Source organism: Haliotis cracherodii, unplaced genomic scaffold, assembly GCF_022045235.1.
Source record: "Haliotis cracherodii isolate W230 unplaced genomic scaffold, xgHalCrac1.p SCAF_33, whole genome shotgun sequence".
Classification (NCBI taxonomy): Eukaryota; Metazoa; Mollusca; class Gastropoda; order Lepetellida; family Haliotidae; genus Haliotis; species Haliotis cracherodii.
The window spans coordinates 1,445,885-1,590,063 of record NW_027266290.1 but is presented as its reverse complement, the minus strand read 5'-3'; the positions used below and the strand labels follow the sequence as shown (position 1 = coordinate 1,590,063).

Genomic DNA, 144,179 nt, shown 5'->3' with positions numbered 1-144,179 from the left:
ACCTCTAACCCATTTAGTCTCTCACGCATTTTCATCGCTTCGGAACCAGCTTTCATATGAGGATCACACATCAACCCTGATTCCCTGCCAAGCCCAATTCGGAAGCTTGACCACTGTCGCCGCTGGTTGAATATACATGTAAATGATATCACAGACTTTTGCTATCATTACTGTAGTTTGGTTTTGGATGTAGACCATTGCCATCATATTATTCATTGCCATTGAATATGTTCCTACCACTCTACACTGTGTACTACAATTGTAATTGCCGAACAGATTTCTGTTTAAACATATTGCGTCAATTTGGGAATCGGTTCACAACTGGACATGCTGGATATTCTGAAACATAATGTGCTATGGATTCCAAAAGTTTGTTCGCCTTCTCCTTCCAGAAAAACGAGTTTTTAATTATGTTTTAAAGATCTTTTGTTTTAAAGATGGAAACAAAACTCAAACACAGAATGTGGGACTACCCTTAAACAAAATCCCAGTTGCCTTTTGGAAATGAGTTTTCCTGTATTTTTAGCAACTTAAAACTGGCCTCTGCAAAGTCAGCAGAATTAAATCCACACAGTAAACGATCCTCAGTAGGTTATGGAGCCAGTTCAATATAATATTTAGCTATTGTAATTTCCCTGTACCTAAAGGCAGGCATTCTTAGATGCTGTACTAATGGAATGGACTCCAAAACCCATGGGATGGACTGTAATAAATACTGCTTCGATATTTTTGATACTATAATCCTACCTATCCTGACATGTGGGGTTGAAATATGGGATTTGGAACGAAAAAAAACCCACATGGAATGAGGTATTCAGGAGGGTTCTGTATTTACCTAAAACTGCTAACAATCCACCTGTGCTTAGGGGTTAGGACAGAAACACGTTACAGGTACCACGACACATTCATTCATTCATTACGTTTACTTATGTTCTCGTTATTTAAAGGTATCCACGTGGCATTTGTATGTTATTCCCACACCTGATATGGCCCACGCGATGAAATCTTAATTCTGACAAAACAGTGAGTTTGATTTTACGTCGCCTCAAACAGTATTTCATATATGTCATGGCGTGTCAGCTTAATGTGGGAGGAGAGCCCGAAGTAATACAGGTCTTAGATTGGGATCACTTTTGTTAAAACCAAAAGCACAAAGATAGTGCCGATAAACCTTCGATCCTTCAAAGGTTTCTTGTATCGTGATTTGAGCTCCCCTGTATTGTGTTACAAGTCTATGGAGAGCTTGATTTGTTGGAGTCATGCTCGTGTTTCATCACATTTGAGTGATCCATTCACATAATTTTCATTGCTCTTTTGCCCTTCACGCTCAATGAAATCTGTTTCGACGGATAATCGAGACTGGTTGCAATTGTTCCCTGGAGTTGACGGTGTTCTATTTGTGAACTAACCGACGGTTAGTGATCAACAATACAAGAGCCAATAGACACAGTTAGGACAAGCGCGATGCTCATGTCCTGGTGCTACTAGACGGAAGTATTTTCTGCGCATGCGCTGATGGTCGAAAAATTGTTTCAAGGACCTGTTCGAAGGTCACTTTGAACTGTAACAAATGTTATATTTGGGATAACACTTTCTTAGTAAAGTACAGATTCTCGTACTTTTTGGGGTTGTCCCGTCCGGGATTCGAACCCACACTTGCCAGAGTTAGGCACCTAATCGCCAGTTCACAAAGTCAGTCAGTCCACAACATCCGACAACTGGTAGTCTAGATCACGTCTAGATCGGACTTTCATTTTTGCTATTCTCCACTGTGTATCACATTCCTCTGTGTATTACAGGATATAGGACAAAGACATGTGATACACGTAGATGTGATACATGAAAGATGATACAGGAGAAATGATACAGGAGATATGATACAGGAGATGAGATACAGGAGATATGATACAATAGATGAGATACAGGAGATATGATACAGGAAATATGCTAAAGGTGATATAATACATATGTGATATAGGGGATATGCTACATTAAATATGATACAGGGAATGTCCTACAGGAGAAATGATACAGGATATATGATACATGAGAAATGATACAGGAGACACGATACAGGAGATGAGGTACAGGAGATATGACACAGGAGATATGATACAGGAGATGAGATACAGCAGATGAGATACAATGGATAAGATACAAGAGATATGATACAATGGTGTGAGTAAGTTGGGTTTAACGCCGCTTATAACAGTATTCCAGTTATATCACGGCGTGTCAGCTTAATGTGGGAGGAAAGCCCGAAGCGATGCAGGTCTCAGACGTTTATCACTTCGGTGAAACCCACGAGCACGGGTATGGTGCTGACAAACCTAGAAACAGATATGATACAAAAGATGAGATACAGGAGATATGATACAGGGAATATGCTAAAGGTGATATAATACATATGTGATATAGGGGATATGCTACATTGAAAATGATACAGGGAATGTCCTACAGGGGATATGTTACAAAAGATATGCTGCAAGAGATAATATATAGGTGACGGATATGAGAATCCGCGACAGTGTCCCGAAAGTGACCAGTGCCTCTTACATGTATAAACATACTGGAAAGATGAACAAAGCGTCAGCCCAATATGATGATCTGCGCTTCTTACACGCCCGGACTACCACCAACTCCCATACACGTTCTCCATTCCAAAGTCGCTATATGATGGCGCGATATTTTGCGAGCCTCTAAATAACAATTATAAAAATAAATATGGACTATATATTCCAAATTGCACATTCGATTAAAGAACGATTAACCTTCTGATAAGACCTAGTTATTTCGAGAATGGCGAGTTTGGCCATTGATTAACCGTCAAGTTTATTAACGGAGATTATGAGAATCCTGACGACCCTGCCACGAAGTTGACAGAATCTGATGGGATGTCTAGACCAAGCGACTAAGCTAAGCAAATAACACTTGATTTAGTTTTGTACTTGAACATACAGGTGTACACACATTCAAAGCATCGTACTTTCCTATTTTTGCAATTTTGTGTTAACTGGATACAGAGAGTCGATTTGAGTAATGCAGAGATGCAAATACTCATGATCGAAATGATCGACAATACTGCCACATGTATGACTTAATCAAACATATGTAATGTTTGACATCTTCTTCTGCATTATGCTGTTCATATTTGCTGACTTTATTAAACAGACCTGTTCACAATCGCAGAATTACCCCAAACAATATTGAAGCGCCGAATCATTATGCACCTATATAAGGAGGACGCCAGATGTTGGGATGTAATGTCCTGGCCGGCTCGTGGCGAGATGGCATCGAAAGATAGAAATAGAAAAGGACACATAGTTTTCAAATTGCGAGGACGTTAAGGGGCTTTCTTGAATTCAGAAATATTTATGAAAATAAAACACGCATACACAGGTAACACACGATTTCGTCGTGTCCTTGCAAGAAAGCGACAAAAGAGTCGATAGTACGATTCCGACTACATCTTCTGCATGTGTTTATGAATAACTATCAAATAGTGATGATACCAGGTGTTTGCCAAAAGGTTGCACCTGTCACAAACGCATGCAAATGCAAGTCAATTGTTCACCTGAAAAATAATGGGAACATAGGGTACAAGTCAAAAAAGGGAATTGCATAAGACATCATTCTTGTCACTGATGCGTCAAATCTGGAAATTTCCTCCACATGTCTACTATAAAACTTTTTGAAGGCTATACTGAGGCCTTGAACTTCTGAGCAAGAGTCGTGTGACCCTTTTTGAAATCTCACTCAAACTTAAAGGAGCGCCTATGTCGAACAGCTGACCATCTTTCAGAAAATCAGTAAGTGTGGCATACTGCGTCTCTTGTCTTCGTGAGATCTTCGAAAGATAGTGGATCTATCGTAAAAATAAAATGATCCAATTCTCTGCGCAGTCAACTCTTGACTGGTAAGCTAACATAAAATAAATGCCTGTTTTAATGGTAATCTAATCTGCTCCAAAGGGTCAATTGTAACAAAGAAATACTGTCGCGTCGTGTTGGTGTTCTCTAACCTTTCCATCACGCTTTGTCCGGATTAGTTGTGTAAATAGAACAGCTCCATCTTAACCCAACGACTTAAAACTTTTTGTTTGATAACTCAGCCATTCAACTCTTGATAACAAATGTATGTGCGTTGTCAGCGCTTTGCGCATGTTTTGTTGCGTGAAAGCTAGCGCATTATTATTATTTACAGATTAAAATAAACAAAATGCAGCAAGGAGGGTTTGGGTGATCCTGTCAGCCAGGCTGGTTAGGCTCATCATCAGCTCAGGGCCCTTGCCCCCTCTACACGCAGCCCAGACAGAGAATGGGACTTCTCCCAGGAAGCGCTGCCTAGTCAAACCCACCCAGAACTTTTCGGAGAATGTGAAGACTCCCCAACACTGCAGCCTTCTGCATTACCCAGATTGTCAGAAGGGCTGTATTCCTTGTAAGAAACCCGGGTACTCTTCCAATGTCAGTCAACAGATTTGGAGGTGCCAAACCTAAGGCACCAAGAACTACGGGGAATCGGGATGCAAGCATGACATTCGAAAGCGAAGTCCGCATATTTGCCATGTTTTCCCCGAATCTTATCAATCACATTGGTGTCAATCAACTTTTAACTATTGTAGTGTCGTTCGTGTTATATGTTTGACAATAACAGTTGGTGCAATGTGAGTGAAAATGTGCGTCGCACATTGAACTCATGTTTGGAATCGAATCCGTGACTCGCGTGACAAGTGAACGCCTCGACAGCTAGGGCACCCTCAACGACTCCAGTTAAAAGAATAACACGAACCAAAAATAATTGTTTTAAGAGGTCGGGGTGGTTGCATAGCCTAATGGAAAAGTGTGCGCTCGTCACACCGAGGCCCAGGTTATTTCCCGACATGGGTACAATGTGTGAAGCCCTTTTCTGGTGTTCCGCGACGTGATATTGCTGGAATATTGCTAAAAGCGGAGTAAAACCAAATTCACTTACTCACTAAATCTGTTCGACGTCTCACCCAAAACATTGGACTCAATCCTTCACTAAATATTGTGGCTAACACCAAAGAGTTACATCTACAGGTAACCTAGCACTGCACTTTAAAAAGGTAGATTTAACTCCTGACCGTACATTGGTCCTCTGGCAGGAAATCGTAGTCCGTTTGGCTGTCTGTACACGTGTCTATCAGCATATTAAACCAGCGATCTCTTTCGCTAATTCTTTTTGTTTGTTTGTTGTTTTACGCCGCGCTCAGCAATATTACAGCTATATGACGGCGGTCTGTAAATAATCGAGTCTGGACCAGACAATCCAGTGATTAACACTTAGGCATCGATCCGCGCAATTGGGATACGATGACATGCATCAACCAAGTCAGCGAGCCTAACCTACGACAAGCATAGTCGCCTTTTTCGGCAAGCATGGGTTGCTGAAGACCTACTCTACCCCGGATCTTCACGGGTCAGCTAATTCTGTAGGAAAATGTCCTACAAATTCCCATGAAGGCGAATGTTTCGCTAATTCTGTAGGGAAATGTCCAACAAATTCTCAGGAAGGCTACAAGACAAATGTTTTACAGCACTACAGTCTCTCTACTGCACATGAAAAAACTTTGTTCTCTTGGTCAGGAATCTGACACTGTTTGGTAACGTGATATCGTGGTGACATATTATGAATTCGTGACTTCAAGTTGTGCTGTCGTATTGCTGCGTCATCCTTGCAAGCAGTCCCCAAAACTGTTGCGTTGCCATACGATCGCGGTAGTGATAATGAGGCCACATCACAACACCGATGTCACCAGTAAGTCAACATTGGTCCTCTGTTCCTTGTGGCATTGTTTGCGTTATTTGTTATGGTATTTCAACGTTTCTTTGGCGAGGTGTAACTGTTTGACATTTGGCTTGTAGTGTATCAGTTTCTCAGTTGACATTAAACTTGCGTACAAACGAGGCCACCACTCCAAGATGGTAATATTTGTTTGTTGTTTAACGCCGCACTTAACAATATTCCAGCTGTATGACGACGGTCTGTATATAATCGAGTATGGACCAGACAACCCAATGATTAACATCCTGAGCATCGATCCACGCAATTGGGATAGGATGGCATGCATCAACCAAATCAGCGAGCCTGACCATCCGATCCTGTTCGTCGCCTTTACGGCAAGACCTATTCTACCCCGGATCTTCACGTACCAAGATGGTATTAAGAAAAACCCTTTCCATATGCATTAGAAATCAATCGATTGTACGATTCCTACTATAATTCCGAGTATGTGTTTTTGAATCACTATCAAATATTGATGATACTAGGTGCGGGCGTAAAGGTGAGCGTATCCTGCCCCACCGGTGGCACCCGTCACTAACACATGCAACGGCAAGTCAATTGTTCACTTGGAAAAACACGGGAACGTGTGGGACTAGTCAAAATAGGGAATTGCATCAGACATCATTTTTGTCACTGATGCATCAAGTTTGGAAATGTCCTCCGCATGTCTACCATAAAACCTTTTGAAAGCTTTACTGGGGCCTTGAATGTTGTACCCTTAATCAAACAACTTCTGAGCTAGAGTTGTGTGACGCTCTTTGAAGTATTGGCAGAGAGAACATTCTCTATGGTACCTTATGTTGTGAAATGTAGACACAAAGGACTGAACAACGAAGTTGAATGTTATGTTAACAACAACATAATACAGTTGTGTTTTTTACCTTTGTTCAACATACGCATAACGACCTTCACCTAGAGACAGACATCATTAACTGAGGAAAAAAGGAAAATATACCTATCAGATTCTATCATATGTTTAATGTTCAATTGAACATATCTTAAATTAGCAATATTATATCCAAGCAATGAGGTCTATTGGCACCTGGTCAGCATTCAAAGATTTCTACAAAGTTCTATTTTTGTAAACATAATTTGATTTAAAACTTTTCAAATTAAAAAAAAAAATGTTTTCTGGGCGTGGTTGGGTAGCCTATTGGTTAAAGCGTTCGAGCCGAAGGCCCGAGTTCGATTCCCCACATGCGTAAATTATATGAAGCCCATTCACTGTGCCCCCCGTCGTTATATTGCTGCCATACTGTTAAATGCTGCGTAGAAACATACTCGACCCTTGAAGATCCGGGGTAGAACAGGTCTCCAGCAACCCATGCTTGCCGTAAGAGGCGACTATCGGGATCGGGTGGTCAGGCTCGCTGGCTTGGTTGTTGCATGTGGATCGATGCTCATGATATCAATCACTATATTGTCTGGTCCAGACTCGATTATATACAGACCGCCGTCATAGAGCTGGAATATTGCTGAGTGCGGCGTTAAACAACGAGTCAAACCAAATTATGGTATTGTGTGTGCAAATGTGACAGTATCAAACGATTATTTATACTTCAATTAATGATAAATCACGTGCATAGTTGTATTATATACCTATCAATGATATGAGGTATTCTGCGTGTGCGATAGAGCGAACATGGAGACGGTCATATCACAGACTGTATTATAACCAGACCTGTATAATAGCTGAGGTGAGGTGAGGTGAGGTGAGGTGAGGTGAGGTGAGGTGAGGTGAAATGAAATGGGATTTAACGACGCGTCCAAGTTTATTGCACATATATTGCGAACGTGCATGCACGTGTGTGTGTGTGTGTGTGTGTGTGTGTGTGTGGCTGCTTGTACTAGTCCCTACTAATGCTGATTTCATAGTGCTAGCCCACTGAGATACAATACTGCAGTTCAACATGAATACCCCACTCAGACACAATAAACTGACTCTGACCGGAACAGTCCTTGTTTAAGCCCTTAATGCCGAGCGCCAGACAGGGTAACAACAAGTACCATCTTTTAACGTCTGTTTGGTATGACGTGTCCGGGGATGGGACCTGGACCTTTCGCTCTCCGGACGACGCCCTACCACCAGACCACGGAGGCGATTGGCCCGTATTACAGGGTCGGACCCACTTGTCAATGCACTTTGAATGGGCGATCGACACCAGCCCGGGTGGTAAGAAAATAAGAGTTACGTCCCTTAATGCGTCGTCTGCTCGTCTTTTTAGCTAGCTTTCCAGTGACAACGACTTCCAACAAGGTGAAAATGTTTTGCATTCCCTCAAATTATTACCCTAGGAACAGATGGTGAGATCATACGTCCGTGCGTCACGTGGTTCGTACAAGGCTAAACTCGTTTTATTCGTTTTGATTGGATAACCGAGATCTCGCTAAAGTCACGCGTGAAAGGAACTTCTGGAACTTCTTAAACCAAACAAGGTCACCAAACGCACCATTTCGCTTGGCATTCTATATTAGTTATGCATAGAGCTACTACAGATATTATATAACCGGGCGATATCCCGTTGCCATGTACAACTACATATACACCGTGGCCACTTTCGCTCCTGACAATTTGACTTAATATAAAAAGTCAGTTTAAAATATTTGGAACGATATCTAAAATTACATTGGATGCTCCGGCTGTGCCATCTGTGTCCCTTAAGAAGCGGAAAGTGTGTCGGAAAGTGTATGTCTGCTCAGAGTGAACAGTCCCGACTCAAATCACACGAAATCTCCGTAGAAGTGCCCCGACTTCTGTGGCCAAAACATCCTAAATGTGAATAACAATTTTCCTTTTTTAATCGCTAGCGTAAAATGTAGAGTGTCGATCGCAGTTGTCTTTCCTTATAGTAATAGTGACCTTGTACTTCGTTTGAAGCTGCCACTGACATAATGTGTCTACAAGCAGATTCGAGTGTGTTGATTATAACTCTGATTTCCCTTTTCCAGAATGGTACGGAAATGATTTAATTCATCTGATTTAAATTCAACGAACCAATTTGATCGCAAAGCCGGGATACCGGCGTTGGTATTGACCGAATGTAGGTCCGAGATTCAAATGTTAAAGAGCGGCCATGTTTGACTTTTGAAATTCTTCTTACATTTGTTATGAGTACTAACAGCTATGTGCTTGAATTACCATGAGTTGAAGAAATGCTTAAATAAAGATCTTGAGATTTACTGTTTCCATGTTTGCAAACTCAAAAGCAGAAACACTTTGTTTATACGTATGAATAGACATGTCAACAATGCCCATTTTCAACCATATATCAATACTCAGGCGCAAACAGATTTGCAGCCGGTTTTGGTATGGTCTGTTTGACGAACGAAAGTTGTTATTTATTTCTACTTAAATATATACCACACTCATTAATTATAGTTAGATACCATCTTTATGATACTAATAAACTTTCTCATAACTTTCGCTTTCGCTTGGTCAGATACCATAGAAAGTCAACTCGTTTCGTGAAAATGGTATCTGGCGAGAACGAGTGTAGTATTCTCTATTAGTATTGGAGGAATAGAAACATGCAGGTGTGGGATACTAAATCCATTATCATAATTGTATAGTACAAGGTAGACCTAGTTGTACTCGCGGGGCAGTCGGGTAGCCTAGTGGTTAGAGCGTTCGCTGGTCACGCCGAAGACCCTGGTTCGATTCTGGTGTCTCCCGCCTTGATATTGCTGGAATATTGCTAAAAGCAACGTGAATCAATACCCACTCTCTAGTTGTACTCGACTTTACGGAGTGTTTAGCTATTAGAACTATCAAATTCCATATTTGGGAAGGGAAACAGTAACAAGCGAAAAGTTGTTCGTACACAGAGCAACTGCAAGAACATTTTAAAATTCAACATCCGGTCATTCATACAGCTGGTATTTCCCCTGAGCCATCAATTCGCGTTCCTCTTTTTACCATATAATGGGTAGGTTTCTAGGCAGGATAAAGCCAACGGATAAAAACGGATCAAAGGTCAAGTAGGGACTACTTTCAGTGTGTCCTAACAGACATGGCGTCGGCGATAGTGTCAGAATTAACCATCGGGAATCCTGAGAAACTACTGCGATAATTGCTATCATTATCAAAAGAATAGTCTATTATACTGCAAATCAGTGTCTAACTGTGACCTAGCTAAGGCTTTTTGCAAGTTGTGGCAACTTTGGAGATATTAATTGCGAAACCATTTAGAGGACACTAGCCTAGCTAGGGGGATCAGTTTCCATATCTGTGCCTGTAGACCTGTGCGGCTTGGAACCTTTTCCCCAAACTAAAACGGTTTGATTTGGCCGAAATATTTCCGAATCGTACCTTGTCGCTGTGTGTACATCTGACTGCACTTTGTAATGTTATGACAGGACAGGCAGACAAAACAATCGTGACGTCTCACAGACTAGGGTTGGAGAAGCTTCCCTTTGATAAAGGGCAATTACTCCAGCGGACAGACCCATGGGTTGCTGCAAAAGGCAAGTAGAAACCATTTGTTTAGGCAATTGTTCGTTTGCCTAAATATCGTGTACGCCACTGTATAAGAAACAGGTTTCAGTTGGAACTATAATGACGGTTGTCACTGTCCGACGGACGCGTCACTTGCCTTCTGTCGTTATATATATTTATGCGCACATTCCAGGAAAACTTGCAATGTTTAGGTAATGTTTGAGATGGGAAAATATATTTCGAGCACAGAATTGAAGAATGACATTATATGATAAAGAGGTTATCATGCTTGTGTGTTTGGGGATGGTAAATATCCTGTATTAGGAATATACACTATGTATTCCTAATACAGGATATTTACCATCCCCAAACACACTCGCGTGAGAACCTCTATACATTCGTTATATTTATATCTATACATCCGCTATATCTATATCTATATATCCGCTATATCTATACCTACATGTCCGCTATATCAATATCTACATATCCGCTATATCATGTCAGTCGTGCCTCTCCCCTTCATTCCGAGCAATAGTTCAGCGTGGAGCGTCTTCATTTCTCAATTGCAATTGATTTGAGCTTTACAGTTTATTCAAATTTTACGGAAAAAACTATTTTTGCTTAGAACTAAGCGTTACAATCAAAGATTTGGTCAAGTCATTCCAGAAAGCTTCTGGTAGGAATTTAATAAATGTGACACGTGGCTTATCAACATGATGTGCCATGTTGTCCCATACTTTGACATTTGCTCACTGGCACTTACATGCCCTTTCATGGATCGAATGGCCAAACTCCGGCGGTATGGATTATTGCTCATAATATCAATCACCGGGTTGCTAGGTGCGGTTTTGGAAAAGAGAAATAAAAAGACTTTGTTGTGAAATTTGAGTGGCAGGTGCAGTCAGAAGGCCTATCTTTTTCGCAAACACCAGGCGTCATCACATTTTTAGTGACCTATTCATATAAGTAAACTACTTTAATAACGGACCTGCTACGAACTGGCGGATATAACGAACTGTTATTTTGGTCCCGGCCAGCTGCTGCGTATATGCTGTTCAATGTATATATGCTTATAACGGACTACGGTCAAATGAACTGAAACTAGTGGTCTCTTTGAGTTCATAATAACCTTAGTTTGCTGTAATTGTCATCACTTTTTTGCATTTTCTGTTTCGGCAATCTGACCGTTTTGGAAGAGAGAGGTCAGTTTTGCAATAAAACATAATTTTCCAGTTATTCGTATAGCACTGAAACAATAATTTAGGATTAAAGACAAGAGGCGAAATATTTTTTGCTGCTTTTAATTGATGGAGCAGAGCAAGTAAGCGGACAGACACTTAAAACTTAACAGTTATTTTTCATCTGAAGAAGTGGTGTAAAGTATAATTGAATTGTCTTTTAACAAAGAGCCCGCACGTTGCTTGTCAAAGTATTCACACTTGTACTGATTGCCAATGTCAAGTTGCCAAGCACGTTTTTTGGTACGCGCAAGCATTAAGCAATAATTTATTTTGTTAGTTGTAAAATGTAATATATATCTCACAAATTCTCTTCGTATTCACCTCCGCGAAGCGGCTGTAATAATGTTGAAGTCGGACTAAAACCTGAAGTATACACACTAAATATGCATGTGCAAATCACGATGTCTTCCTTCCGAAGCGCACGTAAAATCTTGTCACATTGACCAAAGATCCTAAGTCCGTATCCAATACCAAAGTTGTAGCTTCAAAACATGAGATCATTTTGTTTTGAAGATGACAATGACAATCGGTAAGGTATGGAATACTGTAAGGGACATTCCCGCAATCTCGCATTCTCGACCTTTGGAAACGAGGTAAATATGCCCAAAACACGAGATTTAGTCTCCAGCAATCTATGAATTTACCTTTGTGTCTGTTTGACGCATCTTTATTCACCTTTCAATGATCGGCCTGTTGATCAATGATGACTAACACTGTAACCGCCACAGGTTCATTAACAACTTCGGAAATCTCTCCCGTAACGTTTATGGTGTCGGCCATTTTGACGTCTTGTACTTGATGTAAATGTATTACGACGCGCTGTCATTGTGACTGACTTACTGAGGTAATGAGGATATGATTTGAACACATGTGCTGCGTAAGATGTTTCTGAAGAGCAAGTTGTGCATCCATACGCCCATGTTACCTCTCTTTTACTCCGGGAGATGGCTGGTTGTTTTATGGCTGAGGTCTCATGTACTAAATAAAATTGTGTTTAGATCTTGGCCTACGTCCCTTGAGGTAAGAAATTATGATAAAAAAATTATAAGAGTTGACTTTTACTTTGTGTGAGTTCATTGGAGCAAGCTCCGACGTTCATACAGTTTGGCCCTCACTCTATGAAGGTTCATACTCCAATGAACTCACACAAAGTGAAGGTCAATTCTTAAATAAATTCCGCGGACAGTATGTTTTTTTTTATCTCTGAATATTTTTCACTTTCACAACGTTCCATGATCACGTGCTCACTTTCAATGCCCGCTCCGTAACCTGTATGGCTCTATTGCCTCCCACGAGTTACAGTGCGCCGTTTGTCACACACTCCGATGTTGCCTCTTGTCTGAAGGAAACCATGGTGAATACCTCCTGTTGTAATGGAATATTCCTACTCACTTCATATTGGACCGGCTCAGATGAGATAAAATGTTGGGGCGAGGACAGGTGACAGTTTAGATGACTAATCCATTTTGGAAAAATACAGAGTAAACTAAACTAATAAATAAAGGTCAGAAGTAATCCAATTAACCCACTATCATGTAACGAGGCAATTGGCTCCATTCAACCAACTTTATTCTTGAAAGAATTACAGGACTGTTTATATGTTTAGCGGTCGTGTCAATGTGCTCGATATCCCATAACAGTTGGCAGAACTCCTGAATGGCCAACCGCTCAATAATTTTGCCAATACATAACACTGACTCTAAAACAACACTTATTCTTTGATTCCTTTTACTTTTAGTTTGGCAAATCTGCAGGAGATGAGATGCTGGACAACCTTCAGTCAGAATTTTGATAAGTAATCCATACTGGAAGCTTCACTGTAAACTAAAACTGCATGTGGAGTGGACTGAGAGGTGAGCATTCGTGCCCCTCTCATGGCCATTTTTGCGACCGGGTTCCGTCTTAGCGCAAACGGGCATACCTAAAACAATTGTCAACTCGTTGCGTAATGGTTCACATATATTTCCCCATATATTATATATATTTCAGATGCAATTTAAAGCACATCGGGACATGTGGAATTATACGGTATGATTGAACACATTTAACTGTGTCTTGGGTATATTTTTCGATGCAAGACATATGTAAAATCAAAAATGATTTCTGAGGGATTCTTTGACGAAGAACTTGAAATCATACGCGCATTCTCATTGGTTTGTCGTATTCTCGCACATAACATTCATCGATAGGGGGACGAGTTTTCTTGCATGTTACGGAAAGGGGCGAGTGGTGACGAATGATGTATCAGCGTACGTTCTCTCACCTGATCGGGGGCCACGGGTGTCCCAGTCGTCGAAGGCGCCTCAATTCGCTGTGCAGAGTGGCGTCCCTTGGACATGCCAGAAACCGATGATAGTGGCTTCCAATCCAGTTTCGCCCCGATTATGTTTCTATGTTTGTCAGCACTATACCCGTAAACGTCAGAGACCTGCATCACTTCGGGCGTTCCGGCCAGATTAAGCCATGATATCAATGGAATACAGTAGAAACCGGCGTTAAACTCAACCCACTCACTCATTCACTCGCACCTGATCGTCAGATGGAAGTCTACCATAGATTGTTATGCCTTCTGAAGACACATGTGCAGCAGAAGCAAGGTCAAGAATATGCTCCAGACAGTTCAAACAAGCATGTGTGTGACAAAGGGTTGGTGTTACTAATGGGAAGATACCCAATGGCATGAAATAGATTATCATACCTCCATGTCAGAATGATGAGATCTGATTGGTCCACGTGATCTTGATAAAATAATTTGTATCCCGCCTTGGAGGGGAATACATTTCTCAGCGGGGGAATACATCTCTCATACCCCGCCACGAGCAAGGCAGGCTGCACGTGGATTTCTGAGGGGCAGAATAAATCCTTTATGCCCCACTTCAAAGAAAAAGCCGCACGCTTTTTCCGAGTCAATTGAAGTCACGTGACATAGTGCAAGCTAACCAATCGAACAGCTGTTTTCTATCAATTGTGAATCTGTTTGAATTATTATGCTAACCATCAGAAAGTAAAACAAAAACAACATTTTGGTAGAAATGATTGGGCGCAGTTTATTTCAAATTGGACAGTAGCTGGGAGCCTAGGGACCCAAAACCTATAGTGGGTGCCTACCCGAAGGTACCTTGGCAACCCAAGCAAAGCAAAGGAAGCACACACCTACGAGGATTATCAACATTCACATCGATACGGCCTCCTTAAGCACCGCAGCAAAAACCTAGTACACAAGCAGTGTACGCACATACAAATCAAAGTATTACCAGTAGGAGTGTCACACTGACTGGCGATACTGAGACTAGTTAACAGGTAGAGTATCACATAGCCTGCTATTACTCTAGCGAAGCAAACTCAGTGCAATAACAACCAGCAAAAAGCATTTGGCCCCCAGACTCCCCGCCATCACTTCTTGTCTATACAAGTATGTCCCACCAAATGCACCACTGCTAGCAAGCCACCAGATTTTTTGTATTAATAAGCTAGAAAGCCAACATATGAATGGTTTTCAAAGCATTTTCAAGGCTGTCGTGCAAAATTGTTAAATAAATGTTAATACCCAAATCAGAGAGGTGGGTCCATACACGGGGTCACTGAGATATGGAATTAGTGTATTAGTGGTCCATACACCATACACTGGGTCACTGTACATGCCAGATATTTGACTTGTTATGTTATGTTTTACCAAAGTACCCCCTCGGCTACAAACAGCCACAGCAGCAAACCGATTGACCCTTTGGCGCTAATGCTCAATTGTAGCATTATTCTTGGCCCAACGCCAGTGTAGTCGAGGAAGCATCTCTGACCACATTAACTTGGTTTGGGGCATAAGCTTAGTGGTAGCTTGAATATCCGCCTCTATAACCGAGCATAACTGTTACCACTTCTATGGACAAGGTCATTGGACCCCAACTGTATAACAAGTATTTTGGGGGGTGGTGACCTCTGGATCTTTCATCTGAGATATGGAATTAGTTGGTGCCACTTGATGCCCCTTTTCCCAAGCCAAGTTATTCCTCCTCTAAGTTTTTCCACAGACAGATGTAAACCTATCGGTCGTCCAACTGCCCTTCTGTGAGCCCAGTACACAATCGATGAGCCGATTATCCAAATTTCTGTGAGCATTTAAAGATTTTGATGACGAGATACTGAATTAAGCCAAGTTGATTCTAATATATAATTTCAACTTCACCTTTGACTTCCACCGGTCCCACTCCTTGATTGTTTGCTCTGGGATGCCTGGAATTACAGCTGTGGTGGCGGCACCAATGCAAAATGAGTGTGATTTGTATGATGATGTACTGCAGCCAATAAATCTAAGCCTTAGCAAGTACAGCCCTGAATTGAAACTGAGTCACTGGGCTAGTACTGTAGTGAAGAAACAGTTCAGGAGCTGAGGACTTCCGTCGAGTTGACAAGTATGACCTCAAATTGTAAACAGCACACAACGAAGTGCTATGTTTGGCTATTTGCAGAGTTGAGCCATGACCTGTCTGATCAGTTTTAGAAAATCTTATTTTTAGAGTACTATCGTTATCTAGGAGTGTGACATTAACAAACTGTAATCAGCCCTCATGTTTTGATCAAGCTGGTGTGACCTCACTTATCCGAAAAAATCCAAAAAATGTAAGCGACAACATGGCCTTGAACAAGCATGCTTCATAGCGTGATGAGCAGACATGCTGCAAACCGTGCATCAGTTTCTCAAGCAAACAAAGGGTAATTGGGGCTCTGCTATCATCCATGGAAGACATGTTCCTCATACCTTTCAGCATTTTTCTCAATAGGAAGTCATCAGGTCAGGAAAGCCAAGTAATTTATGTTGTCTGCCCAATCCTGACAAATGTTGTGCAGCTGTAGCTGGCGATGCCTGTTTTAGTGACAAGTAACCCAAGTATCTAACTAAATGCTGTAAGGGCGCTGGCCATGTGACTGGAAGACCTACTTGTGATCTGAACATCTCAAATTGATTTACTGCAGATTTATATGCTTTCCTAGTATTCTCTGCGATCGAATGCTCTAGGGGGCTTTCAGCTTCAGTAACCAGTGATTCCAAATTGAAGTTGGTATCTGTGTTGACTCTGAGTCCGCACCTGGTGCCAATGGACAAAACCTCTGAAATTCAGATCGAGACAACGAGTCTGCTATTGTGTTGAGCGTACCTGGAATGTATATGCCTCTTACCATTAGATTAACTACCAAACAGCTGAGAACTAATGCTCTTATGAATACCGTAACCCGCGGTGACTTTGCAGATAATTTGTTCAATATGGTCACAATCGCTTGATTGTCAGAGTTGAAAACAACTTTCTTGTGTTGGAGGTGATGACCCCACAGGTTTACTGCAATGATTATTGGAATTAGTTCTAAAAATGTGATGTCAGAAAGGAAACCAGCTTCAATCAATTCCTTTGGCCACTTTTCTGAAACCCATCTTCCGTTGAAATATATCCCAAACCCCTTGTCTTCTGCACCTGCACTATCTGTGTACAATTGAATCTGATCATTTTCCATCTATTATGAAATACAGATATGCCATTGTGTTTTCTGAAGAAGAAGAACCATGTTGATGAATCCAATTTGATCTCTTTAGCAATGGGAATCCTGTGATGTGGTTTGTGAACAGACTTCGTGGAGTCAATCATTATTCTAGAGAAAGGTCGTCCCATAGGGATAGCTCTGCATAGAAAATAAATTTAAGGTTCCAATGAGAGACTGCATCCTTTTCAAAGTGACTTTGCGTTTTCCCATTAATTCCGAGAGTAGATCCAGACACTTGGCACTTTTATCTGCAGGAAGCCTGACCAACATCTCTGTGTCAATTTCTAGGCCCCAAAAGGTGATCTTTGCACAAGGTTGTACTGTTTTGTCATGTGCTACAGGGACCCCCAACTCTTCACAAAGATTCATTAAAGTATCTAGTGCTATGCTGCATTCATTTGTATTCATCTCATCTCCAAAAGGAAAGTCATCAAGGTAATGTAAATCATCTCCAGCTTGAATTGATTGTTGGACAGCCCATAGAGGAAAAGGTGCACACTTTTCAAAGAAGGCACAACTTACCTTGCATCCCATGGGTAGGTACATATCCACATAATGCTGTTGCTTGCATTTTATTCCTAACAGATTAAAGTCTGAATGATTAATAGGACAAAGTTTAAAAGCGCTCTTTAAGTCAGACTTTGCTAACTGGCAGCGTTTACCTAAAGTTTGAACCATTTCAACTGCACTGTCAAAACTAGTACATTTCACTGATGCTGACTTATCCTCAATGTGATCATTAACTGAAGAGCCTATCGGATAGGACAAATGGTGTATTATTCGAAACTGACCTGGTTCTTTTTTAGGTACAATACCTATCGGTGATATCCTGAGATTAGGTATTGGTCGATATTGGAATGGACCTAACATTCTCCTGCTTTTATTTCTTTATTGTTTATCATGAGTGACCACAGTGTTTCCTTCTGCAGATTTTAGGTTAGGAGATTCTGTTTCCTTACGAGGACCACTACAGTTCAAAACAAAACCTTGTGTAAAACCTTCTATTAATTCTGCTGCCGCTGCCTGATCCAGATACCTTTCGAGCAAACTTCTCAATACACTAGTCTTAACGGGTGAGAAACCTTTACTGGGAAGCTGAAATTTTTGGCTTATTTTGGTTTGTTCCAAATCTGCAGGATTTCATGGGATGAAGTTTGGTACACTGATTACAAGAATGGGAATACTTGCAATATTGTCTGCTACAGCTCCGGTAATTGTAATCATAACATGGCGATTGGCGACGGCCCTGCATGTTGGACTGGGGTGATCTAGTCTGCATACTCTGTTTGGAGTGGGTGCTCATGAACATATGCCAATAATCTGGATAGATTCTTGCCCATGAATTGCTAGGATCACGTGCCTGTCTAATTCTAAAATGTTGATCATATGACTCCAACCCATCCCGGCATACTTTTGTGCTGCCCACCTAATGGTATGCATATACTTAATCAACTGTTGGTGCTTTTTGTGGGAATCTCTCCATGTAAACGCTCATGTAAATAAGGAACCATTCCTCAATAGTGCCAATGCTGGCTGAAGGTTTTTTCATTACCTCAGTACCACCCCTACTATTCATTGTCACCATCCCAATATGCTGTGATTCAACAAATCCTGTTTGGGTTGTCTTCAGAATATTACTGAAATCAATGTAATCTGAATTCCAGATTTTTTCTTTCAGTGAATGTGGCAATGGGTCGCATATCTTGTCTTCTACACACCAAATAATGGGGGTATCGTTCATATCTTCAGCAATTTCTGAACTAGTTTGGCTACTCGACTGACCACCCTGTTCATGGTTAAAGTTAATTGATGGAAAAGTGGAAACAGAAACCGCCTCACCTGATTTTGGCGCCTTTTTGGTCCATGTCAGCCGCCATTTTCAATCGCTTGTAGCCACCTGTGGTCCCTGTCCCGTCAGTGTTCTGCGTCGTCCGTGTTGCGTCGTCTGTCCCCTCTGTCTCATCTTGTTGACGCTTTCGGCCGTCTTCCTTCGCATTTCATTTCTGTAGCTTCTTGCCTCGTGGCATACTGTTTATTGGCGAGCCGCTGGTAAAATTTAACTGCACTTAGCGTTCTGACATCATCGGCAGGAAAAGACTAACGCCACTTGAATCTGTATATATAGTCAACGTTACCAAAGGGGGGTAACTCTCAGGGCCCATCAATATTCCATGCCGCTAATAAATGAATTTATCCTGGTATTATATCTTTTACTTAGCGGATAAATTTAATTATTTTTACAATGTCATATTAAATCATTTCGGCTCCTGGTATAAAACCTAACGCGAGACGAAAAAAAACCCATGTACCCAGAGTGATCCTGATACAGATTATAGTATGTGTGGTCTATTGCGCTGTCCTCTGGGCAAGCCAGGTCCTTATCATCGCTGGTTCCAACCCAAGGTTCGCAGTATACTCGCGTACTCGAGTGTATCACCATATGTACTCAAAACGTTTGCATCACTTCCGGCTTTCGACCCATACAATAATAACACGCCTTGATTAAACTTTAAATTCTGTTTTAATCAGCAGTAATCGAAATTCCAACTATTAGCAAAAGGGGAATTAAATGAAAAATAACATCCCCAAACTTTGAAAAATCTGTTGTGGGCATTTTTGTTCATTTCCATACACCTTATCAAGATAAGTACCCTCCGAACTATGTTTTGATGAAACATACCTCTTTTTTTCTACAGTGAAGATGGGGAGATGGGGCGGAAGAAAGCGTTATACTCGTTGTGACGAAATCCCGGGTTTGATTCTACACATAGGTCCAACGTATGAAGCCTATGTCACATTTACAAAAAAAATAATTTTAGTTAATGACACACCGCCTCGTTGTACAGTTGCTATCAGCCTTTTGTCATACATACACGAAGCATGCATAAGTATGATGGCATTTCCTGAAAATATATCCTCTCAAATGCATTTGTTTAAAAGATGTATATGGGACACTGCCATGAGGAAACAAAGCATTAGGGGTCTGTGTTATGACTACAGACAAAATACATACAGCTTCATTGTAAGGTTGCTATTAATCTTTCGTCACATCTTCTCGAAGCATGCATACGTGTGGTGGTATTGCATGCAAATAATCCTCTCAAATGTTATATTTGTTTTAAGATATGTCAACAGGGTTATGTGTAATAACTACAGACAAAATACAAAATACATACCTCTTCATTGTAAAGTTGCTATAAACCTTTCGTCACACCTTCACGAAGCATGCGTAAGTATGGTGGTATTGCATGCAACTACATCCTTTCAAATGTTATATTTGTTTTAAGATATGTCAAAGGGTTATGTGTAATGACTGCAGACAAAATACAAAATACATACCTCTTCATCGTAAAGTTGCTATGAACCTTTCGTCACACCTTCACGAAGCATGCATAAGTATGGTGGTATTGCATGCAACTACATCCTTTCAAATGTTATATTTGTTTTAAGATATGTCAAAGGGTTATGTGTAATGACTGCAGACAAAATACAAAATACATACCTCTTCATCGTAAAGTTGCTATGAACCTTTCGTCACACCTTCACGAAGCATGCATAAGTATGGTGGTATTGCATGCAACTACATCCTTTCAAATGTTTTATTTGTTTTAAGATACGCCAATGGGTATTATGTAATGACTAAAGACAAAATACAAAATACATACCTCTTCATTGTAAAGTTGCTATAAACCTTTCGTCACACCTTCACGAAGCATGCATAAGTATGGTGGTATTGCATGCAACTACATCCTTTCAAATGTTTTATTTGTTTTAAGATATGTCAAAGGGTTATGTGTAATGACTACAGACAAAATACAAAATACATACCTCTTCATCGTAAAGTTGCTATGAACCTTTCGTCACACCTTCACGAAGCATGCATAAGTATGGTGGTATTGCATGCAACTACATCCTTTAAAATGTTATATTTGTTTTAAGATATGTCAAAGGGTTATGTGTAATGACTAGAGACAAAATACAAAATACATACCTCTTCATCGTAAAGTTGCTAAGAACATTTCGTCACACCTTCATCAAGCATGCATAAGTATGGTGGTATTGCATGCAAATACATCCTTTCAAATGTTTTATTTGTTTTAAATTACGCCAATGGGGTTATGTGTAATGACTAGAGACAAAATGCAAAACGTTCATCTTACTAATGCAGAATCAGGATGAAACCGACTAAGAGGAACTTTTCAACATATTTTTAAGGCGCAGATAGGTAGTTAACGTGTGACAAACCTTTTCTCGCCGATACAAATCCCATTGAAATAAGAGTGTTACAAATCGACAAATCCTACCAACGGACACCAGACATCATATGTATCTTAAAGATATTTTTACATCATATTCCTATATTCTTCTATATCAGGCAGGTGATTTCACCAGGTGATAAGTATTCAACATACGGAAAAAACCTGAGTCCTGATATTTGTGCTTGTCAATAATTTATCAACACAAGATCTTTCGCCGTTCAACGGCTCTTCAGGTGTAATGAAAACTTTAACTTAAATATATATATAATCCGAGAACAAATGTGGTCTAGACAGATACTAGATTCGTGGACGAAGCAGCAACACAAGAAATTGAACTAGGCAGAGCACAAAAATATTTATGTGCTGTCTCAAGAAATATTACATACAACTTGGCAAGTTGCAATTTCAAGAACGATACCTACGAAAACACAACTTGCTGTCCAACTGAACAGTACACTGAATGTTTTTGTAAGGTATACCTCACAAGAAGAAAACTTATCAACCGTTTTTGCCTGCGTTTGCGTTTGCGATTTGAAGCAACAGGGGGTGTCATGTTCTGTTAAACTCACTGTCAACGTCAAAGTGATAGCAATGTTTTTGTGCTGGTTTGCGATTTGTTCTGCATTGCGTTTCTATGAAACGGGGACTTTTAAACCGCATCGCATCATATATCGCAGCAGTGGAATCTAAATATAATATATATTTTATTCTTAAGACATATGATTACACTCATTTGACTTGGATACTCCTTGCACGTGAAAGAGGCCATACTTTTAAAATGGCCGCTAACAATTGTGAGGGTGATGAACCAGCTGTCAACATGGAAGCTTTCTTACAGTTGGTTGAAAGTAGTCCTGCTCTCTACGACTAAACAAGTCCCAATTATCGAGATTAGGCTCTTATAGTAATATTTGGACATTAATTTCCCGTGTCCTGTATGTACCGTCCGTCGAAAGTAAGCATTTACTTCATTATTATTTGCTTGCGTGTATGCACATGGGAATTTACATGGTTGAGTATGTACAAAATTGTGACAAAATTCTTCTTCAAATACCTTTATTGAAGATGTAACAAGCATAAGTCTACGTATGCAAAACACACCCCTGTCCAAACAATGGGACACCACTCTTGATGATCAGCTGATAGGATATATATTTTTGAGAGGCGTTGGTGTTCAAATAAGCAAGATTCAAGTTTTAATTAAATTATGTAAAACACATTTCAGATTTTAAACTTTATTATTTGTATTTTAACTATTACTAGAGAAGAATAGCATTACAAAAATGAACAGAAGTGTTAGTAAATAGGCAAAAATAGTTTTCATGTAAATCGGAATACAAAGGATTTCTTTTAAAGAATTAATTTAACAGTTTTGAAAACGAGATGGAGAAGCTACATAAAGACGAATGAGGAGAGAATTTCTGGATATCATGAAAAGTGAATCTGGTGCAAGTGACATAAAAGAATCTAAATGGACATGGTATAGATACTTGGGATTCCTTGACTCCCATTTCGGATATACTGAATAAGTAATCATTATGTTAAAAAGGTATGTTTATTGATATGTTTATACATTTGTGTCGCACGTATATATTTCCAGAAGAACGTTCGAAATCTTGATCAAAGTAATGACATATGCCATTGCACGATATGAAATTACGGATTTATACTAGTTTCAGAAATGACACGACTATGCCAGATGACATTGACGAACTGGAACCTTCAGTGTCTGAATTGGACTCGCAAGTAAAGTCAGAAGATGAGCAAGACGTCAATGACCAAGGGTCTGATCCCATGAAAAGTTATGACATATTTTAATTGGTCTCCTTTACTCAGTGATCCTTGTTAACTTACCTTGCTGCCAGGGTACTTCTCTCTTTGTAAAATATTTCTCTCTCCCTTTGGGCTTCTTGTCCCAGTTTGCTGCCACTCATGTCTAGTTTTGATGGAACCTGAAGTACCGCCATTTTTTATTTGAAAAATTTGCCATTTTGCTGCTAAAATATATATACCAAATGTGCTCTCTAAGGGCACGGCAGAGTTGGAGTTTGAAGATCGCAGCCCTCAGCCCCCATTAGGCCTAATTATATAACTAACTTCCCCCCAAAAGGAAACCTACAAATAAACATGGGTTGAGATCAGTCTCAACAACACCAAGAAGAACTCAGTCATGGGCCAATTGCAGATCCCCGTTCTTTAGAGCTTTCCCAATTTTTTATGCACGAAATATGCCAGCATCACTGTTGGTGTCATGTGATCCAACACCAATGGTAATGAAATCGTAGTTATCATCTATCACTACCACCAAAACGAAGGAAAAGGTTGATTTATAATTGAAATATAAGGATCCTGAATTGTGTGAAGCATTTATGATGATGTGCTTTCCATCAATTGCAGTTTGAACGGTGCAACTTTTGATGCAGGATACCTTCACGTTTTTGCGAACACACAGTTAACATCAATTGTTGACAGTTTTTCCTAAACACATTCTTATGAAAAAGTCGGAATCGTGTAATGGTCAAAATTGACGCAGTCATACGCTATACCTCAGTTCAGTAAATAGGTAATCCTATAGGACATGGCAATAGCACCTAATGTTAACAAAGTAAACTGCTGACGATTTCGCGAGATACAAATATGAACATGATTAAATGTTTTAATGAAATATCGAGTCACACTATCAAAGCCTATCACATTCCTCAAAAGGTTCTGACCGACTTTTGTGAAGGTTATAGATGATATCATTCTGATCTTTCGTATTGGAATTGGATTCAGATTCCTGCCCATATCAGCAATACAACGAGGATTAGAGGGCTTTCTTTATCGAGTTGCTTTATATGACGTTTGAAGCTTTGTGTGTTTGCTAGTTGTAAATGTCTATGTATAACGTATGTTTAATATTGTATTCAGATTTGATGAAGCTTTGATCAATATCCATCATATTCTGAATATGATTAATTTCTGTTATTGAAGCCATATTAGAGATTGCTGGACGACCACGTAGTTACAAACACGTATTCATTTCACACAGAAGCACCACGTGGATACTAATTGAAGTCAACCATTGAGTATCGTGTTGACATTTTACTTTAATTCATTAAGTTTAACAGTATTCAAGAACATTCAGAAACATCTGTCAAAACACTAGATGTTGGAAGATATATGATACCAGAAAGTTATACATCCTTTGTCTATTAATACATGTATCAAATTAATCATAAAGGTTTATTAAAATATTTGATTAAAACAAGAGATATAAATACCGGGCAGGCATCACTCGATGCATTGCAGTATCTGCAGCAAAGACTACAGGTAAGCTACAGTATACTTAAACTCTTGGAAAATTGATGTCGTATTCATGCATCCTATGCGTTCAGAGAGCATCACTGCTTCTTATCTTTGACTTAGGCGTTGTATATAACAGAACAGCTATTTGTATCACAGTTGAATGTTATGATCAGTTTTAACCAAATGAACATAACTGCCCCAAATAGCCAAAAGACACCAGTGTCGTACCTTATAGATTGGCAGAACGCATCTATTCGTAATTCCTTTGTATAAAGTGTATGTTTTCTTTGATCATATACTGAACTGAAATTCCTATAATATCGAGTGGGAATGTGTGCTGCAAAATGTTTTAATTCTGCTGGAATTTACTGTAAGTGTAAATAGTTTATTACACTTAGATAAATAGTGAATATTGCTATGTCTGACACTTTACTAAATCAACATACCCGGAGTGGGTTCGAGTATCATTTCTAATCTAAATATCGGGTATTTAATGTGATATCATACCTATTCAACAAACCTGGTTCAGAAGTACATGTTTCTTTGCCACGTTTCTCCTCAGATGAGTGTACATGTCAAACGGGAGAGAAACAATTCAGTAATATGAATGATTTCATTTGATGGTTTCATCAATTATATCATGATGTCATAATTATCATTCCAGTGTGGCGCCATGTCTGTCTCACAACTGTCAGAGTTCGCAAATCTGAAAACATGCATTGTTTATCTCCTAATTCAACCACGAGACGTATCCTGGTACATTCCATGCTGTTATCTGTACTTTACGCTCTAACGATGTCTGGTTAGGTTTACTGAATTCAAGGCCTCAGCAAAGTTATTAAAAAGTCCTATGATGTACATGTTGATTTCATTTACAAATTGGTGTACCAACGGCTAAAATGGAAGCCAATATAATTCTCTGTTTTGACGTGTACCATCCCTGTGACCAATGAAATGGTAGCCAGTCGTCTCATGCTCCACACTGTACACTACAGGCTTGCGTAGGCGTAGGCTAAAATACAGGTCGCCTTGATTATCGCCTTGATTACCTATCAGTTGCATTTACTACTGATGGAATAGCTATGTCATTTGCAATAGACGTATATACTGGTATAAAATGATTATAAATCACTGGATAATTACTTCATGCTTTAATTATCAACGTACAATAGCTGTCAGTGATTTGGAAATAATAATAATAAATCATTACAGAACAATGGCAATGCGGGGATTCGAGCTGCTGTTGATTGTACATCTTGTGTATATCCAAGGTAAGAATAACTTGTATACATATTGTTACTACTAGCAACAATATCAAGTGCTGTTGTGGCCAGATTTGAACAGAAGTCAAAGCAACTATTGGATCTTTCCAGAATTATTTACTTGGCAAGTGCAAGAGAAACTCTGGATTCCTACCAATACCTTTCGGGATTCAAAAACAAAGACTGGCTCCTTTTTAAAGTCACTCAACAGTGACAACATTCGAGAGTGCACTAACATTAATTCTAGAGCATCTTACTTATTGCTGCTGAAACCTATTTGATCCAATGTATTGACTTTCTGATTGTTAGCCAAATACTGTGTGTTTAAATATAATTATTTGATTACACATATTTTCACAGTGCTGTTGTAATCGTTGCTGGTGCTATATTCTATTCACTCCCTGTGTCTTCTTATCTTTCGTCACCTGCAGTGCCTTCGGGTTCTACAATGACAACATCTTCAGGTGCCCCTCCTACAGCCACTCCCGCGCCTCCACCAACTACGACGCCTCGTCCAACTACGACGCCTCCTCCAACGTCGCCGCCTACAACAAAAAGTTAGTTGTAATAGTAGTTTTTATAAGCTGTTTTCTCACTTGTGTATTTAAAAAAGAAGACTTTGATTCATTCGTCATTAATTCGCCATGTCTTGATTCATCAGTACAATCAGTCCAAATTACAAAGTATTCCAATTAGACAACATGATTACTTTAGAGCATTGAGATGCTGAATTGTGATGTAATATTAATATTGTATATATGAAATAAGTAATTTAGTAAGTGAAGTCATGATAAAACATGCAACCATATTGTCAATGTGTCTTCATCATACTGACATCTATTGACTAAAACAGTTGTCACCTACGTTGCATTTGCTGTTTTGTGGTATTTCATCTCCACACACTATATCATCGTAGTTAATAGTAAAAATTACTAAAAATCTTAATTTCTTTGATATACTGCAGTAGCGACGTTTCGGAACACATTCTTATACCGTTGTCAATCAAGACTGAATAATCTGTGCATAGTACAGAATTATGTATGTTTGGTGAAAAATTACTAGAAATAACAATTTATATTCATGAACGAGATTTACATGAGTGGGTACACAAAAACAAAAGGAGTATACTATTGCAACAACATGATGGACCGAGAACACATGATGAGGAAGCCACATGATTTAAGTATACACACGTGGGATGATTGGATTGATGAGATTTAATCTTACATTAAAATACTTGTTATCCATATATTGTGTCTCCTTTGTCATCCAACAACTGCTATAAACGTTTATTAAACAATTCACATTCCGAGCGCCAGACAGGTTAACAACAAGTACCATATTTTAGTATGAAGCGGCCGGGGAGTAAACCCCGGACCTTCTGTTCAGTTATTCAGTAAATGAAGTCATGAAAAATCATGACTTGTCTAACTGACATATATTGTCCACAACGGTGACTACATTTAACGCCACACATGCGTTGATCTCATACGGGTGTGTCGGGGGGTCATTGCTATCTGTTTATCTGAGTTTATTTGTTTATTTGCGTTTGAGTTGAAACAAAATTGAAGCCAAACATTCAAGGTAGATTGCTTAAATAACGATGAACAGAAGCATCCAATCTCTGTCAGGTATAAAGCACTATGTAACTTCAGATTGTTCATGTGTATATACTTTCATTCAAACAGCCTTAGACACTGGTATACAATGTACATTACAGATTAGTATATTTTGCTTTAAGATTCCGCCGAAGAGGCTTGCCCTGCAGTTGACGTGTGTTACAATGGAGGCATCTGTGAAGACGGCCCGGCCTCCGGGGAATCCTTCATGTGCAGATGTCCTTATGGAACCACTGGAAGATACTGCGAGACGGGTACGTGTGTAACTGCGTGTTGACTAGCTACCTTATACACCTGTGTATGAACGCATGAATGGAGATTCTGGATTAGAATTGGTTCCCAGCAACCGATGCTATTTGTATGAGGCGGCCCCGTGGGGACTTTGGAATAGAATTGGTTCTCAGTAACATATGCTGGTCCTGAGGCTACCAATTGGATCGGGTTGTCAGGCTCTCTGATCGTTGCTGACAATACCGATCACTGGATTGTCTGGTCCAGACTCTATTGTGTCATACAGCTTGAATATCGCTGATGGCGCTGTTAAACAGCAAACACACAGACACATACTAAATTCAAAATGTCAAATTCACTTTTACAGACACAGATACTACACACGCACAAACACTTAGAAACGCTAGAAACATATGCTCTTTATAAAAACATAAAAATAATATTTTAAATAGAATGGAATATTCATTTTGAACTGGGCATTATTTCCTTTTGTGAAACATATTTCAAACATATGAAAAATAAGTACGATGCGAAATAAAAACGACATAACCTTTCCGATATCATAGGCCGAGTCCTTTGTTTGATTCCGTCATGTTATAAACTATCTTTGGAATCCATCACACTAATGCATTCCACTAATACATCACTACATTGGTTTTCCAGCATGCGTTCAACGTAAGGTAGACCTTCTCCTGATAGAAGATGCGTCTCCGTCCGTCACGAAAACTGAAGACTACGCTGCAATGAAGGAATTTGAAGTTCAACTCATCAATGACACCCGAATAAATCTGTCTCTTTTACATGTTGCTGAGGTGGTATTTGGAAAAGAAGCTGAGGTGGGATTCCATCTAAACACCTTCCATGACAAGGGGTCCGCCCTGGCAGCCATTGCTAACGCTACCAAAGAACACGGTCCAACATTCCTTGACAAAGCTGTTAAAATAGCCGACATCAACGTGTTTAGTGAGAAAAACGGTGACCGCACTGACGCTGATAATGTCGTCATCGTGTTCACTGACGGAAGAAGCAGGAACTCTATGAACATTATCAAAGATGCTGGTGGTCTAAGGAGGAAGGCAGTTATCTATGTCGTGGCTTTGACGAAAAATCAGGCCATCGGAACCATGAATGACGTGGCGTCAAAATCCAGCCTTGTATTCACCGATAGACAGAAAGCTTTGAAGGACATCAGCGATAGTCTGACTGAGCTTACATGTCAAAGTGAAAGACCTGGAAGGAAATGAGTGGATATGATTTATAGAAATAAATACCATTCATCCTACCTATCGACATTTGCTTTGTTTTAAGTCCTCATTTGTGTTGTCTTGGTCCTTCTTCGTCGTGACTTTGGCGACATCCACAGTAGGCCAACATTCCCTTTCTAGCAATGAAAGGACAATACAAATCTAAAAGAAAATATAGAAAATATAGAAAATAGATCTTTACAGCAATTTACAGTTTATAACGAATCATTTTCAATGACAAACAGCCTGAAGCGATATTAACTCTATAAATGACCATCTGTCATTATTTTGCCTTGTCAATGTGGAACTAACGTAAAAAGGAAGACAACAGTTCGAGTACGGTCCAGAAGTCACTTACAATAATGGGAGACAATTTGAGGGGAGGTCACTTTTTCATGACAATAGTTCCGTCAAAGTGTTGTGTTCACTGCAGTGAAATATCAAGTGTTATGTTCACTGCAAATATCACTTTTCCCAACTTCAGAAACTTAGTCTCTCACACTGGAAAGTATAATAAAATGTATTATTATATATGTAAACAATATACTCTAATTATGGACTTCAAATAGTGTTGAGGTGGTGCTTCTGTGTGAAATGCATATGTGTTTGTGACCAAGTGTTCGTCAAGCAATCTCTAATATGTCTTCAAGAATATAAATTAATCACATTCTAATAATCACATGGATATTGATCATCGTTTCATCAAATCTGCAGACAAAATCAAGTACGTTTACATAGAAACTTACAACTATAACATTTCAAACATCCACAGTTTCATACATAGCAACACTGATAAATATACATTCTAAACCTCGTCGTATTTGTAATATGGGTGAAATCTTAATCCAATTCCTATACGAAAAAAGTGAGTGAGTTGGGTTTAACGCCGCTTTTAACATTATTCAAGATATATCACGATGTGTCAGCTTTATGTAGGAGGAAAACCTGAACTGATGCAGGTGTCAGACGTTTACCACTTCGGTGAAACCCACGAGCACGGGTATGGTGCTGACAAACCTAGAAACATAATCAGGGCGAACCGGGATTCGAAACCCCAATCATAGGTTTCTGGCGTACCTAAGGAACGCAACTCTGCACAGCGATTGGGCCACCTGTGTCTCCCTATACAAAATAAACAAAATGACATAAGCTTCAACCTTCAAAAAAATCAGTCAGAACCATTCGAGGAATGTGATAGGCTTTGATAGCGTTACACGATATTTCATTAAAACATTTAATCATGTTCATATTTATATCTCGCTAAATCGTCAACAGTTTACTTTGTTAAAATTAGCTGTTATTACAAGGTCCTATGGGATGACCTATTTACTGAACAAAGGTATAGTGAGAGATTGCGTTTGCACGATTCGGACTATTTCATAAGATTGCGTTTAGGAATCACTGTCAAATAGGGATGATACTACATGTTCGCAAAAAGGTGAACGTATCCTGCCTCAACAGAGGCTCCTGTCTCCAACACTTGCAAAGGTAAGTTAAGTGTTCACCTGAAAACATCGCAATGTCCGCCACATGCCTATCATTAAACGTTTTGAATTCTTTACTAAAACTTGATAAAACCTTGATCAAATAACTTTAGGGGAGGAGCCGTATCGCGCTCTTTTAAATCTATGAAGAAAGAGTATGTTCGATTGTACGTCAACTATTTCTCTTTAAATAATTGAAACTGGACCAGATGTTGCGAAACATGTACAATCCATGTTCTATATTCATTAACAGTAAGGCTCTAACTTGCACGTTGTGTGTGCATGTTTATTTCCATCAAGTTTGTTTGACATCTACTTGTCTCATATCTTTTGTATTATCACAAGCTGATAATTGCTGCTTTGGATTAGAAGTGATCCCAGATGTGTCAACATGTTGTTTTACTCGTAAGTTTCCCGAAGACACGAGTTTTAAAAAATGCGTTTTTATATTTCGACTGTTTATTTATTAAGTCAAGAGATGTTAAAATGGCTTTGATTTTACTGAAATAAGTGTCCACCTCAAAAATAATATTTTGGAATGTCCTCCACATGTCTGCCATAAAACGTTTGGAAAGCTTTGCTGAGGCTTTGAAAGTTGTAACGTGTGACGTTCTTTGAAATCTTCGTACAAGGGGCATGCCCGATTGTACCTAAAAAGGTATGGCAGGTGACATGACAGGAAAGTTTACAATTGGAAAGTTGAGGTGATCACGCTTGTAATTCAGTGTTGTGGAGAGTTTTTTTTAAAGTTTTATGCATAGATTGAAATATGAAACAAACGAGGGAGTTTCACACGTCTCTTTCAATTCTATAGTTCAGTTGGGTAAGTCAAAGGAAGGGAATTGGCTATTTGACCAATATTGAACAATATCCGATCATGGATATCCCCTGATATACCTGATTAATACAACATATGCACCTTATGCCACTATATGCGTTTGTGTGGAGGGGAAATGCAACAGGGTTGAAGATACTACATAGCACTACATATTGAATAATATTGTGCAATATACACCAATAAGTCCTACCACCACGTACATATACATTTGACTAAATTCAATTCACCAATAAAAATTAGAGTTAAATTGAACGCATTGAAAAAAAACCCATTTGTTATTGAAGACATATTAGAGATTGCTTGACGACCACGTAGTTACAAACACGTATTCATTTCACACAGAAGCACCACGTGGACACTAATTGAAGTCAATCATTGAGTATCGTGTTGACATTTTACTTTAATACATTAAATTTAACAGTATTCAAGAACATTCAGAAACGTCTGTCAAAACACTATATGTTGGAAGATATATGATACCAGAAAGTTTATATATCTTTTGTCTATCAATACATGTATCAAATTAAACATAAAGGTTTATTAAAATATTTGATTAAAACAAGAGATATAAATACCGGGCAGGCATCACTCGATGCATTGCAGTATCTGCAGCAAAGACTACAGGTAAGCTACAGTATACTTAAGCTACAGTAAGCTACAGTAAACTCTTGGAAAATTGATGTCGTATTCATGCATCCTATGTGTTCAGAGAGCACCACTGCTTCTTATCTTTGACTTGGGCGTTGTATATAACAGAACGGCTATTTGTATCACAGTTGAATGTTATGATCAGTTTGAACCAAATGAACATAACTGCCCCAGATAGCCAAAAGACACCAGTGTCGTACCTTAAAAATTGGCTGAACGCATCTATTCGTAATTCCCTTGTATGAAGTGTATGTTTTCTTTGATCATATACTGAACTGAAATTCCTATAATATCGAGTGGGAGTGTGTGCTGCAAAATGATTGGTTAGAAAACGTTGTTTAGCACGTGTATACCAAAGAGACATGTCTCTTCAACCCTCAAATCGAATGTAACAGAACATACATCACTCACATAAAAACACCTAGCATTTTTGTTTTAATTCTGCTGGAATTTACTGTAAGTGTAAATAGTTTATTACACTTAGATAAATAGTGAATATTGCTATGTCTGACACTTTTCTAAATCAACATATCCGGAGTGGGTTCGAGTATCATTTCTAAGCTAAATATCGGGTATTTAATGTGATATCATACCTATTCAACAAACCTGGTTCAGAAGTACATGTTTCTTTGTCACGTTTCTTCTGAACCTTGTCAATCAGATGAGTATCAAATGGGACAGAAAGAATTCAATGATATGAATGATTTCATTTGATGGTTTTATCAATTATATCATGATTATCATTCCAGCGTGGCGCCATGTCTGTCTCACAACTGTCAGAGTTTGCAAATCTGAAAACATGCATTGTTTATCTCCTAATTCAACCACGAGACGTATCCTGGTAGATTCCATGCTGTTATCTGTACTTTACGCTCTAAAGCCGTCTGGTTAGGTTTACTGAATTCAAGGCCTCAGTAAAGTTATTAAAAAGTCTTATGATGTACATGTCGATTTCATTTACAAATTGGTGTATCAACGGCTAAAATGGTAACCAATATAATTCTCTGTTTTGACGTGTACCATACCTGTGACCAATGAAAGGGTAGCCAGTCGTCCCATGCTCCACACTGTGCAGTACAGAGTTGCATAGGCGTTGGCTAAAATCCAGGTCGCCTTGATTATAAGATGTGCACCACATATGGCCTTTTTCGAACATCAACCTGATACACTGTGATATTTCCGAAATATTATACGAAATGGCGTTATTCCAAACCCAATCACTCCATTCAAGGCAAAGATGACTGTTAAAAGCTGAATGAACCAAACCTCCAGGCCATGCCTTTAGCTATTGGTTGCATTTACTACTGATGGAATAGCTATGTCATTTGCAATAGACGTATATACTGGTATAAAATGATTATAATCTCTGGATAATTACTTCATGCTTTAATTATCAACGTACAATAGCTGTCAGTGATTTGTTAATAATAATCATAAATCATTACAGAACAATGGCAATGCGGGGATTCGAGCTGCTGTTGATTGTACATCTTGTGTATATCCAAGGTAAGAATAACTTGTATACATATTGTTATTACTAGCAACAATATCAAGTGCTGTTGTGGCCATATTTGAACAGAAGTCAAAGCAGCTATTGGATCTTTCCAGAATTGTTTACTTGGCAAGTGCAAGAGAAACTCTGGATTCCTGCCAGCTACCAATACCTTTCGGGATTCAAAAACAAAGACTGGCTCCTTTTTGAAGTCACTCAACAGTGACAACATTCGAGAGTGCAATAACATTAATTCTAGAACATCTTACTTATTGCTGCTGAAACCTATTTGATCCAATGTATTGACTTTCTGATTGTTAGCCAAATACTGTGTGTTTAAATCTAATTATTTGATTACACATATTTTCACAGTACTGTTGTAATCGTTGCTGGTGCTATATTCTATTCACTCCCTGTGTCTTCTTATCTTTCGTCACCTGCAGTGCCTTCGGGTTCTACAATGACAACATCTTCAGGTGTCCGTACTACAGCCACTCCCGCGCCTCCACCAACTACGGAGCCTCGTCCAACTACGACGCCCGTTCCAACGTCGCCGCCTACCACTAATAGTTAGTAGTAATAATTTAGTAGTTTTTATTAGCTGTTTTCTCACTTGTGTATTTAAAAATGCAGACTCTGAGTCATTCGTCGTTAATTCGCCATGTCTTGATTCATCAGTACAATCAGTCCAAATTACACAGTATTCCAAATAGACAACATGATTACTATAGAACACTGAGATGCTGAATTGTGATGTAATATTAATGAAACAAGTTATTTAGTAAATGAAGTCATGATAAAACATGCAACCATATTGTCCATGTGTCTTCATCATACTGACATCTATTGACTAAAACAGTTGTCACCTACGTTGCATTTGCCTTTTTGTGGTATTTCATCTCCACACACTATATCACCGTAGTTAATAATATAATAACACTAACAATCTTAATTTCTTTGATATAGTGCAGTAGCGACGTTTCGGTATACATTCTTATACCGTTGTCAATCAAGACTGAATAATCTGTGCATAGTACAGAATTGTGTATGTTTGGTGAAGGATTACTAGAAACAACAATTTATATTCATGAACGAGATTTACATGAATGGGTAAACAAAAACAACAGGAGTATACTATTGCAACAACATGATGGACGAAGAACTCATGATGAGGAAGCCACATGATTTAAGTATACACACGTGGAATGATTGGATTGAGGAGATTTAATCTTATATTAAAATACTTGTTATCCATATATTGTGTCTCCTTTGTCATCCGTCAACTTCTATAAACGTTTATAAAACAATTCACATTTAGGGTAATGTTCTTTATAACGAAGAACTGAAACAGCCAAATACTGTGTGTTCAAATATAATTATTTGATTACTCATAGTTTCACAGTACTGTTGTAATCGTTGCTGGTGCTATATTCTATTCACTCCCTGCGTCTTCTGATCTTTCGTCACCTGCAGTGCCTTTGGGTTCTACAATGACATCATATTCAAGTTACGGTAGTTCAGCCGCTTCCGCGCCTCCACCAACTTCGGCGCCTCGACCAACTATGACAACCAATAGTAAGTAATAATAGTAGTTGTTATCAGCTGTTTTCTCACTTGTGTATTTAAAAAAAAGAAGACTGTGACTAATTCGTCGTTAATTCGCCATGTCTTGATTCATCAGTACAATCATTCCAAATTACACAGTATTCCAATTAGACAACATGATTACTTTAGAGCACTGAGATGCTGAATTGTGATGTAATATTAATGAAACAAGTTATTTAGTAAATGAAGTCATGAATAATCTGTGCATAGTACAGAATTATGTATGTTTGGTGAAAGATTACTAGAAACAACAATTTATATTCATGAACGAGATTTACATGAATGGGTAAACAAAAACAACAGGAGTATACTATTGCAACAACATGATGGACCGAGAACACATGATGAGGAAGCCACATGATTAAGTATACACACGTGGAATGATTGGATTGAGGAGATTTAATCTTATATCAAAATACTTGTTATCCATATATTGTGTCTCCTTTGTCATCCGCCAACTTCTGTAAACGTTTATAAAACAATTCACATATAGGGTAATTTTCTTCATAATGAAGAACTGAAACATCCAAATACTTTGTGTTTAATATATAATTATTTGATTACACATATTTTCACAGTACTGTTGTAATCGTTGCTGGTGCTATATTCTATTCACTCCCTGTGTCTTCTGATCTTTCGTCACCTGCAGTGCCTTTGGGTTCTACAATGACATCATATTCAAGTTACGGTAGTTCAGCCGCTTCCGCGCCTCCACCAACTTCGGCGCCTCGACCAACTATGACAACCAATAGTAAGTAATAATAGTAGTTGTTATCAGCTGTTTTCTCACTTGTGTATTTAAAAAAAAGAAGACTCTGATTCATTCGTCGTTAATTCGCCATGTCTTGATTCATCAGTACAATCATTCCAAATTACACAGTATTCCAATTAGACAACATGATTACTTTAGAGCACTGAGATGCTGAATTGTGATGTTAAATTAATGAAACAAGTTATTTAGTAAATGAAGTCATGAATAATCTGTGCATAGTACAGAATTATGTATGTTTGGTGAAAGATTACTAGAAATAACAATTTATATTCATGAACGAGATTTACATGAATGGGTAAACAAAAACAACAGGAGTATACTATTGCAACAACATGATGGACCGAGAACACATGATGAGGAAGCCACATGATTAAGTATACACACGTGGAATGATTGGATTGAGGAGATTTAATCTTATATCAAAATACTTGTTATCCATATATTGTGTCTCCTTTGTCATCCGCCAACTTCTGTAAACGTTTATAAAACAATTCACATATAGGGTAATTTTCTTCATAACGAAGAACTGAAACATCCAAATACTTTGTGTTTAAATATAATTATTTGATTACACATATTTTCACAGTACTGTTGTAATCGTTGCTGGTGCTATATTCTATTCACTCCCTGTGTCTTCTGATCTTTCGTCACCTGCAGTGCCTTCGGGTTCTACAATGACAACATCTTCAGGTGCCCGTACTACAGCCACTCCCGCGCCTCCACCAACTACGACGCCTCGTCCAACTACGACCCCTCCTCCAACGTCACCGCCTACAACAAATAGTTAGTAGTAATAGTAGTTGTTATCAGCTGTTTTCTCACTTGTGTATTTAAAAAAAAGAAGACTCTGATTCATTCGTCGTTAATTCGCCATGTCTTGATTCATCAGTACAATCATTCCAAATTACACAGTATTCCAATTAGACAACATGATTACTTTAGAGCACTGAGATGCTGAATTGTGATGTAATATTAATGAAACAAGTTATTTAGTAAATGAAGTCATGAATAATCTGTGCATAGTACAGAATTATGTATGTTTGGTGAAAGATTACTAGAAATAACAATTTATATTCATGAACGAGATTTACATGAATGGGTAAACAAAAACAACAGGAGTATACTATTGCAACAACATGATGGACCGAGAACACATGATGAGGAAGCCACATGATTAAGTATACACACGTGGAATGATTGGATTGAGGAGATTTAATCTTATATCAAAATACTTGTTATCCATATATTGTGTCTCCTTTGTCATCCGCCAACTTCTGTAAACGTTTATAAAACAATTCACATATAGGGTAATTTTCTTCATAATGAAGAACTGAAACATCCAAATACTTTGTGTTTAATATATAATTATTTGATTACACATATTTTCACAGTACTGTTGTAATCGTTGCTGGTGCTATATTCTATTCACTCCCTGTGTCTTCTGATCTTTCGTCACCTGCAGTGCCTTTGGGTTCTACAATGACATCATATTCAAGTTACGGTAGTTCAGCCGCTTCCGCGCCTCCACCAACTTCGGCGCCTCGACCAACTATGACAACCAATAGTAAGTAATAATAGTAGTTGTTATCAGCTGTTTTCTCACTTGTGTATTTAAAAAAAAGAAGACTCTGATTCATTCGTCGTTAATTCGCCATGTCTTGATTCATCAGTACAATCATTCCAAATTACACAGTATTCCAATTAGACAACATGATTACTTTAGAGCACTGAGATGCTGAATTGTGATGTAATATTAATGAAACAAGTTATTTAGTAAATGAAGTCATGAATAATCTGTGCATAGTACAGAATTATGTATGTTTGGTGAAAGATTACTAGAAATAACAATTTATATTCATGAACGAGATTTACATGAATGGGTAAACAAAAACAACAGGAGTATACTATTGCAACAACATGATGGACCGAGAACACATGATGAGGAAGCCACATGATTAAGTATACACACGTGGAATGATTGGATTGAGGAGATTTAATCTTATATCAAAATACTTGTTATCCATATATTGTGTCTCCTTTGTCATCCGCCAACTTCTGTAAACGTTTATAAAACAATTCACATATAGGGTAATTTTCTTCATAATGAAGAACTGAAACATCCAAATACTTTGTGTTTAATATATAATTATTTGATTACACATATTTTCACAGTACTGTTGTAATCGTTGCTGGTGCTATATTCTATTCACTCCCTGTGTCTTCTGATCTTTCGTCACCTGCAGTGCCTTTGGGTTCTACAATGACATCATATTCAAGTTACGGTAGTTCAGCCGCTTCCGCGCCTCCACCAACTTCGGCGCCTCGACCAACTATGACAACCAATAGTAAGTAATAATAGTAGTTGTTATCAGCTGTTTTCTCACTTGTGTATTTAAAAAAAAGAAGACTCTGATTCATTCGTCGTTAATTCGCCATGTCTTGATTCATCAGTACAATCATTCCAAATTACACAGTATTCCAATTAGACAACATGATTACTTTAGAGCACTGAGATGCTGAATTGTGATGTAATATTAATGAAACAAGTTATTTAGTAAATGAAGTCATGAATAATCTGTGCATAGTACAGAATTATGTATGTTTGGTGAAAGATTACTAGAAATAACAATTTATATTCATGAACGAGATTTACATGAATGGGTAAACAAAAACAACAGGAGTATACTATTGCAACAACATGATGGACCGAGAACACATGATGAGGAAGCCACATGATTAAGTATACACACGTGGAATGATTGGATTGAGGAGATTTAATCTTATATCAAAATACTTGTTATCCATATATTGTGTCTCCTTTGTCATCCGCCAACTTCTGTAAACGTTTATAAAACAATTCACATATAGGGTAATTTTCTTCATAACGAAGAACTGAAACATCCAAATACTTTGTGTTTAAATATAATTATTTGATTACACATATTTTCACAGTACTGTTGTAATCGTTGCTGGTGCTATATTCTATTCACTCCCTGTGTCTTCTGATCTTTCGTCACCTGCAGTGCCTTTGGGTTCTACAATGACATCATATTCAAGTTACGGTAGTTCAGCCGCTTCCGCGCCTCCACCAACTTCGGCGCCTCGTCCAACTATGACGCCTCCTCCAACGTCGCCGCCTTCAACCAATAGTTAGTAGTAATAGTAGTTTTTATAAGCTGTTTTCTCACTTGTATATTTTAAAAAAAAGGACTCTGATTCATTCGTCGTTAATTCGCCATGTCTTGATTCATCAATACAATCAGTCCAAATTACACAGTATTCCAATTAGACAACATGATTACTTTAGAGCATTGAGATTCTGAATTGTGATGTAATATTAATGAAACAAGTTATTTAGTAAATGAAGTCATGAATAATCTGTGCATAGTACAGAATTATGTATGTTTGGTGAAAGATTACTAGAAGCAACAATACATATTCATGAACGAGATTCACATGAATGGGTAAACAAAAACAACAGGAGTATACTATTGCAACAACATGATGGACCGAGAACACATGATGAGGAAGCCACATGATTAAGTATACACACGTGGAATGATTGGATTGAGGAGATTTAATCTTATATCAAAATACTTGTTATCCATATATTGTGTCTCCTTTGTCATCCGCCAACTTCTGTAAACGTTTATAAAACAATTCACATATAGGGTAATTTTCTTCATAACGAAGAACTGAAACATCCAAATACTTTGTGTTTAAATATAATTATTTGATTACACATATTTTCACAGTACTGTTGTAATCGTTGCTGGTGCTATATTCTATTCACTCCCTGTGTCTTCTGATCTTTCGTCACCTGCAGTGCCTTTGGGTTCTACAATGACATATTCAAGTTACGGTAGTTCAGCCGCTTCCGCGCCTCCACCAACTTCGGCGCCTCGTCCAACTATGACGCCTCCTCCAACGTCGCCGCCTTCAACCAATAGTTAGTAGTAATAGTAGTTTTTATAAGCTGTTTTCTCACTTGTATATTTTAAAAAAAAGGACTCTGATTCATTCGTCGTTAATTCGCCATGTCTTGATTCATCAATACAATCAGTCCAAATTACACAGTATTCCAATTAGACAACATGATTACTTTAGAGCATTGAGATTCTGAATTGTGATGTAATATTAATGAAACAAGTTATTTAGTAAATGAAGTCATGAATAATCTGTGCATAGTACAGAATTATGTATGTTTGGTGAAAGATTACTAGAAGCAACAATACATATTCATGAACGAGATTCACATGAATGGGTAAACAAAAACAACAGGAGTATACTATTGCAACAACATGATGGACCGAGAACACATGATGAGGAAGCCACATGATTAAGTATACACACGTGGAATGATTGGATTGAGGAGATTTAATCTTATATCAAAATACTTGTTATCCATATATTGTGTCTCCTTTGTCATCCGCCAACTTCTGTAAACGTTTATAAAACAATTCACATATAGGGTAATTTTCTTCATAACGAAGAACTGAAACATCCAAATACTTTGTGTTTAAATATAATTATTTGATTACACATATTTTCACAGTACTGTTGTAATCGTTGCTGGTGCTATATTCTATTCACTCCCTGTGTCTTCTGATCTTTCGTCACCTGCAGTGCCTTTGGGTTCTACAATGACATATTCAAGTTACGGTAGTTCAGCCGCTTCCGCGCCTCCACCAACTTCGGCGCCTCGTCCAACTATGACGCCTCCTCCAACGTCGCCGCCTTCAACCAATAGTTAGTAGTAATAGTAGTTTTTATAAGCTGTTTTCTCACTTGTATATTTTAAAAAAAAGGACTCTGATTCATTCGTCGTTAATTCGCCATGTCTTGATTCATCAATACAATCAGTCCAAATTACACAGTATTCCAATTAGACAACATGATTACTTTAGAGCATTGAGATTCTGAATTGTGATGTAATATTAATGAAACAAGTTATTTAGTAAATGAAGTCATGAATAATCTGTGCATAGTACAGAATTATGTATGTTTGGTGAAAGATTACTAGAAGCAACAATACATATTCATGAACGAGATTTACATGAATGGGTAAACAAAAACAACAGGAGTATACTATTGCAACAACATGATGGACCGAGAACACATGATGAGGAAGCCACATGATTAAGTATACACACGTGGAATGATTGGATTGATGAGATTTAATCTTATATTAAAATACTTGTTATCCATATATTGTGTCTCCTTTGTCATCCGTCAACTTCTATAAACGTTTATTAAACAATTCACATTCCGAGCGCCAGACAGGTTAACAACAAGTACCATCTTTTAACGTCTTTTGGTATGAAGCGGCCGGGGAGTAAACCCCGGTCCTTCTGTTCAGTTATTCAGTAAATGAAGTCATGAAAAATTAACGCCACACATGCGTTGATCTCATACAGGTGTGTCGGGGGTTCATTGCTATCTGTTTATCTGAGTTTATTTGTTTATTTGCGTTTGAGTTGAAACAAAATTGAAGCCAAACATTCAAGGTAGATTGATTAAATAACGATGAACAGAAGCATCCAATCTCTGTCAGGTATAAAGCACTATGTACCTTCAGATTGATCCCGCAAATATACATTCATTCAAACAGCCTTTGACACTGGTATACAATGTACATTACAGATTAGTATATTTTGCTTTAAGATTCCGCCGAAGAGGCTTGCCCTGCAGTTGACGTGTGTGTCAATGGAGGCATCTGTGAAGACGGCCCGGCCTCCGGGGAATCCTTCATGTGCAGATGTCCTTATGGAACCACTGGAAGATTCTGCGAGACGGGTACGTGTGTAACTGCGTGTTGACTAGCTACCTTATACACCTGTGTATGAAGGCATGAATGGAGATTCTGGATTAGAATTGGTTCCCAGCAACCTATGCTATTTGTATGAGGCGGCCCCGTTGGGACTTTGGAATAGAATTGGTTCTCAGTAACATATGCTGGTCCTGAGGCTCCCAAATGGATCGGGTTGTCAGGCTCTCTGATCGTTGCTGACAATACCGATCACTGGATTGTCTGGTCCAGACTCTATTATGTCATACAGCTTGAATATTGTTGAGGGCGCTGTTAAACAGCAAACACACAGACACATACTAAATTCAAAATGTCAAATCCACTTTTACACACACAGATACTACACACGCACAAACACTTAGAAACGCTAGAAACATATGCTCGTTATAAAAACATAAGAATAATATTTTAAATAGAATGGAATAATTTATTTTGAAGTGGGCATTATTTCCTTTTGTAAAACATATTTCAAACATATGAAAAATAAGTACGATGCGAAATAAAAACGACATAACCTTTCCGATATCATAGGCCGAGTCCTTTGTTTGATTCCGTCATGTCATAAACTATCTTTGGAATCCATCACACTTATGCATTCCACTAATACATCACTACATTGGTTTTCCAGCATGCGTTCAACGTAAGGTAGACCTTCTCCTGATAGAAGATGCGTCTCCGTCCGTCACGAAAACTGAAGACTACGCTGCAATGAAGGAATTTGAAGTTCAACTCATCAATGATACCCGAATAAATCTGTCTCTTTTACATGTTGCTGAGGTGGTATTTGGAAAAGAAGCTGAGGTGGGATTCCATCTAAACACCTTCCAAGACAAGGGGTCCGCCCTGGCAGCCATTGCTAACGCTACCAAAGAACACGGTCCAACATTCCTTGACAAAGCTGTTAAAATAGCCGACATCAACGTGTTTAGTGAGAAAAACGGTGACCGCACTGACGCTGATAATGTCGTCATCGTGTTCACTGACGGAAGAAGCAGAAACACTATGAACATTATCAAAGATGCTGGTGGTCTAAGGAGGAAGGCAGTTATCTATGTCGTGGCTTTGACGAAAAATCAGGCCATCGGAACCATGAAGGACGTGGCGTCAAAATCCAGCCTTGTATTCACCGATAGACAGAAAGCTTTGAAGGACATCAGCGATAGTCTGACTGAGCTTACATGTCAAAGTGAAAGACCTGGAAGGAAATGAGTGGATATGATTTATAGAAATAAATACCATTCATCCTACCTATCGACATTTGCTTTGTTTTAAGTCCTCATTTGTGTTGTCTTGGTCCTCCTTCGTCGTGACTTTCCGACGACATCCACAGTAGGCCAACATTCCCTTTCTAGCAAGGAAAGGACAATACAAATCTAAAAGGAAATATAGAAAATATAGAAAATAGATCTTTTAGTCAAATGTTCTCTTTAGAGAAGTAAGATACAAGTTCATTAATTAATGTAAACATATTTTCTATGAATACCATGAAGGGTTGGGAAGTTTCTTGGTAAAAAATATCTCGTTATGCCGAAGACATAGGTTCGTTTCCCAACATGGATACAACTTGTGAAAGCCATTTCTGGTGTCCCCGCACGTGATATTGCTGGAAGATTGCTAAAACCCACACTCACTCACTCACTCACTATGAATTACAAGAGGCAATAACTCGTATATACCAGGCATCACATGTTAAATGTTTTATATGGACACATTACTGCCAAGTTCATAACAATTAATTTTAGGGTTACAATGAAGGCGTTTGACAATTGTTGTGATGCTTGATGGCAATTACTCAGTAGCTGTGATACAAGTGAGTTTGGTTATACATCTTTTTAAAGTATTTCAGTTATATCACAGTTTATCAATGACTGCCTGCTAATTGAGGCGTCTCAGAAGAATGTCAACAACCATGGGATCATAATCATGATGTGTTCCAACATATAGTGTTTGACATATGTTTCTGAATGTTCTTGAATACTGTCAATAATATCGAGGATAGTTCATGTGTCGAGTGAAATATCATGCTTCTCTCATCTAGTGACGGGGGCAGAGATGAGATATCTTCACAACCCCTTGTATTTGCGACTAACAAAGTAGTTTCTTAAGAAATATAAACAAAAGCAATAAAAATTATTTATGGGCATGAAAATCCTGTATCATACATATAGATATGATTATATACAAAATAAACTTTAACAAAAAAAATGCATGTACTTGAAAACTACCAAACCGTTGTTGGAAAGGAAAGACTAGACGCTGGTCAAGTAACAAGAATGGCGCTTTGGAAAACGAACAGTCTCGATTGACAAATTAAGTCAGCAATTTACAGTGTATAACGAATCATTTTCAATGACAAACGGCCTGCAGCGATATTAATTCTATAAATAGAAGTAACGTAAAAAGGAAGTCAACAGTTTGTGGACGGGCCGGAAGACACTTACGATAATGGGAGACAATTTGAAGGGAGGTAACTCTTTTATGACAATAGTCCCGTCAAAGTGTTATGTTCACTGCAGTGAAATATCAAGTGTATTGTTCACTGCAGTGAAATATCAAGTGTTATGTTCACTGCAAATATCACTTTTCCCAGCTTCAGACAACTTAGTCTTTCACTCTGAAATGTATAATAAAATGTATTATTATATATGTAAACAATATACTCTAATTATGGACTTCAAATAATGTTGAGGTGGTTCTTCTGTGTGAAATGCATACGTGTTTGTGAGCAAGTGTTCGTCAAGCAATCTCTAATATGTTCAAGAATATAAATTAATAACATTCCAATAATGACATGGATATTGATCATCGTTTCATCAAATCTGCAGACAAAATCAAGTACGTTTACATAGAAACTTACAACTATAACATTTCAAACATCCACAGTTCCATACACAGCAACACTGATAAATATACATTCTAAACCTCGTCGTATTTGTGATATAGGTGAAATCTGAATCCAATTCCTGTACGAAAAAGTGAGTGAGTTGGGTTTAACGCCGCTTTTAACATTATTCAAGTTATATCACGATGTGTCAGCTTAATGTAGAAGGAAAACCCGAGGTGATGCAGGTGTCAGACGTTTACCACTTCGGTGAAACCCACGGGCACGGGTATTATGCTGACAAACCTAGAAACATAATTGGGGCGAACCGGGATTCGAACCCCCAATCATAGGTTTCTGGCGTACCCAAGGGACGCAACTCTGCACAGCGATTCCCGGCGCCATAGACGACTGGGCCACCCGTGTCCCCCTAAACAAAAGAAACAAAATGATATAAGCTATAGCCTTCACAAAAGTCAGTCAGAACAATTCGAGGAATGTGATAGGCTCTGATAACGTGACACGATATTTCATTAAAACATTTAATCATGTTCATATTTACATCTCGCTAAATCGTCAACAGTTTACTTTGTTAAAATTAGGTGTTATTACATGGTCCTATAGGGTGACCTATTTACTGAACAAAGGTATAGTGAGAGATTGCGTTTGCACGATTCGGACTATTTCATAAGATTGCGTTTAGGAATCACTGTCAAATAGGGATGATACTACATGTTCGCAAAAAGGTGAACGTATCCTGCCTCAACAGAGGCTCCCGTCTCCAACACATGCAAAGGTAAGTTAAGTGTTCACCTGAAAAAATCGCAAAGTCTGCCACATGCCTATCATTAAATGTTTTGAACTCTTTACTAAAACTTGATAAAACCTTGATCAAATAACTTTGGAGGAGGAGCTGTATGGCGCTCTTTTAAATCTATGAAGAAAGAGTATGTTCGATTGTACGTAAGACGTGAATCGTGGACATCAAAAACTGCAGCTGATGGAATGTTGCTTGACATGAGAGGATAGTTGACTTTTTGAACGTTGTTGTCATCCCCCTGATCATGCAGTCTTGTTACTCGGAATCTTTATGCATAGCTCTAAATATACATGGTCATCAATAGTCCAACTATTTCTCGACAGTCTTCAAATAATTGAAACTGGACCAGATTTTGCGAAACATTTACAATCCATGTTCTATATTCATTAACAGTTAGGCTCTAACTTGCACGTTGTGTGTGCATGTTTATTTACATCAAGTTTGTGAATATCTACTTGTCTCATATCTTTTGTATTATCACAAGCTGATAATTACTGCTTTGGATTAGAAGTGAGCCCAGATGTGTCAACATGTTGTTTTACTCGTAACTTTCCCGAAGACACGAGTTTTAAAAAATGCGTTTTTATATTTCGACTGTTTATTGTTTATTCATTAAGTCAAGAGATGTTAAAATGGCTTTGATTTTACTGAAATAAGTGTCCACCTCAAAAATAATATTTTGGAATGTCCTCCACGTCTACCACAAAACGTTTGGAAAGCTCTGCTGAGGCTTTGAAAGTTGTAACGTATGACGTTCTTTGACATTTTTTTACAAGGGGCATGCCCGATTGTACCTCAAAAGGTATGGCAGGTGACATGACAGGAAAGTTTACAATTGGAAAGTTGAGGTGATCACGCTTGTCATTCAGTGTTGTAGAGAGTTTTTTTAAAAGTTTTACTCGACTCTTTCAATTCTAGTTCAGTTGGATAAGTCAAAGGAAGGGACTTGGCTATTTGACCATTATTGAACAATGTCCGATCAACGATATTCCCGAAGCTTCAGTATAACCTTTTGATCAAATTCGCTTGTTTTGATGTAATCAATGAGGGAGCATTTCACAAATTGTTTTTTGTGTGAACTTTTGCTTTAAATTTTGACACATTGCCCTGAACTGAACATATCGATGTAATTACATTTATGGTCACCATGTTTAGTAACAAATACCCCATGGATCAAGGAATAAAGATTTTCCTTAAGTTGAAAAATCAAAAGTTTTCAGAGAATTTAACTATGAAAATAAGCAACATTTTATAAAAGTAGAGAAGCTTTATTGACAACATCAAAATTACATGCAATATCAAAATTACAAATACTTTTTATTATTAGCTTCAATATATGGAAAATACATGAATCCGACAATATACCGATATCTCAACAGAGACGTCTATCAATCCGCAACCTGCTGCAGGCGTTGTTATAATGCAACAAACCTCTTTCCATATCCAATAGAAATATCTGCATAAAACAGAGTCAACCTTTGGAACAATACAAAAAATTGAAAGGGATATTGTATATCATTTCGAGTTGAATACCAGTACTGACATCGGTGCATCTCTCTTTAAAAGCCTTGTGCTTTACAGGGAATGTACTCAGGGTGATGTATGTGTAATGTGTGTGTCCGCTGTCATTATTTTCATGTCACATAATCATATTTCAGTAATTTTTTAAGTCCAAACATTCAAACTAAAGGCTTGATTCTGCATATATTGTTGGGTTTACCTTTAAGATGTTTAACTTTACAATCCAAAGCTAAATATGTTTAGGGTGCTTTGTGATGAGTGTACATGTATTACAACGGAACGTATGTAGGATTGTACCTGATTAATACAAGATATACACCTTATGACACTATATACGTTTGTGTGGAGGGGAAATGCAACAGACTTGAAGATACTACATAGCACTACATATTGAATAATATTGTGCAATAAACACCAATAAGTGCTACCACCACGTACATATACATTTTACTAAATAGAATTCACCAATAAAAATTAGAGTTAAATTGAACGCATTGAAAACAACAACATTTGTTGAAAATACAAAACAACCCATACATATGTTAACCTGTAGAACCAATATACCACACAATATGCCGTTTCAAGAACAATCAACATGAAGATTACATATACACCAACTGCAATTTCGTAACATCAATAATATGCCAAGAAGACATCAGACAAAAAGACTGCAAATAACAATAAACGAAACTCCATTACGTACTTAATAGCAGACGAATCTGGCATTGTAACAGAACCTCTTATTGGTGGTGACGTAACATTCGGGGATGACTTGCTAGTGGTACGCAACGTGGAATTTACTGTTGATATCTGTTCCGACTGCATGGGGTTCTTATTTGTTTGCCCTGGCGATGGTCGGCTTGTTGTAGGTTGTCCTGGTGATGGAAGGCTTGTTGTAGGTTGTCCTGGTGATGGAAGGCTTGTTGTAAGTTGTCCTGGTGATGGAAGGCGTGTTGTAGGTTGTCCTGGTGATGGAAGGCTTGTTGTAGGTTGTCCTGGTGAAGGAAGGCTTGTTGTAGGTTGTCCTGCCGATGGAAGGCTTGTTGTAGTATGTGCTATTGAAGGAAGGCTTGTTGTAGTATGTGCTATTGAAGGAAGGCTTGTTGTAGTCGCCCATTGCCAATTGTCCGTGTTGCCAGTTGCCCGAGACGCTGATACATGGGTTGTACGATGTTCTTCGGGTGGCATAGTTGACGTTCGAATTGTTTTTGGTAGGATGTTAGTAGTATGTACACTGTGTGTATTTGAACTCGTTTGGGTTTGCCTGTCCGTAGTAGTAGGTGATCTACAAGCTGAAAACCAAACAACAGGATTGTTACAATAACTGTGTGACACAAAGTATAGTTGTTTTTTTCCTCACGTTCCTTTCGTTTGACCTTTCACTCTGGTTCCATCATGTGTCTTAATATTGAATGTCTTCATTTCATTTTACGATTCGTTCTGGTAATTTCCTGGGGGGGTTATTACACAGTAAAACATGGTAATATCCGTAGTTCGATACTCGCAAAATTATGCACGCCATTTCTTCCATCCCACAATTCACATACATATTCTTTATGAATCACTATCAATTATTGACTATACCAGGTGTTCGCGTACACAATTCATAGGATTAAGTTTATTAAGGTATGATTTCATTTTAAAACGACCAGGCGGTACAGTTGGTGTGACCTTTAAACTATGCAAGTTAAAGTTTTATATTGTATTGATCAAATGTGTATTTAAAATATACCATTTGAGTTGATCCAGACAGCGGGGGAGGTGGAAGCGTCACATATTTCGCAGTCAGATCCAGGCTTTGGCCTCCCGTCCTGTACACACAGCCTGTTGTGAATACAGTAGCCTTCCTAAAGGGCAGATCAACGCATGTATGTAGAACATCTATCTATCTAGCTAGCTGGTATCGAGCTATCTATCGAGCTATCTATCTATTTATCTATCTATTTATCTATCTATCTATCTATCTACCGAGCTATATATCTATCTATCTTTCTATCTATCTATCGAGCTATCTATCTATCTATCTATCTATCTATCGAGCTATCGAGCTATCTATCGAGCTATCTATTCAATGCGGCACATTGTTATCCTCAATTATAACTGACGAGGCAGGATAAGGACCATTTTAGCACTGTAATTGCATCATTATGACTTATGTTATGACAAAATGCATATGAAAGGATACAATGTGTTACAGTGAATGATTTAGACATTTTAGGAAAATATTGAAACATTGAACATTTTAATTTGAACACACAATGCCATTTAGAAAGCGCACAAATGCAACAAATGGTACATTTGGGATAACACTTTCTAAGTAAAGTACAGATTCTCGTACTTTAAGGGTTCTAATTCCGGATGGAAGTCCACCCCCAAAAGGTACGAGAATCTGGACTTTACTGAGAAAGTGTTATCCCAAATATAGCATTTGTTACTTATGATTGTGGCCATTTCAGAAGTCAAACACTTGCAAGTGTAAGAAAGAAACCAAAGGCTAGTTGTCAGCCATTTGAAAATGTCTGATAAATTTTCTACCATTATTGTAACCTTTAAACTTTGACATTTTCAGTTTCCCAAAATACTACTTATCCTACACTTCTGTTGTGCTTGATTGTATCATTGTACCAAGGGAGCCCTGATCAACACCCTAACAAACAATTAAGAACCTTTTTTAAGAAATTAGTTGGCAAATGGTGACAAAAATTAAGCCACATGTAAGAAGGACAAAATATGACAAAAGAGGTTGGTGCTCCGGACTTGTTTTCGCACAACTACACTACGTTTAGATTGAAGATGAAATTCTCTCTCCCATTTCCATGGTTTGACGCATGTACATGCTATGATTATCCTGCTTTCCATGATGTAAAATACTCGAATTATAATGGTCTATGACGTTTGGGTTACTTTCCATGTATCCCACTACATCGGTGTACAAATGGAAAAAGTGCAGAAGCAACTACTTGCCAAACAGATGCTCCTGTTTGAAATCCGGAATGAGATGCAATAGTGCCTGCCATAGCCACAAACCCTGTGCCAGCTGTGACTGAACTGAGCGGTGATGTGTGTGATTCAGACACTCTTTAAGTGCAGATAACACTGATAGATCTGTGTTTTTATTTAGAAAAAAATCCTAAGATCACATATGTGTTTGGTTGTTATTTATTTCAGTTTATTCCCTTAATAATAAAGTTTACTTTATTAAAAACAAAGCATGTAAAACAATACCAATTTCAATTGCTTTAGGCAGAACAATTACCTGCCAATTGCATGAAATGAGCAAGCTGGTTGCCCTTATTGTGAAAATTTTGGGGAATTATTTTTCATTCACAACTATTGCCCATTGGGCTGTTGTACAGATAGGGTGTAACCTATACGCTTCAAGCTCCTTACAGCGAAACGGCGTCACGTAATGTTCATTCACGTCAGATATACGTGATGCACAGAGCCTCAATTTCAACCCATTTTTGTTTGGCAAAATGGCGACAAATAATCGATTCGTATCTTAATGTCCGCTTGTTTCCAAATTGTGGTAAACATGGCGATAAGATTAATGCCTTGTCGCCTTATCCCTCGTGAAATACGGTCTCATTGTCGACTCGACCATGCATAGGGTACATAAAGCCTACAGCTTATGTTATCGCTAATGCCTGGAGGTTTCGTTCAAGTACCTGAATGTTCCATTGTCTAGTCGTATGGTTGACTGTGACACACCTGGAGTCGTAGACCAGCACAACAATTCCGTCACTGTAGATGTCATCAGTATTGGACACGGAGATGTTGTAAGCTGCTACTACGTCGGCCGGAGAAGACGTTGAACGCTTTTTTCGTATCTGGACCGTGCACAACACTTCGCTTATACTTTCGTCGACAGCGGCTGTAGTGGACATTTCTTGATATTCCATGTGCCCGTTTTCTTGCACCTATAACATAGGGCAAACAGTGAACCTATGCATATTGTTTAACGCAATAGCGGCTAAGACCGTGACGGGATCCAGGCCATTTGGTGACAGCATGATCAACCCCACGCCATCGTGTACGAGTGAGGGGGCTTCTGTTCTTGCCTTGGCATCTTATCAACCTCGTGTAACACGGGGTCACGGGGGGCACGGGGGGCCCAGTCGTCTATGGCGCCGCGATTCGCTGTGCAGAGTTGCGTCCCCTTGACACGCCAGAAACCTATGATTGTGGGTTCGAATCCCGGTTCACCCCGATTATGTTTCTAGGTTTGTCAGCACCATACCCGTGCTCGTGGGTTTCACCGAAGTGGTAAACGTCTGAGACCTGCATCACTTCGGGTTTTCCTCCCACATTAAGCTGACGCGCCGTGATATAACTTGAATAATGTTAAAAGCGGCGTTAAATCCAACTCACTCACTCACTCATTCCTGTAACACGAGGTATCAGTGCAAATGTGTTTTTTGAATGGATTGGGGGAACCTGTGATATTCGAATCCCGGTTCGCCACAAATATGTTTCTAGTTTTGTCATTACCGCACCCGTGCTCGTGGGTTTTACCGAAGTGGTAAATACTATAAAAAGCGACGTTAAACTCAACCCTCCCACTCAGTTATAGGATGGAATGGAGCTTTAAATGGACTACATTTACAAATATAACAATAATAAATTTGTAAACAACAATAAACACCGCATTCAGCAATATTTCAAGCCATTTGACGACAGCTTGTAACTAATCGTGTCTTGGTTTGACAAACAAGTGATTGATATTATGAGCAACACCCAACGCCGTCGGGATTTTTGCAGGTGAACATTTGACTTGCCTTTGCGTGTGTTTGTGATGGATGCCACAGTCGGGGCAAGATACGCTCACCTTTTCGCGAACATCTGGTATCATCCCATTTGAGAGTGATTCATGGCCATGATATGGTCGGAATCGTACAATTGACTCCGATCTGGGCAAATACTTTTTTATGAATATGGAAGGGTTTGTCACTTTTTGGAAAACCCATATCACTTTTTAACAACGAAACATGCATACCGCGAAACTTCTAATCAAACACTTCGAGTCAGCTCCACCAGTAAACACTGAACCGAACACAGAGACTTCACGGCAACTACTGTTTCCAATGTCACAGTGACCATCGTCGGCAACGTCGTACAAAACTGGAGGCTTGGTGAGATCCGTGGAACAGTCTTCACCTCCGGTATTAGTGTTACACTCACACGAACCTAACAGAATAGACAGGACACGTTATATATCATACAGTTGTCGATGATTGGACCAGATGAACAACGAAAAATATTACCAGCTGTGACAGATATTGGGGAATGGTTAGTTCGTGATACTGACTGTTATGTTAGAGGCCCGTATTATTTTCTGGAACAAATTATGTTTTTTCGATAACAAAGAAGCTTTCACACACCCATCACTTCTAAGACCCGAGTGGTTAAAGCGTTCGCTCGTCACGCCGAAGACCCGGGTTCGATTCCCGACATGGGTACAATGTGTGAAGCCCATTTCTGGTGTCCCCCGCCGAAATATTGCTGGAATAAAAGCGGCGTAAAACCATACTCACTCACTCACTCACTCACTCACTCCAAGACCCAAGAATGTCAATTGTTGGGTTCTTAATATATCTCACCTGGAAAACGCACGCGCGCACGCACGCACGCACGCACGTACACACACACTGAAATCCATGCATAAGAAATAAAAGTGATCCCCATGAGTATTACCATTCACACACAATCCATTTCCAGAGCACTCCCCGAGACATGACCGCTCTGTGACTCTGTCGAAGATGGACTGCGATGACCCAGACTGGACTTCTCTCAACGCTGGGTTTACCATGACTTCCTTAATGCAAGGTGCCCGGACACTGTCCAGCTCAAGTTGGGAGAAGTCAGTAGACTGGCTCAACTAAGAGTGCAAGACATGGATATTGAGCACTGAGAGTGATAATTAGAATTGATTGACTAGTAATTGAAAATATGTTTTATTTACATACGAACATATGCGAACTAAAGTCATGGTAACGATCGTGATAATCTATCTATTAACCCACGATACAATAAAACGATACAGCAACCAATGCAGTTCTGTTGAGCGTCGGGGTGGTCGGGTAGCCTAGTGGTTAAAGCGTTCGCTCGCCGAAGACCCGGGTTCGATTCCCGACATGGGTACAATGTGTGAAGTCCATTTCCGGTATCCGCCGTCGTGATATTGCTGGAATATTGCTAAAAGCTTCGTCAAACCATACTCACTCACTCTGCTGAGTGTTCGCTAAGGTAATCTACGGCGTAGCCTCGCGGGGTTACTTGAGTGCCAGGATTCGGTGGTGGTGAAAATGAATCCGTTTTGGGCCTGAAATTATTATTCTTGTTTTCCAGCACCTTCCTCATGTCTTGCGATTCACTGTACGGTTGTGGAATGGGCTTCATGGTGGTTCTTCCAACACGTCTGACGGGTAACTATTTTATGATGAGTGTCACAAAAGTGTCTTTACCCTCAATACGATAGAACTCAAATATTTTTGGAAGCGTCGTTAAACCCAACTCACTCAAGCATTTAAGATGACGAGCCCTAATATTTCTAAAGCTGAGCTTAACCGTAGTTCGCTCACTCACATTTTTGACTAAACCATAGTATCGTGAAGGCAGGCTAGATGAGTACTACCTGTCCTATCATTGTAGTGGAGGAAATGGTAGGCGTTATTTCAGTATATCCAAAATGAAAACTTAGACATACTTAGGCATATAAACTGATGCACAACAGAAATTGCATCCTCTTCTCCAAAACGTCAATGCAATTACCTGTATGTCAGTGACACATTGGCTGAGACTAGCGTTCACGTCAACACCAGGAACGTCTTGACATAATGCTGTTGTGTTCGACGATGTGATCAATTGTCGGCAGAATTCATTGGCCCGCTGTTCTGTCCAACCACCTCCCCATTCTGGATCACCAGTTCTAGTTTGCTGTAAACAGACAGTGTGTTCAAATGAAATATGTAAATGTACTGATAACAATTTTAGGGTTAGGGTTAAGACAGCAACCAATGCTTGTCGTAATAGGCGACTACGCTTGCCGTAAGAGGCGACTACCCTTGTCGTAAGAGGCGACTACCCTTGTCGTAAGAGGCGACTAACGGGATCGGGTGGTCAGGCTCGCTGACTTGGTTGATGCATGTCATCGTATCCCAATTGCGTGGATCGATGCTCATGATACCAATCGATGGATTGTCTGGTCCAGACATATAGCTGGAATATTGTGCGGTGTTAAACAACCGACATCAAAACTAACAAAGAAATTTATAAACCTAATCACTTTTATATTAGGTTTCATTATTCATAAACATCATCTCAAAACTAAAAAGGGGGGCGGTCGGGTAGCCTAGTGGTTAAAGCGTTCGCTCGTCACGCCGAGGACACGGGTTCGATTCCCGACATGGGAACAATGTGTGAAGCCAATTTCTGGTGTCCCCCGCCTAGATATTGCTGGAATATTTGTAAAGCGGCGCAAAACCATACTCACTTGAAACTAAAGCATAGTGTTCCGTGTTTATAAACCTCATTGCCTTTGAACTTTTGGTTTCATTTTCTATTCAGTCACCACTAATGTACTATGCGACTGAATTCACTGTTCACAATTCTCTATGTTTATATGCTAAGGTCCCCTTTTCACACTTTTTCATATTTTTCCACACAGAGTCTTCTCGAGTGACAAACCTAATTCTTTTTTTATGCTCTCAGCAATTTCCCCCAATGTGGTGATTTGAATAAGGAAGCAGTTCCAGTTGTTGCTGTGTTCGGCAGAAACATAGATCCAAAATTCTACATGGATTTTGTCAAAGTTGTTGATTTAGAAACTCCAAAAAGTAGTTTTTGGGAAATCCCAAACATTCAAAGGCACCGCGTTACCACTAGACCTATTTGGTCAAAATATCCGATATGGTTTTCAAGATCTGCTCCGGAAACGTGTGCCATGGAAACTCGATTTTTATATCTTTTAAAGTTCCCCAAAAGGCTCCAGTTTACCACTAGATATATCTATGTGCCAAGTTTGGTGAAGAAACATTTACGGTTCTGCACCGGAAACGACATCTGGCACGGACGGTGTCCATTTTAACAACTCACCCTTCTCACGCGCGACACTGGATTCCTTGCACATCGTTTCTTTCTTGCACCAGATATAGTGCATTGTCTTCTAGGAACTGATCTGTATCCTGCCGGCACCGTACAGGTGCGCGATGCGGTCATTGCAGAGCAGGTGATCTTGGTATTGACGCAAGAGCAATACTGGTCCACAGCCGGGACAATGGACGTTATCTGGGATACTACCGAAGGTTCGAAGAGGTTGTTTTGGGGATCGACTCTAAAACAATCACATTGTTCTGTGTATTTGTGTATCAATATACATGAGATTGTATACTAAGTAACCTTAACTGATGCTGTGTGAAAAGTTTGTTCCTAGGCTGCAATGTTGTGGATTGGGATCTTTTATATCCATAATTATTATTGGATTCATACACGAGCCAATACCAACTACCTACATATCATAAGGCTCTCCTCACATCAACAAATCTGACCAACCAACAGCAGCCCAAAATCATAACCCATTTTATTAATGCAAGGGAAAGAAAATAGGAATCCTGATATCACAGTGCCTATTACCTACATGAAGTCAGGCACGATGGTTGACAGGAATAGTAGATTACATTACCTTAGCTGGTGACTTTCAACAGTAACTTACTCCAGGGAGTGATTCCATAATAACATGATCCTGTAAAAACTCGAATAAACAATATATGGTGATATCACAAGCCTGCACACATTTACATGCATATGGAAACTCCTTACCTCCAAGAACTGGTGAACTGGTCAAACGGAGCCAGGGATCCATCTCTTGTCATGTAGTCATCATCTGAAGTTGACGAAAGAATGCCACAGAGGCCTCGAGTCTTGTTCCGGTCTTGGATAGATGGGGTTAAGTAAATATTTAGTCTAGATCCAATGATGTACGCCTGAAGTTTGGCTCCACTAGGAAGGTATACCTATCAAAGAACATATGCAATGAGGCAGTCTGTTCATGGTATTGTTCAGTAATAACTAAAACCCAAATCTCTTTTGACAATTCATTTTGGGAAAAGACATAAGTATATGGAATTTAAAATACCTGACCGGACTTCTCTAAACTAAAAATAACTGAATTGATAGTGATTGCGGGTGTGTGGTGTGTCCGATGCAATTCACTATTTTGACTTGTACCATATGTTCCCGTGTTTTTTTCTGGTGAACAGTTGACTTGCCTTTTCATGTGTTTTTGACACTACCACCGGTGGGGCAGGATAGTCTCACCTTTTCTCGAAAACCTGGTATCATTACCATTTGATCATGATTCATAAACTAATTCTCATGATATAATACAATCGTACAGTTGTACAATCGACTCTGCTTTAAACAGAGATTTCTAGGGGTTTGTCACTTTATTTATTAGATATGTCCATGATCTACATCTATTGATGTGAATATACCATTTTTGGACATTCTGGACTACCTCGTAATACGACCCCCTCCGCTTCACGTCCATGGCCCCTCCCCCGTCTCGGCATGAGGTGTACCCAATGTGCCAGATGTTGGAGGTACAGTGACTCAGCTCAAACACTGTCTTTCCAGATCGCACGGCTACTCCACAGTTGCAGAATCCTAACCCCCCGCAGTTCTCCGTCTCGATTTGCACCTGGAAATTACAGAGCAGTGTTGCTTATGCGGGCCACAGGAGCCCTTTATTCATATACATGTTATTGTTTGTAACCAAACACATAAGGGTTGGACCATTTCATTTCTAGAGGGAGGAGGGACATGACCATGAGAGACAGTATGCCTGTAACCCTTATTTATCAATAATCATTTCCAATCTTTAATTTCAAGAGGCCATATAACAGTTGTTGACTGTGATGAGAAATGACCATAAGCATCATATGCCCTTACTTGGAAACTGTCAAGCAAAAGAAACATTGTTTGCTCCTGAAAACAGAACAAGAAGACACTTGTTTGGTCAAAAGACATGGATTAACAACATCATTCCACATTATGCCATGAAAATCAAGTTGGCCTAAAATGAACCCTATTGCAGTTTGAGATGCATCAGTTATGGGGATGAAGGGTTTATTTTGCTCGGGATATGAAAAGCCGGGGGTTGTTGTGAGGGCTTTCTTTAGCAGTTAGCAATTGTTAGACCGTTTAGGTTTTAGAGAGGGGAGGCGATGCAAGAAAGGTTTACTACAAATGTGTGATGATACGAGGCCAAATCTAAGAAATGACACACGTCATGGACATCTTTAGAGGGTGGGATCTGTGTGATGGTATCTATTTTTGAAGGGTCGACATGGATGCCATCTTTGCTGAAGATATGCCCTATAAGCAGCAATTTGACATTTGCTTGGTTTAAGAGTGAATCCTGCTTCTCTGATTTTTTAAATAATGCCTTGAGGTGATTCAAAAGTTCCAAAATACACATAGTATTTACAGAAATGTGGCTTTGATTGGAATATATTAAATGTGTATAGTTGAGAGATTACTGGTGTGATGTAAACGACCGTTGAAATAAATATGCACTGAATGACAGAGAATGACAACAGAAGGTAAATTTGTGGGGAGAAAAGGCAAAGTTGTGGATGGACGAGGTGGGCACAAGTATAAAGGGAGATAACTCCAGTAGGGTTAGAACAGTACAGCTTGCAAATAAATCAGCTCGCTAAGCAGACGGGCTAACCACTCTCTCTGCTGGACCCTAAGGAGACTAGAGTTAATTAAGGCCATGTCATAGCATCCACTAGCTGAAGATCTGCGGGCTGGATAAATGGGCCCCAGCTGTGAAGCAGACAACCAGCATAATAGTGCTACCATTTTGCCAGTTGATATGGATAGTGCCCACCCAAACGACGCCAGCAACATGAGTTTTATTCATACGGAATAATGACAAGCATTGACTCTGAAATGTACATGAGTGAGCATGAAGGCTGAGCACATGATTTAAAAACAGCGTTTAACCAACATGGCTCGGAAGGCAAGAGAGAGTGAGAAGTGAGTGAGTTAAAAATTAACATTGCATCAGCTTTGTTTTACCCATATAGCGACAAGTGAGAAGTGAAGAGATCTGACGTAGTGAGTGCTGTGACGTGGTGGTGATGGTGGCAGAGTTAGAATGTCAACATAGACATGTGGCAGAAGAAATATTATGGTTGAAGAATTGGTGTTAGCATGTCAATAACCGCATTTAGCTGTTTAGGGCTAAATGTAATTAGTATGTAACGCCAATTCATTTCTTTATTGCCTCTGAAATGGTGTGCAGAAATGCCATAGGAGCATATTTCAGTTAAAGGGAGGTGATTCCATCCAATAACACCATCAGGTGTAATTTTGGTCGACTCGACAATGGGAGAGGGCCATTCCACAAGAACTGGGCTGAATGATATTGGCTTCAAACATTGCTTGCACTTGTCTGGAACATTATTTCCTGATGGGTGCGTTTTCCCTATACAAATGGAGTCTAATGGGGCTGGTGTCACCTGTTTCTATTTTGTCATGATGTAAGTGACTGTGTCCTAGTTCTGACCAATCTGAGGCAAAAACTGATCTTTGTGATTGGAGACATGTATTTTACTGTATACTTGGACTTTCAATATTTTTTAAATGCTTTGGGGTACAAAAACTCCACAACGTTCATGGGTATTATTATTGTTCATGGCTAGTTGTGGCGTTGGATGAGGCCGCCGCCTCACTAATGACGTCCACGAAGTATCGGCTGTCTCCCGTCCAAGAATTTCACTTCAAACTCAAGTTCCACTGATCTGGGTAATGTTGAACGTATATTACTCAGGAAACTGTTGTTGTTGTATTTAGGCGATTGATTTTAACACTATTCAGGGTTTTGAGCCAATGTGTCCAACTTTCAGTTTGTAGCGTTTCTTTTTTTCGTCAGGTTACATCAAATGTTATGTTACTTATGTCCACCCTCCACAATCATAGTAATTGAAAAGTACATTCCCCCAGTAGATGTGTGTTAGAACATGTCAAGTTGACTGGGTTTTGCTACACATGGTGTTGTAAAAAATGTTTTTTTATTTTTTTTTTATTTATAAAATGCTTTATTATACTGCTATTTTCATTGCTCTCTTTCAAACTAACCTATATTGTATATTGTTTGTATTGAGTAAACAGTGAGAAAATTTTAACATTGTTTCCATAGATTGAATTTGAAATGTGCCGTAAAAAAATACCAACTCGCTTTTCAGAAGAAAAAAGTACAAATAGCCACTTCAGTCATACAGGTACCAGGATATGACCACACCTGTCATACGGGTACCAGCAAATAGCAACACCAAGCATACATGCATGTACCTGCATATGTCCATTCCATTCATATAGACACCCGGATATGACAATAAATAATTGTTCATAGAGGCATACTCTATTTAGGTACATTCATTAGGTTCGCAAAAATACATTCTGCATATTTCATTTTGAATTACCTCCACTGTGTCGGTAAGATGTCGGTACAATGTGAACACGCCAGCCACGTCAAATCGATTCCTGTAAAAACAGATATAATTACTCTTGAACTCATTCATACTTCGGCAAAATGTGGATTTAGAAAAATATGTGCATTATGACACTGATGACTTTTGGTAAGTTTTGTTCCGATACATTTGATAAAGCACATGCCACACACCATTTAAAACTTCACAAACCTATGGTCCCCCGCCTCGATATTGCTGGAATATTGCTAAAAGCGGCGTAAAACCTCACTCACTCACTCACTCACTCACTCACACACCTATGATACATTACATACCTTAATCCATCAAATGTTCTTAAATTAGGATCGTTTGTGGATGAGCAGTATTTCTGTTGAATTAGGGCTGTGTCTCTCTCCAGTGTCACCTACAACATAGGTTCCACATGTTTTGAAAACTTCAACTTGCGGTCAAGGGCTCAGAAAGATCTTCAGCAATAAATGTAGCAGGCCGGCAATAAAGGCCTTGTTATTTGTGAAGATAGATCTGACTAACTACTTGCAGTTGATAGACGCGGCCCAGAAGTAGCTTAAGAGATCAGTAACATGACAAAATATATGAGTGTTGTCTCATTTTGCTCCTTGGTTCAGGAATGTAATTAGCATGCATGATGGTTTACCGTAATATTTCCAACATGATATTCTTTCCAAAATGGGAAAGCAAAACTGTCAGGAATTTTCACTTTCAGTGTTGTAATGGCCGATTGTCGTCCATACTCTGGAGTAATTCTGCCTAACACTGTGATTGGTGAACGCCTAGACCAATCAGTCGCGGGTATGTTAGGAATGCCACATCGGGATTGGATGACAGCAGCTTGGCCACACCCATCTGGATCAGCTGTCTCCACCTCTACAGTAAACTCGCATGGTGTCATCAGAATCCGAGTGATGTTGCCACAACCGAAAGGAACTGTCATCTGTATGTGGACATTTGTCGTCTCTCCTTCCTTTAGTACAACTTCTGGTTGCAAAATCTGGAGAAGGGAAGTCCTTGAATAACAAACTATAGAAAAAATACCGTTTGAAACAAGTATTTTTTTTTAAGATGCTTATGAAAATATTGCACCACTTGCTATCTAATGTGCTAATGTGCTAATGCAATAAACAAAATTACCAAAATGAGGGTATTTGAATATTCATTTCTTTGAATTCATGTCCTTTCAAAATAGGCAACTTAATATGTATTTTCAGATTTAAATGTGTATTTAAGGCTTAATTTTCATGACACAATTTGCTATGCTGCTACTGATTCAGTATTTGATTGTACGAAAATGTATTGTTACCGATTACCTTGATTCCAATGAAGTCCACATCAGAAAAGGAGTGATTCCCCTTCGGCAAGCCTTGAGCGAATTGAGCTCTCACAGCACAAGACAACTAGTGATGAAGATCGGTAACAATTTAAATTTAAAAAACCTTTGTATCATACTCCCATTTAATATTCCGGGTGGTGGGGTGGGGCTGGATGAGGGTGTAGGGGTGTGAGTGTATATCGCTAGTAGGTTAGTTAGAGACGGGTGATGATCACTTTCGGTCACTATTCCTTTGAGGATTTCGATCGAACCAATTCTTCTTTTTTAACTACAATGTTGTTCGACAGAAAATCAAATCACAGCCACCTCACGCCACCACCACTCAGCCCCACCCACTATAGTATATCAAAATGATCGGCCCAGCACACACACACACACACACACACACACACACACACACACACCCATCTTATAAATATCATTCATCTATAGGGAGGTTTCGTGTATTCTGACTGTGGATTCCTGAATTTGCAAAAAACCCTGACTTACTTGAAAGCACGTACTTGTATTAGGAATGATAATAAACATCGACATAAATCATTTCCATGTATTATTATTTCCTTATAATATTATAAAGGTTTTTTTGTAAATCCTAAGACATACATGTACTGAAACAACAACAGGTTTTGAACTTACGTTAAAGCCTGCTTTTGAAATGCCATTCGTTTTAAGAATAGCCTCTGTGAGGGTATTGTTGGCAACATAATCAAATCCACCCGAGGTCCATTCCATGGGATCAAAGGTTGTTGTGAGTACATCGTTAACATACCAGCTGGTTTCGTACCATAGCTTCTGCGTAGAAGACCGGTTGAACTGACATCGAAACAGTAACTCACTAGAGGCAAACCTGTGTTTTAGACTTGTGTTGATGGAAGGACTTGCAGTAAACTTTGGAGCAGCTGGACATGTTCGAAACATATATAAAAAAAGGAATTAAACACAATATATGAAACTCAATCTACAAATGAGCTCGTACTTGTGATTGAACCAAATGGACGTGCAAATGAACATGGTTTGTGAGTATGACCCATATTGTAAAATGTCGGTAGTATATACTTATGTTGATGTACGTGTAAGACTAATGCTGTTTTTAAAGTCACAAAAGTGCTTACTTCCAAAAGAAAAATTGGCTTAAGGGTATTCGATTATATTCCACTATATCCTACTGGAAGGTATTATCGCAATTTGGGGTCTCTCAAAGTAGAACAAATACGATAATGGCGTTATTTAACCTAAGACACATAAAGTTAGACACGATAATGTCCGTTTATAATGTTAACATGAAACTATTCAAAATAGTTAAATGACCTATTTGATACTCGATCTACCAAGGGTGGAAAACATTTTTATAATATTGCCTACCTGATACCAATAAAAATATTTGCTTTATAATTACCTACAGAATCCACTGAATAAATATTTTGACATATCCGTTTCAGTCAAGTACAATGTGAAGATCAAATTTCCAGGGATAGAGTATCATAAGTACCATTATCTTATGTTGTGTACACATTACCACTAAAGATAATACTCACCTTACAAGCGTTAACACAAAACACATTGTGTGTGCAGTAGTGTGGGAAATATTGAGATTATATCTTTACGAGAAATATACATCCTTGCATAAAGAAAAATATGAAATGCCTACACAGTGTCAACAAGATATTTAAATCACTGTATACAGATGCCTAACTGTCCAGTAGATTTAGTAGATTTAATGTCACACCCTCATTGAGCAACCACCTTGTCGGTTTGTTACAAATTCAATACCCTTGACATAAAACATATTACATTGTTGTGATCAATCTATCTAATGTTTGCCATTTGTATGCTACTGTCATATATTGTCGCGGCAAGGTGACTACTGAAAAGAATTTATTGATGTCAACTTCTTTATTATGAGGAACACAACATTGCGGAGTATATGCTTACTCCTTTGTCAGGTATATACTCTGAAAAGTTGCGGTCCTCATAATAAAGAAGTTGGCATCAATACATTCTCTTCTTTATCTGTATCACTTCAAAGACTTGATAATGGCTACTGCTACGTAATTTCCCGTTATTCCGGAGGCATGTGTGGATGACAAGATAATTCTAGCATGCTTTCTGCATGCATTTACAGCTAATACGTTACATCTTAGATTCATTCGACGTGGAATTTTTAATTTGTTCTCATGCGACCCAGTATGTTTTCCCATAATATCTATGGCTTGACGCATGCGTGATGAGTGAATGACAACGCTGGACACATGCATGCATGCTGGAGTGTATTAATGATGGCAGTTAAAAGCTTAATCTGACTAGTTTGGTATTAATAATCATCCCTGTAAATGATCAAAATAGATAATAAGGTTTTGAACAGTTTACGATGCTTACCTTTAAGAATAAATAAAACGGTATTATCGTTCGTTTATACAAAGGCAAAATATGAAGAGATACATTTGAGGGTAATATTAGGGTATAGATGCATTTATGTCAACCTTCTCAATATGATTTTCCCATTGCGGCTTACCCGAGTCAATGTGAGAATTGGGAAATGTTGAAACAGAAACTTCATGCACGAAGCAAACATGATCGAACAGACTCAAGCGGATGCAAAAACAAATATAATGTAGCTGCTCTTGCACTCTTCATTCACACTGTCTGTGTCTGTGTGTGTGTGTGATATGTGTGTGTGTGTGTGTGTGTATGTGTGTGTGTGTGATATGTGTGTGTGTGTGTGTGTATGTGTGTGTGTGAGTGATATGTGTGTGTGATGTGTGTGTGTGTGTATGTGTGTGTGTGTGATGTGTGTGTGTGTGTGTATGTGTGTGATGTGTGTGTGTGATGTGTATGTGTGTGTGTGTATGTGTGTGTGTGATGTGTGTGTGTGATATGTGTGTGTGTATGTGTGTGTGATGTGTGTGTGTGATGTGTGTGTGTGTGATGTGTGTGTGTGTGATGTGTGTGTGATGTGTGTGTGTGTGATGTGTGTGTGTATGTGTGTGTGATGTGTGTGTGTGATGTGTGTGATGTGTGTGTGTGTGTGATGTGTGTGTGATGTGTGTGTGTGTGATGTGTGTGTGATGTGTGATGTGTGTGATGTGTGTGTGTGTGTGTGTGTGTGTGTGTGTGTGTGCTGCTGCTTCTACAAGTACAGACTTTACTCGGATAGTAGTGCTGCCCAACATGAATACCCCACTCAGACACAGTCTACTGACTCCGAGCTGACCAGTCCTTGTTTTAGCCCCTCAATGCCGAGCGCCAGACAGGGTAACTACAAGTACTATCTTTAAACGTCTTTTGGTATGACGCGTTTGGGAATCGAACCACCAACATTCTGTTCTCCAGACAGACGCACTATCCACTAGACCACAGAGGCGGTTTCATTCGTATATGAGCTAATCATCATTATCAGCAATATCAACTGATTCTAAAATATCAAAACTACAGACTTATAAACTACATAATGTTGATGATTTACTAATCCACATGCATTTCAGTTAGTTTGTTGTTTAGACCTTAGAGATAGACAGTTACCACGAGCACGAAGCTGACGCTAAAGTTAACACAATGTCATGGCCGAGTATGTAGTGATGGTTAATATGAGGTTGTTAACCCCAAACTGCAATCGTGAAACAGCATAAATGAGAAACAATATGACTGTCATGCTGTAGACGAGAATTCTCATGGTAGCCCATGTGGTGGTTCCTGGTGGCAGTAGTAAGTCATAAATGAAACTCAACGAACCGTTCTTAATTAAACCCTGGCCCTGTAGATTCAGCTGAAACCGCCCAGCTTCCGATCCCATTCTGACGATGAAGGTAGAATAAGGTAGGGAATGGACGTACAAAAGCTAGAGCTACATGTTTGCTCAGACTTACTGAGTACTCTTAACACAAATTAAAACCCCATTAGTGGGGTTCATATGTTAAATTCCTTGTTGCAGATATCGTTGTCAACGTAGTGTAATACTACTGCTGGCAAAAAGGTTTATGTTTGCCTGTTATACAATTGGTCATTTTCATACAGCTTACTCATCTAACTGTAGGAATGGGTGATCAGGGACCTCTTGCACAAAGCGATCTTAGCGCTAAGATGATCGTAACTCCCATACTTTAACATAGGCTTACAATAGTTGTAGCGCTAAGATCGCTTTGTGCAAGTGGGCCCTGGTCTCAAATTTGTTGTACACAGGTGCATCCCCTAGTCGTGGCAGAATCCTTTGACAGTTGGCTCGAATCCCAAGTTATGATTTGTGTATTGTCATCACCTTGCCCTTACCGGTGGGATTCTTCTAAGACTTGCATCCCATGGGACTTTCTTCCCATATTTAAGTAACACGCCTTAATAGCTGAAGCATTGTTCAGAAGGCCGCTTTACCAAACTCACACACTGGTCAAACTGGTTATATACACTACCTTCTGGATTTGGGGCTGAAACAAATAGTCAATCATTGAGAATTTACAGACAATATTGGTACTTTCAGTTAACGTTCACCAACAATAAAAAATGGTGTCTCTATATCAACAAAGGATTTGCTAAAATTAACCTTGCATATACATGAAATATAAAAAATGTTGGTAGTATAGTTGTAATTGTACAAACGACTCTGCTTTTAGCAGACGGTTTTGTTATAAATATGGAAAGGGTTTTGGTGGTTTTATGTAAATCTTCTGTACGCTACATTCAATAAGGACCCGTGAAGATTCCGGGGTAGAATAGTTCGTCAGCAACTCATGCTTACCGTAAAAGGTGACTATGCTTGTCGTAAGAGGCGACTAACGGGAATCGGGTGGTCAGGCTCGCTGACTTGGTTGATGCATGTCATCGATCCCAATTGCGTGGACCGATGCTCATGCTATCAATCACTGGAGTGTCTTGTCCAGTCTCGATTATTTACAGACCGCCGTCATATAGCTGGAATATTGCTGAGTGCGGCGTTAAACAACAAACAAACAGTCATTGAGAGATTACTTCTGCTGTTACACTGCTTACCGACACAAAAGCCCGCTCTGTATATCGGCGGACGTTTCAACAGATACACCTCGTAACCATCGCAGTCTTTCATATCGATGTAAAATTGGCGTTGGCAGTCGTCGGTTGTGGACTGGACGCACATCTCTGCTACCGACCGGTTGTGTGCTGTGGGAAGGGGAGACATCAAACGTTCCTGCTATACTTGTAAATTTCGATTCATTAAGCTTAAGGTTAGGACCCGCAAGTTTCAATGTTTTTTTTTTCTCTGGGAAAGTTCGTTGAGGGGAGGAGGCAGGAACTGTAGTAACTATATAATTAGCCACTTTATCACTTTGTGTTTAATGTACCAATTAGTGCAATGGGTGCATAACACTGGCACTTGCTGCCCACCCAAGTGAGTAGTGTTACAATGCGTACATGCGTTATGATGTTGGCGAAGGAGGTGAGGTGAGGTGAAATTGGGTTTAATCGTCGTTAAGATTATTGGATGCTTATATGGCGACGTGCATGCACAACCTGTGTGTGTGGCTGCTTGTACTAGTCCGGACTGTTACCGATTTATGGTGCTAGCTCACTGAGATGCCATGCCGCAGTTTAACATGAATAACCCCCTCAGACACAGTATACTGACTCCGAGTCGACCAGTCTTTGTTTTAGCCTCTTAATACGGAGCGCAAGACAGGGTTACAACAAGTAATATCTTTTAACGTCTTTTGGTATGGCGCGGCCGTGGATCGAACCCCGGACCTTCCGGTCTCCGGGCGGACGCTCTACCATTAGACCACGGAGGCGGTCTTGTTGGCGAAGGAGGACATAAATAGATAAATACTGTATAAAGTATTTGTCTATTTCTTTACCCCTGTTTGGTGTGGAAATATGGCGCAATATAAATGGAATTATTATCATTAAGATTATTATTATGTACAGATTTAAAAAAATGAAGCATAGAGGGTTTAGGTGATCGTGGCACATCATCAGCTCAGGGCCCTTGCCCCCCTCTACACGCAGCCCAGACAGCGAATGGGACTTCTCCCATGAAGCGCTGCCTTGTCAAACCAACCCAGAACCTTTCGGAGAATGTGAAGACTCCACAACACTGCAGCCTTCTGGATTTCCCAGATTATCAGAATGGCTGTATTCCTGGTAGCCAAACCGGGTACTCTCCCAATGTCAGTCAACAGATTGGGAGTTACCAAACCTAAGGCACCGAAACCAATGGGGAGTCGGACAACTTGGTACTTGGGATGCAAGCGTGACATTTCGAAAGCAAGGTCCGCATATTTGCCATGTTTTTTCCTCAATCTTGTCAATCACATTAGTGTCAAAAGAGACAGAAAATTCAATAATATAAATTATTTCATTGGATTTATGAAACAGGACACAGTCAAATTTATTAGCCTGGATAGGTCTGGGTCTGTTTACGAACCTATTCTAAGGGATTTTCACAAGAGGATCATGAGACAAATAAATGTGTGCAAAAGTGCACAATTTAATTCTATTGTGAAGAGACTCCACGTCAATGAAACTGAGCCCTTACATTATGAGAAAAAAATAAGCGATCGGGGTAAGAACGAGGGTGGTGTGATCTATTGTCTGACATGCTATTCAAAACTGACGTATTTTACTTACACCGCCTCCACACGGGAAACCAAGTACCACACTTCAAGAAGCCCGGGGCTGTGTCAAGGAGTAGATACCGGACATTGCCGTACCAAGCGTCAGTTAGGTCGTCCCTGTCATCAATTTCCGTATCACCAGCAGACAACTGATTGGTTGCACCTCGACGAGTGGTATTTGGAAAGGCTTCGAACGTCACACAAGGATCTAACAACGACATATGTGAATGAAGTAGACGAGTTACTCGCTGCATAATAGACCCGAGTCTATTAGATATACTTACCTCCCTCTCTCAGAGGCAAGTGCGTCCACTACCCTATATCTAAGTCTAGTTTCCACATTGCTATTTCAAGCCTACCTTTCTGTGCTATAATATGAGAGGACTATCGCACATATCGATTGTCCAATCAGAGAACGTTTCACAAAATCAACATCCGTGTTCCGAAAACGTGGTCGCTGCTTTAGCCAGATCCATCGCCTATCGAATTTGCGATGACATTATTCCAAGAATTAAGCTGAGACAAATATTTTCGAAGTGGTTCAAATTTTTCGCTAAGTATTTATATATTTGAGCGTAAATTTCATTGTTTTTTTAACTCAGACGACTGAACGGTTATAACAATTACTGAGATGCAGTTCTACTTTTAGACGATCCCCCGCTCGGTGTTTCTTGTTGCAATGTTACTTATTGCTGTGTAGTCTCATGAAATCCGACAGTAATAAGTTTCATTACTGTTGTAATCTGTTATACTGTTTGTCTGTCAGGGATGAAATCCCAAATCCTTACGTTATTGTAGTCATCTTTGAGAAGCCATTCGAAATAAGAACAGCGATCTAATCGGATATGGCGTTTTCATCACATGGGACACAACTGGTGTTCTGCACATGGTGGCGCTACGATCGAGGCGACAACAGTAGGCTTGAAATAATTTAAGAAAATAGGCTTTGATACAGGGTAGGGGACACCCTTGTCTCGGGAGGATGACGTAACTTTGACTGTTCCTATCCTGGGCCCAAATGCACAAAAGGATCTTAGAAGTGAGTTTAAATATGAGTCTAAACTAGTCTCCCTGGTCAATGTTAGAGTATGGGAGTTAAGACGATCATAGCGCTAAGAATGCTTTGTGCAAGTTGACCCTTATAGGTGGTTAGGCTAAGAAGGATTCAGGTTCTCATTAACATCATTACTCCCTATACAATTGAGTATACATGAAGACAAAATTATTTACCAGATTCTGATCATTATCATCCCTTAATGTTAAAGGTTGTTTGAGCCATGGTGGTGATTAGTGTTGCGATTGTAAAGAATTACGTTTGAGCCAAATTCAAATTCTGACACGAAAAAATTGTGATCTCAACAATTGCAAGTAATCAGTTAATGAACGTATGCATCGCCACAAACATATCTCACCTGACTGTGCACGTATGACATGCCCTGCCATTATGGCAAGTGAACAGAGCGTCTGTAGATATATCATCTTCCACTATGCCGCAGCAACGCCTGCACCGAAGACACATGTATCATTCAATGGAGATAGACCTATAAAGACATTTGGGCCAAACATCCCAAATATGAGTAAATGAGTGAGTGTGGGAATACAAATACACTGCTTTCAGCATTTTCCAGGAATAATACAGGAAGAGATCTGAGGTCCATGGGTTTGGTTCAGAGTCAAAGCTTCAGAACAAACAGTGGAAACATCACCCTACCATAAGTACAGGCAGCGACTTAAGTTGGTAATTTCAGGGCTTTGGTTTGTTTTAGACAGTAAGGGGTTAATCATGACTATCTGCATTTGGGTCAGATTATCAAAGGGCAAAATTACACATTACAACGTTAGTTGAGAGAAACTATCACGGACAAAGCTCGGGGAAAACTCCGTTTATGTGTGCAAGTACTTCAGGAAAATGTGCCTGTCCACAGGTCACAAGTGGCAGTGACTTCATCTGCAGATTGTGGCTTTGAATTACCTCCCAATTCCCCTTCCCTCCTGACCGAACACCCTCTCACTTTTATCCCTTCGTTGACCACACATCTCATCTACATGGTAGAGTTTATATCAGTGACAACGAGGTGGTTGCCGCCATCGAGGCCTTTGGGGGAAAACGAGATGAAGACTGGACCAAGAATATTGTAGTCAAAGGATATTATTTGGAGAAACGATTCTCGATGTGAGGCCACGAATGTTTCGACAAACCTGGTACGTCTACGTATATTCAGTATGAATGCATGAGTGATAGATGCATTCCTACTTTTTTCGCAACTTTAGCTTCTATGGTTTTAAAGGCCCTTCATTCCAACTTCTACTGTGTTTCCTACATGCTACCGGGTCTAAAGGCCCAATCCTAAAGCGTGTGCATTCTGGTATTCCTGTGCCATGAAAGGAAACATAGATGGATACCTCAGTTTAGCATGTATACCCCACTCAGACACAGTATACTGACTGTGATGACCAGTGCTTGTTTTATGTTTTAGCCCCTTAATGCCGAACGCCAGGCAGGGTAACAAATAGTACCACCTTTTAACGTCTTTTTGTATGACGCGGCCGGGGGATTGACCCCATCCCCCACCCCCACCCCCGACATTCCGCACTACGGGCGAACGCTCTACCACTAGACCACAGAGGCGGTCTATGAGGACATGTTCAAAGTGTGTACAAGGATCTTAGAACTTGAAAACTTTGTGAAAAGTTCGCCTTCAGTCGAGACGAGGTAACAATGAAAGTATGGAGTTTTTAAATCCAATGTGTGCAAACTCACAACTGCGTTGGTAGTCTTTTCTTGATACATTCAACAATATTCACAATCACAGCATTACACATAATCATATTTAATTGACATGACCAACAATAGGGGTATTTCAAAGCACATGCCAAATTCAAAGTAGAAATGAAGTTTGATCCAAGTCAACTTACCCTATTCACAGCCACCAGTGATAGCTTTGCCCATGTACGTTACAACAAGGAAGTCTTAAGACCCTCCTTATATGATATGTCTTCTCGTGACGTAATGTCCAAATTTACTGATCATGTGCTTGGGATTGACACACAATATGGTGTGTTCGCCTGTATCAGTGATTACCTGTGACGTGTACTCGGTGGATTACCCCCCTGAAGATCCGGGTTAGAATGGTGTGACAAACAAAAAAGGTTATAATGCATTGAGGGAACATTTCGTAGAGCTCCTTGTAAATGCACAAGTATCAGACATATCACATATGAATTACACCCCCTTGAAGATCCGGGTTATAAATGGTCTGCATGGTGGTCAGGGTGGCTGACTTGGTTGATGCATGTCATCGATCCCAATTGCGTGGATCGATGCTCATGAAGTCAATCACTTGATTGTCTGGTCCAGATTCGATTATTTACAGATCGCCGTCATATAGCTGGAATATTGCTGAGTGCGGCGTTAAACAACAAACAAACAAACAAATCATATGGTATGAGGGAATCCGGCCCTGTTTGTTCACAACATTGATTATTGACGGCGGCTGCCAGAAGGAAGGAATTGATACTCCGAATGTCAAGCATGCAAGATATCACTTAATACTTTGTTTGCTTTATCACAAATAAACTCCTAGAAAGGGTTCACTAATTAAGGGGATCGGATGATGCATGTCATAGTCTCTCAGTTGCATAGATCGATGCTCATGATGTCAATCACTTGGTTGCATGGTTCCGACTCGATTATTTATTGGGCTGGAAACGGCGGCGTCAAACAACAAACAAACAATCGACTAACACATGTTGTCGGTTTGTTGTGTAACACCCCAGAGGTCATGGAGAGCGGAACGTCGGTGGTTAAAGATGTTAAAAGATTATACTTGTTGTTACCTTGTCTGTCGGTCGGTCTTAAGGGGCTAAAACGAGGCCTGCTCGGTTCGGAGTCAGTATACTGTGTCTGAGCAGGATATTCATGTTAAACTGCGGCATGGTATCTCAGTGGGCTTGCACTATAAAATCGGCATTGGTCCGGAGTACACACACACTCTCACACACACACACACTCTCTCTCTCACACACACACACACACACACACACACACACACACACACACACACACACACACACACACACGCACACACGCACACGCGCGAACACACACACACGAACACACACACACTTGGTTGACAGGGTCTCATCGTATGAATCACTGGATTGTCTGGCGCAGATTCGATTATTTACAAGCCGCCGTCATACAGCTGCAATAATGCTGCGTCGTTAAACAACAAACAAACAAACATCCGCTAATGTAATCCCACATCGATAAGGAGGCGGATGTTTTGTCGACACTTCTGTAATATGAAACACAGTGTGTGTCCTGTCCACATGGCTCGGAGAAAATCAGATAGAGTTTCATGCTTTGCCCCTGTGTGTTTCATAAAAAAATAGTTATATTCTCGTCTTGAGCCCTTTGTCCTGAAACTCAATAGTAAACTTCGGCGATTAATCCATTGTGTGGGACAACATTACAAGTAATCTATATAAGACGCGTTAGCTAAAATACTTTTGGCGAAGTGCCATATCAAATCGGCCCAAACTCAAGGAGAGGCTATTAGAACGACCACTGCATCGAGTTTATGTGCAGTGTGTTGAGAAGATCAGCAACCCTGCATAGTCCTTCGCTTGGATGATGTCGGCTTACCTGAAAAGTGAAACCGAAGGCTTTCTGTTTGCTGCTCAAGACCAGTCACTTCCCACTCGAAACCGTCAATGTGTGATTTTGCATCAAAATGTGAATATGAAGTGTACATTATGTAATGAATTTAATGAGACTGTCCAACACATTGTCAGTGGATGCCCAGCTTTGGCATAAACACAGTATCTTAAGAGACATGATGGAGTGGCTCGATCATTATATTACCGTCTTCGCCATGTTTGTGATTTTGACACAGAGGTCCATCCATGGTACAACCTGGAATGAGGGCGTCATGGAAAATGATAAATACAAAATTCTTTAGAATAGGCCCGTATACAACCTCAGACGTATCCAGGCCAACAAACCTAATCTTGTCCTTTTTGATAAATCCAACGAAATCATTTATATTATTGAATTTTCTGTCCCTTTTGACACAAATGTGATTGACAAGATTGAGGAAAAACATGGCAAATATGCAGACCTCGCTTTCGAAATGTCACGCTTGCATCCCAAGTACCAAGTTGTCCGACTCCCCATTGTTCTCGGTGCCTTAGGTTTGGTACCTCCCAATCTGTTGACTGACAATGGGAGAGTACCCGGGTTTGCTACCAGGAATACAGCCATTCTGACAATCTGGGAAATGCAGAAGGCTGCAGTGTCGTGGAGTCTTCACATTCTCCGAAAAGTTCTGGGTGGGTTTGACTAGGCAGCGCTTCCTGGGAGAAGTCCCATTCGCTGTCTGGGCTGCATGCAGAGGGGGCAAGGGCCATGAGCTGATGATGAGCCTAACCAGTCTGACTGTGCCAGGATCACCCAACCCCTCTTTGCTGATTTTTATATTTTAATCTGTAAATAATAATAATAAAAATTATTATTATTATTATTATTATTATTATTATTATTATTATTATTATTATAACAGGCGTGGCACAACCGTTGGTCCACATGTCTGTGTGTGACGGGAATTGTCAATGTAAAACCCCTCCTATTAGGGATCGATTGATAGCCTCTCTGTGTGTGTGTGTGTGTGTGTGTGTGTGTGTGTGTGTGTGTGTGTGTGTGTGTGCGTGCCTGTGTGTCTGTTATTTTATATCACAAAAATATGTTACATAAAGAATATTTAGGCTCTTAATTTGAATTTAAATAATTATCTGGTTTTCCAGCTGTAGCTGAAAAAATACCTTTCTCACTGGGCTTGTTCTTTCTACTGAGATCTCAAAGAGAGTCAAAAGACACCCTAGTCCAAAAGTTGTTTGATCAAGGTTTCAATGTTCAAGGCCTCAATAAAGCTTTCAAAATGATTTATTGTGGACATGTGGAGTACCTTTCCTGCTTTGACGCATCGGTGCCAAAAGTGATGTCCAATGCAATCATATATTTTGACTTGTTTTTGCGGGTGAACAATTGACTTACCTGTGCATGTGTTTGTGACAGGTGGCACCGGTGGGACAGGAGATCCTTTTCGCGAAAATCTGGCTCCTGGATCATAAAACTAACTCCATAATATGTCTTAACTCTTCAGACTTGAGGCAATATGTTGTCTTTAACCGGGGATCACGAAGCTAATTTTTTTAGAATAATTCTTAAGTCATGGACAAATTTTGATCTTAAGTCTTCAAACCAAATAACACTATTTAATAGTGATCCCTAATGACATACTCATGATATGGTTGGTATCGTACAATCGATGATGCTTTTAGCAGAAATGGGAAGTGCCTTTTCGCTTTTATTTATCATCGTTGGGAAGAACGCACGAATCGTTGTTGTCTCCATGAGACAATACCAGTTGGAGGTTCCTGGGTAATGGATGGGGATTGGGTTTTTGGTCTGACGGAATTTGGGTTGAATGCATATCGCACAGCGCTTCATATCGACGATGTATTGCGTCCCTATCTACAACAGAACTAGAACCCACGGATCTTGTTTCAACATTTCAGTGTGCTTGCACCATAAAACGTACATGAGTTCGGATTGGTACCAGCAGGAACACACATACACACGCGCGCTCTATATAAGTGCAATAATCCCCTCACCTCACATATACATCTAAGAGGATTGGCGATCAGCATTAAGCCATATTTCTACAATGTGGAAATCAATGAATGAAAATGACAACTGAAAAGAACAAAATACATATACATTATACATATATAAGATATAATTTTATCCTTTCAAAATCCTTATTGTCCTAAAATCGCGTGTGTCTTTAATTCTATTGTTTCGATGTGCCTTTAGCTTATTTTATTAGTTTAATTGCCTCACGAGGAATGGGCAAGATTTGCAAAGTTTTATTTAATCTTACTGGGGGAAAATATTGTTAAATGTGTTATTGTAACAGACGTTTATTAATGTGTTGTGTAACAATGCCTACCTATCTTATTTGTGTCTTATATGTCTTGTTATTGAAACGGTCGATGTTGCCCGAACTGTCAGCTGGATTACGTTAATTATTAAGGATGTACACTCTTCAAAAAGAGAAACGTACAGATAGATTTTTAGTAAATTTATTGTAACTGGTGAAGTCAATATATTTAATTTAATATCATAAATATAAATATGAAATTTTAGAGCTCGATAGTCACATGTTGTCGTTGTACAAAGGCATTGAAAATTGTTCATTGTCATGTCACATAAGGCCACAAGGTTGCACTGAACTCACTATCTCGTGTGACCGCCCCGGGCAGCAATCACGGCTCTGCATGTCCTCGGCACTGACTGGATGGATAAGTGTACGAATTCTGTTCTGCGGAATTCTGCGCCATTCTGCTTGCAACGCGTTGGCCAGTTGTGGGAGTGTCTGCGACGTGTTCTGGCGTTGACGTACACGTCGATCGAGTTCATCCAAGAGGCGTTCGATTGGGTTGAGATCTGGAGATCTGGACGGCCAGGGCAAGTCGCTGATGTTGATGTTATGAAGGTAGTCTACCGTGACACGAGCTATGTGCCGTGGAGAGTTGTCCTGTTGAAACATCTCGCTCTGGCGGTCAATGATTGGAAGAAGGTGAAGTTTAAAGAATTTGATTTATGTAGCGATTTGCTGTCAACTTTCCCTGAACCACAACCAAGTCAGATCTCCTGGTGTATGATATCACCCCCCACACCTTGACACTACCACCACCGAAATTGTCAAATTCACGTACACAATATCGGGCAAAACCCTCCTTTTGACGACGATAAACCCGTTGTCTTCCATCTCGCCGGTGAAGAAGAAATTGTGATTCATCGCTGAACCACACACATGTCCAGTTTCTCAAATTCCAAGGCTGTAAGGTATGGCACCAAGCGTCGCTGTCGATGGATCTGTTGCAAAAAAGGGACGATAACTGATCTTTTCGGGGGTGGATTCCAGCCTGGCGAAAATGGTCCGGTCTGGTCCGATATCAGTCTGGTCCGATATCCTCCTCAAACCAGGGATGCGTCCTGCAGTCTCCGTAGCTGTGGCATTGCGATGGCGTAGGTGGAACAGTCGAATGTAGCGATCCTGTGCAGGGATGGTAACTCTTGGTCGGCCGGTTCTCGGACGGTCTGCAGTGGAATTGAACTGTGTGTATCGTTCACAAAGGCGGCAAATTGTGCTGTGGTGGACGTTGAAGTGGCGTGCAACAGAAGACTGCGATTCCCCTCTTTGGATACGTCCTATGGCAATGTTCCGATCGGCAGCGCTGAGTCTCGGAATTTTCGAACTTGAAAAATGTTGACAATTGAATGACAAGTTATTGGCTTCTGCTTGCCTTTTTATAGCCACAACCACGAGTTACGAATGCCATAACTTGCACGTGCATTTTGTTTTACTATTTTCCTCCATGACATTTTTAACAAGTGTGAGAACAATGCCGTTTTAGACATTGCAAATCGACAATGGCTGCGTTTTGACGCACCTCTTGTCGAATATCAGGCCACCAACATTTTCCAATAAAACATATCCAATTTATATACCGGATGTTTTGTGTAGTCAGGTTCAATGAAGTACATACCACAAGTGCGTTTCTTTTTTTGAAGAATGTATGTGTCGTAAATCACGAAAACCCCAAGGCAATATTAGCACCGAAGACAATTGTGTTTTCAATATGGAATAACGGTCATTATCGACCAAACAACTGTGCATTATACATATTCCGGTTTAAAGAAATAATAAGTTTGAATACACGGTGAAGAGTCATAACAATAGGCTGGTAAATACCATAAGTGTTCGAAGATCTGTTTGGCCCTAATGTAATGTTAGCAGACAAACGCCTTCAAGTAAAGGATATAACGTGGAATTAGCGGCAAATACAACACAATCCCTGATTCTATTAATTTATTACTGCCGTAATCACAAATGCTACACACAAAACATGGAATATAACATGACCTTACAGAAGATAAACGAAGAACGAAAACAGGACAATGCTACGCATGATAAGTTTATGTTTTGGCCCAAACAAATATCAGGGTTTGGGACAGGAGGAATTGTTTTACCCACGTGGCGAATGCAGCGAGGAGTTTAACCAACTGGCCACGTTGCCGTCTTTTCAGTCTTTCGTAAGGACAGCTTTGCTAATATCATAAAGGTGCCAACTTTATTTACCACACACCCTGGCAGCAGTCATGACCCTGGTATACGAGAGATGGCTGAACAGTTCTCAGTCCAACTATGATGAACGGCATTGATGGAGCTGGTTGCTAATTATTTTTTAACCTAATCCCGTTCGAGTTCTACACACTTCTGCCAAAGAAGCTGGAGTGCCTGGATGCCAGGTGGCTTCTTCATTGTGGTGTATAACGTCACCCACCGCAGAAATGACGTCTTCAATACGTTCATAATGAAAATCTGACGCCGTTAATTCTGGAGAATACGGAGGATGTTCAATGAGTTCAAAGCCAAAGTCATACATTGCGACCATAGCAACAACAAACACGTATAAAGGTGCATTGTCCTGACAGAACAACCCACCTTTAGTGAGTTTTCCGCAACGTTTAGCCATGATATTCTCACACAGTTGCCGAAGCAGATTAGTATAATATTGACCATTAAATGTCGGCCATTAAATGTCGGACCTTTCGGGGGGTTTTCCACATCACCTTGCCAGCTGATGAAACAGACTTCACCATCTTCGGAGGAGGAGACGTTGGATGTTGCAGCTGCTTTGACTGTTCAAAACGGTTAATCGCTCAACTAAATCAGCAGGGTCTTGTCAAAATGGCGTCCATTTTTAGGAGCATTTTTACTCAGAAGCCTTGGAATCCAGTCTGCTGATACATTTGTCATGCCCAGTGCATTCTTCAGAATGTTCTCAACTCTCCCATGAGAGAAGCCTACTGCATTGGCTATGTGATTTGTGGTGAGTCGCCGATCATCCATAATCCTATATTGTTTATCAACATGTTCCGTAGTGGAAACAGTTAAAGATTTTCCTGATCTTGGATCATCTTCGGGGCTTTGTTTTCTCCTCTTGAACTCCGCTGCCTACGTCTTATTAGAAGCACGGGAAGGAGTATCATCCTCTAACGTTGACACCGTGTCCACATAGATGGAGTTGGACCATTCTGCTTGAGGTGTTAGATGACAGCGGGCTAGATAATGTTATCTATTTTAATCAACAGGGAGTACCTTGTCACTTTGATACTTGAAATAAATATGCTGCCTGGCAGTGTATTTGGTTCAAATGCAGCCTCTAAGCAGAGAAAACATTGTACCTAATCAATGTAAACTATTGACAGAAAGACAAAAAAAAATTGTTTTGTTTTTTTGTTTTTGGACAGACAGAAAAACTATTGCGGGTGTAAGTAACACACACCTATTATAGTTCATCAGAACTTTTCAGACAACGCTCGTAAATTTTTCTGCATGCTTCCCCTACAAAATCAATGTGAATACCACATATGTTTAAGGTGCGCTGTTGTGTTCAAGATGATGGTAATATTGACCCGAAGTAATGCGGCGGGATCTCTTTATATGGATTACAGGGAAATAATGTTACTTTTCCGGCGTGTCCTGGGGTATTATGTAGATACCGGAATTAGCCGAGTGACTCGAGAGTGTGGGATGTTGTTTTGAGGAGAGACACAATTCAATTCGCTAAAAGTGTAAATCGTGGAGAGTTTACGAACGAACGAATTATGATTGTTTCCATTATGTTCTCAGTATATCTCAAACAAAATGCTTACAGAAATGGACTCACTTTTTTCTGAGTAAATATAAAAAAATCAACGCAGGAGAATGACTCTCCTTTTTATCGATAACTGAGAATTTTACCGACCTTTTCTTATTTACCTGAATCAGTCTCAAGTACAGGTATTATGAAATCTGACGTTGGAACACTAAGTCAGATGTGTCATTTAACAAGTATCTACGGTAATGCATGCAATTGTTATGGTTTCTTCCAGACAACATCAATACGGTGAAACAATATATTCTACTAAAACAGATCCTGACAACGGATACAAATGACCAATATCAACGATACAACAAGGACTAGATGACAACTAATTGGATATATCCATTGTCAAATCGGAAGCGTGGTGATCAATAACTGGTATAGCTTGGCTAATTTGTATCTCTATAATTCAAAACAGAAAAAATCGTTATCCATAAAAACCCTATTGACCAGGACATTTTAAATATTTCTTAGGTTGTGATGCAGGATTTATTCCGTGCAGAACAAAGCTGCAACACGATTCACAGCGGCGTGGAACCATCTGCCTGTCCGTGAGACCAAGGTTGGTAGAACTGCAACTGATGTAGATTAATTTGTCTTCTTATATTCGATACATCTAAGAAATAATATTGAGTCAGTGTGTTGAAATTTGTGGATATCCATTTAGGATGAGTTCGTTTCGTTGATGTAAACATCTTTTATTTTTAAGGAAGGTGTTTTTATATGGGAATAGGGCGGTCGGGTAGCCTAGTGGTTAAAACGTTCGCTCGTCACCCCGAAGATCCGGGTTCGATTCCCGACATGGGTACAATATGTGAAGCCCATTTCTGATAGAAATAGAAATGGTTTGAAAACCCTTTACAAATTATATCAATGTTGAAAATACAGTGATATACAAGTAGTACGATTTTTATTTCATAACTAACTTCTTGGTTTGTTTGCTCTGAGCGTGAAAATTGCGTCTTATCCTATTGGGGTTATTACGAATCTAGAAATTATTGTGAACATATTTGTTGTGATTGTCAGTTACAGCGGAATATCAAAATACTAAAAAAAATATCAAGTGATGTCGTAGCCTGATTTTAGCAGTGGTCGGCGGCAGCAGCGAGTGCAATTTAGGGTTCTTCCTCCCTGATCAACTCGTATCATTGCATTATTGTGTAATATGCCTCTTAAATAGAACGGAAATGACAATATCTTACCCTATATTGTTTCAAGAAAACGAAAAGAATGGAATTATGTGTGAGAGAACCGATCCCGTGTTTGCGACGTGACATGCAGAACACTTTCACCAACAGGCTACGCCACCAGCCAATGAAAAAACTATAATCATGGGATAGAAATTAATGAATTGAGCGAAACATGGGTGATACACAGACAAGCAACAAAAGTAAACTGACGGAATGAGGGGGCATGGGTGACCCCTTTGTCTAAGACGCTGCAATTCGCCGTTAATACGTTGTGGGGGTTTCATCAACGGCAACAGTCGCATGTGCAGGTACTGGGGATGTTAGCATCTTTACAGCTTCCAGGTATTTTGAGGGATAATTATGCCATGCCTTGGATCATCTTCCCGAGGCAAGTGAGTTAACGGACTATAAAATTCCAGTTTCCACCCTTGCCGAACTAGTCTGGTATTATGGAGTTACATGTTGGCTGGACTAATGTGTCTATGCATAGTCCAATCAAAATCGCGCACCGAAATCGAAATCCGGTTCGTAAAATGTCGTGCAGATTTCTGTCGATTGCAGGATGTGCAAAACATGTGCACCACCAACTCGTTGTCAACAGATATTTTCCAAGTCTTTTCATGTTTTTAATCAAGGTGCACACTTGATTTGATTCACTTCGCTATGTAAGACCCCGTTTTATCACAATATAGATCTTGATTATCGATCAGATCGTTTTGACTGGGCGCCGCCATTTTGTTTGAAGCAAATGCAAGTGATACGATAGGTTGAATCTGACTGGTCAGTATGAGAGGCATAGAAAGGACATAACTCGTAATAACCACTGGTGGCGCTACGGTCGAGCCCAGGAATTCCAGCCTAGTTCGGCAAGAGTGGAAACTGGACTTTTAAAGTCAGTCAACTCTCTTGCCTCAGGAAGATGGGGGATGCTTGGTTGATGGCGTCATCGTATCCCGACTGCATGGATTGTTGTTCAAAATATCGACAAGACCCGTGAAGATTGCTTGCCGCCCTAGCATACATACAGAACTGCATGTGTACAGATTACGACCTTCTATTGATTCTCACAATTCTCACATTCTTTTTCTTGTAGATGAAAGCGTGGTTTGGATTGCTGACTAGCCTGCTGATCGCCTCCTGGAGTGGTAAGGTTGTCACATGGGTCTATCATTTCTTGCCACGGTTGTACAAAGGACTAAAGCACCGATAATTACAAATAATGTGACAGACATTTGACAATGCATACTGTGAACAAAAGTAACAAACCTGAAAATATGTTGTGTTTGAGTCAAATGTACAAAATTGAGTGATAATGTGTTACTTATATGATTCCTCACTCACTCACTCGATTATGTTTCTAGGTTTGTCAGCACCATAACCGTTCTCGTTGGTTTCAACAAAGTGGTAAACGTCTCAGACCTGCATCACTTCAGGCTTTCCTCCGACATTAAGCTGGCATGTCGTCATATAACTGGAATACTGTTGAAAGCGGCGTTAAACCCATCTCACTCACACACTCACTCGATTACGTTTTTAGATTTGTCAGCACCATAACCGTTCTCGTTGGTTTCAATAAAGTGGTAAACGTCTCAGACCTGCATCACTTCAGGCTTTCCTCCGACATTCAGCTGGCACGTCGTCATATAACTGGAATATTGTTGAAAGCGGCGTTAAACCCATCTCACTCACTCACACACTCACTCGATTACGTTTTTAGATTTGTCAGCACCATAACCGTTCTCGTTGGTTTCAATAAAGTGGTAAACGTCTAAGACCTGAATCACTTCAGGCTTTCCTCCCACATTAAGCTGACACGCCGTGATATAACTGGAATACTGTTAAAAGCGGCGTTAGAATCTGGCAGAATATGATATAACATCATGTTTGCTTTCAGGAGCCAAGTGTCAAACGGTGACGGGGAAGACGTTTCTGCTGTTCACTGACGGAAGGACATGGAGTGATGCGTGGACTCTGTGCCACAGTCAGGGCTACCGCCTGCTGTATCTTGATAGCCCCACGACACTTAACGCACTGGCTGCGTTTGTTGGCGAGTCTGTATACACCGACAAAGTGTAGGTTTTTTCTGTAACCAGCTATTACAGTGCAACATTTCCGTCAATGAGAACAGACAAGTAATTGTCGGTCCGTGAATGAGAATCCCCATAGTTTTTAGTTTCCTCTCAGGCACTAATCACATCACTGAAGACAGATTTGACTTCACCCTATTTGTTTGTTAATTTGTTAATTTGTTTGTTTGATTGTTTGTTTGTTTGTTTAACGCCGCGCTCAGCAATATTCCAGCTATATGACGGCGGTCTGTATATAATCGAGTCTGGACCAGACAATGCTGTGATTGACATCATGAGCATCAATCCACGCAATTGGGATCGATGGCATGTATCAACTAAGTCAGCAAGCCTGACCGCCCGATACCGTTAGTCGCCTCTTACGACAAGCTTAGTCACCTTTCCGGCAAGCAAGGGTTGCTGAAGACGTTTCTTATTGTACCCCGGACCTTCACGGGTTTGTTCTTTCAATGAGACGTTTCGGTACAGATGACAGCACCTTTATTTTTAAGCGACGTGTTTTTCGACAAATTTAAAGTAAAAATAGTTTCGTTACTTCCAAATGTATCTGAGTTAAAATGAAAGTTGAAGAAAATGTAGTTTAGATTAATTGCCACCCTTCTGTCCGATCGTGAAAAATAACAGATCGTATGACCAACAAAGTGGCACAGAAGTGTTCTGAGATTAACATTGAATGTGTGTTTTACACCTTACTTGGATAAGCAATATCGATGAGAAACATATATCTTACACGTATATATATTTACTTTTTCATGTATATTATTCCTCTGGTTTGTTTGCGGGGGCACGGGTGGCCCAGTCGTCTAAGGCGCCGCGATTCGCTGTGCAGAGTTGCGTCCCTTGAGCATACCAGAAATCTATGATTATGGGTTCGCCCCGATTATGTTTCTAGGTTTGTCAGCACCATACCCGTGCTCGTGGGTTTCATCGAAGTGGTAAATGTCTGAGACCTGCATCACTTCGGGCTTTCCTCCCACATTAAGCTGATACGCCGTGATATAACTGGAATACTGTTACAAGCGGCGTTAAACCCAACTCACTCACTCACTCTGGTTTGTTTGCAAATATGAAAAGTCAGGGAAAGATCAGTCTCACTACAAAGTCCAAAAGCAGCACTGGATCACATTGTTGAATTCGCAAGGTAAACGTCTGAGACCTGAGACCTGTTATGACTTCAGGCTTTCCTCCCACATTAAGCTGACACGCCGTGATAATTTGAATACTGTTAAAAGCGGCGTTAAACCCAACTCACTCACTCATAATACATATGAAATCGTGCAATTGGCTCTCTTAGTACACATTTATTGGGATTGTGAAAATGTTTTTGTTGCCTTTTGTTGCTGTATTCGTTTTAGAGAGAGATGAAAATAGTTGTGCCGCTTTTGGTAATGAAAACAAATCTACCAATGACGAGATACAGAATCTCTCAACGTTTGGATAATTTCAATGCATTGTTTCTGGACGAGTAATAGTTTGGTAAGGTATATTTGTGTGACATATATAAAGTCAGAACTCTGCCTGTGGTGCAACGAAGTAGAAAGAAATCACGTCATCTAATATTCCATTTTTAGGAAAGATAGCGTATGGATTGGTCTGAGCAAGGATGAAGAATCTGAAGATGACTTCAGATGGGATGACTGCTTGGCCCTGAATTCCTCCTTCACGAAGTGGCCTGGGGATGAACCAGTGAACACAGATAGTAACTCCTGTGTCTACATGGAAACGAAAACATTCGTGTGGAGGACTGACTCCTGTCAGAGTTTTCATCAGTATCTCTGTGAGAAAGACACAGGTAAAGCGAGAATTCCTGGGATCAATTTGTTTGTTTGTTTGTTTGTTTGTTTGTTGTTTAACGCCGCACTCAGCAATATGCCGGCTTTATGACGGCGGTCTGTAAATAATCGAGTCTGGACAAGACAATCCAATGATTGACATCATGAGCATCGAGCAACGCAATTGGGATCGATGACATGCATCAACCAAGTCAGCGACCCTGACCACCTGATCCCGTTAGTCGCCTCTTACACAAGCACAGTGGCATTTTACGGCAAGCATGGGTTGCTGAAGACTTATTGTACCCCGGATCTTCACGGGTTTGTTCAGTTTGCAAGTTGAGGCACGGGTGGCCCAGTCGTCTACTGCGCCGCGATTCGCTGTGCAGAGTTGCAGCCCTTGGACACGCCAGAAACCTATGATTGTGGGTTCGAATTATGTTTCTAGGTTTGTCAGCACCATACCCGTGCTCGTGGGTTTCACCGAAGTGGTAAACGTCTTAGACCTGCATCACTTCGGGCTTTCCTCCCACATTAAGCTGACACGCCGTGATATAACTAGAATACTGTTAAAAGCGGCGTTACACCCAACTCACTCACTCAGTTTGCAAGTAAACACATGCTCATGATACAGTGTACGATTACGACCTTATCACGAGCATGTGTTTCAGAATCACTATCAAATAGTGATGACACCAGGTGTTCGCGAAAGACATTGATAAATCGCTATACCTCTCTGCTAGCTCACAATGTATCACGTGTCTCTGATTAACACTGAGTACTCGATTTACACAAAGAAAATGTCCGGGTCCAGACTTTGGATCATAGCCCTTCTTTAGTGCACGGACCGCCTCCGTGGTGTAGTGGTAGAGCGTCCACCCGGAGAGCGCTGGGCGCTGGGCGTTCGATCCACGGCCGCGTCATACCAAAAGACGTTAAAAGATGGTACTTGTTGTTACCCTGTCTGGCGCTCGGCATTAAGGGGCTAAAACAAGGACTGGTCGGCTCGGAGTCAGTATAAAATTGGCATCAGTCCGGACTAGTACAAGCAGCCACACACACACGTGCATGCATGTCGCTATATAAGTGCAATAATCTTGGACGCGACGTTAAACCCAATTTCACCTCACCTCGCCTCACCTCACCTCACCTCTTTAGTGCACGCAATCCTGCAATGTCAATAACAGCCCTTTAGGCTAGATGTTCATTCGTACCCATATTAACATTCAATGCCGTGGTCAAAGCGTTGGCTCGTTACGCCGAAGGCCCGGGTTCGATTCCCCATAAGGGTAAACTGTGTGGAGCCCATTTCTGGTGTCTCCCGACGTGATATTGATGGAATGTTATTAAAAGCGGCGCAAACCCCTCCAAGGGGGGGGGGGGGGCTGTGTTGTCTGTGCAGAGTTGCGTCCCTTGGGCACACCAGAAACCTATGTTTGTGGTTTCCAATCCCGGTGCGCCCCGATTATGTTTCTAGGTTTGTCAGCACCATACACGTGCTCGCGGGATTCACCGAAGTGGTAAACGTCTGAGACCAACAGCACTTCGGGCTTTCCTCCCACATTAAGCTGACACGCCGTGATATAACTGGCGTACTGTTGAAAGCGGCCTTAAACCAAACTCACTCACTCACATGGGAAAAACTAAGCTCATAGCTAGTATTGCTTGAACTGGTGGCAACACAGACGAGTGATTGAACTGGTGGCAACACAGACGAGTGATTGAACTGGTGGCAACACAGACGAGTGACAGAGATCAAATTTACAAACCTGCTGCTATAATGTTTGAATCACAGCTTCCGGTTCTTGTTCTTGTATGTGAGGTGAACAGGGTTTAATGCGCGTCTTGCACTTATATAGCGACGTGTATGCTTTATGATGTTGGCGAAGGAGGGGAGGTGAGATGAGGTGAAATTGGGTTTAACGTCGCATCCAAGATTATTAGATGCTTATATAGCGACGTGCATGCACAACCTGTGTGTGTGGCTGCTTGTACCAGTCCAGACTAATCCCGATTTATAGTGCTAGGCCACAGAGATACCATGCCGCAGTTTAACATGAATACCCCACACAGACACAGTATACTGAATCCGAGCCAACCAGTTCTTGTTTGAGCCCTTTAATGCCGAGCGCCAGGCATGGTAACAACAAGTACCATCTTTTAACATATTTTAGTATGACGCGGCTGGGGATCGAACCCCGGACCTTCCGCTCTCCGGCGGACGCTCTACCATTAGACCACGGAGGCGGTCTGTTCTTGTATGTAATTCAACACTTATGACCCGCTTCTGTGCCATCTTCCGTTTGTTGCAGGTCCGTGTACATACACGTACGCCACAGGTGCCTGTGGTGCCACCTCTAAAGTTTACAACAAAGTCGAGAAACAGCAGGACTGTGAAGAGTTATGCAATACTGAGAAGATATATGGTACCCCTTGCTGGGTGTACAACTATAACGATGAGGAATGCACGCTGTACTTTGACGAAGATCCGTTCAGATGTGCCAATTATCTTGACAACAGAACAATATTTGCAGGATTGCGAAACTGCTTTGAGTGTAAGTACCACATCCATAACAACCCGACTTTATTGTCATGGTCATGTTACAGAGGCAGTGGACGCTTCTTGGTACCCTGTTCACCAAAAGCATGGATGTACTTTGGTGAATCCTCCATTTGTGAGTATTCTAGTGTTATGACCCCACGGAATATGTCATAGCAGCATGCATTAATGCATGTTGATTCTTCCTTTCAGTTGAAGTTCTCTCGTCTAGTGGGACGCTTAGTTCATCCAGAGTTCTTACATGTAATGCAGCTACAACTACCACAACTACATCGGCTACAACCGTTGTTGCAGCTGCAGCCAATACAGCTGCTGCCAGAGCTGATGAAGCTACAACCACTACCACATCTGCCACAACCGCGACGTCTACTACAACTGGCGCAGCTCTTACTACAACCACTACATCGGCTACAACCGTTGTTGCAGCTGCAGCCAATACAGCTGCTGCCAGAGCTGATGAAGCTACAACCACTACCACATCTGCCACAACCGCGACGTCTACTACAACTGGCGCAGCTCTTACTACAACCACTACATCGGCAACAACCGTTGTTGCAGCTGCAACCAATACAGCTGCTGCCAGAGCTGATGAAGCTACAACCACTACCACATCTGCCACAACCGCGACGTCTACTACAACTGGCGCAGCTTTTACTACCACCACTACATCGGCAACAACCGTTGTTGCAGCTGCAACCAATACATCTGCTGCCACAACTGATGAAACTACTACCACATCTGCCACAACCGCGACATCTACTACAACTGGCGCAGCTCGAACCACAACCACTACATCTGCTGCTACAACTAATGAAACTACTACCACTACCACATCTGCCACAACCGCGACATTTACTACAACTGGCGCAGCTCTAACTACAACCACTACATCTGCTGCTACAACTGATGAAACTACTACCACTACCACATCTGCTTCAACTGATGTAGCTACTGCCACAACATCTGCTACAACAATTGACGAACCTGCTACGCCAACTACCATCACAACATCTCCTACAACAACTGATGCAACTACCATCACAACATCTACTACAATAGATGCATCTACTACCACATCTACTGCAACAACTGCTTCAACTACCACCACATCTCCCACAACAACTGATGCAACTTCCATCAGAACATCTGCTACAACAACTGATACAGCTTCTAACACAACATCTGCTATCGCCTCTGTATCTGATATATCTACTGATGTAACTAAACCTATCTCAACTACATCTTCCTCCAAAGCAACAACCCCCAGCACAACTCCAGCGAGCAACAGTGCAATCACTATTGCAGCTACAGATAGTTCAGCCGTGACAAATATTGGTCTTTATAATGCTGCAGCGAATACTACATCAACTGTTTCGATTTCTACAAGATCGACAACTGTCGTCACAGGGCCTTCTGTTACCAACGCTGATCTTACCACTGTAACTTCCACAACTTCGCCATCGTTGACATCTGCCGTATTCAATACTACCTCTGCAACTGCTCACAGCAACCCAACGTCATCTGTCGTAACTACGGCGTCCACAACCCCAACCTACGTATCATCACAAGTCTCTAATGCAGCAACAGCTTCAGTAGAAAGTAAGGCATATCACGATACTCACATTTAATACATACATGGATATACATTAACAAATGTAACATTTTGTATAATGACTGTAATAGTTTATGTGTTTTGTGAAATACGTGAGTGGCTTAATATACTGCCATGCATAGAAAGTATACACCATGTTTGATGGCGGCAAATAATGAAACCAACAAGAGACGGTTATTCGATTGGGATGTATTTGATACGGGTATAACATATATCATATCAATGATGGTTTCACAACATGTCACGTTCACATGACATCTCAGGGAACATGGTAGTCTCAATTTTCCTCGACTGTTTTCATGTGTATACTTTTTTTGGCCCTATAAATTTGATAAACGCAAGTGTAAATAATCAACACAAAATTTCGTCAATATTCTCTTGTGACCTATAAATTTGATTTAACCAAAACATTTTAAACTTTACCGAAACGTTACTAGGCTGACACCCCAGCGGAATGATATGCATCATAATGTATTAATTTCTATACAAATAAAAGCGACAAAACCATTTCCATCACCACCAGAAGCCTCTGGTGAAAGCAAAATTATGTCACGTACGCTTCATCCATTAAATTTGGCACATTGCCCTTCCCGTCTCTCATAATTACATACTGGCGATGTCTGTGCTTCAAGAGTATCAATTTTACTGATAAAAACGTTATTATTGTGCAACTTGTATCCTTGTACATATAATTTCCCATCCAGGTACGAACGACGCCTGTCCTTGTATGATCTGTATTCCTGTAAGGAACATGACCTTGAGCGACGACTTCGTGAAGGACATGATCGACAGGCTGAAAGTTGACCAATCAACTCTCTCGTCGAAAAGGCGCATGCGCGAATCTGAACCGGATGACAGACCCTCCGCGCAAGCAATAGGTTATGGGGGAATCCTGTTCCTGGTGTTCACGTTCAGCATCATTGTCGCCGTGGATTTCACCCGCATATGTCAAGTACGAAACAAGAGGATCCCAGAGGGACAGAAAAAGAAGGATCCCAACTGCTAGGCTCGTAACGAAGCAAAAGGGGACGAATTAAGCCCATAACTTTCTCAGTACTGTAGTGTGGTGTACATTTGATATGCATGGCTTTTGTCATCTTCCCGAGGCAAGTGAGTTAACTGACTAGAAAAGTCCAGTTTCCACCCTTGCCGAACTAGGCTGGTATTATGGAGTTACATTTTGGCTGGACTAACGAGTCTATGCATATTCCAATCAAAATCGCGCACCGAAATCGAAATCCGGTTCGTAAAGTGTCATGCAGATTTCGGTCGACTGCAGGATTCGCAAAGCATGTGCACCGCTAACTCGTTGTCAACAGATATTTTCTAAATCTTTTCATGTTTTTAATCAAGGTGCTCACGTGATTTGATGCACTTCGCGATGTAAGACTCGTTTTATCAAAATATAGATCTTGATTATCAATCCGATCTTCTTGACTGGGCGCCACCGTTTTGTTTGAAGCAAATGCAAGTGATACGAGAGGTTGAACCTGATTGGTCAATAGGAGAGGCATAGAAAGGACATAACTCGTAATAGCCACTGGTGGCGCTACGATCGAGCCCAGGAATTCCAGCCTAGTTCGGCAAGGGTGGAAACTTGACTTTAAAAGTCAATAAACTCTCTTGCCTCGGGAAGATGGGCTTTTGTAAGAAAACTTGATTTTTGAATGTGTCTAGCGTTTGAATCTAAGCCGCCGGGCAAAACAAAGTATACACTTGAAAATTCGATTTAGCCCAAACATTACAAACTTTACAGAAACGTTACTAGGCTGAAAACAATCGACGAAACACTGCAAACTTAAGATCCAAAACGCAATAATAATACCCCTGTCAAATACATCAATATCGAAAAACCATTTCTTGGTTGTTTCAGTTTTAGCCACCATCAAATATGAGTGTATGCTTTCTTTTGCCCGGCAGTGTAGCTATAAATGTTAAATTGAGAACGTTAAGGCACTGATAAAATATAAAACTTGGTTTGGGGCCTTGCAAAAGCAAGTCAATAGTTCACCTGAAAGAACACGGAAACATATGGGCCAAAGTGTTCCAACCTACAGCGCCCTTGCCATAAACATATACATTAACATGTATACAGACAGTGCTCACAGACAGACAATATTAAAATAACTAAAGTAGACACAAAGTACGATACTTCCATGGAAACAGTTACATAAAAAAATACTTAAACTATTGCTGGGATGAAGGTTGTACACTTGTCATCTGGTGAGAGGTTGTCAAAGTTAAAAAACAACAAATTAAAATACGAAATGTCTATGAGCATAAATTGTAGTGAATAAAAAATGTTAATCAAATCTTCTTGTTGACATATATTTTTGCACACTTTTAAATATACAGATATTATGTATTAATGAGACAGACATCACCATAAAGATGTGTCTGGATCGAGAATTGACCTCCAACTCATGAAATACTGTTATATAATGAAGATCTAATGACATTATAATCAGGGTATTCGAGAAAAAAGTGATTTACGTTTTCAAATAGATTTCCACAATAGAATAATGTACAATGTGCATGTGCTCCATAAGGAATAGGAAAATGGATTGTTTTCATCAATTTGGTCAAATCAATAACTTTGACAGCTATTGCTCAATTACGGTTTCTATGAGAACTCGGTAGCCACCCTGGTTGGTTGTTGCAAAAACCTTCTACCCTGAGTCAAGAATGACGAAATGAGTTTCTAATTACGAATATCGATTTCCCTTCACAGAGTGTGTGTCAAATTGTTTGAACGTCGTAGATTGCGATTAAATGAGTTGTAAAGAAAACGTAATGAACTATGTTGTGAAGACGAAATATGCAAAGCTATATTCTAGATATAAGAAACAGTGAGAATAAATGTCACAGTGCATGACATCATCAGAGAAGGAAAATGAGACTGTCGGACCACTACTGTAATTCGGGATTAGGTCACAGTGCCATTATTTCCTGAAATAGAAAAATAAATAATTCAATGCAGATTCACCATCACGAATTTATCGATAAAAAGTAAATTGGTATTCTTTTAGAAAAGGGAAGTCACCTGTAAAATTGGTAGAGGGTGGCTTGACAGTTGAACGTAATATCAATACCACTTGTCATCCACATTAACATTAATAAATGTCATGAAAACGGCAAGAACAGCAATAACCAATGACCAGTTTCAGTGGAATCGTTTTCCTGAAATGTTTCATAAATTGCTACAATGAATATATCGATAATATGGCAAACAATTCAGAAGCGACAAAAATCAAAAGATTTACACGTGACTTGGACATGGTATCGTACATTTTCGGTCACAGAGATGAACTGGCGCAACTTTCTATCCCTTACAGGGGTGCCCAGTCGCTGTGCAGAGTTGCGTCCCTTGGGCACGCCAGAAACCTATGATTGTGGGTTCGAATCAGGGTTCGCCCCAATTATGTTTCTAGGTTTGTCAGCACCATAACCGTGCTCGTGGGCTTCACCGAAGTGGTAAACGTCTTACACCTGCATCACTTCGGGCTTTCCTCCCACATTAAGCTGATACGCCATGATATAACTGTAATACTGTTAAAAGCGGCGTTAAACCCAACTCACTCACTCACTCACATCTCGGAAATTACAAACTTATTTTGTTTGTATTTTGTTGCTAAAAACCACTCTCAACAATAACCCGGCTATATGACGGCGGTCTGTACATAATGCAGTTTGAACCAGTTTTGAACTGAGTGTGCGTGAGTGTGGTTTTACTCCGCTTTAAGCACTATTTTAACAATATCACGGGGTGGGCGTCACACATTGTACCCACGTGTAACCAGCTCTTCGAGGTGACGAGCGAACGTTTTAACCACTAGGCTCCCGCACCACTCTATAGACATAAGAGATATGTAAGTGTATTTCTTTGTGAAAACATATCTGGAACAGACAACTACTAAGCACTCGCAAATTTAATACCAGTGCCTAAATATATGTAGATAAAATCTTCATGCTCTGAAATCTTGTTTGCATCAACATGACTCCGCCGATAAGTCACATCCGCCGAAGAAGTTGTAGGTTGATTGGTGCATTACGACAAGCATGGATTGCTGAAGACCAATTTTAACCCGGGCCTGTGTTAACGTGAGTGAGTGACTTTGGTTTTACACCGCTTTTAGCAATATTCCAGCAATATCACGGCCGGGGACACCAGAAATGGGCTTCATACATTGTACGAATCTGGGTCTGGAATCTGGCGGAATGGAAGAGAAAACTTGTAAAAAGTGAATGTGAAGATCGCAATGAGTACTACATGAACTCATTGTGTTTAATATTTCATATTTACAACGTGTCAACTATGGTTCTTTTATGTGTGCTTCATTTTTCAGGTTAAATAATTATTTCGGTTTTTCCTGGTTAACTATCCGGGAAATGTGCAAGGCAAAGTATAGCGGGTCAGCTGAAACCACACTTTTATTAGTGTACAGTGTTTAGGGCCCATACCATTTGAAAGTATGAACACTTAGGAGATAAACATACTGTGTTTTCAATGTAGAGCTAGGTTACCTGTAGATTTAACCAACAACATGACCGGTATCCCATTATGATCTATCCCAAATTTGAGCCATTCGACCACATTCATTATATATGATGTCGTATCGATAGTTATGAGAACCACGTAATTCAATTTAGTTTTATCCACATTCTGCTAACAAGGTTATTTTACTACCCGGGTAGAATAGGTCTTCAGCAACCCATGCTTGCTGTAAGAGGCGACTATGCTTGTCTTAAGAGGCGACTAACGGGATCGGGTGGTCAGACTCGATGTCTTGGCTGATGCATGTCATCGTATCCCAATTGCGTGGATCGATCCTGATGATGTCAATCATTGGATTGTCTGGTCCAGAGGAACACAACGTTTCGAAGTATATACTTACTCCTTCATCAGGTAAAGTGTTCATCTAATCACCTGATGAAGGAGTAAGTATATACTCCGAAACGTTGTGTTCCTCATAATAAAGAAGTTGACATCCATAAATTCTCTTCCTGAACTAAACATATTTTAGACTAGGAGGTTTAATTCAAGTATTGATATACAAACATATATGAACACAAAAACAATATTACAATGTGAAGGCTAAAATGAATATTTGTCGAAAAGTTTATGAAATATCTTGTTCCAGGCTGGAAACCCGTGAAGATTCCGGGGTAGAATAGGTCTTCAGCAACCCATTCTTGCCGTAAAAGGTGACTATGCTTGTCGTAAAAGGCGACTAACGGGACAGGGTGGTCAGGTTCGCTGACTTGGTTGATGCATGCCATCGATCCCAATTGCGTGGATCGATGCTCATGATATTAATCATTGGATTGTCTGGTCCAGACTCGATTATTTACAGACCGCAGTCATATAGCTGGACTATTGCTGAGTGCGGCGTTAAACAACAAATGTTCCAGGTTGGAAGTTTATGATGATTATTGTGAAAAACAGAGACATTTTTAATGTTCTTAATCTTGGGCTCGTAAACAGCACATTCTGCCATGAATTTCGAGATTTCTCCATTTGGATTGGTCAATGAGAGGCTATTAAATCACAATAACCCCCCTCTGATTGAAACAGCTGGTTTGACGGCCAATTTACCGCGTAAGCATATGCGTCTGCACGTTACGCTTGTCCAAGACCGCCTCCGTGGTCTAATGGTAGAGCGTTCGCCTGGAGAGCGGAAGGTCCGGGGTTCGATCCCCAGCCGCGTCACACCAAAAGACGTTAATAGATGGTACTTGTTGTTACCCTGTCTGGCGCTCAGCATTAAGGGGCTAAAACAAGGACTGGTCGGCTCGGAGTCAGTATACTGTGTCTGAGTGGGGTATTCATGTTAAACAGCGGCATGGTATCTCAGTGTGCAAGCGCTATAAATGTGCATCAGCCCGGACTAGTACAAGCCGTCACTCAAACACACATACACGTGCATGCACGTCGCTATATAAGTGCAATAATCTTTGAGGCGACGTTAAACCCCATTTCACCCCGACTCACCTACGCTTGTCCACCTATATGGCGGAGCTCGGGAATTCAGTAGCATGGAAACTTGAGGTAAACGAAGTTCTGATGATGTCTATCCTGATCCTGCAGATGAATGGCGTGACGAAGATTTTGACCTGATACTATCCAATCTTGACAATTCTGGTATTATAATAACACAAACGTCTTCAGAAATAATGTTTTGAAAATATCTGTCCAACAAACACATAAACGACCTTTGTCGTCTGCTTCGCTAGTAACTACTTTACGTAAGCACATAAATGAATGATTTCCTACATCGTTTGTTTAAAGCGTCGATTTCATTTCGGAAATAGAATCTGAGATGAAATTGTGAAAAATGGCACTGTCTTTACTGACAGGCTTGAAGAACACGCCGCTTAAAAGGCAAAACATTGCCGCAGAGCGCCCTCCAAGTGAAGAAGTCCTTGAATGCTCGAACAAAATCAGTCCGGATCAAGGTAACATTTAAATTGTTAATCTTAAACGACATTTAAGCACATTTTAAGCACATGATTTACAACAGATTCTCAGGTGGCGAGTGGTGCCGCCAAGACAACGTCCAAACTTTTTGTATTTGTAAGTTACTGAGTCTGAACTTGACAACCAATTCCTAGATGGGGGAGTAAATATTTACAAATGTAAGATAAACCAATGTTTAATATTAAATGAGCATGAATTAAAGTACGAATGTGCAGAAATGACAATAACATATTTTAGGTCAATGTTTATTCAATTCAATCAAATCACTGCATATTTTCAGACACACCTGTTAATATACCTACAACATCGTAATATTTTATATTTTAAAAACTATGTCTCACCTGCTTAAAAATTGCTTACTGGATCACGAGTATTATTTCCATTGTATTCAGAATTCTACAACGCATAAAACTTTGTTTCTCGGCAAAAACGCACCAGATGCCATATGTCCAAGATTCGGGAAAATCAATCAACCTGTTAATCTTTAGCATAAGACCCGTGAATATCCGGGTTAGAATAGGTCTTCAGCAACCCTTGCTTGCCGTAAAAGGCGACTATGCTTGTCGTAAGAGGCCACTAACGGGATCGGGTGGTCAGGCTTGCTGTCTTGGTTGAAGCATGTCATCTATCCCAATTGCATGGATAAAGGCATTGCGACAATAAGATATGAAGTTTGAAGTCTATTTATTACACAAAACAATACTTTTGTAACTGACTATTAAGTGTTTCAGTGACAGCTCCTGTGACGCTACCGTGCGTCGTCACAATGTAACGCCATGACTATTGTGACGTCGCAGTGGTGGTAACAGAGGCATGACGTCAAGGATTGTAAAAACCAAATGAGTACATTCATGCATATTATCTTGAATATTCAATGTAATAGTGAGTGAGTTGGGTTTAACGCCGCTTTTAACAGTATTCCAGTCATATCGCGGCGTGTCAGCTTAATGTGGGAGGAAAGCTTGAAGTGATGCAGGTCTCAGACGTTTACCACTTCGGTGAAACCCACGAGAACGGGTATGGTGATGACAAACCTAGCAGAATTAGAATGGTGTGATCATAACGTATACATTTAGCACTAATTCTAGAAGACGTAGTACATCGGCAGAATCAATGGTGTGTTCATAATATGTACATTTAGCACTAATTCTTGAAGACATAGTACATAGGCAGAATCAATGGTGTGTTCATAACTTATACATTTAGCACTAATTCTTGAAGACGTAGTACAAAGGCAGAATCAATGGTGTGTTCATAACGTATACATTCAGCACTAGTTCTTGAAGACGTAGTACAAAGGCAGAATCAATGGTGTGTTCATAACGTATACATTCAGCACTAGTTCTTGAAGACGTAGTACATAGGCACAATCAATGGTGTGTTCATAACGTATACATTCAGCACTAGTTCTTGAAGACATAGTACATAGGCACAATCAATGGTGTGTTCATAACGTATACATTTAGCACTAATTCTTGAAGACATAGTACATAGGCAGAATCAATGGTGTGTTCATAACTTATACATTTAGCACTAATTCTTGAAGACGTAGTACAAAGGCAGAATCAATGGTGTGTTCATAACGTATACACATAGCACTAGTTCTTGAAGACGTAGTACATAGGCACAATCAATGGTGTGTTCATAACGTATACATTTAGCACTAATTCTAGAAGACGTAGCACATAGGCAGAATCAATGGTGTGTTCATAACGTATACATATAGCACTAATTCTTGAAGACGTAGCACATAGGCAGAATCAATGGTGTGTTCATAACGTATACATATAGCACTAATTCTTGAAGACGTAGCACATAGGCAGAATCAATGGTGTGTTCATAACGTATACACATAGCACTAATTCTTGAAGACGTGGTACATAGGCACAATCAATGGTGTGTTCATAACGTATACATTTAGCACTAATTCTTGAAGACGTAGTACATAGGCACAATCAATGGTGTGTTCATAACTTATACATTTAGCACTAATTCTTGAAGACGTAGTACAAAGGCAGAATCAATGGTGTGTTCATAACGTATACATTCAGCACTAGTTCTTGAAGACGTAGTACATAGGCACAATCAATGGTGTGTTCATAACGTATACATTCAGCACTAATTCTAGAAGACGTAGCACATAGGCAGAATCAATGGTGTGTTCATAACGTATACATTAAGCACTAATTCTAGAAGACATAGTACATAGGCAGAATCAATGGTGTGTTCATAACGTATACACTTAGCACTAATTCTTGAAGACGTAGCACATAGGCAGAATCAATGGTGTGTTCATAACGTATACACATAGCACTAATTCTTGAAGACGTGGTACATAGGCAGAATAAATGGTGTGTTCATAACGTATACATTTAGCACTAATTCTAGAAGACGTAGCACATAGGCAGAATCAATGGTGTGTTCATAACGCATACATTTAGCACTAATTCTAGAAGACGTAGTACACAGGCAGAATCAATGGTGTGTTCATAACGCATACATTTAGCACTAATTCTTGAAGACGTAGTACACAGGCAGAATCAATGGTGTGTTCATAACGTATATATTTAGCACTAATTCCTGAAGACGTAGTATATAGGCAGAATCAATGGTGTGTTCATAACGTATACATTAAGCACTAATTCTTGAAGACGTAGTACATAGGCACAATCAATGGTGTGTTCATAACGTATACATTAAGCACTAATTCCTGAAGACGTAGTATATAGGCAGAATCAATGGTGTGTTCATAACGTATACATTGAGCACTAATTCTAGAAGACGTAGCACATAGGCAGAATCAATGGTGTGTTCATAACGTATACATTGAGCACTAATTCTAGAAGACGTAGCACATAGGCAGAATCAATGGTGTGTTCATAACGTATATATTTAGCACTAATTCTAGAAGACGTAGCACATAGGCAGAATCAATGGTGTGTTCATAACGCATACATTTAGCACTAATTCTTGAAGACGTAGTACACAGGCAGAATCAATGGTGTGTTCATAACGTATACATTTAGCACTAATTCTTGAAGACGTAGTACACAGGCAGAATCAATGGTGTGTTCATAACGTATACATTTAGCACTAATTCTTGAAGACGTAGTACATAGGCAGAATCAATGGTGTGTTCATAACGTATACATTTAGCACTAATTCTAGAAGACGTAGCACATAGGCAGAATCAATGGTGTGTTCATAACGTATATATTTAGCACTAATTCCTGAAGACGTAGTATATAGGCAGAATCAATGGTGTGTTCATAACGTATACATTAAGCACTAATTCTTGAAGACGTAGTACATAGGCAGAATCAATGGTGTGTTCATAACGTATACATTAAGCACTAATTCCTGAAGACGTAGTATATAGGCAGAATCAATGGTGTGTTCATAACGTATACATTGAGCACTAATTCTAGAAGACGTAGCACATAGGCAGAATCAATGGTGTGTTCATAACGTATACATTGAGCACTAATTCTAGAAGACGTAGCACATAGGCAGAATCAATGGTGTGTTCATAACGTATATATTTAGCACTAATTCTAGAAGACGTAGCACATAGGCAGAATCAATGGTGTGTTCATAATATGTACATTTAGCACTAATTCTTGAAGACGTAGCACATAGGCAGAATCAATGGTGTGTTCATAACGTATACATTAAGCACTAATTCTTTAAGACGTAGCACATAGGCAGAATCAATGGTGTGTTCATAACGTATACATTAAGCACTAATTCTAGAAGACGTAGTACACAGGCAGAATCAATGGTGTGTTCATAACGCATACATTTAGCACTAATTCTTGAAGACGTAGTACACAGGCAGAATCAATGGTGTGTTCATAACGTATATATTTAGCACTAATTCCTGAAGACGTAGTATATAGGCAGAATCAATGGTGTGTTCATAACGTATACATTAAGCACTAATTCTTGAAGACGTAGTACATAGGCACAATCAATGGTGTGTTCATAACGTATACATTAAGCACTAATTCCTGAAGACGTAGTATATAGGCAGAATCAATGGTGTGTTCATAACGTATACATTGAGCACTAATTCTAGAAGACGTAGCACATAGGCAGAATCAATGGTGTGTTCATAACGTATACATTGAGCACTAATTCTAGAAGACGTAGCACATAGGCAGAATCAATGGTGTGTTCATAACGTATATATTTAGCACTAATTCTAGAAGACGTAGCACATAGGCAGAATCAATGGTGTGTTCATAATATGTACATTTAGCACTAATTCTTGAAGACGTAGCACATAGGCAGAATCAATGGTGTGTTCATAACGTATACATTAAGCACTAATTCTTGAAGACGTAGCACATAGGCAGAATCAATGGTGTGTTCATAACGCATACATTTAGCACTAATTCTTGAAGACGTAGTACACAGGCAGAATCAATGGTGTGTTCATAACGTATACATTTAGCACTAATTCTTGAAGACGTAGTACACAGGCAGAATCAATGGTGTGTTCATAACGTATACATTTAGCACTAATTCTTGAAGACGTAGTACATAGGCAGAATCAATGGTGTGTTCATAACGTATACATTTAGCACTAATTCTAGAAGACGTAGCACATAGGCAGAATCAATGGTGTGTTCATAACGTATATATTTAGCACTAATTCCTGAAGACGTAGTATATAGGCAGAATCAATGGTGTGTTCATAACGTATACATTAAGCACTAATTCTTGAAGACGTAGTACATAGGCAGAATCAATGGTGTGTTCATAACGTATACATTAAGCACTAATTCCTGAAGACGTAGTATATAGGCAGAATCAATGGTGTGTTCATAACGTATACATTGAGCACTAATTCTAGAAGACGTAGCACATAGGCAGAATCAATGGTGTGTTCATAACGTATACATTGAGCACTAATTCTAGAAGACGTAGCACATAGGCAGAATCAATGGTGTGTTCATAACGTATATATTTAGCACTAATTCTAGAAGACGTAGCACATAGGCAGAATCAATGGTGTGTTCATAATATGTACATTTAGCACTAATTCTTGAAGACGTAGCACATAGGCAGAATCAATGGTGTGTTCATAACGTATACATTAAGCACTAATTCTTTAAGACGTAGCACATAGGCAGAATCAATGGTGTGTTCATAACGTATACATTAAGCACTAATTCTTTAAGACGTAGCACATAGGCAGAATCAATGGAGTGTTCATAATATGTACATTTAGCACTAATTCTTGAAGACGTAGTACACAGGCAGAATCAATGGTGTGTTCATAACGTATACATTTAGCACTAATTCCTGAAGACGTAGTACACAGGCAGAATCAATGGTGTGTTCATAACGTATACATTAAGCACTAATTCCTGAAGACGTAGTACACAGGCAGAATCAATGGTGTGTTCATAACGTATACATTAAGCACTAATTCTAGAAGACGTAGTACATAGGCACAATCAATGGTGTGTTCATAACGTATACATTTAGCACTAATTCTTGAAGACGTAGTACATAGGTAAAATCAATGGTGTGTTCATAACGTATACATTTAGCACTAATTCTTGAAGACGTAGCACATAGGTAAAATCAATGGTGTGTTCATAACGTATACATTCAGCACTAATTCTTGAAGACGTAGTACAAAGGCAGAATCAATGGTGTGTTCATAATATGTACATTTAGCACTAATTCTTGCAGGATTAATGCACTGACGGATCAAATAGCGTGTTCACAATATATACATTCAGCACCCATCCTTGAAAAATTGGTGCACAGACAGAACCAATGGTGTATCCTCAGTGTAAACATATAACATAAGACGTGCATGGTTAAGTGCTTTTGTGTTTCCACAAAATATACATTTAGCACTGATTCCTGAAGAAGTGGAATATGTGCTACCACCACCACGATCTACACCCGAGGCGGCTCTTAAACAATTAGTGTTCATACAGCACCAGTGGTATGTTCACAGTGAAAACATATAACACTACTGGGAGCACGGGTGGCCCAGTCGTCTAAGGCGCCGCGATTCGCTGTGCAGAGTTGCGTCCCTTGGTCACGCCAGAGACCTATGATTGTTGGTTCGAATCCCGGTTCGCCCCGATTATGTTTCTAGGTTTGTCAGCACCATACCCGTGCTCGTGGGTTTCACCGAAGTGGTAAACGTCTCAGACCTGCATCACTTCGGGCTTTCTTCCCACATTAAGCTGACACGCCGTGATATAACTGGAATACTGTTAAAAGCGGCGTTAAACCCAACTCACTCACTCACTATAACACTACTTCTTCAAGAATAAGTGGCATTGCGTAGCCACAATGTATACATTTAGCACTTATCCTGGGAGGATTAATGCACGGATGGAACCAATAGTGTATTCACAATATACACATTTGGCACCCGCACTTGAAGAATTATTTTTTGTTTATTTGTTGTTTAACGCCGCACTCAGAAATACACCAGCTGTGTGACGTCGGTCTGTAAATAATCGAGTCTGGACCAGACAATCCAGTGATTGACATTATGAGCATCGTTCCACGCAATTGGGATACGATGACATGCATCAACCAAGTCAGCGAGCCTGACCATTCGATCCCGTTAGTTGCCTCTTACGACAAGCAGAGTCGCCTTTTACGGCAAGCATTTGTACAAAGACAATGGCATATCCACAAAGTAAACATGTAGCACTGACACCTGACGAATTAAGAACAGACGGAACCAATGATGTTTCCATATATTGCAATCATTTAGCACTGGCTCTTGAAAAGTTAGTACCAAAGAAGAATCAATGGTGTATTCCCAACATCAGCTGTTATCACTCTCTCTTGGAGAATCTATGATCGGTCCATGCTCCTACTATGAAAGCATGTGGTATTCATTCTTGCCAGATAAGGGGAAGGTTGGGTAGCCCAGTGGTTAAAGTGTTCACATGTCACGCCGATGGTCCGGGTTCGTTATCCACACGTGTACAATGTGTGAAGCCCTTGTCTGGTGTTCCCCCGGCCTGATATTGCTAAAAGCGTCGAAAAACCTCACGCACTCACTCACTCACTCTCACCAGATAACAGTCAGTTCTTTTCTTTTCTTGGCCTTGGACCTCCACTGATTAACTACATAGTAATCACTGAAGTGGGTAGCAATAACAGCAACCGGAAGTGTTAGGGCTAAAACACCAAATAATGCGCAGACAGACCCAATGGCGTATCCACAGGCCGTTGTAGGGTACATGTCACCATAACCAACCGTTGTCATGGTCACCAGGGCCCACCATATTGCAAGCGGTATAGATTTAAACTTGCCATTTTTTCCTTCACAAAAATACTCGAATGATCCAAATATTGTTGCTAAAATGAAAAATGAAAGAACGAGAAGGATGAGCTCCCTCTTGCATTCCATCAAGGACAGAAAGATGATACGTAAGTTGGAATTACTCTGCATCAGGCGGAAAATCCTAAAAATTCGGATGGCATAGAGACTCTTAAAGACCATATAGATATAAAACGCGGTTTTGACATCCTCGAACAGATCCTCATTACTGGCTTCTTCTAATGTAAACACAGACCAGCCTATGAGAACGGTCAAGATGTCAATCCAGTTGATGATGCTGCAGAAGAACAAACGTAGTATTGGGCAGACCAGCAGATGCACTGTCAGCTCTGCAGTAAAGAAGATAAGACATACGAAGTCCAGGACATATATTACTTTGTTATAGTCCGTGAAGAGGAGTAGAATAACTCTGTTGTCAATGTTTGTTTTCTGGGCGTACACATAATTCCAGTACTCCTGGGTCCCGTTTTCCGGCATGATTCTAAAACTTGGCTCTGTGTCCAAACAATAGACCATCGAGGCCAGGAGTATCATCAGAGCCAGCACGACGTTCCAGATCTGAAACACGACAGCAATGTTTTATGATTAGAGTAAATTATAAATCTAAAACGTCAAAGCCAGGGAATAACCAGTCTCGATTATCCGACGAAACTGATTCCATTGGGTGTAAAAGGCAAAATAGTGGTGTAAATTATTTGACACCGGGTGTTCGCGAAAAAGGTAAACACGTCCTGCAAACATGGTCAGAATAGAGTATGTGGGTGGCTTTGTTTTAACGCCGCTTTGAGTGAGTGAGTGAGTATGGTTTTACGCCGCTTTTCGCAATATTCCAGCAAAATCACGGCGTGGGACACCAGGAATGGGCGTCACACAGTATTTCAGTTGTATCACGGCGTGCCACCTTTAATTAAGCCTGAAGCAATTTAAGTCTTAGACGTTTAGACGGGTAGGGCGAATCGGAAAACCATTATTGCATCGATCTACGCAACTGGTATACGATGACATGCATCAACTAAGTCACCGATCCTTTCCAGCCGTTCTCGCTGGGTGGTCGCCTATTACGACAAGCATGGATTGCTGAAGACCAATTCTAACCCGGATCTTCAAAGAGGGAGACAAGCATGGGTTGTTGAAGACCAATTCTAATGAGGGCTCTTTATTAACTAAATATCTCTTTTGATTAGTTTTAAGGTTCATATTTCTTCTCGCTGTCCTAGAGGAAATTGCAAACATCAAAGACAACATAATCAAATGTAACCTAATGTGTTTGTGATGTCTGAGTCAAAAGCTAAGAACTATTATGTGAAAAAAAGAAACCTGACACTGACATTCAAAATGTTATATAATGCGACTGTTTCAAAATAGGACACAGAAACCATAATTGAAACACTGTTTGAAGATCAATGTACTAAAAAAACATTAATCGTGTCATCTAGACAGACACACGTACACGATACAGTTAATGTCACAGGGGTACAGGAAATGTCAGTATCGGTTGTGCTCACCACGTGCATCAATCACCGCTTGACACCGACGACCCATAGATGCAATCAATAACACGCTGTTGGATGTGCTGCCATTCATGCTGAAGTGCATCAAGAAGCGCCGGAAGTGTTTGGGGCGGTGGATTCCTTCTGCGAACGCGTCGATCCAACTCGTCCCACAGATGCTCAATCGGGGACAAATCTGGTGACCGGGCTGGCCAACGTAATGTCTGGATGTTGTTGTGCTGTAAGAAATCCTGACAAACACGTGCAATATGCGGTCGAGCGTTGTCCTGCTGGAACTGTCCGCTATGAACGTTGACGTGAGGAAGAGCGTAAGGCTGTAGGATCAAGTCTCTGTAACGCACACCTGTAAATGCACCTGGCACATGCACGAGAGGCGTCCTACCACCGTGATGAATTCAGGCCCATACCATGACAATCCCGCCGCCAAATGGGACAACCTGCTGCACACAATTGGGGGCGTAACGTTCACCCCGACGTCTGTAGACACGTGCGCGCCCATCAGCACGTGTGAGTAGGAAACGGGACTCGTCAGTAAGCAGACTAACTGAGTACAAAGCAGACGGTCCGCCAGATGACGTGGGGTCAATACATGACGTCGAACAGGTCTTCGTGCAAAAAGTCCAGCCTCCCTCAGTCTGTTGCGTACCGTTTGATCTGATATCCTGCGTACCCCAGGGATCTGTGTGGTTGTAGACGTGGCTGTGGTAGTGCGGTCTCGGAGGTGTCGCAGCCGGATGTATCGATCTTGTGCTTGGGTTTTTACCCCTGGTCTTCCTGACCTTGGTCTGTTGTTAACTGTGTTGGTGTTGTTGTATCGGGTCCACGGTGCTGGGATTGTCTGCCTGGATACGCCAAAGTGCCTGGCCACTTCTTGCTGAGTTGCTCCAGCTTGTAATCTCCAAATGGCGTTGTTCCGTTGAGCTGCATTCAGTCTTGGCATTCTGTCACCGCCTCTACTGCCGTTATAAGGACTGTATGAACAGTCGTTAATGTGTATTTTTATACCCATTCAGCAGGGGGGCCTGCATGCCTAAATGCAGGATCCTGTGCTGAACGTTTTTTACAGGCGGTTGCGTTTGGATGAAGCTGTAAAATTGATCCCCAAACGCTACGTTTATAGGCTTCGCATGTGTTTTCGCGAATTATAGACACATCATCTTTCTGTTTGACTTATTTGGTTCTCATTTAATGTAATTATTTTAGATATTTGGCAAAAAGTGGTTTTACATCTATGTCAAGTTTCTTTTTTTGAAGAGTATATATAACAAAAAAATATCATCAAAAAAATATCAATGCCAGAACATACAATGAATGTTCATACACAATTTAAAAAAATATATCAATGAATAGACACATAAAGAAAAAAATAACATTAAGGCTGCATTATAAAATAAACACAGCCAGGCCCATAAATAGTCCGGCAACAATTTTATGCAAATTGTGGGAATGGCTGCTGCTACTGGTAGGGCAGGATATGCTTGCCACTTGCTTGAACGAACATCTGGTATCATCACAGATTTTCACTGATACATTCACATAACTTTCAGTGCTAATTTGCCTTGTGATCCGAATGGAATGTTTTCGTCAGAAAATCCGGACTGATTCTTCTCTAGCGTTCACGTTGTATATTTAGCTAAGAAAGGTATTTATATATGTATTCATCACTGAGGATATGTACATATCATGTTAGAAGCGTTATTGTTTCCAGTAGTGTGTCTCATCTCATCGGTAATAATATGTGGATTCATGTAAATTCAAGATAGCCTACATTCTGAACTATTTGCCGAAACAGAAGTGACAAAATAATAAGACAAATGTTTCACAGACCTTGGAACGGGGGTTACCACATGAAGAAACTCTTAAAGCAATATAAAAATATCAAATGAAAAAACCCAGGCCCTGTACTCTACGGTACCACTTATTCATTTTGAAGTTTTTTTTGTTTCTTTTTCTTTTTCTGGAATGATCTAAGCATATATATATAAAATGAACCCATTAAATTTTTCTTATCGAAATAGACCATTGTCTTCTGGTAAAAAAACAAGGACTGATAACATGCCTCCAAAAAGAACTTTTTGAAAAATTGGCGGCCAATATCACTCCTAAATGTTTCGTATAAATTGGCATCAACTCTTATATCAAATAGGATTAAAAAACTATTGCCTTTGATTATAAATGAAGATCGGAAAGGTTTTGTTCATGGCAGCGTCATATAGGAAAATAACTAGATTTATTTATGATATGATGAACTACACTGAATCTTATCAGCTTCCGGGACTCCTGGTATTAATAGACTTTGAAAAGGCTTTTGACAGATATTGATAGAAATTTTATTCAAAACATGCTGCAATTTTTTAATTTCGGGCCAAATATTCAAAAATGGATGAAAACCTTTTTTTGATGAAATACAATTAAGTGTTTTGATATATGAATTTGGAACTATTTCTTTAATGCCACAAGAGGTTGTCGCCAAGGAGACCCAGTTTCACCGTATATGTTTATTTTATACGTTGAAATATGAAATATAAAACTTCAATGATAAGGAAGGACAAAAAAGATACAGGAATTACCCATACACTAAGATCGGTAATGTGGAGTATATTCTAGCTATATTTGAAGACGACACTACACTTACATTAGATGGATCAGAAAAATGCCTCTGTGAGTGAGTGAGTTGGGTTTAACGCCGCTTTTAACAGTATTACAGTTACATCACGGCGTGTCAGCTTAATGTGGGAGGAAAGCCCGAAGTGTTGCAGGTCTCAGACGTTTACCACATTGGTGAAACCCACGAACACGGGTATGGTACTGACAAACCTAGAAACATAATTGGGGCGAACCTGAATTCGAACCCACAATCATAGTTTTCTGGCGTGCCCAAAGGGACGCAATTCTGCACAGCGAATCGCGGCGCCTTAGACGACTGGGCCACCCGTGCCCCCAAAATGCCTCTGTGCAGCGATGAATACACTAAATTGTTTTGCTGGATTTTCTGACAGACAAAACTAATCTAATCTGGACTAGTCCCGCTATAAACTTTGTGATGAATAGTAGCTGGATTGGTCACAAAACAAAATTTAAATTATCAGGTATAGATTTTGATATTGAACTCCTTGAAATAGTTAATATGAATTTTACGGATCAACTTAAAATATTCGAACTTTGACAACAGGAGGCAGAACTGTAGTATTGAAATCTCTACTCCTACCAAAATTAAATAATCTATTCTCGAGGAATAATCTAAGATAGTTTCAAAATAAATATCTCATTGTATGCCTACAACAAAAAGTGTTTTACACATAATTTGATATATAGACTCTCCATTATGCCCAATCTGCAAAGAAGTGAATTGAAACAATCATTCATATGTTTTGCGAATGTTCTCAATCTGTAAGTATATGGACATCTTCCCGAGGAAAGGGAGTTAACTGACCATAAAAGTCCAGTTTCCACTTTTATGGAGTTAACGCCCTTGCCTCGGTAAGTTTGGTATACCATTCGTGACCAACTCGTGTTATGATTGAACACATTTAACTCTGTCTTGGGTATATTTTAAGATGCAAGAGATATGTAAAATCAAAAATTATTTCTGAGGGATTCTTTGACGAAGATCTTGAAACCATACGCGCATTCTGATTGGTTTGACGTATTTTCGCACATAACATTCATCGATAGGGGGACGAGTCTTCTTGCAGGTTACGGAAAGGGGCGAGTGGTGACGAATGTTTGGTATACATGTTTGGAAGGAAGTGACCAGTTGGTTTGGAAATATAACGGAAGGAAAGGTGCAGTTTACAAAGGAAAATATTATTTTTGGTTTAAAGGAAAACACAACAATCCAGTGAATGTCTTAAATCACAAAACAAATTATTTACAAAGTAGAAATGAATTAATCAGTGATTTTAAACTGATTCAAAGGGAAATGCTTAAATACTACGAAGCAACTAAAACAATTGCTGATTAAAAAAAGTAACCAAGGACAGTTCTTTACCTTCTGATCATCATTCCATACACAAAATAAAAATACTAATTTGTAGCAAGTCTGAATTTTAAAAATTACCCATGAATCATGACAAAGTGACCTGGTCCGAAGAAATAAGTGAGTGAGTATGGTTTTACGCCGCTTTTAGCAATATTCCAGCAATATCACGGCGGGGGACACCAGAATGGGTTTCACACATTGTACCCATGTCTGGAATCGAACCCGTGTCTTCGGCGTGACGAGCGAACGCTTTAACCACTAGGCTACCCGACCGCCCACCGAAGAAATAAGTTATATTGAATAGAAAACTCAAATCAAGTATCAACAAACAAAGACGTACTTCTTATATAGAGAATTACACAATGTATGCAGAAATAGGAAATAAATAATCTTTAAGCAATTTTTAAAAAGATAACACATATTTGGGATTCAATACAGTAGCAAACAATAATAGGAACGTCAAGCGATCGGGCAAACGAGGTTCACAGAAACAGGTTGATTGGTGTACTCGTACCTCAACTACGTGGGGCCATGCTCATAACATCAACCACTGGTCTCCAGACTTTGTTTTTACCTGCAGCAGCCATATTGCTAAATTGTTGTTAAACGGCGTTAAACAACAAACAAACAAAAACATTCACAATTAAGATTTACCTTTGCTGTCAGGGAAGAATTTGGCTGTTCCATGCACTTCCATACACGCAAGCGCAAAGACTGACAACACCTGAAAGAGGTGTCTTCCATAATGACCTTCTTGCTGCCTTCATTCAAAGAATCCAGTATTTCCTTGTCCTGGTCCACCTGGTGGAGAGTCCGCCAACAACAGGGGGCGATAACTGTTTCAGGGATCTTCCAAAAACTGAGCTCATTTCTGACAGCATTCCCACACAAGGCTTGAGTAACATGAAGTTCTTTTGTCCTGTACAAGTTGAGAATGCAAGCAAACACAGCAGGATCCCGGTCGAAATAATACTCATTTTCTGATTCGTCAAAATTATCACATGACTTATTCAGTTCAGCCAATCGTGTTCTTGGATACTTATTTAATGTGTCTCTGGTAGTGACAAAATGAGTCCCTCCAACACAGATCCTAACTTTCTCCATTGCTGTCACATCGACTGGTGCGATGCCTATTGAAAGAAAAGAAATTAAATAAACTATCACCGTTCTTAGAGTTAGTCAAAGTCAATGTCGAAGGCATATTTTCGATAATGTATACCGGTTCGTATACACTGTCAGGCAAAAGCAATCTCATTAAAATCAGATCTTAGTCTTCGCTACCGCTAAACAAAGATCTGAGGACATCCCATTACGGGTCACGTCAGAACGACCTTTCGCGAAATTTGACCGACCAATGAAAGGACTGACAAGAAATCGACATTGGCCAATCAGAGGGCAGCTTTCTCGAGCTTTACGACACTAGTTTCAAACTGGCGACTACGCTTCGACACATATTTTGACATATTCTCGATTAAAAAAAATTAAAACTGATAAGAAGAACATTCTGGAATGGCTTATAGATGGCCCAGATTGTATGGATATAATCATAAAACCCGTAACTGTCGTTCGGAATATCCCGTGTTAAATATATCGTGGTTGCATGATTAGAAAACACATTACGACTGTCACTTTCATGATCTAGTAAGCGACGCTCTGATTGGTTGGATGAAAGGTCGTTCTGACGTGACCCGTAATGGGATGTCCTCAGATCTTTGTTTAGCGAAAGCGCGAACTAAGATCTGATTTTAATGAGATTGGGGCAAAAGAAAATATTGACTCATGTTTGATGGTGGCTAATATTCAAGAAACAAATAAATGGTCATGCGATGGAGGTGTATTAAATACGGGTGTCATGGTTGTGTTTTTGACCTTAACTTTGCAGTGTTTCGGCGAGTGTCTCCAGTCCAATAACGTTTTGATGACGTTTGTAACGTTTTGGTGCAATCCAATTATCGAGTGTATACTCTCTTTTCCGGACAGTTAAGTTAATGTGGCGGAACTTGGTGGCTGAAACGTTCGCTCGTCACGCTAAGCCCCGGCGTTCCGTTCCCATCATGGGTTCAATGCGTGAAGCCCATTTCTGGAGTCACCGCTGTAATATTATTCAATATTTCTAAACCACATAAACCACACTCACAAACTCATGTGACAGTGATGATTCATGAGGCACCGTTGTTAAAACCGTCACGACGAAATCACGCCATTGGTGCAGTTGATTCTGAACCAAGAATTCTTAGACCGCTTTTGCATTTTAACACATAAAACCGACGCAACTATAGGTCATTATCGGAATATGCAAAATTATGAATCATATACCAACCAGAACATGGTTTATATAAAGCCAGAGAAATCACTCGAATTTGTTGATTCCGAAATTAACAGACTGAGTGGAAGTCGTGACTTCTCCATTACATTAGTTTCATGACAAAGCATCCTCCTCAAGGCAAGGGAGGTAACTGACTATAAAAGTCCGGTTTTCAATGTACTGTTTAATAGTCAGTGCACTCCCTTACGTCGGGAAGAGTGAACTCCCTTGCCTCGGGAAGAGTCAAGCTCCTGACAGCGATAGTCCGTTCCCGGAGCTCTCTATATGTTACCGAGAGTGTAACGAAGGTGTCACGCGCTGGGAAGGAGCTTGGGGAAGAGTGAACACCTTTGCCTCGGGAAGAGTGAACTCCCTTGCCTCGGGAAGAGTGAACTCCCTTGCCTCGGGGAGAGTGAACTCCCTTGCCTGGGACTAACAAAGCTGAATACATGTATATTCATTTCAAAGGGAATGCAATATTGATCCATTTCGGCATTGAACTGCCGTACCTGTTATACTATGCATCCAGTCGTGCATTAACAACAGTGTCTCTGTGAGCATTTACATTATCTCTAGGGCCCTGCGTGCTGATGGTATCGTCCCACCATCCCTGGTAAACATGTGCCCATGTCGGTACCGTGCAGAACAGGATGTGTGATTTATTGATGCATAATAGCTTCAGCTATCAGCTTGATGGAATTACATAGAATGGCTATGTGAAAGGTGTGTTTCATGTGTTATGTATTGATATCCGCAGGCATGGCAGTAGCAGTAGTATAAGTAAAGTAGATATCAAGAGAATATGTTGCCTACTTCCTGAATCTACGTATTCCCGTGATTTCTCCGAATTCAACCATGTTTGATATAAGTGAGTGAGTGAGTGGGTTTAACGCCGCTTTTAACAGTATTCCAGTTATATCACGGCGTGTCAGCTTGATGTGGGAGGAGAGCCCCAAGTGATGCAGGTCTCAGACGTTTACCACTTCGGTGAAACCCACGAGCACGGGTATGGTGCTGACAAACCTAGAAACATAATCGGTATATGAACGACACGATGTGAAATGACGTCAACACTGACGGACTATTTTCCTAGGGAAACCCCTGGGAATTCCCTAGCACGAATCCAAACAGAAGCGTTCTGTCTGATCATTTAGACCCTTAAATCTTGATCTCGGCGTTTTGGTATACATTGAAAAACGTCAGTGAGTTTAAATGCACGATCGTTCACGAACATCCTCGCTACGACCCATCCTAGTGAACAAAATGAAGAAATGCCCATCGAAACTATCGTAGTATCGACTCGATCCGTATCTAGGCTGACAGTGACAGTCTACAGCAATCTATGAGTTAACCCTAGTGTCTATTTGACACATCTTTAATCGCCTTTCAATGATCGGCCAATTAATCAATGATGACTAAAACATACAACCGTCACAGGTACATTAACAAGTTCCGAAATCTCTCCCGTCACGTTTATCGTGTCGGCCATTTTGACGTCTTGTACTTGTTGTAAATGTATTACGACGCGCTGTCATTATGACTGACGTACTAAGGTAGTTCTTAACATACCTTTCTCATCTAATGGTGATATTATTGAATATATGTGTTGCGTAAAATGTTTCTGAAGAGCAAGTTGTGCACACATACACTCACGTCACCTGTCTTTACGAGGAACTATTTTAGTCGGCGATACAGCTGGTTGTTGTATGGCTGTCAGTGTAAATATGTACTAAATGATATTGTGTATAGATCGCGGCCTACATCCTGTGAGGTAAAAATTGTGATATAAAATATAAGAATTGACTTTCACTGCGTGAGTTCATTGGAGAATCGACCTTCATGGAGTGAGAGCCAAACCGTATGAACGTCGGAGCTCATATAATCTCTTTATTTGAAGTTAACACGATATACGGTTTCCATTGGAAGAAAGACCGGTCACATGAACCCGAAACTGAGGTTCATAAGCCAATGAACGACATTATTTGACGTTCATACGTTTTTCACGAGACTGTATTCTTGAAATGACGTCAACACTGATGGACTACTACCACATTCCTGGGGAAAACCATGGAAATTACCAAGCACGAATGTATACAAAAACGTTTTTTTCTGATCATGGAGACCCTTTTATCTTGAACTTAGCGTTTTATCAAACACTGAGAAAACTTTGACAGTTTGACTGTACGATCGTTCACGAATGTCCAACCCAATGATCAAAACGTAGATATTGCACATCCACTAGGCTATATAATTTACCTATAACTTTACAGTGGCATCAGGTTTACCTATTTAAATGCACGTTCAGAATGTAATGTGGTGGTAAACGAAGTACAAGTACAAAAAAAAGAAAAAAAAAGAGTACAAGAACTGTAATCACATTTAGTAGCCTCTATGACGCGTGAGCGAGTCCGTACTGTCTACTGATCAAACAGTATGTACCCCTGTCGCTATGGCAACTCACGGTAACATTTAATGTAGGTGTTTTCCCATTAAGCACTTAGCGATAAGTCGCAGTGCCATTCCCGCAGATTGAGCGTGACACCTGGCCTGGGTTCAATGTACCTGTGATTGACAGTGACTATGAGGACTTACTGCGGCGTTGCAGTCGACAAACTCCAAACGTGAGCCAAGTAGGAAGTCACAGACCCTGGGAGTTAGGAGTGGGCGATTTGATGTAATTGAAGATAAAATATTGAACAGGAACCCCTTCGTTTGATTGGCGTTTGGTACAATTTAAAGGAAGGGTGGTAACCTTTTCGTAATGTGATACAAATATAAGCAAGTTGATACAGTTATGCGTGTAGAATCAGTGCGTAATTCACTGAACATTTTGTTGACAATGAAGGGAAGGAGGGATGTAATTAAAAAAATGATCGATGTTTGGGTCCGACAAGCTGCGATTCCATGCTAAATTGACGCCAGGTGACTATTGAACATGCAAGGTAAGCGACTGGTAGCGTTGGTGGTGGTTGTGCGGGTAGGGTTGTCTTAGGACTGCACACACACCCCACCCCCACCCCCCACCCCCCCCCCCCCCCCCCAGCCCACATCCCCAGCCCATCCCACGCCCCCCAAAATTAGAAAAAAAGCACAAAAAAAAGAAGCAACCCCTCCGAGTCCCTGAATATTATTTAACTTTGTATATTTGTCACATGCTCCCACCGCTCACACACTCACACACACTCACACACTCACACACACTCATGGTGGACATGAACAGTGTAACGAATGCGGGACTACGTGGGTAGGTGTGTGCCACACCCAGTGCGTGTTCACGACACATCAACTCCCACCATCCCTACGTATTGACGTTACATTGCCGTGCAGTTAATGCTAAGTATCACTTCGCGTGTGTGTGAAAACATCTGTTTACTTTTGCTGGCATCCATTTTAATGTGTTTTTTAAAGTATTTGATAGAAAAATAAATCCGATTCTGTTACATGGTGCTGAGGAATAAGGCGTGACAACATTACATCTGCTTGTACGTGACTTCTGGGAGTTAAAACCAACCCTCCAAATGCAACGCTTTATGGTGTAACAGATATATTCCCTTTATTGTCAAATGCACAGGTAAAAATGATGAAATATTTGTTACGATTATTACCAAGCCTTCCTATAGATATCCCAAATAGTGTTATGATATGAAGGTGGTGTACATACGAGAGTCGCGGAATGTAAACTGGGTATCGTCTATTAAGAAACCTGTTTTTGAAACTAAGAAACTGGGTTTTGGGTATGTATGGCAAAGCCAAGACGTAGAATATCCTTTATTCACCCAAAGACCGAAGGATACGTATATTCAGAAATGGTACGAGACACTTCTATTATCACCAATATCGGATACCTTGTAAGTTTCAAGTCCCAGTTTAAAATCGAAGAGTATCTTTTGAAATCACTTCAGTATTTTGGAAAATACTTTCAACGAATAAAATGTTCTTCTCATAGGCTTCAGGATGAACAAGGAAGATGCAAAAATGTACCAAAAGGATTGACAGAATGCAAACTTTGCTACACACATGGAATTAAAAGTGAAGCAAGCTAGACTTGATTACTTTCTTGTGTCTAATATGATCCCGTCTATTACAGCTACTCAAATAGAGCCAAGCTTTATGTCGGACCACTCTCCAGTATCAATGTCATTTACTTTATCTGAAATAGACAGGGGGCAGGATTCTGGAAATTTAATAACTCGCTTCTCAGGGACAAAGACTATGTAGCTATTGTCAATAAAAACAATATCCGAAATATTTTTACAATACAAGAACTATGACTCTACTGACAGTGACTTTACCATAGACGACCAGATGTTTTTCGAAATTCTTCTCTGGCAGATAAGGGGCGAGACTATTAAATATTCATCTTATAAAAAGCGCCAACGAGAAAGAGATGAAACTGAACTCATATCTAAGATTAATCAGTTAACCGAGGACATGGATGCGACTAACGACATTGAAGCCAAATCTAAGATACTAAAGGAAATTAATACGATAAATGAAAAAAAAGTGATTATCAGTTCTTCGTATATGCCTAGAACATTAGAACATTTGCGTTGAGAACATTTGCTCCCTTATATGTACAGAAAACCAGATATTTATAAATTTCACGAATTGCTGTCTACTGAAAATGTGTTACAGCATATGCATTTCATGCAATGAATTACAGAAATACACTGTTAAAGGATTAACTTAACTATATAAAATGTACATCACTATCCATACAAGTCATATATTCCTGTGCAAAAATGCCACCATCGGGCGCGCCGGAATTCTATTAGTTTGGGTTCAATTCCTAGATCCGCCTAGGTTGCCAGCCATAGCAGTGCCTCTGCTTCCAATTCCAGACGGTTCGCCCCGATTATGTTTCTAGATTTGTCAGCACCATACCCATGCTCGTGGGTTTCATCAAAGTGGTAAACGTCTGAGACCTGCATCCCTTCGGTCATTCCTCCCACATCGAGCTGACACGCCGTGGTATAAATGGAATACAAAGCGGCGTGTAACTCCACTCACTCACTCGATGATTCTAACCTTGGGGTATTCAGCACCATACCTGAGCTAATATTTTCTAATATTAGAGGATGCGACATATCAACATCAAACGTGTGCTGGAAAATCCACATTAAGATCCCGGAGAAGTGTTAGTAAAAATAATGCGTATATTCATGATGCGCCACATTACCCAGATTGTCAGAAGGGCTGTATTCCTGGTAGCAAACCCGGGTACCCACCCACAACATTCTCAGAGCGCTACATTGTTAACCCGTCTAACGGGTCAGTGTACACGCAATTTAAATTCTCAGCTCACTGGGGAGTATACAACCGAAGTTGCCTTTGGGACGAAAAGTTTGTAGTCACATTAACACATCTCTTTCTACCGGGTACCCACTCACTGCTGGTGACAGAGGCATATTTCGAACAAGGTCCCTTGCCTAAGGAGACACCACATGTGCTTCAGTTTCGGGCAGGGCCGACTAGAGCTTCTGGGCTGTCGGTCCTGCCCGACACCTTAGAGGTGAGGTGAAATGGGGTTTAACGTCGCGTCCAAGTATGTGTGTGTGGCTGCTTGTACTAGTCCGGACTGATGCCGATTTATAGTGCTAGCTCACTGAGATACCATGCCGCAGTTTAACATGAATACCCCACACAGACACAGTATACTGACTCCAAGCCGACCAGTCCTTGTTTTAGCCCCTTAATGCCGAGCGCCATACAGGGTTACAACAAGTACCATCTTTGAACGTCCTTTGGTATGACGCGGCTGAGGATCGAACCCCGGACCTTCCGCTCTCCGGGCGGACGCTCTACCATTAGACCACGGAGGCTGTCCCGAAACCTTAGAAGCTCTCAGAGTTCAAGCTGCCGAACGCGTTCCTTATCCTTAACTACATTCCGCGACCAATCCCCAACTCCAACCCAACACCAATATTTTAGCCATCATTTTAGAGCTCGACTTTGACGTGTGAATAGTTGCCAAACAGAAATTGATTTCTTACAACTGCCTAGAGATCATATTATTTTTAATTAAGTATATCAAAAAATGGCGTCGGCATTTGAGACAAGTGAAGAGGAAACATGCAACAACAATATATATATTTGTCGTGTGGAAACACTAGTTGGCAAAGGTTCCGGAGTTTACCGCCAACCTGTGTTTGCAAACTTGTGAATCCGCCTTTAAAGTATCCTACATAAAATGGGCATACTTACGAATCACTTCGTGTCGAAAGGACCTTATACGTAAGGACCATGTACAGAATGGCTCTCTCAAACGGAGTGAGAGCGTAGGTGTTCTAAACGCAATGTTTCAGCACGTGGTTCTCCTTGTCCCATGGCAAACCGTCGGTGAAGTTGCAGAATAGGGTTGAAGCCGCCGTCAACGAATGTACAGCCACTGAAGTACCGTCCGTAGCCCCTACACCACAGTGCCTCCGTTAACAAGCATGGCTGGGATTTATAGCCAATCGATCCTGTCGCGTTCAGGGAATATATGGTGTTACGTTTCGCCTGACATTTTCATCAAATAAATGTTCGTATGTTGTTATAAAAAGGTAAAAAAAGAGAAATTGTCATTTATCACACAAACAAATTCCATTAATAAATGTAATATCTATTTTATATGTTTGGTGTGTTCCAAGTCTCGTTGTTAATACTGGGCACATTAAATTCCTATCAGTGTGTGATAATCACGACTTTTCACAATGCAGTGAAAACAGATGGCGGAATAAAATGTTTGCTTATCAGGAACCATCGTTGATCAAAGGGTTGCTGCGTCTGAGTGTCCCAAACACTGCAATAAATTCTCCCCGTCATAATGATCGTCCGTCAAAAAAATACGTACATTGATTGACAGGCGTAACATTGAGAACAGCTGACAGCTGACGGTGAATACTACATGGGACATCACGTGGGAATAGTGACACTGTCATCAGACAAGACCAGTTTGTATGGCAGTGGATTACTCTCTAACATAGCGCTATGGTACACGGCTTCTTGTACCATGTCTCCCTGAGACCATGTATTTCAAACCAGGCGTCTTGACCTATCTGCAACCAGGGTGTCGTGTTGTCCTATAGACATCCATGATGGTCCGTTGCCCTGTCTACAACTAGGGTATCTAGTAAGTTGCCCTATCTGTGCCAAGTGTATCCAGTTGTCTGTCTGGACCCAGCATATCGTGTTGCCTTATCCGGGCCCAAAGGTATCCTGTTCACCTTTCTGCGTCCGCGGTATCTAGTTGCCCTATGTGGGCCCAAGGTGTCTTGTTGCCCTATCTGGGCCAAGAGTCTTTTGTTCTCCTCTCTGGGTCCAAGATATCTAGTTGCCCTCTCTGGGTCCAGGGTGTCTGATTGTTCTATCTGGGACCAGGGTATCTAGTTGCCCTATCCGGGCCCAGGGTATCTATGCACCCTCTCTGGGCCCAGACTGTCTAATTGCCCTATCTGGGCCCATGGTATCTAGTTGCCCTCTCTGGGCCCAGGGTGTTTAATTGTCCAATCTGGGTGTAAGATTGTTCTATCTGGGCCCAAGGTATCTAGTTGCCCTCTCTGTGTCAAGGGTCTCTGATTATTCTATTTGGGCCCAGGGTGTTTAATTGCCCAATCTGGGCCCAGGGTATCTAGTTGCCCTCTCTGGGCCCAGGGTATGTAAGTGCACTATTGGGCCCAGGGTATCTATGTACCCTATCTGGGCCAAGGGTATCTAAGTGCCCTAACTTAACCCAGGGTATCCCGTTGCCCGGGCTGGACCCAGGGTATCCAGTTGCCCGGGCAGGACCCAGGGTATCCAGTTGCCCGGGCAGGACCCAGGGTATCCAGTTGCCCGGGCTGGACTCGGGCCGCCATGCAACACTTTGTTGGACAATGGCCAACTTGGTCTTTAATCTGGGCCCAGGGTATCTAGTTGCCCTCTGTGGGCCCAGGGTATGTAAGTGCACTATTGGGCCCAGGGTATCTAAGTGCCCTATCTTGGCCTTGGGTATCTAGTTGCCCTATCTGGGCTCAGGGCATCCAGTTGCCCTATCTGGGCCCAGGGTATCTAGTTGCCCTATCTGGGCTCCTGGTATTTAGTTGCCCTATCTGGGCCAAGGATATCTAGTTGCCCTATCTGGGCCCAGGGTATCTAGTTGCCCTATCTGGGCCCAGGGTATCGAGTTGCCCTATCCGTACCCAGGGTATCTAGTTGCCCCATCTTGGCCCAGGGTATCTATGTACCCTATCTGGGCCAAGGGTATCTAAGTGCCCTAACTTAACCCAGGGTATGCAGTTGCCCGGGCTGGACCCAGGGTATCCAGTTGCCCGGGCTGGACCAAGGGTATCCAGTTGCCCGTGCAGGACCCAGGGTATCCAGTTGCCCGGGCTGGACCAAGGGTATCCAGTTGCCCGTGCAGGACCCAGGGTATCCAGTTGTCCGGGCAGGACCCAACGTAGCCAGTTCCCCGGGCTGGGCCCAGGGTATCCAGTTGCCCGGGCTGGACCAAAAGTAGCCAGTGGCCCGGGCTGGACCCAAGGTATCCAGTTGCCCGGGCTGGACCCAGGGTATCCAGTTGCCCGGGCCGGGCTCGGACTGCCATGCAACACTTTGTTGGACAATGGCCAACTTGGTCTGGACATTCCCCGGAATAGGTATTGTACTGGTGGAATGGCGCGGGAAATGTGCTAATGAGTTGTTATCATTTCAAGTTCCTTCCTGGAAGAAGGTTAATGGATTTGTCACCAGCCTGTGCCTGGTACGGCAGCATGGTAAACATCCCCGGGGGCTGTCTTGTTGTAAACTAGGTGCCCGCTCAACACCTGCTCTCAATATTTAATGTTGTTCGCGGTATTCGTGTGTGACAATAGATTGTTTTTTTGTACAGGCCCAAGTTATCGATAAAACCATTTGAGGGAAAGGTGTGGCATTAAATTAAACAGGAAAATATTGATCTCCTCGTTCGCCATGCAGTTTCTATTGTTACTCAACTATAGATTACAGTGTTATAAACACGACAAATACACTACATAGATATGGATTGTAAAGGGGTTTTTGGTTGGTTCGCACTCAGCTATATTCCAGATATATGACGACGGTCTGTAGATAATCGAGTCTGGACAAGACAATTCAGTGATTGACATCATGAGCATACGATGACATGTATCAACCAAGTCAGCGAGTTTGACCACCCGATTCCGTTAGTCGCTTCTTGTGACAAACATGGGTTGCTGAAGACCTATACTACCCCGGAACTTCACGCTAAGATTTTCCATATAAAACTTGTAAGAGATTTTAGATTCATCAGCGATAGTGACAGAAATGATGTCCGATGAATTTCCTTATTTTGTCTTGAGCCATAATGGTCACATGAGCAATTGACTTGCCTTTGCATGTGTTTGTGACGGGTGGCACAGATGGAGCAGGAAATGCCCACCTATTCACGTAGACATGGTGTCATCACTGTTTGATAGTAATTCACAAACACCTGCCGATGATATGGTTGGAATCGTACAATGATATATGCTTTTAGCAGAGATTTCTTATGATTATGAAAATTATTTTTGTCGTTTTTTTTGGCGTTTAATTAAATACTTGTCATATGTCATCAACACCTTGAGATACAAATTTACTTTAATAATATTTACCCTTCTGATCGATATAGATCCGTTCTTTATAATCATATTATCACAACAGCTGTGTTGAACATTATCAATAGTGTTTACCCTAGGCGTATATTGCAATAGTTACTGGCAGATATCTTTGGACACAAAATCCATCAGTATGAGTTATAAGTATCGATTGTTTCGATTTCATTTGTTACAAAACTGAAGGACCACATTCTTACATTTTACAGGGTGTGTGCCTGTGTGTGTGTGTGGGGGGGGGGGGGGAGGGGGGGAGGGGGGGGGAGTGTGTGTGGGGGGGGGGGGTGGGGGGGGGGGGGGGGTGACAAATACATGTACAGTTAATGTCGTAACTGAAATTCAGAAATCTTATTAATCCTCGCAAACATTCGGTCTAAACACTAACTACGTAAAAACTGTCAACATATCCACGCGCGCCTCCAGCTCAGGCTGTCCGTTATACTCTGATTTAAGATCTAAAATATATTCCTCAATACAGGCTACGATTTGAAAATGGTATCAGTGTAGGTGAGGTGAGGTGAGGTGAGGTGAGGTGAAATTTGGGTTTAACGTCGCGTCCAAGATTATTTCACTTATATAGCGACGTGCATGCAGGCGTGTGCGTGTGTGTGGCTGCTTGTACTAGTCCGGACTGATGCCGATTTATAGTGCTAGCACACTGAGATAGCATGCCACAGTTTACTGTATGCTGACTCCGAGCCGACCAGTCCTTGCTTTAAACATACAACATCATAACTATCTAATTCACCACTGATTAAACCTACTTTGTCTTTAAGACAGCGTACGTTTAGCTGTATAATCTTTAAATCTGGACTATGCAAAGGTCCTGGATTCGGATGGATATCACCGCAGCAAAAGAGAAAAAGTAAAACTAAGAATGATAATCGGGAATTATATAAGCAAAGTAACCCAAAATATAGAGAAATGTGTATCATCTTCCCGAAATAATTAGCATGTAGAATAGATTCTAAAACACCCACCGCCAGCATGTATCGTCAAAGCAAAGTGCACATGTAATTGTTACAATCGGGCTGGAGGTGAATCTTAATGAAAAACACCTTGTTAAAAAGACACACCGAAACTGATTTGCATAACTGATGACCACAACATATTGCAAAATATCAAAACAGTAAAGATGATACAGTATAACCTCATACTCAATCGCCAGCTGTCAATATACAAAACAGAATATTACATCAAGATGACAGTTTTCATGTAAAGATTAAGTATTTCTAAGCAAATTAAAGATACATATATCTAGATATTGTGCATATCTGTAAGTTGCTTAGAAATACTTAATCTTTACATGGAAACTGCCATCTTGATGTATTATAATGTATTGTATATTGACAGCTTGTGATTAATTGTTACCAGATGGCCCCAGCTGGGGTAGCAGACGACACAATTTCCAACAAAGGGGAAAAGGGTAAAAATATGAGTAGGCTGGTTATCATCGAGCAGACGACTCACCAGCTGTCTAAGATGTATTGAAAAAACAGACACTTAATTCTCAACCTTATCTAATGTTAATTAAGGGTGAGGGTGAAGGTGAAGGTGAGGGTGAGGGTGAGGGTGAGGGTGAGGTTAGGGTGAGGTCGAGGGTGAGGGTGAGATCGATAGTTAGGATTAGGGTGATGTTAGGGTGAGAGTGATGTCGAGGGTTAGGGTGAGGGTGAGGTCAAGGGTGAGGGTGAGGTCGAGGGTTAGGTGAGGGTGAGGTCGAGATTAGGGTAAGGGTTATGTCGAGGGTGAGGTCGAGGGTTAGGATGAGGGTGAGGTCGAGGGTTAGAGTGAGGGTTAGGATGAGGGTGAGGTCGAGGGTTAGGGTGAGGGTTAGGGTGAAGGTGAGGGTGAGGGTGAGGGTGAGAGTGAGGGTTTTCCAGTTTGTATCTTGTGTAATTCCGTTCAAAAGGACGTCGAACCAACACACATCTTTGACACATCCCACTACTTCTCAGTGCAAAACAGGTTTATCAATAAATCCACTTATTCGGACTGACCTTGGGAGTCCCGCATTATTACATTACCCGCATTATCTAAGTCAGTGTGTCATTACAACCGCATGTTGTCGACGCCAAGAGCTGATCATGTGACACGACAGGCCACTTAGATCGGAGGGGTAATAACAGTAATTTAACATTGATCGCCAAGCGCGGCCTTGATAAACAGCTGACATGCGAGTACTAAATGAATATTTAACAAAGTAATATGTCTGAATCGTTTGGCAAAACTGTTTTGAAATACGAACGTTTTTCGCAAATGGGAAACGTGCGTTTAATCAAGTCGTCTGTTTGACGATGTCGTATTGATTGGCCAAGATTGGTTTGTTTAACGGCGCTTTGAACAGTATTGTAAACGTGTAGGAAAAACCGAGGGAGAAGATGATCGCAGAGGAAGGTCACGCTGGTGCTGCCACGACAAAGGGTTATCATCAGGGCACATCTGGGATTCAAACTCAGATAAGGGACGTAAGATAGCGTGAACATCCGGGTTAGAATTGATGCCCAGCAACCCATGCTGGTCGTAAGAGGCGACTAACGGGATCGGATGGTCAGGCTTGCTGACTTGGTTGATCCATGTCATCGTATCCAAACTGCGTAGATCGATGTTCATGATGTCAACCATTTGACTAGGCTAAATTAACAGACCGCCGTCACATAGCTGAATACTGCTGAGTGCGGCGTTTAACAACAGACAAGTAAAACATCAACGACATCCCACATCGCCCCTATATGCTGGTGCCGAAATGTTTATAACACCTTTGTGGTTCTGACCTTCACCACTGATAGTGGGTGAGTGAGTTAAGTTTAACGCCGCTTTTAACAGTATTCCAGTTATATCACGGCGTGTCAGCTTAATGTGGGAGGAAAGCCCGAAGTGATGCAGGTCTCAGACGTTTACTGCTTCGGTGAAACCCATAAGCACGTGTATGGTGCTGACAAACCTAGAAACATAATCGGGTCGAACCGGGATTTGAACCCACAATCATAGGTTTCTGGCGTGCTCAAAGGGAAAGGGATTGCACAGCGAATCGCGGCGCCTTAGACGACTGGGCCACCCGTGCCCCCAGTAACGAAGGAAATGATTGTCTTACTGAAAATCGTTTCGCATAAGGTCCAATGGATTTAACATACAATAGGATTCGAACCCACAATCATAGGTTTCTGGCGTGCACAAGGGACGCAACTCTGCACAGCGAATCGCGGCGCCTTAGACGACTGGGCTACCCAAGCCCCCTTCACCACTGATAAACGCCTTTCCATGATGATCTGAAATATCTGCTAAAATCAGAGTCTGTACAACAAGTGTTTATGAATGATTATCAAATTTTTTATGATACCAGGTGTAAAAAGTGAGATTAGCCTGCTCCACCGGTGGCACCCGTGACAAACACATGCAAAGGCATATTTCTCGATGTGATGGTAGAGAGGGACAATGTCACCAACTTTGAGACAAGTAGATACTGAAAACTGCCCTGTACCTCCAGAATATGTCCAATCGTCCTTCACAAGTGAAAATGACATAGTGGCGACACAAGCCAATCGAGCTAAGAATATCTGCTGTACTAAATACCAAACATCTTCCCGAGGCAAGATAGTTAACTGTTTTTAAAAGTCCAGTTTCCACCCTTGCCGAGCTGGGATGAAATTCCTGGGCTCGATCGTAGCGCAACCAGTGGCTATTACGAGAGATGTCCCTTCAAAGCCTCTCCTATGGACCCATCAGATTCGCTGTGCAGAGTTGCGTCCCTTGGCCACACCATAAACGTATCATTTGGGTTCGAATCCCTGTACGCCCCAATTATGTTTCTTGGTTTGTCAGCACCATACCCGTGCGCGTGGGTTTCACCAAAGTGGGAAACATCTAAGACATGCATCACTTCGGGCTTTCCTCCCACATTAAGCTGACACGCCGCGATAGCACTGACACAGTGATCAAAGCGGCGTTAAACCCAACTAACTCACTCAAAGTACTTGAAACCACGTTTACCTAGATATTGTTATAGTAAGCGTATTGGGTCAGCCATCTTGGAATCACTGTGTGGATGCGGTCAATGTAAAGACCTTGTCTGGGGCTCGGTTTGACCCAAATGGTGAGGCCTTATGGTCGCTGGTAAGAGGGATGAGTAAGGATTAAGTAAGAACACCAGTTCTCCAATGTTTTGTCATTCCTCACTATGGGTGAGTGAGTATGGTTTTACGCCGCTTTTTGCAGTATTCCAGCAATATCACGGCGGGGGACACCAGAAATTGGCTTCATACATTGCACCCATGTCGAGCATCGAACCCGGGTCTTCGGCGAACGCTTTAACCACGAGGCTACCCGACCGCCCCAATTCTTCACTATGAAAATGCTCTTATATTCACGCGTTAACGCTTTAAGATGATGAAATACTAAAAACTAGTAAAATAAAAGCACATAATTTGAAAATAGAAATAGCTTTTCTCCACGCATATGACCGACATGTGTCTATCCTATGAATATTCGTGTATATGAGACGGGTAACTAATCATGAACGAAACACTTCCTTCGAGGAACTGCTAATAACGCTGCTCGCTGTTTGTGATCAATATAACAAATATCACATATCTGAATTAGCTGTTCAATAAAACAAATATCACATATCTCAATTGGCTGTTCAATAACAGAAAGCGAAATCGACAAACGAATTATCACGATCGTTTAAAACGAACAACCTGCATGTACACGTGGTAGAACGTGTAGACATTACACCTGCAGGTAACGCATGTGTAGACATTACACCTTCATTGAACGTGTAGACATTACACCTGCAGGTAACGCATGTGTAGACATTACACCTACATTGAACGTGTAGACATTACACCTGCAGGTAACGCATGTGTAGACATTACTCCTACATTGAACGTGTAGACATTACACCTGCAGGTAACACATGTGTAGACATTACACCTTCATTGAACGTGTAGACATTACGCCTGCAGGTAACGCATGTGTAGACATTACACCTGCAGGTAACACATGTGTAGACATTACACCTGCAGGTAACACATGTGTAGACATTACACCTGCAGGTAACTCATGTGTAGACATTACACCTTCATTGAACGTGTAGACATTACGCCTGCAGGTAACGCATGTGTAGACATTACACCTTCATTGAACGTGTAGACATTACACCTACATTGAACGTGTAGACATCACACCTACATTGAACGTGTAGACATTACACCTACATTGAACGTGTAGACATTACACTTGCAGGTAACGCATGTGTAGACATTACACCTACATTGAACGTGTAGACATTACTCCTACATTGAACGTGTAGACATTACACCTGCAGGTAACGCATGTGTAGACATTACTCCTACATTGAACGTGTAGACATTACTCCTACATTGAACGTGTAGACTTTACACCTACATTGAACGTGTAGACAGGTAACGCATATGCTCGGCATGCGACTTCCGAGCGTCATTTTGTGACTTCCTGGCGTCATCGATTATCCATCTTCCCGAGGCAAGTACGTCCACTACCCTTTATCAAAGTCTAATTTCCACAGTTTCTATTTCAAGCCTGCCTTTCTGTACTATGACATGAAAAGACTATCGAACATACCGATTGTCCAATCAGAGAACGTTTTACAAAATCGACATCCGTGTTCCTAAAACGTGCTGCTCTGACTACAGTCATAGCCAGTCATATTTGCGCTAAAATTATTCCAAAAATTAAGCTAAGACAAATATTTTCGAAGTGGTTTAATGTTTTAAATAATTGTTGATGTTTTTAAATCAAACGACTGAACGCTTATCGCAGTGGCTGTGCTAGTTTTAGACGATACCCCGCTGAGCTTTTCATGTTGCCGCGATGTGCAGTGTTACTTGATACTGTGTAGTCTGTATGTCTATTATTGTAAGAGCGAAATGCGGCAGCAATAAGAATCTTAACTGTGGTAACAGGTAATTGGTTTTGTCTGTCGGGGATGAAATTTCAAATCCTTTCGTTATCTGATCGACCAGGTCGTCTGCTGAGATAGCCATCTTTGCTGAAGCCATTCGAAATAACAACAGCGATCTGATTCGATATCGTGATTTCATCACAAGGGACACAACTCGTGTTCTGCACGAGGTGGCGCCACGATCGAGACGAGAAAGGTAAACTTAAAATGGCAGGGGTGGATACATGTACTCGGATTTGATATAGGCCATTGGACACTCTTGGAGGACGCGATCATTCAATGTATTGTATCTCAACTTCATTTGATAAATAACAACTCGTGAACATCCGGGTTAGAATAGGTCTTCAGCAACCCATGCTTACCGTAACAGGCGACTAACATCAGGTGGTCAGACTCGCTGACTTGGTTGATGCACGTCATCCTATCCCAATTGCGTAGATCGATGCTCATGATATCAGTCACTGGATTGTCTTGAGTGAGTGAGTGAGTGAGTTGGGTTTAACGCCGCTTTTAACAGTATTCCAGTTATATCACGGCGTGTCAGCTTAATGTGGGAGGAAAGCCCGAAGTGATGCAGGTCTCAGACGTTTACCACTTTGGTAAAACCCACGAGCACGGGTATGGTGCTGGCAAACCTAGAAACAGAATCGGGGCGAACCGGAATTCGAACTCATAATCATAGGTTTCTGGCGTGCCCAAGGGACGCAACTCTGCACAGCGAATCGCGGCGCCTCAGACGACTGGGCCACCCGTGCCCCCCTGGATTGTCTTGTACAGATTCGATTATTTCCAGACCGCCGTTATATAGCTGAAATATTGCTAAGTGCGGCGTTAAACAACAAACAAACAAACAAAATCTATTTCGCCATACATTCCTCCTTCGTGTACCAGAGGCACTGGCTGCGTACGTGAATAACCGGTGATGACGGGTACTGAAGTGATTTAATGACTTGGCTCCTTACCCGAGTGTACAATAGAGGCACGCAATATAACGCTGTGGGGCATTCTTCAACTCCAACAACGTGTGGACTACAAGTTCGAATGTTCAAATTGATTTTACATTCGTGTCCTATGTCACATAACTACAATCAATACAGTTCTTTGTTCAGTGGCAATAATGTCCAGAGATGTGGACGATATTCTAACACAGTTCTGTCTCAGGCTGCACATACAGCACAAATCATCCTGGACGAGGAACACCATCGAACACTAAATCAACCTGGACGATGAACACCATGGAACACTAAATCATCCTGGACGAGGAACACCATGGAACACTAAATCATCCTGGACGAGGAACACCATGGAACACTAAATCATCCTGGACGAGGAACACCATGGAACACAAATCATCCTGGACGAGGAACACCATGGAACACTAAATCAACCTGGACGATGAACACCATGGAACACTAGATCAACCTGGACGAGGAACACCATGGAACACTAAATCATCCTGGACGAGGAACACCATGGAACACTAAATCATCCTGGACGAGGAACACCACTGAGCTCTTATCTCTGAATTTGATTCTGAGGAATTCTGTCCCATTCTGTCCCAATTTAGGCCGTCGTGTTCGACAAAGAGACCCGCCTGTCCATCGCTCAATGAATTGACTGCTGCTTTGCGTGAGAAATGGGACTGAAGTCCTCAGAATCAAATCCAGAGATTGATCCAAAGAATGAGGAGGCGTTTTGAAGCAGTTATTCGGGTTCAGGGAGGTTACACAAGATACTGATGGAAGTCAATATTTGGACTTGCAGGACATTGTTCTTCAATTCCGTGAACCAGAAGTGTGCCTGGTACTGACAGTTTAGTCTGTGCAATAAAAGTGACATTCGTAATTTTTTGGACGAAATTAAGTCATTATCCAAATCTGTAACATCTCCAAAAAACACACACATTATTCCAGGGTAATCTTTGCAATGTTCCTCCTCAACCCTTTCTTTTCATTAATTAATTTATTATGGTGTGGAAATCGTTTACACATTTCATGCACTTGTTTATTAAAGTTGTTCGGTCTAAGAATATACGGGTGTTGCTTAACTAATTTCCATGTGTATACATTGCAGGAGTGAGTGAGATTGGATTTACGTCGCCTTTAGCAATATTCCAACAATATCACGGCGGGGGACACCATTGTACCCATGTCGGGATTCGAACCCGGGTCTTCGGCGTGACGAGCGAACGCTTTAACCACTAGGCTACCCGACCGCCCCATACATTGCAGGAGGTAGGATAAAGTGTGCTCATGTTAGCAAAGCACTTGATCGGGTCCGTTGGCCACTCCTATTATCCGCTTGATTAAAGACTCATTGATAACCCACGTTATCGCCAGATTGCGTCATGAATCTTGAGTGGCAAATAGTCCGGCAGAGAAATGAATATTTTCCCACAACACAGAATTAGGGGATAAAGTTTTTTTTATTGCTGGATTTGTTTAATGATGTACTCTAGATTATGAAACTGACTGATGACACTCTGTCATCTTTGGGCATTTTGAAATATTCAAGATGGCCGACAAGATGGCCGCCAAAACATGAAAATATCGCTTCCTTGCTAACAGTATGGAATATGATACCACTTTTGGAGCAAATCACTAATATTTTGATTTCAACTAATTAGAATATGGTATTTTAAATGAACTGGTATCATTTAAAACATAATTTGATTCTTAAATAAGCAAGATAACTGGCAAAATGCCTGTCGAAACATTATAAAGTCAACAAGCACGGCATTCTTTTTAAGGATAATTCTGAACTTTCAAAAATGAATATTGGCTCAAGGTTTTCTTCACATACATACAATCATCATCAACAACACGGTTAGTGAGTTGGTTGAAGCAGACACTGGAGCTACAATGTAATAGGAGAGGGCCTCGTAATTGTGTCACTTGTGCCTAATCCATTTGGTTTTCCGAAATTAAATATGTTTAAATCAATACCGCAGCTGGTAGTTTAATTTGTGAAAAATAGCAGGACATTCAGCTGTCGGGGCTATGGGTCAGTGGGTGATTGACGATTTGCGATGGCGCCAGCTGGGGTAGGAGACGACACACTTTCCAAATTATTTCTCAACCTTATCTGATGCTAATTCAACAAGAAACACAGAGACACATAGTTTTTGATAGAGGCTACTTGTTATACTATATTGTTGATTAAAATATGTAAAACTATGTATCTCTGGCTGTCTTGTCATCCCTTCATTCAGTAAAGTGGACTGTTCCAACTACCCACATTACCTAATTATAAATCTCATCCAGGCATGGCATACCCACATCACCTAATTGTATTTTGGTACCTTGTGGGGAGAAATTAGGCGATCTGGGAGGACACCGTTATATCATCTAACATGGCCAACTCTGCTCTTAAGTAAACAAGAACCTAATCAGTGAGGGGTCCTTTATCATCCATATTTGACTGCTTATAAAAATCTTATATCTCTCCTCACAGCTGGTTATTATATTTTTGCTGCTGAATATTCGAAACAGAGTGATTGAGTTGGTACAACACATGTATACGGTTCCATTTTAAATGACTGCAGCGCTCCATTATGAAAACAAGTTGTTTTAACGCCGCTCTCAGCAGCATTCCAGTGATATATGACGGCGGCCTGTTGTATATGAAATAAATGCAAATTGAATCTTGAATCTTGAAAGTTGCAGCTTTTCCGCAAATCAGTATGACATGCAGTATACAGTATATCAACTGCAATTTACTGTATACAACATGCAGTATACAGTGTGTCGCGAGCTCCGCGCTGGGCTGGAGCACACATTTCCTGCCCCTCTCCCTTCGGCAAACACCTCATGGGGGGTGTAATGAGGTCACAGGTCAGGCGTGCACTCGTCAGTTGTCTGATACGGTCAAGAGTAAGATCTTCCGGACTATCACAGCACTAGAGGAATGTGGATTGTTGATGAGGTACAACGTGTTTGAAACTGGGAGTTGAACACAAACACTTATAGAGAAGAGCTCACCACAAAACGTTATGGACTCGCGGACGGACTTGTGTTTTCAGTTCAAGATGTACATGTATCAAGTTGAACTTCTACGACAGCTATAACTTGGTTACCGCTTCCTAACTGTAACATTAACTGAACATTACGCCTTTTATACATATTTGTGATGGGGCGACAATGCGACAGCGAGACATATTTTGACATTGAAAAATGTCGCGTTACGGCATTGTCGCCCTTTTGTAAAATATAGAAAAAGATTATTCGAAGAGCGACAATGCGACAACGCGACAATGCGACAAATTGCCAAAATATCGCGTTGTCGAATTGTCGTGCTTTGGTTAATTTCGACACATTTTGCTTGTTTTTGTAAAGGCGTCAATGCGGCAATACGACAACGCGACAATATCCCTTCCAAGATTCCATAGTGATCCGTGCAAATAAAACTGAGTTATGAAATAGAAGTTTAACATGCCAGTTAAAAGATAAAGTGTAAAAATGCGCTGATGAGTTCATCTGCATGCCGAGTCTATACGCTGTGATGAACAATAATGCTCTGAGCCAATACATTTTGTCAAATGTATGACATGTATTACCTGTAGGAACATATTGCTTATACTCGTCCATATTTTTGACGGACAATATAATATACATGCTCGGTAATAGTGAGGACGGGCATCATTGTGTGTTTCCGTGCTCACCTTTCGCGAACACCCGTTGGATGGCCTGAACCACTTCGGATTTTTATCCCACATCAGTCTGATACACCGTGATATAACTAAAATACTGTTCAAAGTGGTGTTTAATGCGATCACCGTAGTGTGTTACTGCAACTGTCCAAATTTTGTGTAGTGATATTATGTAATATGTAAAATAAAGCATATTCAATTATCCAATTGATTTGATTAGAATATACTTGGGTCAGTGTATTTTATTAACGCCCAAAACCGTATTTGTTAAACACATATAATAACAGATCATATACACGCATTGTGCCTTGACTTACTATTAGCTTTAATAGGCCATTCCGGAATAAAATAGTTCCCCCCAAAGCGAGGAACATCTGTTTTAGTTTGTTTACAAGAAATGTATTCCAAAAAATACCCTCATTAGATGAGAAGGTCCATTAAGAACTACCTCAGTAAGTCAATCACAATGACAGAGCGTTGTAATACATTTACATCAAGTACAAAATGGCCAACACGATAAACGTGACGGGAGATATTTCCGAAGTTGTTAATTAACCTGTGACGATTTCAAGCCTTTGTCATCACTGATCAATTGGCCTATCATTGAAAGGTGATTGTAAAGATGTGTCAAATAGATACTAAGGTAAATTCATAGATTGCTGTAGATTGTCACTACGATAGTTTGGATTTTTGGGTTGTTTTTTTTCTCTAGGATGGGTATCCTTGAACGGCATGCAACCAAACTCTATGACTTATCCCAGAGTATGCTAAGACGCTACGTTCAAAATTAAATTGTCTAAATGATGAAAAACAACGCTTCTGTATGAATTCTTACTTGGGAATTCCCAGGGTTTTCCCCAGGAATGTGGAAGTAGTCAGTGTTTACGTAATTTCAAGAATACATTCACCTGATAAACGTCATGTGACCCACCTCTCGTCCTATGGAAAAGCCGTATATCGTGTAAACTTCACATTACAAAATTAGTTACTGTTATAACCAAATGAAACACAACCCAATATCCGATAGAGGTAACTGTTCATAGCGGAGGGATATGTTATCTCAATAAACTTAGTAACGTGGTTTGGTTTGACTTCTTGGCACGTGTCTGAATTCCATTAACATGTTACATATCCTAAAACTGACTTATCAGCAAATCTCGCTGCACTGCGCGCGACAGATACTAGAGCAAGGCATGCCAGAAATACGAAACCTAATGCTTCCGAAAAGAAGCCTTGGGTATCACGTGCGTCGGTGGACCAGCGCCATCTGATTGGCCGTTAACAGTTGTACAAGGCGGAGCAAAAAGCATCGTTTTTCCGTCCATTTTACGCTTGAAAAACTCGACGCTTTTGCGGACACTTTCTAGACGCTAACCAATTAATCAGTTTTAATGAATTTTTAGTCGTTTTTCCGTCCAGTGACCATATACGGAAAAAAACGTCGTTTTCGTGTTTGCAGTGCATGCTGAGATGTCAAGTTCAAGCTTTGAGGCAGCCATTGAAAGGGACCAGTCATTAATTGTTCCATTCTTTTTTTCCAAAAAAGTTGGCCCAATCTTTTTTGGCCCAGTTTGTTTTGGCATGAATTTCTTAAAAATATTTAACACAATTTAATACAACCATGTGTATAACAGACATAATAGGTTTTGCTTTATTTGCACCTCTTTTGAGGTTACTATTATTTTTATTTATCTTTATTGTTTTTTATAATTTCATTTCAAAATGCAGTGGGAATTTATCTTATTTTGTAACTATAGAACATTAACAATAGTTAGAAAATCCACAAGCATCCCAGTTGACACTGAATAATATAATAACAAATGTATATATAACGATATATACTGATTTGGGGGTTTTTCATAGACAATATTGCCTATTATTTTGATTAATTACATTTCCAAATGAAACTATTTCATTAAGAATAACATATTCTAATATGTTGATGGCAAAACAATAGTGATATGCACCAAAAGTAGTCCCATATTCCATACAATTAGCACGGAAGAGATATTTTCATGTTTTAGCGGCCATCTTGGTGGCCATCTTGAATATTTTAAAATGCCCAAAGATGACAGAGTGTCATCAGTCAATTTCATAACCTAGAATGTGTACTTAAACAAATCCAGCAATAAAAAAAACTTTATCCCCCAATTCTTGGATTTTGTCCTCTCTGCCGGACTAAAAGACGTAATCCAGACCTAATCATCAAGCACGTTGACAGATGAAGCTTAAAATTTGATTATTGTGTTTTTCATCCACTCACGGCCATCTGTAAGTTGTCTGAGAACCAGGTGGGAGTATTGGCGTTTAGCAATGCTGCAGCAAGGTGACGACTGTAGGCAACATGGCTTCACATATTGTGCATTCATGGGAACCCCGCTTATCCGGACCCCTGATAACCGGACATCTCGCCTCCAAGATGATATGTATTCACTATGGGCTAAATCCACGCCCACAAAGCATGTTCAAAGCGCTACTTTATTGCCCCGTTCAATGGATCAATGTGCACTCGATTTTCATTCTCATCTCCATGGGGAGTATACAGGGCTAGAAGGTTAACAGTCACATTGCCATCTCATCCTACCGGGTACACATTCACTGATGCGTGAACAGAGGCATATTTTGAAGGATGTCACTCGCTCAAGGAGACAACACATGAGTGTGTCAAACCCCACCCCATCCCCTGAATCCGGTATACCATCTAAGTTTTCACTAAAATGTCATTGCACATCCTTGAATTCCGAATAATATTTAAAACGAATCTCAAAGGTATTGACTATAAGCGTGCGATTTGAAATTCTGAAAAAAATATTGAAAAATAAAAAATAAATATAAAGGACATTTTTGCGGACACCAATTTGCTTTTTTGAAATGTTGAATCTGCGTTAGATTTTATTGCGTCCCGCATACCTCACTGCTATGTCCCGAATATCCTCTATATAGACCCCGAATCCCGAGTTCCCAAAGCGGGTTGGCAGCCTTACACATGTGCTTACAGTGTAGGGTCAGGACCGAAGGCCTAGAAACTCTCAGAATTCAAGTCGCAGAATGCAGTCACCCATCCAACTAGTCTCCGCCACCAACGTTGTTCAATGGACACCTGATGTGTGACGTGAATGCTGTACAGGGGACCACGTGACACAGAATGTTGGAGTTCGTTGTAAACTCGAATACCCCGATCTTCAGTGACCAATGTTCCTCCCATTTTGGAATCTGACCCGAGTGAGTGAGGCTTACGCCGCAAGCAGGTGTATCACCGCTGCCATTCGATAGTCAGGTCTCACCCAGAGGACAAAGAGGTATATCACAGCAGCCTATCAATAGTAAGGTCTAAACCAGAGGACAAACAGGCGTATCACAGCAGTCTATCAATAGTCAGGTCTAACCCAGAGGACAAACAGGTGTATCACCACAGCCTATCAATAGTCAGGTCTTACCCAGAGGACAAACAGGTGTATCACAGCAGTCTATCAATAGTCAGGTCTTACCCAGAGGACAAACAGGTGTATCACAGCAGCCTATCAATAGTCAGGTCTTATCCAGAGGACAAACATGTGTATCAGAGCAGCCTATCAATAGTCAGGTTAAACCCAGAGGATAAAACAGATCTCACCGAGAGGACCAGATTTCATTAATGGAACGATCAATTCCAGCAGGGTACAATGACACACAATCAACCAGGTCACACATTCTTACAATAAAACACAATTAACCAGGTCACACATTGTAGCAATGATTCACAATCAACCAGGTCAAACATTGTAACAATAAAAAAAACAACCAACCAAGTACACATTGTAACAATCAAACACAATCAACCAGATCACACATTGGAGATCCGGGGGAGCGGAAGGTCCGGGGTTTGATCCCCGGCCGCGTCATACCAAAAGACGTTAAAAGATGGTACTTGTTGTTACCCTGTCTGGCGCTTGGCATTACGGGAATAGAATAAGGACTGGTCGGCTCGGAGTCAGTATGCTGTGTCTGAGTGGGGTATTCATGTTAAACCTAATACGCAACAAGCAAAACTATAGGTGAAGTCTACTCTGCCTCAGAATATCCACCGGATGTATCTGTAGTAGAACATTTTCAAATTAACCCACGCTTGTCAATGAAGTTGGTAGCCAGTGTTTTGTTTGTTGTTTAATGCCGCAATCAGAAATACTCCAGCTATCTGACGGCAGTCTGTAAATAATCGAGTCTGAACCTGACAATCAGGTTTCTAGGGTACGTATGCGCATTCTATGGTATCTATTAAGTATTCGATGGCAAATGCGGTCGTGTACCACCATCTTGGATAAGACTCACCTGTAAGCTGAAACATCTGGTATGGCATAGTACCCGATGACCTGTGTCGATGCTTGCTGGTGTTGCTCATTGAAATAGAGGGGACAAGTGTAGGGCAATCGTCTGAGACACCGCAATTTGCATTGCAGAGTTACGTCCCTTGAACGTGCCAGTATCCTATGATCGTGGCTTGAATCCAAAAGTCGCCCTGATAATGATTTTGGTTTGTCAGCTCCAAACCCTGCATGTGAGTTGTGAGGCTTCCCTTCCACAATAAGCTGCCACGCCGTGATATAACAGAGACATGTGGCGTGAACATCAAGGCGTGTCACCTGTAATAAATATGGCATGTTTGTATGAAAATAATTGCAACATTATTAGAGGGGTGGAAGTTTGTTTCTACATGCGAACCCGTAGAAATGTAAAGATATTATAATAACAGCGAAATAGTTCAAGCGTGAGCGAAATGTGCCCGTAAAAAGGAACGAAATCAGCTATGTTAGCCTAGACTGAAGTACTCAGGTAAACATAGCGACTGTGAAATATACCAGGGAAAACGACAAGATGCAATCATGCCATGGAAATCGATCCCCCGAGCTGTCGGACACATGCCGGTATAGTGATGTATATACAGACGCAGACGGAAGATCCGACAAAGGCAGGTATCAGTTGCGTGGTGTGAATAAATAAATATTGCGTCAGAACAGTTTATTCAGCAGTCTGTTTTATTAGGGCTCGTCCTAGAGACATGTTGCTTAATTTGTTTGCAATTCTCTAGTTTCGTGTAGACTGGCGCTGTTTCCGTGTATGAGGGCGTAGTGTCATGGCCGACAGCGCGTTGTGCCATTGCCGTTGGAAAATATAGTTCGATGTGTGAGTGAGTGAGTGAGTGAGTGAGTTGGTGGGTGGGTGAGTGAGTGAGTGAGTGAGTGAGTGAGTGAGTGAGTGAGTGAGTGGTTTAACACCGCTTTGAACATTATTCCAGTTATATCACGGTGTATGAGCTTCATCTTGTAGGAAAGCTTGAAGGGGTGCTGGTCTTACGTGCGTGCGAGTGTGCGTGCGTGCGTGCGTACGTGCGTGCGTGCGTGAGTGGGGTTAACACCACATTGAACATTATTCCAGTTATATCACGGTATGTCAGCTTGATGTCGGAGGAAAGCGGGTCTTAGATATTTACCCCTTTGGTGAAACCCACAAACACGGGTATAGTGCTGACAAACCTAGAAACATATTATTCAGGTCAAACCGTGATTCGAACCCACGTGTTTCCTGACACGCATAAGGGACGCAACTCTGCACAGCGAATTTCGCTGCCTTAAACGACTGGATCACCCCTGCTCAAGCATTTCAGTAGATTTGAATTTAAATAGTTTTAGAGAAGATTGTAGATATGGCTACTTGTGTGTAGTGTCTATTGACGCCAGACTGAAGTAAGAAGTTCATTCATCAGTCATGAAACATAAATGTGTGATGGCTCGTTAAAATCCTCATGTATTTTTGTTGTGTGTGTTTGAGTGTGTTACATGTTATTTTGCTGATAAACACTAAGGAAAAACAAAGTGAAATCGCCGAATAATATTTACTGACGTGTTCAACAAAATATATATGCATATAAATAAGATGTGGCAACTATTTCAAAGACACAGATATTTGAACAGCCTATTAGTCTGTTTCTCATTCCCCGGACCATATCATTTTCCCTTCCGCGCTGCCCTTTCTGTGAGTAAGTGAGTGAGTGAGTATCGTTTTATGTCGCTTTTATCAATATTCCAGCAATATCACGGCGGGGGACCCCCTTTCTGTAATGCAGCAAGTTTATATTTTCCTCGGGTTCTGAATCTCCCATCTCACTGGGGCTCCTTTTCAATTTAAATGGTGTTGTTTGTTTCTAGTAATATTATATATTTTCAGAGACTAATCGTTAGTCTAACATAACATATAGACCTGTCCAAATGTCTTAGCTGCTATCACTTGTGCGACAATTAGCCAAGAGAACAGTTAGTTTGCAAATTCAAAGAACGCAAACAACATAATCAATATATTTATTTTGGTGAGAACTTTAAATTTTATTTATACTGTTTTGCAAATGAGTTTGAAAAACTATTGAAAAAAACTCAGACAAAAATCATTTTCCGTGTTTATCCAGCAGGTGCTTGAATCCATGTTTCGTAAATACCGCAGATTTGTAAGCGCGATAATTATTGGTCGTTCAAGGTGAAGGTTACCATATTGTTGTCAAATGGCGACTGTGGTCGCAGATGTGTGCCTGCTAGTTGCCGGTTCCTTGTTTTATCCGTCGTTATACTACATACTGAGGAAAAGTTTGCAACATTTTTGGAAACATAGATTGTCTGTATGTGACATATTCGAGCTGAGCTTACGGTATGTCGTCATACTCTGTCATCAGCGATCGTAGCTCCGTATCCTAGGTGGATCATCAAACAGGATGCTCGATACTGGTGCTCCGCCCATGTACATTTTGACATTATCTGTATTGGTTGTTGCGGGCAAATTCTCGTGACACTCGGCTGCACCTGTTTGACATTAGGCACATCATCATCATCGTCATCATTATTACTATTAATGTCGTCGGACCGTTATGCACTGTCATGTTTTGCTCCGGCCTCCACAAGTTCCATCTGAGATTATTATTATCATACTACACACAAAAATTATGGGAACACCAAAATATTCTGTTATAAAAAGGAACATTTAATGACATGTGATCCTATCATTACAATTGTGCATTAGCAGATTATCAAGTTTCAAAGCAAAAACATTTACATGTTGCTGTCATTGAAAAGCACACACGAACAAGTCAAATAAGAAAGTGTGGGTCAAAAATGGAAATCACAATGTCAATAGCGAGTGTGTCCTCCATGTTGATTGATGCTTTCGGTGCATCTTCGCCTCATGGATCATGCAAGGGTACGAAGGGTAGCCTGTGGAATCGCCTGCCATTCCATTTGGAGCCACTGGACCAGAACTTGAAGATCTGGTGCAACTCCATGATTGTCCCAGAACATCCCAAAGATGCTCAATTGGAGCCAAATCTGGTGAATATGCTGGCCACTGCATCACAGTCACATTGTTCTGTTGCAGGAAGTCTCTAACGACTCTAGCCCGATGTGGTCTGGCATTGTCATCTTGCAGGATTGCTCCTGGACCAATGTTGTTCAACTGTGGTAGGACAAGAGGGCGCAAGATCTCGTCACGATACCTCACTCCATTCAAATTGCCTTGAACAAGATAGAGAGGTGTTCGGTGATGCAAACTGAAGCCTCCCCATACCATCACAGAGCCACCGCCAAACCTGTTTCTTTCTCGTACAATTGCATCATGATAAAGTTCTCCAGGACGTCTCATAACCCTTACTCTTCCCCTTCCATCATTATGCTCAAGACAGAAATGGGACTCGTCAGTGAAGAGAACTCTGGACCATTGTTGATTATCCCATCTCAAATGTGCCCTGGCCTAGGCAAGTCTTGCAGCTCGGTGATGAGGACGATGATGAGGATGTACAGCTGGACGACGTGACATTAAATGAGCAGCTCTCAGGCGGTTCCTGATGGTCGATACGCTTACGTTGGTGTGTGTTGCTTGTCGGAGTTGCAATCTCAAAGCACTGGCTGTTGTGAACCGGTTCAGAATCGCTTTCAGCACAACGTATCAGTCATCTGCCCTAGATGTTACTCTGGGTCGACCAGAACGAGGTCCTGCACTCTCCCTGTTGTCTGGAACCGTTCCCTCAGTCTGTGAATGACAGACGGTGACACTTGAAGACGATGGGCAACATTCCTTATGGATGCGCCATCTTGTAGCCACGCTTTGGCCCTATGGCCTGAACGGTCTTCGCTGAGCTATGTTTAAGGAAATGTGTAACTTCACAGTGTCTGAAGCTTCTTTATAAAGAAAAGTTGCCACCAACTGCATGGGAATTCTGACTTTCATGTGCACTAGGTTGTTGTGTTTTGGCATTTAATCAATTTGACCAAATTCTTCAAAAAATGAAGCATTTGCAAAAATGCATGACTCAACACATCATTTAAAGTGCCCTCAGTGCACACAAAAAGTTGCATTTACTGAAGTTCATTAATGACCAAGCCACGTCAAGTTTTATACATGGCTATGAAATTTAGGGGTGTTCCCATAATTTTTGTGTGTAGTATATTATTATTATTATTGTTGTTGTTGTTGTTATTGTTATTGTTACTATTGTTATTATCGTAGGGGCGTTATGTACTGTCATGTTTTGCTATGTCCTTTGCAAGTTCCATCTGAGTTTAGAGTAAGGAATATCGCATAAACTTTTAAGTTACGCCCCTGTTCCCAAACATGAACTTGCCTTTGAAGCAGGCATTAAATTGGTAAAGGATATGCCTTAAATGTACCCATCTATTCAGAAACATTTGTTTCTTTGTTGTTAGATGCCACACTCAGCAATATCCAAGTTTTATAACTGAGGCCTTAAATCGAGGCTGGACCAAACAAAAAAAGTGATTGATTAATGTGCAACATCCGTAACCATTGGGGTACGATGACACATAAATAATCATTCAGGTTACTGAACCTGACCATGTAATCATATGTCTTTTCTGCTCTCTATAAGTAATTTGATCTTGACATGTCACTAACACAGAGCCACGAACATTTTCTCCATGCTGACTGGTCAGGAATATGATGTCATGCTCTTTCATTGGTCAGAACCATCAAATTGATGTCATCATTGTTTATGATGTCACAAGTAGATTACATCATCAGAACAAAAGTTTGAGTTCAGTGAAGTTTCTTTAGGGCTATTTTCATTCTATTTCTTAAATTACAATTGTTAACATATGGAATAATGTATTCAAATGTCAATCCATAAATCCTTTTAGTTTGTTGTTTAGTCTCTAAATGTATATGTTATCAATGGTAAAGTCGACTTCAAAATTTACTCAGCTTTCTCAAATCGTTGTTAAAGTCATACATTTATGCAGCTCTGGCGAGAAATATATCGTGACAATTATCAAGCAATTACAGCAAGAGAAGATGTTTTGGAGTCCTGGGCCTACTTCTGATCTTCGCACTATGACCATGATGACTATCCTAAGCCTAAAGTATGGGAATCCTGATAATCTTTGCACTAAGATCGCTTTGTGTGTGTGGACCCTGAGGGTAACTTGTTTATTTCAGATGTGTCTCAAGCATCCAAGCAGTCATATCATGTGTGGTGGGAGTGATTATCATCAGATCCTGCCCAGACATCATGTACGATCAGTAAGTAGTGCAGTTCCAGTTTCTCAATTTCATCGAGACCGACTCTGTGGTCTAGTGGTAGAGCGCCCGCCCGGAGAGCGGAAGGTCCGGGGTTCAATCCCCGGCCTCGTTGTACCAAAAGACGTTAAAAGATGGTACTTGTTGTTACCCTGTCTGGCGCTCGGCATTAAGGGGCTAAAACAAGGACTGATCGGCTCGGAGTCAGTATACTGTGTCTGAGTGGGGTATTCATGTTAAACTGCGGCATGGTATCTCAGTGTGCTAGCTCTAAATCGGCATCAGTACGGACTAGTACAGCAGCCACACACACACGTGCATGCACGTCGCTATATAAGTGCAATTATCTTCGACGGGACGTTAAACCCAATTTCACCTCACCTCAATTTCATCGATGATTGATGATATCAGTTTCCAAACAAGGAATTATAAATTACTTCTGTTATTGATAATGTAACGGAGAAGAGGCGAGTGGATTCTATTTTCCAGAGTCAACAAATTTAAGTGATTTCTCCAATTTTAACCATGTTATGTATATAATGTCTCAATAATTTTGCATAGTGACCTATATATAGTGGTGTCAGTTTTACTTGTTTTAAATGAATGTTCTGAATGCCCAATGAATTCCTTAATTTCGTAACTCTTGGCAGTGTTACTGATAGAAATTGAAAATGTTCCAGGGGTTCTGCAGGTTTCAAGCTGTACTATTTGCATCTAGCATGTCTAGGACCCCAGAAAATTGAGATACAGTAAACTATGGTCATAACGAACTCAAAGGGACCACTAATTTTAGTTCGTTATCACCGGAGTTCGTTATAAGCATATGTACAACATATATACATTGTTTGATAGGCATTACTTAGATTAGAAATTGATGGATGAGTGAGTGAGTGAGTGAGTGAGTTGGGTTAAACGCCGCTTTTAACAGTATTCCAGTTATATCAAGGCGTGTCAGCTTGTGGGAGGAAAGCCCGAAGTGATGCAGGTCTCGGATGTTTACCACTTCGGTGAAACCCACGAGCACGGGCATGGTGCTGACAAACCTAGAAACATAATCGGGGCGAATCGGGATTCGAACCCACAATCATGGGTTTCTGGCGTGCCCAAGGGTCGCAACTCTACACAGCGAATCGCGGCGCCTTAGACGACTGGGCCACCCATGCCCCCTGATGGATGACAAAGTAGACTTCTTTAATACTGTAAAGGCAACGTTTTGGTATAGATCCTTATACCACTGTAAAGCAAGACTGGAAAAAGAAACTTTAACATCTATACACAAAATGGAAAGAACCAAGAAAGAGTTCTTTTTATCCGGACGTTTGTTATAAGCGTGTTCGTTATAAACATAGTTTACTGTATTTAACTTTAGTGTCATCTCAGTGGCATCTTTACCATCATCCTAAAGTTCTCTATGTTGTTTTCCAGGAGCTGGCTCACCAACAGCTATGCCAAGTTTGTGGTGCCGTACTTCTACTACGACACCTGGGCCATGTACAGGACTCACTGGTACCTCTACCCTGACGTGCAGACCATGCCCCGGGGTCGGCGGGTGCAACACTTCCTCCACTCCAACGCCATGATGATGGTTCATCATGTGGTGCTGCCTCTTGTGTTCTTACCCTTAGTGCTGGTAGGTGGAGCTAGTGGGTACACGTTTACAATGACAGCTTAAACATTTCCTTGTGCATTTAACCTCACACCTCAGTGACTATGCTCACCCCTCACTGTGCAGAGGTGAACTCTGATGATGGTGAGTTTGAAACAGACATTCCCCAAACTGTGATCATCCTGTAGGATATGCATCACTTCCAGGCCTCCGGGGGGGGTCGTGTAGCCTAGTGGTTAAAGCGTTCGCTCATCACGCCGAAGACCCGGGTTCAATTCCCGACATGGGTACAATGTGTGAAGCCCATTTCTGGTGTCCCCCGCCGTGATATTGCTGGAATATTGCTAAAAGCGGCGTAAAACCATATTCACTCACTCACTCCAGCCCTCCATCATCAAACAAAACACTGTTCAAAGCAGCGTCAAACCTCACTTAACACTCTCAGACTGATCTGGTTTACACTGTACTCGTACTAAACTTTTGTTTGAATGATGCAGTATTCTATATCATTTAATATGAAAAAAAAAGCAAGTTTCAAAAGTTTATGATTGATCCTCAGTGGATTGTTGTCTGTTTTTCCTGTGTCAAACTTGGCTTTGTAAAATATAATATTTCTAAACTTATATCCAAACTCACACTATGCATTTCTCCTTATTCCTCGATCATGGTGTGGAAACGCCCATCTTCAAAAAACACCAATCACCCCAACACATCCCATACATCACCAAATCACCACTGTGATCATGGGTGACGCACCACTGCAATCCTGTGACATATCCAGATCAGATCGCAGGGGTCGTGTCGCATGGGATTGCAGTGGTGTGTCACCCATGACCACACTGATGGTTTAAGATGCAAAACTAAATCTTTCAACATGTTCAACATTTATTCAAATGCATGTATTTGTTTGCAGTTTTTACGAGATGGAAAGGGTGATTTCTTTGTTGGAGTTTTCTACCTCTTTGAAATGGCGGTACCATTTATTGCTGCCAGATTTGCCTTGGTGCAGGTTTGTGTTACTATATTGTCTTGAGCATAGTTCACCCCAAGCATAATGCACACCAATCGCTAGGGGATGCAGTATTCTAAAAAACATTTTTTTGAGTATTATGTGCAGTAAAAGAATACATTGTATCCCTTCACCGAATTAAGGTGTATGAACAGGTGATAACAAACTTGGTCAATAAAAATGAGAAATTTGTGATGAGACATTACTAGACATGCTGGTACTTGATATTATTACGCAGTTGCCAACATAGTGGTACCATATGGTCCGATGCAATGAAATATTTTACATGAAAACAGGGCTTTATCAGGTTTATTATCAGCCATGACAGGACATTTTCATCCTTATCTTATTTGGAGAAATTCAGATTTAGTTATCTCTAAAAACTTGTTCGACAATAAAACCAAAATTCTTATAAAAGTTTCAAGTAGGGAAGTCTTGCTGAAATCAATGTTTGTCAAACTGGTTGAATTTTCTTCAAAAGATTGGATCACAATAACTGACAGTCCAAAACTGCAGGCATTATGACCAGGATCATGCCATGTCATTGTATCATTATTGGGAGATCGATGCTTATGATGTCAATCACTGGATTGTCTGGTCCAGACTTGATTATTTACAGACCGCCGTCATATAGCTGGAATACTGCTGAGTGTGGCGTTGAGCAACAAGCAAACAAACAATGAACAAAAGTTAGTCATGACACCACCAGTCGCCGTACAGCTTGAAAAATATGTATTGTGTGCTAACATGTCAACTGTTATCTTGCAGCTGAAGCTGAAACACACCGTCCTGTACGCCGTGGTGGGACTGCTGATGATTGCAGTGTTTTTCATCAGCCGTGTGCTGATATTCCCGTATCTGTTCTGGTCGTACGCTCGCTATGAAGGCATCCCCATCACCCACGTCCCCTCCACCATCCCCATCAAGTGCAGTGTCAGCTGCCTCGGACTCCTGTTTCTGCAGTTCTACTGGCTGTACTTGATGGTCAGGGGTGCATTTAAATTCTTTTATAAGATCTTCCTACACAGAAAGAGCAGCTGATATCTATCCAGGGTGCAATTGAACACAGCAACGAGGCCTGTCTGAAGATATCCACCCCATGTGTTCATTCCCAATTTGAAACAATATGTTAAACCCAGAAATCTGTACGTAGAAGAACCTAGTGTGAAACCAACAAACAACCAACAAGTGGTACACAATAAACAAATGTATTACAAAAATTAACAAGATATACAAATTACTGCACAGCAATTACAATGGCAGTACACAATGGAGTGGTAGTACAATATTCAATGGCAATAAACAATATGATGGCAGTGGTCAGTATCAGATACAAATTCACTGGTAATAGCAAAAGTCAGTGATGATAATATATATTCACCCAACGGTGACCCATCTGAGATGGGCTGGCAGGGAATCAGGGGTGATGAGTGATCCTCACATGAAAGCTGGTCTTGATGTAATGTAAATGCCTGAGAGATACATAAACACGCTATTGTCCCCTGATATACAACCTACCCAGCCACTGGAAAGTTCCACACAGTGCCTTCACCTGTCCATCGTCACAAGTACTTTCTCCATGTGTCTATAACATACTATCACCGTCAACACTATATCAGACCGGAAGTTTACACACCACGCTAGCATCTAGCTTTAGTAACTTCCTGACGACTGATCACTGTCCAAAAACAATGCAATGAGCATCTACCAAATCTCAACAGGAACATGTGTTTTACAATCACTGTCAAACAACAAAATACGCTGCCATTTAAGTGGTACGGTTTAGTGATTTGGATGTACTCCGAACTGATATATCAAAGACTTCTGATCTCATTGCTGTAGTGTTATTTGTTTTGAGTGTAGGTGTAATTTATTTATGCAGCCATGTTAAGATTATTTATGCAAATGATTTCACACTATTCAAGACTTCAGTTAAGATCAGCCCAATTAAACTTCCTGTTTGTGATACGAACCCAAATTTTTATAGAGCCACAGGCTTTACTTCTCGTTTATTCTCCACTTCTTCTTTTCCATTTCTACTTTTGAAAATGGATTAGTCTGTCCTTCATCTTTTGATTAAATTTGCCTGCAGAACACAAATTTTTATAGAGCCACTGATTTTACTTCTCGTTTATTCTCCACTTCTTCTTTTCCATTTCTACTTTTGAATATGGATTAGTCTGTCCTTCATCTTTTGTTTAAATTTGCCTGCAGAACACAAATTTTTATAGAGCCACTGATTTTACTTCTCGTTTATTCTCCACTTCTTCTTTTCCATTTTTACTTTTGAAAATGGATTAGTATGGCCTTCATTTTTTGTTAAATCTAGCTGCATTCTGTGTTTTAATTGTATTTATGCTTATCACTCAGACATTATCGTGTTGATGACAATCACAGATAATTATGGTTAAAGCATATCAAGATGTACAAAAGCCGTGTTACACACTTATTTTATCAGTGAAAACTATTTTGCTCGATGAAAATGTCTGTGTTTTTGTGTTATGTGAAAGTAGACCAGCCGGTGTAAGTTTGAAACTATTCTTGTCCATGTAGAACCATACATTGTGATGGAGCAACTATTTGATTTCCCCCCATTGAAAATCCAATCATTGCTCCTTAATCCACATTATGTTACATGCTCAGTCATGAAAACCTCCATCTTCCCAAGGTAAGGGAGTTAACTTACTATAAAAGTCCAGTTTCCACCCTGGCCGAACCAGACTGCAATTACGGAGTTATATTTTAGCTGGACTAACGAGTCTATGCATAGTCCTATCAAAATCGTATAACAAAATCAACAACTGGTTCGTAAACTGCCATGCAGATTTTGGTCGATTGCAGGATTTGCAAAGCATGTGTACCATCAACTTGGAGTCAACAGATATTTTCCAAATCTTTTCATGTTTTTGATCAAGGTGCTCACGTGGTTTGATACACTTCGTGAAGTAAGACCTGTTTTATTACAATATAAATTTTGACATCAATCAGATCGTTTTCACTTGGCACCACCATTTTGTTTGAAGAAAATGCAAGTGATACCTGAGTGGGGTGGAATCT

The 144,179-nt window shown here is 40.5% G+C and overlaps 5 protein-coding genes across 5 annotated transcripts; 3 read left to right on the top strand and 2 right to left on the bottom strand.

Annotated features, from left to right (window-relative positions):
• The first annotated feature begins 24,555 nt into the window (after nt 1–24,555).
• Nucleotides 24,556–28,919, top strand: LOC139477299 (cartilage matrix protein-like). Its single transcript, XM_071259854.1, has 5 exons — nt 24,556–24,587; nt 25,776–25,834; nt 26,257–26,382; nt 27,567–27,698; nt 28,339–28,919. Exons 1-5 carry the CDS (start codon nt 24,556–24,558, stop codon nt 28,917–28,919), a joined length of 930 nt encoding a protein of 309 aa, XP_071115955.1.
• Nucleotides 28,920–31,833: 2,914 nt separating this feature from the next.
• On the top strand, nt 31,834–42,776 carry LOC139477309 (cartilage matrix protein-like). Its single transcript, XM_071259864.1, has 5 exons — nt 31,834–31,865; nt 33,337–33,395; nt 36,416–36,541; nt 41,423–41,554; nt 42,196–42,776. The coding sequence occupies exons 1-5, from the start codon at nt 31,834–31,836 to the stop codon at nt 42,774–42,776; spliced, it is 930 nt and encodes a 309-aa protein (XP_071115965.1).
• Nucleotides 42,777–46,552: 3,776 nt separating this feature from the next.
• On the bottom strand, nt 46,553–70,099 carry LOC139477386 (von Willebrand factor D and EGF domain-containing protein-like). The gene is made up of 19 exons (XM_071259947.1): nt 70,069–70,099; nt 68,565–68,654; nt 67,166–67,360; nt 65,555–65,701; nt 64,978–64,992; nt 61,214–61,476; nt 60,555–60,641; nt 59,885–60,238; nt 59,544–59,632; nt 59,221–59,281; nt 56,244–56,426; nt 55,547–55,740; nt 54,824–55,061; nt 53,501–53,665; nt 52,424–52,607; nt 51,726–51,916; nt 50,398–50,649; nt 48,462–48,576; nt 46,553–48,021 (listed from the first exon to the last, which is right to left on the bottom strand). The coding sequence occupies exons 2-19, from the start codon at nt 68,629–68,631 to the stop codon at nt 47,363–47,365; spliced, it is 3,459 nt and encodes a 1,152-aa protein (XP_071116048.1). The 5' UTR covers nt 68,632–68,654; nt 70,069–70,099; the 3' UTR covers nt 46,553–47,362.
• Nucleotides 70,100–99,775: 29,676 nt separating this feature from the next.
• On the bottom strand, nt 99,776–115,175 carry LOC139477369 (potassium voltage-gated channel protein egl-36-like). Its single transcript, XM_071259928.1, has 3 exons — nt 114,966–115,175; nt 107,111–107,586; nt 99,776–101,521 (listed from the first exon to the last, which is right to left on the bottom strand). Exons 2-3 carry the CDS (start codon nt 107,558–107,560, stop codon nt 100,691–100,693), a joined length of 1,281 nt encoding a protein of 426 aa, XP_071116029.1. The 5' UTR covers nt 107,561–107,586; nt 114,966–115,175; the 3' UTR covers nt 99,776–100,690.
• A 20,315-nt stretch (nt 115,176–135,490) lies between these two features.
• Nucleotides 135,491–143,230, top strand: LOC139477392 (TLC domain-containing protein 3A-like). Its single transcript, XM_071259954.1, has 5 exons — nt 135,491–135,633; nt 138,427–138,510; nt 139,933–140,137; nt 141,027–141,122; nt 141,891–143,230. The coding sequence occupies exons 1-5, from the start codon at nt 135,491–135,493 to the stop codon at nt 142,161–142,163; spliced, it is 801 nt and encodes a 266-aa protein (XP_071116055.1). The 3' UTR covers nt 142,164–143,230.
• Nucleotides 143,231–144,179: the final 949 nt, after the last annotated feature.

Excerpts from the sequence above, each read along its gene's own strand:
- LOC139477299 (XM_071259854.1), top strand. The coding sequence starts at position 24,556 with ATGCATTGCAGTATCTGCAGCAAAGACTACAG. Across the intron at positions 26,383-27,566 it reads GTCGCCGCCTACAACAAAAA|ATTCCGCCGAAGAGGCTTGC; the intron begins GTTAGTTGTAAT and ends TTTTGCTTTAAG. Across the intron at positions 27,699-28,338 it reads TGGAAGATACTGCGAGACGG|CATGCGTTCAACGTAAGGTA; the intron begins GTACGTGTGTAA and ends TTGGTTTTCCAG.
- LOC139477309 (XM_071259864.1), top strand. The coding sequence starts at position 31,834 with ATGCATTGCAGTATCTGCAGCAAAGACTACAG. Across the intron at positions 31,866-33,336 it reads ATCTGCAGCAAAGACTACAG|AACAATGGCAATGCGGGGAT; the intron begins GTAAGCTACAGT and ends AAATCATTACAG. Across the intron at positions 36,542-41,422 it reads GTCACCGCCTACAACAAATA|ATTCCGCCGAAGAGGCTTGC; the intron begins GTTAGTAGTAAT and ends TTTTGCTTTAAG.
- LOC139477386 (XM_071259947.1), bottom strand. The coding sequence starts at position 68,631 with ATGATATATCTACAGACGCTCTGTTCACTTGCCATAATGGCAGGGCAT. Across the intron at positions 60,239-60,554 it reads TGGACTTCATTGGAATCAAG|ATTTTGCAACCAGAAGTTGT; the intron begins GTAATCGGTAAC and ends TCCCTTCTCCAG. Across the intron at positions 53,666-54,823 it reads CAGTGTCGCGCGTGAGAAGG|CAAACTAGAACTGGTGATCC; the intron begins GTGAGTTGTTAA and ends GTCTGTTTACAG.
- LOC139477369 (XM_071259928.1), bottom strand. The coding sequence starts at position 107,560 with ATGGAGAAAGTTAGGATCTGTGTTGGAGGGACTCATTTTGTCACTACC. Across the intron at positions 101,522-107,110 it reads ATTCTTCCCTGACAGCAAAG|ATCTGGAACGTCGTGCTGGC; the intron begins GTAAATCTTAAT and ends GTCGTGTTTCAG.
- LOC139477392 (XM_071259954.1), top strand. The coding sequence starts at position 135,491 with ATGGCGACTGTGGTCGCAGATGTGTGCCTGCTAGTTGCCGGTTCCTTG. Across the intron at positions 135,634-138,426 it reads ATATTCGAGCTGAGCTTACG|ATGTGTCTCAAGCATCCAAG; the intron begins GTATGTCGTCAT and ends TGTTTATTTCAG. Across the intron at positions 140,138-141,026 it reads TGTTCTTACCCTTAGTGCTG|TTTTTACGAGATGGAAAGGG; the intron begins GTAGGTGGAGCT and ends ATTTGTTTGCAG.